Source organism: Hyla sarda, chromosome 2, assembly GCF_029499605.1.
Source record: "Hyla sarda isolate aHylSar1 chromosome 2, aHylSar1.hap1, whole genome shotgun sequence".
NCBI classification, from domain to species: domain Eukaryota; kingdom Metazoa; phylum Chordata; class Amphibia; order Anura; family Hylidae; genus Hyla; species Hyla sarda.
The window spans coordinates 109,877,978-110,022,156 of NC_079190.1; positions in this window are offsets into that span (position 1 = coordinate 109,877,978).

Sequence of the window (144,179 nt, forward strand, 5' to 3'; positions counted from 1 at the left end):
GCGCCCCGGTCAGACCTGCTGACCGGGTGCGCTGCGATATTACTCCCAGCCGGGATGCGATTCGCGATGCGGGACGCGCCCGCTCGCGATGCGCATCTCGGCTCCCGTACCTGACCCGTTCCCCGTCTGTGTTGTCCCGGCGCGCGCGGCCCCGCTCCTTAGGGCGAGCGCGCGCCGGGTCTCTGCGATTTAAAGGGCCGCTGCGCCACTGATTGGCGCAGCAGGCCTAATCAGTATTCTCACCTGTGCACTTCCTACTTATCCTCACTTCCCCTGCACTCCCTCGCCGGATCTTGTTGCCATTGTGCCAGTGAAAGCGTTCCCTTGTGTGTTCCTAGCCTGTGTTCCAGACCTCCTGCCGTTGCCCCTGACTACGATCCTTGCTGCCTGCCCTGACCTTCTGCTACGTCCGACCTTGCTCTTGTCTACTCCCTTGTACCGCGCCTATCTTCAGCAGTCAGAGAGGTTGAGCCGTTGCTGGTGGATACGACCTGGTTGCTACCGCCGCTGCAAGACCATCCCGCTTTGCGGCGGGCTCTGGTGAATACCAGTAGCAACTTAGAACCGGTCCACCAACACGGTCCACGCCAATCCCTATCTGGCACAGAGGATCCACCTCCAGCCAGCCGAATCGTGACAGTTATACATTAAATTATGTGAGGATTTGTTGTCCGATACCAACACTTATCAACCACTTTTAAGTGATTCTACAGTCCAATTTCAAAAGTCTTTGTCAGAGTTGCTAAGGGGTGCTTCTGGTTCTATTCTTAGTCAAAAAGAAGTCGACTTACATGTTCGTTGAGCAGCCTATAATCCTCATATGTCATGCGTTACCCAAGCTACATAAGAACCGATTCCCGCCGCCGATGCGACCCATCGTTGCGGGAATCCGTTATTCTAACGAACATGTGTGTCAATGGCTTGATTCGGTTCTACAACCTTTGGTTCCTATATGTCCCAGCTTTATTAAAGATACGAAGCACCTTTTGGCAATTCTAGACTAATTTTCATGGTGTGAACAGTACTCATGGCTGACATGCGATATTGAATCTCTTTATTCTTGCATCCCTCATCATTTAGCTATTACAGCTCTCACATATATTCTTGACAATTTTTCTAATTATGATTTAGAACTAAAACAATTTATTTTGGATGTTACCGCTTATGTTCTAAAACACAATTATTTTTTGTTAAATGGCGTTTTTTATTTACAAAAAACCGGAGCATCTATGGGCGCTAAATCGTCACCGGCTCTTGCTAATTTATTTGTGTTTTGGTGGGAGAATTTTTATATTTTTTCTGAACATAACCCTTATCGAGACAATATCGCATGGTTTGGCAGGTACGTCGACGACGTCATTGTAATATGGAAAAATAATGAAAGTCTTGCAAATTTATTTATGTCTTACCTTAATGATAATCATTGTAATTTGCGATTTACCCATACTTGTTCGAAAACGTACACACCCTTTTTGGATGTCCTCTTGGTTGCTAATGGCAATAGTGTAGAGGTGCGTCCCTTCTGTAAAGCCATTTCTGGCAATACTTTGCTATGTGCAAACACTTTAGGCAGCGCGGCTATCCAAATTGGATCCTTGATAAAGCCCACAAGCGGGTGGATGCTGTACAAAGATCGGATCTTCTCATTAATAAAGTTCATAAACAGGTTAGTGACCCAATTACATTCGTTACTACCTACAGTCCTCAGTTTAACAAGATAAGGAGTATTATTTTAAAACATCTCCCCATATTACATCTAGATTCTGGTTTAAGCACAATACTACATAAAGGTATTAGATTTTCTACCCGTAAAGCACCAACATTAGCCAGTTCTTTGTCACCTAGTACAGTTGCTGATCGTGATACTCATAGTACTTGGCTTAAAACCAAAGGATGTTTCAAATGTTCCGAAACAAAATGTGTGGTCTGTAGATACGCTGTCAGTTGTACCACCATTGAGGGCACGGTAGACAATAAGAAACATAGTATTCATAGTTTCATTTATTGTAATTCTAAATTAGTTATATATAAAATTGTATGCTCTGCTTGTTCTCTGGTTTATATTGGTAGTACTAATCCTTCATTATTAATTTATGTGGACAATGCAGATTAATGTTTTTTCTGCATTCTCTACACATAAAAAAGGAAGAATAAATGTAGAAATACAATTTTTCCAACAATTATATATATTTTTTGCACATTGCCTTTTTTCTGCTGTTCATAGATTTTGCCTATCCCCTGGTGTGTATATATATATATATATATATATATATATATATATATATGTATACATATGCTTATGCTTACTGAATTTTTTCTCCCTCCTTTCTCTTTATTTGCAATTGCTCCTTATTTTTATATGTTTATTTTAATGCACAGTGGACAATAAAGTTTGTTGTCTCAGATGATCAGTTCCGGTGTTCCCTCCCCTTGTGGGAGGTGAACACCTGGGCTATCTCAGTATAAAAGAATGTGCTGAAGCGATTACATGTATGCCATGACTAAGGGCCTGATGGCCTGAAACGCGTCGGCGTTTGAGGACTCCAAGCTATGCTATTTTGCACTTTTGTCCTTGTGTTACACATTTTTTGCCTGCCATGGAATTTTAACTTTGGATACCAATAAAGGAAACTGCTTTTACTCAGTGCTGGCTCCACCCTTCTTCTGCATTAGATTTGTAAATTACTTCTATTAAAAAATCTTAATCCTTTCAGTACTTATGAGGTTCTGAAGTTAAGGTTGTTCTTTTCTGTCTAAGTCCTCTCTGATGACACCTGTCTCGGGAAACGCCCAGTTTAGAAGCAAATCCCCATAGCAAACCTCTTCTAAACTGGGCGTTTCCCGAGAGAGGGGTCATCAGAGAGCACTTTAATAACCTTAACTTCAGAAGCTAATAAGTACTGAAAGGATTAAGATTTTTTAATAGAAGTAATTGACATATCTGTTTAACTTTCTGGAGCCAGTTGATATATATAAAAAAGTTTCTTCCTGGAATACCCCTTTAACTTTGAAGCTCTCTGCTTATAAGGAAAATGAATATTCCAAATAAATTATATATTGATTCACATATACAATATGTCTACTTTATGTTTCCATCATAAAATTGACATGTTTTTACTTTTGGAAGACATCAGAGGGCTTCAAAGTATAGCAGCAATTTTCCAATTTTTCACAAAATTTTCAAAGTCGAAATTTTTCAGGGACCAGTTCTGTTTTGCAGTGGATTTGAAGGGCCTTCATATTAGAAATACCCCATAAATGACCCCATTATAAAAACTGCACCCCTCAAAGTATTTAAAATGACATTCAGTAAGTGTGTTAACCCTTTAGGTGTTTTGCAGGAATAGCAGCAAATTGAAGGAGAAAATTCAAAATCTTCATTTTTAACACTGGAATGTTCTTGTAGACCCAGTTAGTGAATTTTTACAAGGGGTAAAAGGAGAGAAATCTTCCAAAAATGTGCAACCCAATTTCTCTCGAGTAAGAAAATACCTCATATGTGTATGTCAAGTGTTTGGCGGGCGCAGTAGAGGGCTCAGAAGGGAAGGAGCGACAGTGGGATTTTGGAAAGTGAGTTTTTCTGAAATGGTTTTTTGAGGGCATGTCACATTTAGGAAGCCCCTATGGTGCCAGAACAGCAAAAAAAAAAAAAACAAAAAAAAAAACACATGGCATATTATTTTGGAAACTACACACCTCAAGGCACGTAACAAGGGGTCCAGTGAGTCTTAATACCCCACAGGTGTTTGACAAATTTTTGTTAAAGTGTAGCTCCCACCATCCCATTTTTTTTTTTGCTAGCCCGTTCCCCCCCACCCCCGCTACTGCACTAGCCCGTTCCCTCCTCCCCCGCCCCGCATACCCTGTTCCCTCATTACACTTGCAGTTACTGCAGAGTCCGGCAGCGGGCGGCAACGAGGCGGCAGCGGTGATGTGCGGGAGGAGTGCCCTCCCAGCCAGTACCCGGGAGCCAATGCACTCGCTCCCGCCTGTCTGATTGACAGGCAGGGAGCGTGTGCAGCCTAACTGAAAAAGGACTGATTGCCACTCCAAAATCAGTCCTTTTTCAGTGGCCGGTTTTTAAATGTAAATTAAACCTTTTTAATGAAAAAAAATTAATAAAAGTATATTAGAGATATGTTGTAGTACATAAGTACTACAACATATCAAAAAATAAAGTTGGTGACAGTGCCCATTTAAAGTTGGATGTGTAAATTTTTTTTTTTTTCACTAAAATGCTAGTTTTTCCTCAAATTAAATTTTTTTACAAGGGATAATAGGACAAAATGTGTAACCCCATCTCTTCTGAGTATGGAAATACCCCATGTGTGGATGTCAAGTGCTCTTCTGGTGAACTACAATGCTCAGAAGAGAAGGAGTCACATTTGGCTTTTGAAAAGCAAATTTAGCTGAAATGTTTTTTGGGGGGCATGTCACATTTAAGAAGCCCCTATGGTGCCAGAACAGCAAAAAAAAAAAAAAAAAAAAAAAACCACATGGCATACTATTTTGGAAACTACACCCCTCAAGGCACATAACAAGGGGTACAGTGAGCCTTAACACCCCACAGGTGTTTGACGACTTTCATTAAAGTTGAACGTGTGAATGATTTTTTTTCTATAAAGTGCTAGTTTTCCCTCAAATTTAAATATTTTACAAGGGATAATAGGACAAAATGCCCCCCAAAATCTGTAACCCCATCTCTTCTGAGTATGGGAATACCCCATTTGTGAATGTCAAGTGCTCTGCTGGTGAACTACAATGCTCAGAAGAGAAAGAGTGTCATTGAGATTTTGAAAAAAAAAATTGTATTGAATGGAAGTCAGGGGCCATGTGCGTTTACAAAGCCCCCCGTGGTGCCAAAACAGTGGACCCCCCCACATGTGACCCTATTTTGGAAACTATACCCCTCACAGAATTTAATAAGGGGTGCAGTGAGTATTTATACCCCACTGGCATTTGACAGATCTTTGAAAAAGTGGGCTGTGCAAATGAAAAATTACATTTTTCATTTTCACTTGTGAAAATGAAAAATTTAGGGTAACACCAGCATTATAGTGAATTTTTTTTCCATTTTTCCATCCAACTTTGAAGAATTTTCATTAAACACCTGTGGGTTGTTAAGGCGCACTATACCCCTTGTTACGTTCCGTGAGAGGTGTAGTTTCCAAAATGGGGTCACATGTGGGTATTTCTTTTTTTGTGTTTATGTCAGAACCGCTGTAAAATCAGCCACCCCTGTGCAAATCACCAATTTAGGCCTCAAATGTACATAGTGCGCTCTCACTCCTGAGCCTTGTTGTGTGCCCGCAGAACATTTTACGCCCACATATGGGGTATTTCTGTAATCAGGAGAAATTGCGTTACAAATTTTGTGGGTCTTTTTTCCTTTTAACGCTTGTGAAAATAAAAAGTATGGGGCAACACCAGCATGTTAGTGTAAAATTTTTTACACTAACAAGCTGGTGTAGCCCCAAAGGGGTAAAAGGAGAAAAAGTCCCCCAAAATTTGTAGCACAATTTCTCCAGAGTAAGGAAATACTCCATATGTGGCCCTAAACTGTTTCCTTGAAATACGACAGGGCTCTGAAATGAGAGAGCTCCATGCGCATTTGAGGACTAAATTAGGGATTTCATAGGGGTGGACATAGGGGTATTCTACGCCAGTGATTCCCAAACAGGGTGCCTCCAGCTGTTGCTAAACTCACAGCATGCCTTGACAGTCAGTGGCTGTCCAGAAATGCTGGGAGTTGTTGTTTTGCAACAGCAGGAGGCTCCGTTTTGGAAACACTGCCATACAATACGTTTTTCATTTTTATTGGTAAGGGGGTGTATATGTTGTGTTTTACCCTTTATTATGTGTTAGTGTAGTGTAGTGTAGTGTTTTTAGGGTACATTCGCACTGGCGGGTTACGGTGAGTTTCCGCTGCGGCGAAAAATTTGCCGCAGCTCAAACTTCAAGCAGGAAACTTAGTGTAATCCTGCCTGTGTGAATGTACCCTGTACATTCACATGGGGGGCAAACCTCCAGCTGTTTCAAAATTACAACTCCCAACATGTACTGACAGATCGTGCATGCTGGGAGTTGTACTTTTGCAACAGCTGGAGGCACACTGGTTGAAAAACCTTCAGTTGGGTTCTGTTATCTAACTCAGTATTTTCCGACCAAACTGCTGTTTGGGCGTGCTAGGAGTTATAGTTTTGCAAGATCTAGAGGGCTACAGTTTGGAGATCACTGTGCAGTGGTCTCTAAATTGTAGACCTCCAGCTGTTGCAAAACTACAACTCCCAGCATGCCCAAACAGCTGTCTGGGCATGCTGGTAGTTGTAGTTTTGCAACATCTGGAGGGCTACTGTTGAGAGACCACTGTATAGTGGTCTCAAACTGTAGCCCTCCAGATGTTGCTAGGCAACTCACCGGCTTCCGTAGGATCCAAGGAGCCAGCCGCACGACATCGCCGCCCGCCGATCACCATCTCCCGCAGCCTCCGCAGATCGGTAAGTGACCTTCGGCGCCGGTCCCTGTCGGTTTCACCGTCCTGCCCCGCCTATTGTGGGTGGGCAGAATGGGGAAACCAAAAGTAACCCCCCCGCCCCCGATCTGCTATTTGTCATCGCGTCTATACGACCAATAGCAGGGAAAGGAGGGGGATAGTCGGTGGTGTCTTGGACAACCGCGATCCCCCTTATATTCTGGGTCACCGGGTCACCATAGACCCGTAATGACCCGGAATCGCGCAAATCGCAAGTGTGAATTCACTTGCGATTTGCCACGATCGCCGTCTGATGACCCCCCTGGCGTTTGCACGGGATGCCTGCTGAATGATTTCAGCAGGCATCACGGTCCGATACCCGCCCGGCGTCCTTAAAGGGGTATTCCGCCCCTAGACATTTTATCCCCTATCCAAAAGATAGGGGATAAGATGTCAGATCGCTGCGGTCCCGCTGCTGTGGACCCCCGGGATCCCCGCTGCGGCACCGCGCTATCATTACAGCACAGAGCGAGTTCGCTCTGCACGTAATGATGGGCGGTACAGGGGCCGGAGCACCGTTACGTCACGGCTCCGCCCCTCATGATGTCACGGCCCGCCCCTTTCAATACAAGTCTATGGGAGGGGGCGTGGCGGTCGTTACGCCCCCTCCCATAGACTTGCATTAAGGGGACGGGCCGTGATGTCACGAGGGGCGGCGCCATGACGTCACGCTGCTCTGTCCCCCGTATCGCCCGTCATTACGCACAGAGCGAACTCGCTCTGTGCTGTAATGATAGCGCGGTGCTGCAGCGGGGATCCCGGGGGTCCCCAGCAGCGGGACCACGGCGATCTGACATCTTATCCCCTATCCTTTGGATAGGGGATAAAATGTCTAGGGGCGGAATACCCCTTTAAGAGGTTAAAAAAACATAGTATTTCTTTGCTAAATTTCCACGTGTTTCCTGTGTTTTCCTTATGTTCATTTTAAATGAAAGAAGCTAGACCAGATGATCTTTTTCTCCCAACAGTCTTCTATGTTCCCCAAACAGTTACTCGGGAGCCAAATGTGACTCAAAACCTGTTGTATGGAATATTTTGTGGTCAATTTTGATCAGCACATGTTTGTAAAATCATGATTTTTTTTGCTTCTCTATATTCAATAAATATTTTCATTTTTTTTACCGTGCACCGTGGTCTTTGATTACATTGAAGGGTATGGATTAGTCCCACTACACTGCCAACATTGCATCTAAATACTATTTAGATGCTGTAATGATTATTAATTGTGGAATCTAAACAGCTAAACTACTGGTACTGGGGTGATCTCTGATTACCGGCAGGTGTCGGCACCTACCAGGTATGGCATAGCCCCAGCTACTGAGCCGGCATCATAAAACTTTGCATTCTGGATGTTGATGAGATGTAAAGCAAACCTTTTTGGAAATTTTATGTCTCATTGTTGACCACACATGCCCTGTTTACACAAGGAATTTATGCTGTTGGCCAAAAATGGGTCTTGGGTCTTTTACACAAGTCAATAATAAGCCTGTCCAGCTGATTATCTCCCAAGTTAAAAGACCTGTAAAAATGTTATTGTTCTATCTTTAACTGCTTGAAAATAAAGGTAATAGGTGAGATTAAAGTGGTGCTCTGGGGAAGTTAATAAAAAAAAAAAAATGCCCCAAAGCCACGACAATACCTGTTCTGTGTCTCCTGTAGTTATCCTTGTGGTTTTGCCAGCTCCTATGGCCCCTGTTGTCTCCTTAATATTATTTTTCCCTGCTTGCAGCCCAGACTACAACTCCCAGCAGTCATTGCAGCTCTGTGTAATGGCTGCCAGCCAGTTGCTCTTACTATCTGTGTGCATGCTGAGTTGTTGTACAGTGTGTGCTGCTGACTGTGTTTACAAGTCTTTTCTTTCAAACTATCCTCCTCCCCCAGAAATAAATCATGCTATGCTCTGAATGGCAGCAGTCAGTGATTAGATCTACAGCAGGCAAAGAGCAGTGTTATGTGCTGATTTGTGACTAAGAATCTTTATAGGAGATGCTGGCAAGCTCCTCACATAGGGAGGGGAGCTTTGGCTGTGAAGTCAGAAATCACTTCGTGTTTGTCTTCCAGGAGGGTGGGGGCTAGTCTCAGTGAGGGCTTTGCAGAAAGACAAGGTGGATCTGAGAATTACATCTTTCTCTCACTCCCTGCATGTAAGTGACAGCTGAAAGAGGGAAACTGCTCTATATAGCTAATGAATGATATTTAGACAATTAAATAGGTTGGTGAGAGGGAAAGGATGGGCTATGGTTTTAGTTTCCCAGAGTACCCCTTTAACTAAAAGCGATGGTAATATTGTGCCTACCCTCAAACACTGCATTCATAGTACTGCCTAGACATCTGTGAACTTTTTTAAATAAGTTTAATAAGTTCATGCTGTACTACCATGGGGACACATTGTTTGTTAATGTTTTGTCAATATGGGGTAGAAATAACACTTAAAGGGGTATTCCGATGGTCAATGTGTTTTTCCGTTTTTGACTTACCCTATTTGTTTTGTTTCATTTTTATTCTTGATGTTTAACCTACTCTATTTCCGTTCTTTGTTGTCTTTTTATCCCCCACTTTGTTTTCCTATCTTTACTTCCATTTCCTGTTTCTTGCTGTGCTGAAAACTACAAATCCCAGCATGCCACATGCCTTGCTGGTTTGGGGCGGCTCCTTTTTTTTGTGTTTGTTTGTTCCGCCCCTTACCCACCCTACTATTTTCCCGGGTCAGCCCCCTTATACACAGCACACTAATATAATCAGCCTTGGTTGGGATACACTGTCATACACACATAAAAGGGACTACAACTCCCAGCATGTGTCATTCAGGAGTCTTCAGTCTGTGGTATAACACCAGCATGCTGCCTCTGTAGTCTCCTGAGGGTTGTAGTTCACCACACCTCTGTAGGGCATACACCAGTGTTTCCCAACCAGGGTGCCTCCAGGTGTTGCAAAACTACAACTCCCAGCATGCCCTGACAGCATTTGGGCATGCTAGGAGTTGTAGTTTTGCAACAGCTGGAGGCACACTGGTTGGGAAACACTGGTGTAACATGATGTGTATGCTGAATAGGCTAGAGCAGTGTTTCCCAACCAGTGTGCCTCCAGCTGTTGCAAATCTACAACTCCCAGCATGCCAAAAGTCTATCAGGGCATGCTGGGAGTTATAGTTTTGCAACAGCTGGAGGCACACTGGTTTGTAAACACTAGCATACACACACACACACACACACACACACAACTCCCAGCATGTGTCATTCAGGAGTCCCCCCCTCCCCCTTCACATATAGTGATCATTCCCAGTATGAGATTTATTCCCCTGCAGTCCATACATCCCCAGCCTGTGCACCTTCTCATTCTCCCCTTCAGATAACACTTATCTTCTCTGTGAGGTCCTTCGCCTGTGCAGACCTGCGTCCTTAGAAAACAGAGCAGGGGGGAGGGGAGGTGAGGAGCTGGATGAGATGAGGGGGCATGGCTTATTTTTCCATACAGACAGAGAAAACAAAAAAAAAAGCTGTGACATCTTGTCCACAACAGACTCAGAACTGTGGACAACAGTAAAAGAAAACCCTCTGAACTACAGAACTTCCTGCCCAACAAACAGGTAAGAAAAACACATACATGCTGCAAAACATGTAACACATGTATATAAAAAAAAAAAAAAAAAACTTACAAAGAAGATGCCATATAGTCAAAAAAATTAACCACCGGAGTACCCCTTTAAGACTTTTGGAGGCTGGCCTGGTGTTCAGTAGGACAAATGCAGCTGGCAAATCCCTGGCCAGCCACAGGTCTGAAGACCCAAAATTGCAGAAACATAGATCCATATTAATTCCATAATAAGCCTGTTTTGCACTCTTGTGAAGCCTACCTACAGCTCGAGTTACATGGTGACTTTGGCCATGGTACAGGTCAAACACAAGATTATCTTGTTGTGTTGCGCACTAGTGCTACTAACTGAGGTGCAGGGGGTATAGATCCTGTCCGTGATGCCCAAGATTTGTGGCAGCCACGGGGAGCAATACAGACGGTGGTACGTGACGCCAGGGCACTGTTAACCTAAACTGTCCGAGGATCCAACAGCTTCTCCTGGGCCAGGCATGGGATAATAAATACATCAATGCCATGTTACAGATAACTGTCTTTATTGAGGCAGCAGTAGTTGTTACAGTCCTCACAGGGCAGATTAGAGTAGAGGAGAAACAGTGTAACCCTTGGAAGCCCTGTAGACTTGCTGTGAATTGTAGCATTTTACATCCACTTGGCTTTACTTGTTGCAGACTTGGGGCTTTAGACTTAGTTTTGAGGCCACCCACATTGACTAGGGTTCTGATAGTGTCCAAATGACGCTACACTGCCAGGTTATGAGCTAGATTATATCGGTCTTTTATTCAGCAAATAAATCTAAAATTATTGGAGAGATTTATCAAAACCTATGCAAAGGAAAAGTTGATCAGTTGCCCATGGCAACCAATTAGATTGCTTCTTTTATTTTTAAAAAGGCCTATGAAAAATAATCCGATTGCAATCCGATTGGTTGCTTTATGCAACTGGTCAAGTTATCCCCTGCACAGATTTTGATAAATCTCCACCTATGTGTCTACATCATTTTTTGAGACAAAAAAAAAAAAATAATCTGAAAATTTCAGATGTCATTTTTTCGTATGCCTTTTGGCCATTTTTTGCCTTATTTGAATTCTAAGTTTTTTTTTGTTCAAAATCCTATAGCCAACAAATGGCTATTTTCCATTCAGACTTTTTGGTATGTTTTACATAATTATGTTTTAGTAGTAAAATGATAAAGTATATGTGAACTAAGAGGCATTTTTCCATTGAGTGAATAGCATCCAAAATAAAAATACAATTAATTTTTTGGCCATTTTTTGGGCTGTAAAAGTGGCATCTTTGGGCTTTTTTTATGGCTCAAAATACCATGGGGGAACATAGCTTCAATGTAATTGGTATAGCAAACAGGAATTGCTGGCAAAATGGATACATTTTTCAGTTGGTTAATGCTAAAGAACTAGGACATGCATGTGGCATTCTATTTGAGTAATGTCATGAGTACTCAGCGTGGCAGATCGATTACCGTGTTTTCCCAAAAATAAGACATAGCCATGAAATAAGCCATGCCAGGAGTCCTATGTTTTTGATAAAATATAAGCCATACCCCCGAAAATCAGCCATAGTGGTAGTTATGGTTTATTGAAGCTAATAAAGATGGCCACCCCTACTCATCTGCCTCAGGTACCGTAGGGATGTCCCGATCCTGTGCAGCGGCGGCTTCAGTGTGGCGGCTGCGGCAGGTCCCGTGTCCAAGCTGATGAAAGTGTTGATGGCAGCTGACAGGCAGGGCAGCTTCAGTGTGGCGGTGTGTCCCGTGTCCCAGCTGACCAGCGTGGGAATGTGGTGGCTCCCAACTCCCTGCAGTTGCTTAGCACTGGGAGGAAGTTAAAGCCATTTCCTCCCAGTATTCTATAGTGTTTCCGCATGGGAAGGAGAGGCCAGGTATGGTTCATGAAAAGGAGGAGAAATTCAGTTAATTTCTCTCCATTTCCATTTCATATTCAAACAGTGAACATAAAATAAGGGGGGGGGGGGGGGGGGGGGGGAGGGAGAAATTGGCATTTAAGACATCCTCGGAAAATAAGCCATGGTGTGTCTTTTTGAGGAAAAATAAATATAAGACGGTGTCTTATTTTCGGGGAAACACAGTTTTTCACATGTACATGTTTGATAAATTATTTTATCCTTAGTAATGTGTTCTGCACATCCCATGTCAGACGGTGGCACTGTTACTCTTGCTGTTTATCAAGATTTCCTTTGCCAAATCTAAAATGTCCTCTTCCATGTTGTATGACCTCAGAACACTGCACACTGTGTACAGAAGATGTTTCCTGCTATAAATAAAACTATATCTTCTATCAGATGTAAAGTGACGCAAAGCAATATTTTCATTTTAGTTAATTTGTCATTAGTTCCCTCGAATCATGTTCCTTTATTTCATAAAACATGTGACTGCATTTGTCACACCTGTGCTTTAACTGCTTTACAAGTCTATAAACTCTGTTTTAGGGACCTATAAATGTTGACATTGCTTGTTTTATCCACCTTAATGATTTCTATTGTTATTTTTTGTCAATTTAAGCTGGCCATACACATATGTCTTATTTCATCCCATCCTTTCTTCCTTATGAGGATAATCAGCACCAGGTGTGTCTAAGGGCCACATATCTCCCTTTCCCTATTTGCAGATACATTAGGAAGTGCAAATTCTAAAAGGATGGTGCAAAATTATTGTCGCGGTATTCATAACAGAGAGAACATACCAAAATGTATTAACACTGAAAGACACACAATCTAAGTTTTGTGTACACATTACAAATGTTCAAAGTGATTTCAATTGGTGAAACTGCAGATGTCTAGGTGGTAGTCCAGATCTGTCCAGACGCGTGGACCCCATTGTGTCGGTGATGCATTGTCTCAGGCTCCTTAGCTCATGTGGCTTGGGAATGGAGGGGTGCAGATACACTTTGTCCTTGTAGCCCCACAGAAATAAAGTCTTAGGGTGTTAGATCTGGCTATGATAGAGGCCAGTGAAATACTGGTGAATCATATTAAAAGTGTGGGTGCTCTCAGTGCTCTCTTAGACCCCCACCAATCAGGAAACAAAGCAGGAAGAAGTGGACAGTAGTGCACTTCACTCCCTGTCTCACAGCAATCTACATTTTGTGGCCCCATTCAAAGTCTATGGGCCTGGAGGACAGAGATCACCACGAGCCAGGAAGTGACAAGCACTTCTCCACACTGCTTCTCCTCATCGGTGGGGGTCTCAGCACTGAGATTTAAACTGGTCAAAACTTTCGACATGTCTCTGTGATAGACATAATTGGATAGCTGTTAGGGTGTTAAAGCAAACTTTACCTTTCTTAGAACTGATGGTGGATGCCAAACAACAAAATCTCCTCTTTATTTCTCAGCCAAGGAGGTAGGGCCAAGCTGATTAAAGGGGTACTCCGGCCCAAAGACATCTTAACCCCTATCCAAAGAATAGGGGATACGATGCCTAATCGTGGGGGGTCACACCGCTGTGGACCCCCCGCAATCTTTCATTCCGCACCCACCTTTGTGAGCTCTCTGCAGCGCTGGAGGCTCCAAGTGTGAAGCGTTAGGACCACGAGGCCGGAGTATCGTGACATCATGACTCTGCCCCCGTGTGATGTCACGCCCTCTCTGCGAAGAGCTCACAAAGGTGAGTGCGGAATAAAAGATTGCGGTGTCCCCAGCGGCAGGACCCCTGCGATCGGACATCTTATCCCCTATCATTTGGATAGGGGATAAGATGTCTTAGGGCTGGAGTACCCCTTTAACTGCCACAGCCTGGCAAATCTCCTTGACTGTACTCACCTTCTAGCACCTTCTTGAATAACATACAGAGCTCTGTACATCAATCAAAGAGGTAAGGAGGCGAGCAAGGAGGCGTACAAGGACTAGATAGAGTAAGAGTGCACCTGATTTTTAACAATGGTTTAAACTGTTTGACAATCTGGGGTACCTTTAGAAGGTCTGTTCTACGTTTACACTATCTTTATTTTGGCTTTTTGATGCACCAATATGTAGTCATGTCCACTTTCTAGGAAGCTATATCTTCTTGTAAAGAATGGTGCAAACATCTTTAAAAAGTGTCTTAAACACACTGATAATGTGGCACAAGTCATGTAAGCCAGTGTTTTGGGGTGCACCAGCTTTTTGCAGGCAGTTGATTATCTCTCCCAGTGTGCTTGCTCCTATAATATATAAATATACCCCACCACACACACATAATGGCCCTCAGTGGAGTGTAGGTTTCTTTTTTTTTTTTTTTTTTTTAAACTTTGTTTATTGAAGATTTTCAGTATTTAAAACATACAATGTAATAATAAAGAATGCAAAGAACATCCATCAGCATATACTATTACAAATAAGAAACTCGAGAGGTTAGCAAATGCAGAAAGAGAACAACTGCACCATTTGGGATATATATATCCTGGGAAAAGACAACAATACACTTAGGGTAAGCTTGACCAATCACACACACACTTTCATTCAAACAAATCAAAATACAAAATAGTTAAAATAAATATATATATATAATTAAATCGAATAAAACACAGGGGGTGGGGGTGAAGAAGAAAGAAGAGAAAGAGAAGAAAAAAAAAAAAAAAAAAAAGAGACAGGCCTCTCAAAGATCGGATAATCTTAATGGACCTAAGGTGTTGCTCAGTGATGCTAGAGAGTACCACTCTGTATGCCTGAATGGAGTGACAATGGCCTCAATTTGTTCCCTGGAGAGATGAGCAATCATAAAAGTGCGCCATTTAGCGAAAAATTTCTTTGTATGTCGCTCACGATGTCTTTCTGTGTCCAGCCTGTCCACCTCCAGGAAGTCCTTTAATTCCTCAATCACTGCGGATATGGACGGCATTGCCGGTTTGATCCATTCCCGCAGAATGACTCGTTTTGCAACTAGCAGAGTAACATGGACAAATTTCGGGATAGTGCTAAGGCCTACCGAGTCCGCCGTGGCGGGGTCGACAGACTGAAACAGAAGCGTTAGAGGTGACAACGGAAGTCTGACCTTCCAGTGCTTGGCCACATAGCCAATCACCTCACTCCAAAAATGCTGTGTGTCCGTACAGGACCACATGCCATGAAAAAATTCAGTTAGGGGAGTACCACATTTTGGGCATGAGGTGATCCTACTTGGGAAAGCAGGCGTGACAGGAATGTTGAACCCTAAAAAACCATGGTGCATCATTTTAAAATAAGATTCTCGCCAGCGCTCATTGATCACTGTGGCCCTGACCTTCGACCAGCCCTCTAAGATATGGTCTCTAATGTCGGGTGTATTCAAGATTGACCCCCATTTAGTGAAAATGTCATGTTTGGACACCTTTAGTAAGCGGTCACTAAGCGCCCTGTACAGGGAAGATATGGAAGCTTTTCTAGGTTGAGTACCCACCAAGCTCTCAAAAGGGGAGGAGGACACCTCGGGAGAGGGATCACACAATGTGGATGTGCAAAATGACAGAATTTGTAACACTGGTAGGAAGTGTGTGGCAGGTAAAGCAAAGGTCTGTAACACTTCATTGGGTGATAACCAACGTTTTTCCTCGACATGCATCAATTGTTTGGCCACCTTCACCCCTCTGGAACGCCATTCGTCAAATAATTTGTTCTCCCTACCCGGGGTAAACTCCGGGTGGCCCCAGAGGTTAAGGCGCCCAGATAACAAGAATGGGAGACCGTATGTTTTGCGTACCGCACGCCATGTCATGATAGTGTCTCTGATCATGAGTGATCGTTTTATATAGGAGGGGAGACCCGCGATTCGAGCGTGAAGGCAGGACATTAGATTCCAAGGATAGGCGTAATCGGCTTCAATAGTATGATTTGAGTGGAAATTGGACTCATACAGCCAATCCAGTACATGTCTAAAGAGACAGGCTAAATTATACCCCCGTAGGTTAGGAAAGCCAACCCCGCCACCTGCCTTGTGAAGCATCAACTTTTGCAACGAAATTCGCGGGCGTTTCCCCCCCCATATGAATCGTGAGAATGCCGTGTTAAGGGAGACGATGTCCGCGTGTTTTAACAGAATCGGGAGGGTCTGGAGCTGGTAGAGCAGTCTCGGGAAGCTGACCATTTTTATTAGATGACACTTTCCCAAAAATGTGATGGGGAGATGATGCCAACGCTCAAGTTCATCACGAATCTGTTTGAATAACGGTGGATAATTTAAGGTGTAGAGAGAAGAGGGAACCTTGCCGATTTTAATTCCTAAGTAGGTGATGGAGGTTTTTATCAGTCCTGTCGGAATTCCCATGGAAGCCCAATAGGATGCAGGTTTGGGTGGACCTAGCGGTAATAATTCGCTTTTGAGCTGGTTAATTTTGTATCCAGTGAATGTCTCATAATGTGACAGGGTAGACATCAGGGCATGGTAATGGGCTTGTGGATCTGCTAGAAAGATAAGAATATCGTCTGCGAAAAGGGTCAATTTGATAGCCTCCCGCTGAATGGTAATACCCCTATAAACTGTCGAATCTTCTAGATGCCTGGCCAATGGTTCAAGTGCCAGGTTGAATAAGAGAGGGGACAAGGGACATCCCTGCCTGGTTCCCTTGAAGAGGGGGAATGATGGGGACAGTAGCCCTGATGTAAACACTCGGGCCATAGGGGCTTCGTAAAGGCTGCCCAGGAATGTTCTAAAACTCCCCGTGATACCGACCCTGTCCAGCACCATCCTGAGCCAGTCCCATCTCACGTTGTCAAAAGCTTTTTCGGCGTCTAGTGTCAATAACACCGGCTGTTCACCTGGTTCGGGACAGTGCTGCACCCTGTCTAATACCGTCAGTACTTTGCGTATGTTAGTGACTGCGGAACGATTTCGGACAAACCCTACCTGGGAGGGGCCAATCAGTGTGGGCAGAAATGTGCTAAGGCGATCAGCCATTATTTTGGAAATCACTTTTAGATCCTGATTTATAAGTGAAATTGGGCGGTACGATTGGGGCTGGAGTGGGTCCTTCCCTGGCTTCAGAAGGAGTTTTATAGTGGCCGTGTTGGAGTGGAGGGGCAGGGAGCCTGAATGTAGAACATGGTTGAAGTAAGACGTCAGTGGAGGGACCACTTGGTCAACCAGGACCTTATAGAACTCACTGGAGAATCCATCAGGACCGGGAGCCTTTGAATTGTGCAAACTTTTGATAGTCCTCCGCACCTCATCCTCAGTGAAGTCTGCATTGAGGACCTCGCGTTGATCCGATTGTAAAGTAGGTAAACGGACCGAATCCAAAAACGTCTTACCAGCCGCCATGTCCACCTGGTGTGTCGAATAAAGGGAAGAGTAGTATGAATGGAAGAGTGAGTTAATGGTTTTGGGATCTGTGTGAATGTCTCCAGACTCATCACGCAACGATGAGAAGTGTTGTGTCGCCTGACGGCCTTTTGCCAGGCGTGCAAGGAGGCGTCCCGATTTGTTTCCAAAACGGAATAACTCAGCACGAAAGCGCGAATATGCCGCTTGACTCTTGCGTTCCGACCAGAGGTCAAAAGTGGTTTTGGCCACCTTCCACGCCTGGCAAGTTTCGCTAGATGGTTGGGAAAGGTAGGTAACATATGCTTGTTGGAGCATTTTGCTAGCCTCCTGAAAGTGGTGTAAAGATTTCTTTTTGACAGTAGTCATGTAAGCAATCAAGCGTCCCCTGAGGACGGACTTAGCCGATTCCCAATATAAAGGTGCATTAGAGAGATGTTTGCGGTTATTCCACGAAAACTCCATCCACCAGCTTTTCAGGGAGTCAACAAAATTGTCGTCTTTAGACATATAGGCAGGAAATCTCCATTGGAAACTAGCTCCCTTTGGGAAAGAATCTACCAAAGAAATGGAAATAGGGGAGTGGTCAGAGATCACCATCGCGTGAATGTCAGACTCCACAACCCGGGGCAGGATGTCTGGGGATACTAAAAGATAATCAATGCGTGACCAAGAATTATGACTGTGCGAAAAGTGTGTAAAATCTCTACCATCCGGGTGCATCAGTCTCCACGGGTCATTGAGGCCCGAGGAACCTAAGAAAGTCTCATAAGTCCTATCACTAGGTCTGGTGTGTGATCTGTCTACGGTCCCACCTGTGCGATCAGCCAAAGTCATGGCTACCGCGTTCATGTCGTCCCCCACGATTTTACTGACAACAGGATCAGTCAGCATCTGGTTTTCCAAGGTTTGAAAGTAAGATTTGTTATCCCCATTTGGGGCGTAGCAACTATATAAGCTGTATTTTCGTCCTTCATAGTCTAAGTGCACCCTAATCCAGCGTCCATCCTGGTCCGTCTCCTGTGATACAACTTTGCCACTAAAATGTTTATGGAGCAGTATAAGTGTACCCGCCTTTCCTCCAACCGCCGATGACCCCAACACCGACCCCACCCACATCTTGTTCATACGTAATAAATCGTCCTTTGTGAGATGTGTCTCCTGGAGCAGTGCTATGCGTTCTCTAATAGGTATCTGGAGCAACCGTTAAAACCGACAAACAATCCTTGAATCGTAGTACTCCGTGGAAGGATAACACTGTGTGGTACTACAAAATACAATATGTGAAGGGCTATTACACTACGTGCCCTTAGGATCCCACCCAGAGATCGGCACCATGTTAGGGACTTCCTTTTTTCTACCAGAGAGTAAAACCCACCCCCCGACATAATGCAAGCAACAAAGTAACTGCCGTGAACATATACCCCGAACTACCCCCCCACCCCAGAACACCCCCATCCCCCCGCATAGCATACAGTGAGTCACCCTGCTTCCACGGCATAAACCATGAGGTAGGTAAACCCCAAGACCTGAGCTAACTGCATTGAAAGTCCAGTGGCCCGAGGGTCAAATAGACCAGCAATATACTGGGCCCACATTACATGTAAATTGTCCACAGTGTCTCCTCATCGAAAGAGGCTTCAGGTGCGGGACTGCCAACAAGACTTAAAAGCCATCACGCTGTGAATTCAGGCGACCAGGTGAAGTAGTAGGGGGAGGTTCAGTAAGTGACCGCTGAGTCGTCCCAGAACTAGCGACTGGAGCCGAATTTTGTAGTGCAGCTGTTGCAGCAGAAGGGCTCCTGTAAAGTGAAGACGTGCCATCTCCATGAAAGACACGCAGGGAAGCAGGAAATTGAAGCTGAAATTTGATCTTGCGGGAAAACAATTCGGAACATATTCCACTGAATGCCCTGCGTCGTCTAGCCACCGGTGCTGAAAAGTCCTCGAATATGAGTATAGTGCAGTCACGGATAATCAGTGGAGTGGGGCGCCTCCTAAAAGCTCTCTGTATAGCCTGGCGATCATTGTAGTCAAGTAGCTTGAAAATGACCTGACGGGGTCGATTGGATTGTCCCGTTTGTGGCGGGCGAGATGTATCCCTCCGGCTCCCCGGGTCCGGGCCCAGTCTGTGCGCCCTCTCCACCCTGCAGTAGTGATCAATACCCAGTGCTTCCGTCAATTCGATTTCACATAAGTGCTGGAGGTCTAAGGCAGGTACCTGTTCTGATAAGCCCACGATACGTAAATTGTTCCGTCTCGAACGGTTTTCCAAGTCATCTATTTTGGCTCATAAACTGGCATTTTCCTGCAATAACTCCGACATTTGGGACGAGGTATCAGAGTGGTGCTGGCGCAACATAGCCACTTCAGTCTTAAGAGTAGCCACTGATGAATTGGTTTGGGATAAATCCCGCCGAAGAGAAGCAAAAGATGCCTGCAGAGTTGCCTCCAGAGACTTTTGGATATCAGGCATAACTTGTGCGATAATCTTAGCTGCCAGCAATTTAAAATCAAAGCCCTGTGAGAGATCAGAGGGTAGAGGGACTGTGGCTGCAGCCCCCGATATCAGTTCAGTGCATATGGTGGGACTGAGGTGGGCACTTGTGGTAGGCAAGGAGTCCTGAGCAGGTATGATAGGAGCCCCAGTCAGAGGGGGGATGAGGGATCCTCCTACCTCCATGTTTTGCTCCCCAGTATATGCAGAGTCCAGGGGAGGAGTGGGAGGCACACTGTGAATAGCACTGACCTTGTTCCCAGGAGTAGATCATGCAGGGGAGTGGGGCGACACACTCCGGTTGCTGCTGGCCCGATTTTGTCCCCGCCGCTGCCGGTATGCGTATTGGGAGAGGCGCTGCTGTGGCGAGTCCTCTGCAGGCGCCGTGTCACGTGGCGCCGCGGTCGCACGCTGCGAGGCCTTGCGGGGAGTCCGGTCTGCCGGTGAATCGCGGGAGCTGCGGAGTAAGTATCTCTCCATGCAGATGCCCGGTGTGCAGGAGAAGGGTCCCGGGTGGAAGGCAGTCCCGGGAAACCGCTGTAGCAGGTTGAGAGGTGCGTTCGTTGTCGGGAGGCGCGGGAGCTCTTTCAGCCGTGTCCTCTCATAGCAGCGCCGGAACCGGAAGTCACTCGAGTGTAGGTTTCTTTGTGGGTTTTAATTCCCTACAATTTATTTTCCACGGTATTTACTAAAGTTTCCCTACAGTTTCCACTTTCCTTACACTTTGCTTTTTTTACACATGCTCTGATCTGTCTGGTTTTCCTCAGCTGAAATCCACCACATTTTATGTGTAAACCTTAGTAAATATGTTTTTTTTTGTGAAAATGTCGGAACATGCCCCTTTTCCCGGCAGCCTCGCCCCCTTTTCGTGTTTTCTTAGTAAAATGGAGAGTTAGTCGGGGTTTCTTCAATTCTGGCGCAAATTCTGGCGCAAATTCTGGTGCAGACAGAATTTGTGGTGCAGATTCTGGTGCAGAAAGAATTTCGGGCACAATGCGACAGAATATGGCGCACAACCCGACAAAACATGTCAGGTTTGCAATAGTAAATGAGGGCCAATGTTTGAATTTTATAGCAAGTACTAGACAAAGACCATTTTATTGGACAGTACACATTACTACAGAGTGAAATGTTTTATATATGTGTTATTATTACACTCACCAGCAGAGAGTAGGCTCTATACTGTCCTCTATCAAGCAGAGAACATTTGCATTATATACTATTCCTCACACTAAGTGATTTCTAAGGCATACACTAAGTAATAGAGAGTTATAAAATACAGTATGTTACAGAGAGTTTGTGTTGGATACTGATAAATTATTATCACCAGAGAAAAAGCCTTGCAATGATCTATAAACTTGAAGTCGGTAAGTATGCAGAGAAGGTAATAAAAAGGGCTCAGAAAAGGCAAGGAAACTGTCTTTTACCCAATAAATATGTTATAATCAGAAATGTTTGTCCAGCCATGTTGCTCTACTGTAGATACAGGGATGATTCCAAAGTGGGAAAAAAACACCCCAAAACTCGAGATAGGGAAATGCACAGGTGGACCTGCCAGAATGTTCCCCACAAGAGATGGATCCTGTTCTTTTATCTAGTATGCTACTGTAGGGTTTCTGAAGGGAACCCTTCATTTTGAAAACAGCTGAGCAGATTAATATATAACTTTATAGAAAAAGCTTCAGTGCAACCATTTTTGCATTTAAATATCTGCTCATTCTGGGTTTAGGAGTCTAAAGGGAGGTCCTAATTAGTGATTGACAGGCATTTCTGTATGCATGCTCATACATTAAAGGCTGTCAATAACAGATTAGGACTGCCCAATGGACTCCTGAGCCTAGAAAAAGATGTCTGATCGGCTGTGGCACCCCAGACAGCGAACTTGGCTCTGTGCCGGATGACTGGCGATGTGGGCGGAGGCTGGTGGTGTCACGGTCACGCCCCCCTCGTGACGTCACGGTCACGCCCCCTCAATGCAAGTCTATTTATAGACTTGCATTGAGAGGGCGTGGCTGTGACATCACAAGCGAGGCGCCGCCGTGACATCACAAGCCTCTGGTGCTCTGACGCTGCACCCTACGCTCTTAAAGAACGTTGGGTACAGCAGAGAGATCGTGGGGGTCCCCAGCAGTGGGCCCCCCGCAATCAGACATCTTATCCCTTATCCTTTGGATAGGGGATAAGATGTCCAGGGGCGGAATACCCCTTTAAACTCTGCCTGGGAATCCCGGGTGTCGGCAATTTTATGAGAGTGCAGCTAACCAAACCAGTAAATTTGGATAATATGAAAGGTCACGTACACTGGTGAGATTTAGTTATGAAAAATCTCAAAAGATTCTCTCAAAAGAAATATGTATAGAAACTGAAAAACTGCCAAGACAGTTTTTGTATAAACAGCTCTCAAGATGTCTCCAATACATAGAAATGTGACTCTTTTTGAAGTAAACATGAACCATGCGCCTTTTTTCCCCCTTTTCTGTACATGGGTCAAGTTTTATTTAAAAAAAAGTCACATTTATTGGAGACAACAAGCAAGCTGTTTATACATAAACTGTTCAAATAGATTTCATGAATCTTTTGGTTTAGTGAGTGGACTGTACTATGGACTGTAGCAGACCCATTTCTAATCTGCACATAATACATTTAGAAATAGACTCATAGAATTATGTATAACTGTATAAACAGTTATTTATACCTTAAGAAAAAACTGTCATCAGTGTCACTGCACTAACCTGCTACTCACGGATCTGCGATTAGTGCTCCCGTTGTCCCAGTATTGTCATTTGTTCCCTTTGTCAAGCCAGCAGGCTTTGGGCATCGGCAGAGCTTTGTAACGTCACTGCTGCGTTTACCTAGGCCTGCTAGCAGCAGAGCCCAGCATAGAAACCGCAACATTGATGTCACGAAACTCCGCCCATGCCCCAAGCCTGGTGGCCAAACGGGAGCATGGATTGTGGACATGTGAGTATGGTTGTTATCAGTGTTACCCACACTACCTGCCTGTAGACACTGATGACAGTTATAGCATAAAAGAAAAGAAAACAAAAAACACAATCGCAGAATTGCAGTTTCGGGGTTATCCAGGAAAAAACTTTTTTTTTATATATCAACTGGCTCCAGAAAGTTAAACAGATTTGTAAATTACTTCTATTAAAAAATCTTAATCCTTTCAGTACTTATGAGCTTCTGAATTTAAGGTTGTTCTTTTCTGTCTAAGTGCTCTCTGATGACACGTGTCTCGGGAACCGCCCAGTTTAGAAGAGGTTTGCTATGGGGTTTTGCTTCTAAACTGGGTGGTTCTCGAGACACGTGTCATCAGAGAGCACTTAGACAGAAAAGAACAACCTTAACTTCAGAAGCTCATAAGTACTGAAAGGATTAAGATTTTTTAATAGAAGCAATTTACAAATCTGTTTAACTTTCTGGAGCCAGTTGATATATATAAAAAAAGTTTTTTTCCTGGGTAATCCCTTTAAATTAATGAGTTAAAGGGGTATTACGTTTGCTGGATGCTTAGTGTGTGGATCAAGTGCTGGATAGTATTGCAAATGAGATTATCTGCATTGCAAATGTATTTTCTGTATATCACTTTAATTGTGTGCATACACTGAGGTAACCACAGTGCAGAGGGTTGATTTTGCTTATATGCTTTACATTTCATTGTACAGTTGAATGATGATTTGGTCATATGTCATCTTCTAGCCAGTTATTGCAGAATAAAAGGCTTTTCCTGATCAATTTTCTCCAGTCTCCAGGACAGTCCCTGGATTGAGGACACTGTCCCCGGACAAATTATTTCCCCTAGGGATCGTCCCCAACATGCTCTGCTCATTTGCATAATTTATTCACTGATCTACCTGCTTGTGGACTACCTGCTCTACATGTATGGAGTTATTTACAGTAAAGTCTGATTCCCCTCCTCCAAACAGACCAGATATCCCATATAAAGGGAGAGTGAGGCCACTAGGGCTAGTCTGTCTTTCAATGGTCACTGTCACAAAACTTTTTTTGTTAAATACAATAGAGCACTATAAAATATGTATATTTGTAAATACATTCAATTATTTTTCGCCTGTATAAAAGTGGCCACTAGGGGTCCTCCCAAAAGAGGCCAAAGCCGATCTCTGCCCGTCGCTATATGAAAACCAACAGTGGCAACACTCCTGGCCCATCGGAATACAGGAAGTGAGAGCAGGCCTTAGAAGGAACAGAGGCATGTATTCCTGCACCGCGCACAGTGCTGCAGCTGCTCGGCCGTCACAGGTACTGCCTGGGGCTATAGCGCTATCCCAATCTGAGTACACGACTGGCTGGGATTTGTAGTCCCATTATGCAATATGTAAGAGGAGCAGAGGATTATATATATTAGCCTCTAATTCTCTTAGATATTGCAAAAGATGTGTGTAGGGGATTATAAATCCCAGCCAGTTATGCAATATGTAAGAGGAGCAGAGGATAATGGGGGAGATTTATCAAAACCTGTGCAGAGGGAAAGTTGCTGAGTTGCCCATAGCAACCAATCAGCTCGCTTCTTTCATTTTAAACAAGGCCTCTGCAAAATGAAAGAAGCGATCTGATTGGTTTCTATGGGTAACTGGGCAACTTTTCCTTTGCACAGGTTTTGATAAATCTCCCCCAATATATATAATCATCTGCTCCTCTTTCATATTGCATAAGATAATGTGTGTTGGGGACTACAAATCCCAGGCAGTTGTGCAGTGACTGACTGGGATAGCAGTGTATAAATATACATGTGGTTAGAGAAGGAAAACTATCTGGCACCGCTAGCTGCAGATCCCTCCTCTATAATGCAGTGTTAGTAATCAGCATTAAACACGTGTCAGTCATAGAATACTGTTGAGCGTGGAGGTGCTATATTCCCAAGGAACAAGACTTCAACATATGTAGAAAAAGAGAAAATGCGGCAACATGTTTCACGCACAAAGGCACTTCCTCTGACCCGAGGAAGCGCCTTTGTCCGAGAAACTTGTTGCTGCCCCTGTGCACGCCCCCCACCTCACCTGTCCACCGTTGCTCCCTAGTGTGTCTGTCTAACTGGATGTATCCTTATGCGTTGAACTGAATAAAGCCTGGATTGTTGCATCGATCAAGATTGGTGGGGAGTGCTTGAACCGCATGTTCTCTTTTTCTATAAGTGTATAAATATATCTACACTGCTCAAAAAATTATAACACAATGTAACTCCAAGTCAATCAAACTTCTGTGAAATCACACTGTCCACTCAGGAAGCAACACTGATTGATCAATTTCACATGCTTTTGTGCAAATGGAACAGACAACAGGTGGAAATTATAGACAATTAGCAAGACACCCCCAATAAAGGAGTGATTCTGAAGGTGGTGAGCCCAGACCACTTCTCAGTTCCTATACTTCCTGGCTGATGTTTTTGGTCACTTTTGAATGCTGGGGGTGCATTCACTCTAGTGGTAGCATGAGACGGAGTCTACAACCCACACAAGTGCAGCTCATCCAGGATGGCACAAAAATGGCAAGAAGGTTTGCTGTGTCTGTCAGCGTGTTCAGAGCATGGAGGTGCTACCAGGAGACAGGCCAGTACATCAGGAGATGTGGAGGAGGGCAACCACCCAGCAACAGGACCGCTACCTCCACCTTTGTGCAAGGAGCAGCAGGAGGAGCACTGCCAGAGCCCAGCAAAATTACCTCCAGCAGGCCACACATGTGCATGTGTCCACTCAAACGGTCAGAAACAGGGGGCCCGACATCCACAGGTGGGGGTTGTGCTTACAGCCCAACACTGTGCAGGACGTTTGGCATTTGCTAGAGAACACCAAGATTGGCAAATTCGCCACTGGCGCCCTGTGCTCTTCCCAGATAAAAGCAGGTTCACACTGAGCACATGTGACAGACCTGACAGAGTATGGAGACACCATGTAGAACGTTCTGCTGCCTGCAACATCCTCCAGCATGACTGTTTTGGTGGTGGGTCAGTAGTGGTGTGGGGTGGAATTTATTTTGGGGGCCACACTGCCCTTCATGTGCTTGCCAGAGGTAGCCTGAATGCCATTAGGTACCAAGATGAGATCCTCAGACCCCTTGTGAGACCATATCCTTGTGCGGTTGGCCTTGGGTTCCTCCTAATGCAAGACAATGCTAGACCTCATGTGGCTAGAGTTTGTCAGCAGTTCCTGCAAGAGGAAGGCATTGATGCTATGGACTGGCCACCCATTCCTCAGACCTTAATCCGATTGAGCACATCTGGGACATCATGTTTCACTACAACCACCAACGCCACATTGCACCACAGACTGTCCAGGAGTTTGCGGATGTTTTAGTCCAGGTCTGGGAGGACATCCTTTAGGAGACCATCCACCACCTCATCAGGAGCATGCCCAGGCATTGTAGGGAGGTCATACGGGCACGTGGAGGCCACATACACTACTGAGCCTCATTTTGACTTGTTTTACGGACATTACATCAAAGTTGGATCAGCCTGTAGTGTGGTTTTCCACTTTGATTTTGAGTGTGAATCCATACCCAGACCTCCATGGGTTGATAAATTTGATTTCCATTGATCATTTTTGGTCTGCCACAATTTTCAGTCCGTGTCAAAAATTGGATCCCCTGAGAAAATGACCAGATCGTAATCACTAGCTACGTATCTATCCATGCACAGATACAATTTCAGTCAATTTCAGCTTCCGACATCATATCTGTGCATCGGAAGGTCAGACCGGGGTGTGAATGCAGCCTTAGATGTACATGATCAGGGTGAGGTACTGAGTAACACATAACATTCTTTTTTTTTTGGGGGGGGATATGATAGATATGCTTTAAGACCCAGAAGATGTAGAGATTGACAGCAGTTGAGCCCAGGGAGCTGTGTGTAGTGAAAAGCAGCAGCTCCACACCTGTATGCTTGTGTGACAGGAAGCAGAGCTAGTGGAGGAAATCCTGTCACACTACAGCAGGTTAGTGGCCTAAGCAAGAAAGGTGAGTGTATAAAGATGTGTCCTGTTGTTACCGCCCATATGTGCCCTGCTCTTCCTATATGTTCCTTACTCTACCCTAAATGTGCCTTGCGCTCCTATATTTGTCCTGCTTTACCCCATACAGTATGTGCCTTGCTTTACCCTATATGTGCCCTGCTTTCCCCAAGTACCTTGCTCTCCCCCCTATATGCCTCTTTTTCTCATATGTGCCCTGCTCTGCCCCCTTTGTGCCCTACTCTGACCGATATGTGACCTGCTCCACCCCATTTGTGCCCTGCTCTGCCCCATGTGTGACCTGCTCTCCCCCATAGGTGCCCTTCTCACTTAATGTATGCCCTGCTCCCCCCATATGTGCCCTGCTCTCCTCCATATGTGCCCCTAATATGTGCCGTTCTCTGCCTCACTTGTGCCCTGCTCTGCTCCATGCATGTCCTGCTCTCCTTGATGTGTGCCCAACTCTGCCCAATATGTGTCCTGCTCTTTTCAATGTATGCCCTGCTCTTTCTCATTTGTGCCTTGCTCTCTCACATATGTGGTGTCCCGGTACTGTATTTCATACTGTACCTTATGTGCTGGGTCCCCAAAGTCAGAGTTCCTTGGTACTGCTAGGGTCCGCTTGCTGAGATAATCCCTAGTCAACTCTTCGTTCTTTAATTTTATGTGTTACATGTATATAATTAGTATAATGCATTGATTTATATAGTGTCTGCAGGACCTTAGGTCACATGACTAATGTTTCTACTGTGATAGTGTCTAAAGGATCGTCCAGGTCATGTGGGTAGTCACATGTTCTACCATAATACTTGGTGTAAAGGACTGACAGTTGGGATGAACCAATCAGCTCAAGGCCAGCCCCTGCCCATATAAGGGAGCTGCCAGCCAATCCTCGCTCTCTTGGGTTCCGGACTAGCAGAGAGAGGAGATCCGTGCGACTTACAAGATAAAACCATGCCTGAAGCCTAACAATCCCGCAACTTACTAATCGCGAGTTACTAAATTAAATCCCTGCTAAAGCTTGCATGACTGTTGGACCTAAAACCAATCCCCTAAATCCAGCGGAACAGCGTAAATCAATCTCCAAAGCTTAGACTCACAAGGTCCCAACCAACTGTCAGTATCCTCCTAGACTGTACATATGTAAAGACTGTTCCTGTTTTACCTCTGCATAAAATCTGCAGTAAAGTTTCCTACAGTTTTCTGAATCTCCGGTTGTGGACAATCATTTATTCCTCCATATCGTTCTTGGGACAGGTAGAGATAGGACAAGTATATATTGAGGAGCCCTCACCCTGGCATCACGACAGTTAAGGGTTAAACCAGCACCCTTTCATCACTGCACAGCTACACCCCATATACCCTATACCCCCACAAGCTTACCACATAGCTTTTTGGCATCACAAACAGGATACGGGTGTGTGCCTACAGCTGTTGCCACCATTAACAGAGTACTCCCCCCATGTAAAGAACTTTATTTATGTACTATGAATCGCATGCAAGTGTACAGGACTGTGCTTATGGTACAGTGTGCAAGAAGTGCGCACGAAAAGTAAGGGGGAGGCGAAAAAGACAGCAGAGTTGCAAACCTTATCAGAAGGGGTTAAAGTCAGCGCAGGGCCTTCACGTGCGATCCTGAAACTCCGCCCTTTTGGTAGCACCTCAACTACAAGACCTGCAGAAAGGCGCAGCTAGAGTGGCGAAAAAACGCAGAGTGCTGCGGCAGGCGAAAGTTCTTAAAGAGCCAGCGCATTGTAAAGCTCTAAGGTACCAGATCACTACGCTGGGATCCTGCATCAGCTCATTCCAGCTGCCGATCATCGCACTCAGGTTTCAGCTCAATGCACTCCAGTTCCAGGTCACCGATCTCAAGTTCGATATCACTGCTCTCAAGTTCCAGATTAGAGAACAGGTGCGTCACCTAAGGAGTGCTACATTCTCAAGATTCATTTAAAGGACCAGCACCTTGAACCAAGATCTCAGACCCTACAGCACCAATGCCACCTCTGGGACCTGCTCCACCTCCACCACCTGCCCAGCAAGATGGTGGTGCTCCTGTGGTCTCATCAGCGGGGACACTACAGCAAGCAAGACAAGATCAAGCTGATTAATTTCCAGCTTCTCCATTCATCTCAGGAGCTCCAGTTGCTGCACCTGTTTTTTTGGGGAATCCAGTTCTTCCCAACTACAATGGGGATCCCTTTACTTTGAGGGACTTCAAAGAGAAGATGCAAAGTCTTTTTGTTTTTTATTCTTTTCCCCCTAACCAGCAGGTGCAGTTGCTTATGGGATAGCTTCAGGGGCCTGCCCTGGAGGAGGTCCGCACCTGGCCGGCAGCCGACAAGGCTACAGTGGAGAAAATCTTTGAGGGGCTTTACCAAGTGTTCGGGTCTCATTCCCCCTCTGAGGTATGTCTAAGACTATATGAGCGACGTCAGAAGCTAGGTGAGACTCTTCGGGCATATGATGTGGCATTACAGAATGCTTTAAAAACGGTGCATAAGTTAGATGGCATTATGCCCGAGCAGGGTAACAAAGTGCTGATGGACCGGTTCATAGATGGGGCACAGGATAAATGGCATAAGGCCCAACTTAGGATGCTGGCGGTGCAGAATCCTGATATGCCTTTCCCAGCCTTTAAGAGACTAGCTATCAAGGTTATTGAATCAGGGACCGAGGCAGAGGAAATTAATGCCCCTTCTGCTGAGGCCCTGGGAGCCTCGGTACAACCGGTACCCCCTCCACAACCTATTCTTGCACCTACCCCCACTAGTTCCTGGACTGCCGACCTACAGAATGTACGACAGGACATAGAGCATTTGACTAAAGCTTTAAAAGAGATGGTGGGCAGGTCTGAGTCCTCTAGGCCTGATACGCTTACACTTAAAAAGCCTGCCCCTCATCCTGTTATTCCACCCAATGCTCCCCCTGTGAGACCACCTGGGACTCAGCGGCCTATTTGTAGTTTTTGCAATAAGACTGGACACTGGAAGAGTCAATGCTGGGCTTTAAACGGGCATCCCCTGGGGTCGAGGACCGCACCCCAGGAGTAACTACTGAAGGTCCAGAATTAACGAGCACTAAGACAGGTTTCTCGATGTATGTTGCCTCGATGTATGTTGCCCCTTGCCCTTATGTGAAAATTGTAGTAGAGGGGGTCCAGCTAGAGGCCTTGATTGATACCGGGTCCCATGTGTCCACAATTCCTCATGGGGTGTTTTATAAATATTTGGGGCCTGAAAGGTTATGTGAACCCGATGATGTATTTTAGGATGGTTGCAGGGAATGGGAAACCAGTACCCAGACATGGCTACTGGGAGCCCACAGTGCAGGTGGGGAGGCATGTTCTCTAAGGACAGGGTGTTATTGTTACCAATGTTAGTGATCAGCATGCAGCCGAATTTATTTTAGGAATGAACATCATGAGACACTGTTTTGAGGAGGTTGTCCGTTCATTGCATGCATCTCTGCCTCACATGTCACCATCAGGCCGCGAGTCGCGCAACACCATCTAAGAACCCTTCAAGCGGAACAGAAGTTCATCAACCGCCAAGGGGAGATCTGTCGCGTGAGAATCCAAGATATATGGGCTGTAACCCTGCAATCGCGGACAGAGACTATCATTTGGTGCCGTGCCCGACCAGGGGTGAAGAACCAAGATTATCAGGCGTTATTATAGCCCATTCAACTAGAAGACTACCCTCTAGTACGTGCAGCCAGGAGTCTTGTGATTGTGAAGAATAGAAGAGTACCGGTTCAAGTGGTTAACCTGATATAGAGATGAGCGAATCGAAGTTGATGAACCCGAATTCGTTACGAATTTCATGAAAAATTTGATTCGCAATGAATACGAATATCGCCGCGATTCTATCGCGCGAATCGCTTCATTAAACTCCATTTTACAGCGTTCCAGGCTATTGGGGACCTAAGATGGCAGATTCACATGTGAATACATGGGGCAGGGGATTATGGGAGGGTGGGAAACAGCGGCGGGAATGAAGGTAGGCGGGCTGACCCTGAATCACATGTGAGATGCAGCCTATCAGTGTTCACTGACCCCTGTGATGTCACAGCCCCTATATAATCTGCGGCCATCTTGCCTCTCTTCATTTAATCTATGCACTCAGATGGAGAAGACGGGACTGCGTGTGTGTGTGAATAGCTCATACCACAACGTTACACTGCAACTGCTAGTCACATCAGCATTAGGGAAAGGCAGGAGTGCAGTGTGCTGTGCTGTTACACTGAGAAGGATCATTGATTGCTAAACCTCCTATTCACATTATTGAGCATTGCAGCAGAGAGGGGCAGATAGCTGTCAGCTGCCTCATACAGATCTCCAAGCTGCCTGAACTTTCTGAAGCATCTTATCTCATCATTGTTCAGCCCAATTGAGTTTATTTTTATTTGCTCCACAAAACTTCTGCTGCTCAGAATTGTGTGAGAGAGTGCAATTTAGGGTTTAATCCCTGGATTTTTTTTGTGGTGCTGCACTGTTGGGTCCTGCTGCTGTTCAGAAATACGTGATTGTTCAGTGGACTGTAGTGCATTTGCACCATTTTGTACCTGTTAATCTGTCAAGGGGCTGGCTGCATACTGTGCAAGTCCAAACAATACTATTCACCGGCTGTTTTTTTTTAAACAGTTTTTTTCTGCGTATAGTTACGCATATATAACTGCCCTCATCAGTGCATACCGCATAGGTACATGCAAGTATTGTACCATTTAGTACCTGTTAAGATGTCAAGGTGCTCCATACCGTCAAAGTCCAAACAATAGTATCCACCGGCTGGTGTTTTACAAAAATACAGACTTTTTTCTGCTAATAGGCATATTACTGCCGTTATCAGTGCATACCGCATACGTACATCCAAGTATTGTACCATTTAATACCTTTTAAGCTGTCAAGGTGCTCCATACCGTCAAAGTCCAAACAATAGTATCCACTGGCTGGTGTTTTACAAAAATACTGAGTTTTTTCTGCTAATAGTTAGGCATATTACTGCCCTCATCAGTGCATACCGCATAGGTACATCCAAGTATTGTACCATCTAGTACCTGTTAATCTATCAAGGGCCTACATACTGTTCAAGGACAGCAGTAAGTAATCACCTGCTGCTGTTGTAGACAAATACTGTTTAAAGAGTAGTGTAGCGTATTGTAATACCCTCATAAACGTATGAGTATGGCAAGTATGGCAGGCAGAGAAGTGCCAGGACGTGCACAGAGGAGTGGCAGAGGCCTAAATACTTCAGGCAGAGTTGGCAGCAGACTTGGGGCGAGTGGCAGCAGGAGTCGCAGCGAGAGGCCTGAGCTCCCGTTAACAGCCAGCGGTCATGTCTCCACCAGCAACCCATCTGCCGTCGTCGATTGGTTAACACGCTCATCCACATCATCACAAGTGACATTTGACACCCCCAGTCAACAGTCGGTGGGTTCCTCAGACACAACCCTCAGTTGGCATGGCCCGGGAGCAGTCCGTGTCCTCCCATTGCCTTTGTCCTATGCTGTTCCCTCTCCTAAAGAAGTATCTTATGCTGTGGGTTCAGCTCCACTATTTACTGAGGACGATCCAATAGAGGACAGTCAGCAGCTACTGGACAGCCAAGAAGGGGAGGAAACATGCGCCGCTTGCTCCGCTAGGCGGCCAAGTAGTGATGTGGAGAGTGACGTGGGAGGCGGTTTTGCAAGTGTTCAGGGTCCTGAAGCAGACACTGTTTGGGAACCTGAGGAGGACATCAGTGACGTGCACACAACTGTTGATGATGATGAAGCCGATCGCAATTGGGAGCCGGGTGCAGAAGGGGCTTCATCATCATCAGGAGAATAGAGTTGCAGGTTGCCCTTGAGGCAGCAAGGCGGTAGCACGGTTGGCAGTCAGCGTGGTGGCAGTAGTGGAAATTCAGGAGCCAAACGTGCCCGGAGGAGATTACCTGCTTCGCGGCAGCCTACCTTTCCGGGAGGTAGTGGAACAGGGGTTCCTGGAGACTGCGCCAGTAGCAGTCAATTAGTGCGGACTCCGGGTGGGAAAATCAGCTACTCGGCGGTGTGGAAGTTTTTCATAAGGTATCTGGAGGAGGTTCACGTAGCCACATGCAAGATCTGTCGGCAGAAGGTACAGCGTGGCCAGGGTCCCAATGTCGGCACCACGGCCCTGCATCAACACATGCTTCGCCACCATAAAGCGGCCTGGGAGAACCGTGGCTCCGATGTAGTGGTCCAGCCTGCTGCATCACCCAGTGGCCATCCGCTCCCTCCTTCATCCAGCCAAGGCTCCACCACCTCAGCCGAAGGGAGCTGTGTGTCAAACCCTCCTTCTGTCGCTCCTGCTTCTCCCGCTTTTAGTCAGCCATTCCGCCAACAATCCATCGGCGAAGCCATGTCCAAGAGACAACAGTATGCACCCACTCATCCAACGGCACAGAAGTTGAATGTGCTCCTGTCCAAGTTGCTAGTGTTGCAGTCCCTCCCTTTTCAAGTGGTGGACTCTGCACCTTTCAGAGAATTGATGGCTTATGCCGAGCCGAGGTGGAGAGTCCCAAGCCTTCATTTCTTTGCGAAGAAGGCAGTACCAGCCCTGCATAAGTTTGTACAAGAGAAGGTGGGCCAGTCCTTGAGCCTGTCAGTGTGTTCAAAAGTGCACGGCAGTGCCGACGTGTGGAGCTGTAACTACGGGCAGGGACAATACTTGTCTTTTACGGCTCACTGGGTAAATGTGGTTCCTGCACAGCCACAACAGCAACTTGGACAGGTCACACCGCTTCCTCCTCCACGCTCTCGCTCCCAGGCAGTTGGTCCTGTTACAGTGTGCGACGCCGCCTCCTCATGCTCCACCGTGTCCTTGGCCTCCACTGCACGTCCAAATCTCGGTGGCCATTCATCGTACCATGTGTGTAGGGCACGGCGGTGTCAAGCTGTTCTTCACATGGTTTGCCTTGGCGAACGGAGTCACACAGGGGAGGAACTGCTAAAGTTCATTCGTAAAGAAATCTGAGTATGGCTTACTCCACGAAATCTGGAAATGGAAACCATGGTGACAGACAACGGGAAGAACATCGTGTCCGTGCTGTGACAAGGAAGTGTGAAACATGCGCCCTGCATGGCACACGTGTTGAATCTGGTTGTCAAGCACTTCCTCAAGTCTTCACCCCATTTGCAAAACATCCTGAAAATGGCAAGGAAACTGTGCATGCACTTCAGCCACTCGTACACCGCCAAGCACACCTTCCTTGAGCTGCAGCGTCAGAAGGGTATCCCACAACATAGTCTTATTTGTGACATTGCCACACGTTGGAATTCCACCCTCCATATGTTGGACAGACGATAGGAACAAAGAAAAGCCATCACCGATTTCTTGATGATCCAGGCAGATAGGAGTACTCCCCTGTGTAACTTCAATGTGAAATAGTGGTAGCTCATACGTGACACCTGCCATTTGCTGAGGCCCTTTGAGGAAGCCAAATTATTTGTGAGTCGCCTGGATTACGCCATGAACGACGTAATTCCACTCCTACATTTCCTACAACAAATTTTTGAAACCATGGCTGGTCACGGCAATGGAGACGTTGTGCCTAAATCTCAAGGCTACATGAGCCCTGTGGGGGCTGAAGTGGAGGAGGAGGATGATGAGGGGCAGAGCGGAGCACAGTTTAGGTTGGATGAGATGGCCGGTGTTTCTAGTCTTCGGACAGGAGTAGAGGAGCAGGAGCAGCCAGAGGAGCTGTAGGGTTATGAGGAAGTTGAGACAGAGGACCCAGACACACCGTGGCAGTATGCAGTGGAGATGGAGGCAGGTAGTCCCTCCGGGTCACTGGCGCAAATGGCACGATGCATGCTCTGTTGCTTGCGTAGTGACCCCCGAATTGTCAAAATTCGTCAGCGGGATGACTTCTGGCTCTCCACCTTATTAGACCCTCGCTACCGTCCCAAAATGGGGGCTTTTTTACACCCACTGAGAGGGAGGACAAACTGACCTACTTCAGAGAGATTCTACGTAGTCACATGGTCCATCCACTCGCAGGTCTGACTCGGGGGGCCCTCTGCGCTCACCTTCCACTGCTATGGCTATGGCAGCCTGAGTCTACAGTCACTGATGAGTAGCTTTCTTCACCCGCATAGTGAAGCAACTCATCAGCAGCAGGTAGACATGGAGCAGGACCTGAACCAGCAGGTGGTGGCATACCCTGACATGGCCATGCCAACAACCATTGAAGATCCGCTGGACTTCTGGGCAGCCAAACTTGATTTATGGCCACAACTAGCAGAGTTTGCCCTGGAAAAGCTGTCCTGCCCAGCCAGTAGTGTGCCATCAGAGCGGGTGTTAAGTGCGGCCGGGGCCATAGTCACCCCAAGGCGAACTCGTCTGTCCACTAAAATTGAGGAGAGAATGACGTTTGTCAAGATGAATCAGGGATGGATCAGCCAGGATTTCCAGCCACCAATGACAGATGGGTCTGAGTAGATTGACCATGCTCATACAACTAAATTTGAAACCCTCTGGGGCAGACCTGGGCATTGTACGGCCCACTTGCCACATACGGCCCTTTGATTGGCTCTGACCTGCCCGCTCTGACTGGGGGACAACTATGCTGCCTAATCTGGGGGACAACTATGCTCCTAATCTGGGGGACAACTATGCTCCTAATCTTGAGGACAACTATGCTCCTAATCTGGGGGACATCTATGCTGCCTAATCTGGGGGACATCTATGCTGCCTAATCTGGGGGACAATTATGCTCCTAATCTGGGGGACAATTATGCTCCTAATCTGGGGTACATCTATGCTACCTAATCTGGGGGACAATTATGCTCCTAATCTGGGGGACATCTATGCTGCCTAATCTGGGGGACATCTATGCTCCTAATCCGGGGGACATCTATGCTGCCTAATCTGGGGGACATCTATGCTCCTAATCTGGGGGACAACTATGCTCCTAATATGGGGGAAACTGATGCTTCTGGCCTTGGGCCTGTAATTTTTTTTAAGTTTAGCAGTAGCTAAATACATGCTTAATGCAAATGTAAACATTGGTCTTTAAATGTAAGGGGTTAGGAAACCCTCTTGGGTTCTGCGAATGACTGCTACAGACTCATTCTGTGTCTTTCACAAGCATCTTGCCTCCCTGGTGCCTCTGGCCCTAGGCCTTAAATTTTTGGATGTTTAGCAGTAGCTAAATACATGCTTAATGCAATTGTAAACATTGATCTTTAAATGTAAGGGGTTATGAAACGCTCTTGGGTACTGCAAATGACTGCTCCAGACTCATTCTGTGTCTTTCACAAACTACTTGCCTCACTGGTGCCTCAGGCCTTGGGCCTATAATTTTTTGAAGTTTAGCAGTAGCTAAATACAAGCTTAATGCAAATGTAAACATTGATCTTTAAATGTAAGGGGTTATGAAACCCTACAATATAACCTACACTCTTCCTCTGAAATGTTAAACCAATAGAAATGGTAACAAAAAATCACCTATGGTACTACTCCTACAATTGTCACCATGAATTAACCACCAATAATACAAAATTCATGAAAAAATAGTATAAACTTTATTAAATAATTAGTAACAAACTAAAGGACAGACAAACCCACCCCTAAAAAACATATAGCCCAGAAAAGCACTAGTGACCTGGTCCTGATTATCAAGATGGTAAATATAAGGAACAATGCATTACATTTTTGGATGTTTAGCAGTAGCTAAATACATGCTTAATGCAAATTTCAACAATGATCGTTAAATTCTCGGCGCTCTGCCAGGGCCTTCTCCTACCCCGCCTGGGCCGATCCGAGGACCTCACTAACCAATCCAATCGGTTGTAGCGACAGGCGGTGTGTACAAAGGGCAGGGACTTAATCAACGCAAGCTTATGACCCTCACTTACTGGTAATTCCTCGTTTTAAGGGTAAATAATTGCAATCCCAGATCCCTATCACGAACTGGTCTCAGCGTGTAACACGCACCTGTCCTTGAAAGATAGAGACATGCTAATCCGTTCAGTGGAGCGCTAGTGCGGACCAGGACATCTGAGGCCATAACACACCTGTTATTGCTCGATCTCGCAATTGATCGGGCAAGGTAAGGGGTTATTAAAGCCTCTTGGGTACTGCTGAGGCCTACTCCTGACTGTTCCTGGTGCAATGTATGGGGTAATTAAACACTCTTGGGTAGTGTTATTGTTAAATTTACTGATAATTTTATCATTAATAAAATTGAAATTTGCAGAATGCTAACTGTTACACAACGGAACACTTGTTGCGTGTGATTTTTTAATGAAAATAAAAAAAAATCCAGAGAGGGATTAACTCTGCTTAATCATTTTTGGCGAAAAAAATCCTTTGGTGATCTGATCTTTTGGAGACAGATGCGCTTACACACATATGTAATAATTTTTTTTAAATTATTTCAAACATTGTGTGGTTTATTATTTTTGAGAAGAAAGTCTTTGGGTGGTCCACCGTCCTGCATTATAGAGTCTTCTGAAATGTTGGATATGCGCTTGTTCTTACACAAAGGTATACATTAAAAAAAAAAATGTATACAATTTTGTTGATTTTGGGGCGGATTGTGAAGCCCTGTGTGTAATGGTGCATCAGCCAACTCCAGGCTGTGTCCTTCAGGCAATATATGGGTTCCTGATTCTGCAGAGGTGGGGCCTGGGTCTGGAAATTTAAAATTTTGGATAGCGGGTGCTACCTATGAGAAATCTTTGTCAAACATTTCTCCTTTTGTGTTGTTTTTTTGGGGGGGATTGTGAAGCCCTGGTGTGTAGTGTACTCGTGCATCAGCCAACTCCACGCTGTGCCATTCAGCCACTATATGGTGTCCTCATGCTGCCAACACCTCCACGCTGTGCCATTCAGCCACTATATGGTGTCCTCATGCTGCCAACACCTCCACGCTGTGCCATTCAGCCACTATATGGTGTCATCATGCTGCCAACACCTCCACGCTGTGCCATTCAGTTGATGGTTGACAACATTTATTTGCATTCCCTTAACGCTGTTACTAAGACCTGGGGTAATGGTTTTCTGCTGTGAAATCTGGATGGTGTTGGTAATGTTAATGGATGGGGACCATTGAGCCATGGCGGAGTTCATAGTGATGGCCGGTGCGCTCCTCTTCAGGCTGATATTTTCCCGGGCGTCCATCAATTTTGGCGGTTTTACTGCAAAACCCACCTGCTGCTTTTTAGAATGCAACATCTCTCAGGCATCTTGCACTTTACCCTTTATTCTGAAACATGCATCTTTGGTGACCATTTTCTCGCGGGTATCCTTCATGCCTAGCTTCAGACGGGCATCTGTCACGCCAATCTTCTGACGGGCATCAAACGTTCTCTGGAAACTTTTTTGCAGGGATGCACGTTTCAGAATAAAGGGTAACATGCAAGATGCCATTGCAAGCCAGCTTGTCCTGGTATGGTATAGTAAGTTTTATCTTCCGAGGATGTCCTACATTTGGGGAAACAGGGTAATAAATTTGAAATTTCCAGAAGGATAACCATTACACAATGGAACGCTTGTTGCGTGTGATTAATTACGTAAAATTTTACTAAAAAAATACAAAGAGGGATTAATTCTGCTTCTTCATCCTTTTTGGTGAAAATTATGATTTTTGGTGGTCCACCGTCCTTAATTTTGGGGCCTCATCAACTCGTTCATTTGAGATTATATTTATAAAAAAAAATGTAATAGTCTTTGTCAAAAAATTATCATTATGTTGTTCTTGGGGGGGAATTGTGAAGCCTTGGTGTGTACTCTTGAATCAGCCAACTCCAGGCTGTGTCCTTCATGCAATATATGGGTTACTGATGCCGCAGAGGTGGGGACTGGGTCTGTGAATTCCAAAATTTGGGATAGCGGGTGCAACCTATGAGAAATCTTTGTGAAACATTTCTCAAGGTCTTGTTTTTTTGTGGGGATTGTGAAGCCCTGGTGTGTACTGGTGCATCAGCCAACTCCAGGCTGTGTCCAGCATCGGATTCTGACTGGCGATAGTTCCCCAATCAAAGAAAGACATCGCCCCGTGGCCCTGGGAATGTATCAGATGGTAAAGAAGATGTTACTGGAGATGAAGAAGGCTGATGTCATTCAGCAGAGCCAGAGTCCTTGGGCTGCTTCTTTGGTCCTCGTCAAGAAGAAAGATGGGACCATCCTCTTCTGTGTGTATTATAGAAAATGAAATGATGTCACCCACAAAGATGCCTACCCTCTCCCCAGGATAGAAGAATCGTTGACTGCTTTGGGCTCAGCTGCCTACTTTTCCACCCTAGACCGGATCAGTGGATACTGGCAGGTGCCGATGGCAGAGAAAGATCGTGAGAAGACAGCGTTTGTGGCTTCAAATTCAAGAGCATGCCCTTTGGACTGTGCAACGCACCTGCCACCTTCCAACGCTTGATGGAACGATGCCTTGGACACCTCAACTTCTGGAAGTGTACTCCTGTACCTAGATGATGTTATTGTCTATTCCACGACTTACCAAGAGCATCTGGATCATTTGAAGGAAGTCTTCCAAGTTCTTACACAGCATGGACTAAAGGTCAAGCCATCCAAGTGCCATCTGCTGAAACCAAGAGTTCACTATCTGGGACAAGTTGTCAGTGCTGTGGGTGTGCAGCCTGACCCCGAAAAAGTGAGTGTTGTGAAGAACTGGCCCACACCCCGCACAGTGTGGGACATCTGAAGCTTCCTGGGGTACGCTGGCTACTACTGGCGTTTCATCCTTCGCTTCGCTCAGATTGCTGGACCCCTTACGGCTCTTCTGCAGGGCACTGCAAAGGAGAATTACAACGGAAGACTCCCGATACAGTGGGCTGAGGAACAAGAGACGGCATTCCGGACGTTGAAGTGTCTTCTTACTGAACCTCCCATCTTGGCATATCCTGACCATGGTCAGCCATTCAGGTTGTCACCGATGCCAGCTTTGAAGACCTGGGGGCTATCCTTTCCCAAGTCCAGGATGGTAAAGAGAGAGTGATCGCCTATGCAAGCAGACATCTGCAAGGAGCCGAGAGGAATGATGCCAACTACAGTTCTTACAAGTCGGAGCTCCTTGCCTTGGTCTGGCTTGTCATCGAGAAGTTCAAGGACTACCTGTCAGCCACTTCCTTTACGGTCTACACCGACAACAATCCATTGGCACTTGAATACGGCAAAACTGGGAGCCATTGAGCAGCGTTGGGCCTCCAGACTGGCTAACTGTGATTTCAATACCAAGTACAAGAGCGGTAAAACCAACGTCAACGCTGATGTGCTCTCTCGTATGGCTCCTGGTGAAGAGCCGCCCGTAGAAGACATGTGGGAGGATGTGGAAATGCCGCCTTTCTATCAGAGGTTAGTGAGCCAGAACACTCTAGCTACCCAAGAGGGTGAAGAGCCTGAGCTTCCTAAAGTTCCTGAAGACTTGTACACTTGGAAGATGCTACAGGACAAGAGCCGAACCATGGGGGACCTCCTAGACTACCTACTCCAGAAGAGGGTGCCAACCCGTCTGCGCAAGTCACAGGGAGACTTTGAATTGAAACGATTGTGGCGACAACTAAATCGTCTGTTCATCCACAAGGGATTGCTGTACAGAAACTCCTTGGATCCAGTTTCGGGAGAACGTCTGCATCAAAGTCTAGTTCCCCAAAGCGACGCAGCCATGGTCCTTAATGCATACCACGACCAGTCAGGACACTTTGGAGTTCACAAGACTGAAGCCACCATCAGACGAAGGTTCTATTGGGTGGGAATGCGTAGAGATATTGAAAAGTGGTGCGCCAAATGCACTGTCTGCAATATCACCAAGAACCTTTGCAAGGATTCGAGAGCACCTCTACATCACATCCACACTGAAAGACCTAACCATTTGGTTGCCCTGGACCATGTGAAGCTGTCACCCACTCGATCTGGCTATACATATGCCCTGACCATGGTGGACCATTACTCTAAGTGGGTGGTGGTCATCCCCGTCAAGGACCTTACTGCAAGGACTGCTGCTCAAATGTTCTACAACCATTGGGTCCAGCCTTTGGGGTGTCCAGAGTCAGTCCTCACAGATCAGGGGACTGCCTTTGAAGCTCAGCTGTTTCAAGAACTCTGCCAGTTCCATGATTGCAAGAAACTCCGGACCACAGCCTATCATCCTCAGGGGAACTGACTGTGTGAAAGGATCAATCAGGTGTTCATTCATATGCTGAGAGCAGCGTCTGTCTCTTGACACGAAGAGTGGCCCCGACTCCTGCCTGAGCTGCTGGAAATCGACAATAACACAATCCACTGCTCCACAGGGTACACTCCGTTCTTCCTTATGATGGGACAACATGGTCAGCTGCCAAAGGATAGGGCTTTTGGATTACAAGCCCCTTTTAACAACTCCCCTCAGACCTCACAAGATTGGGTATCTGAGCACCAAAGGAGGATTGAAGAGGCTAAATAGTTTGTTGAAAAGAAGATGGGTGAAGCTCAGGGCCAACAGCAAAGAGATTACAATCGGCATGCTTCAGCCAAACCATTGCAACTTGGAGACAGAGTGTGGCTCAGAAAATTTCCCAGGTCACATAAGCTGTATTCCCTCTGGTAGACAAAGCCCTACACTATTACTGCAGTGCCGTATCCTGATACGGATGTCTATGAGATAGAAAAGGAGGGATTTAAACCACAGGTGGTCCACAGTCATCATCCCACACATCCCCCCTTCATCATCCCCTTGTCATCATCCCACACATCCCCCCTTCATCATCCCCTTGTCATCATCCCACACATCCCCCCTTCATCATCCCCTTGTCATCATCCCACACATCCCCCCTTCATCATCCCCTTGTCATCATCCCACACATCCCCCCTTCATCATCCCCTTGTCATCATCCCACACACCCCCCTTCATCATCCCCTTGTCATCATCCCCACCCCCCTTCATCATCCCACACCCCCCCTTCATCATCCTCTTGTCATCATCTCACACCCCCCCCCTTCATCATCCTCTTCTCATCATCCGCCCTCAGTGGTCTTCAACCTGCGGACCTCCAGAGGTTTCAAAACTACAACTCCCAGCAAGCCCGGGCAGCCATCGGCGGGAGTTGTAGTTTTGAAACCTCCGGAGGTCCGCAGGTTGAAGACCACTGCGGCCTTCGACATCATCCAGCCCCCTCTCACCCCCTTTAGTTCTGTACAGTACTCACCTCCGCTCGGCGCTGGTCCGATCCTGCAGGGCTGTCCGGAGAGGAGGTGGTCCGGTGGGATAGTGGTTCCGGGCTGCTATCTTCACCGGGGGCGCCTCTTCTCCGCGCTTCTGGCCCGGAATAGAGGCGTTGCCTTGACAATGACGCAGAAGTACGTTGGCAATGAACGCACCTCTGCGTCGTTGTCAAGGCAACGTGACTATTCTGAGGCCGGGCCCGAAGCGCTTAGAAGAGGCCTCCCGGTGAAGATAGCAGCCCGGAACCACTATCCCACCGGACCACCTCCTCTCCGGACAGTCCTGCAGGACATGACCAGCGCCGAGCGGAGGTGAGTACTGTACAGAACTAAAGGGGGGTGAGAGGGGGCTGGATGATGTCGAAGGCCGCAGTGGTCTTCAACCTGCGGACCTCCGGAGGTTTCAAAACTACAACTCCCAGCAAGCTCGGACAGCCGATGGCTGCCCGGGCTTGCTGGGAGTTGTAGTTTTGAAACCTCTGGAGGTCCGCAGGTTGAAGACCACTGCGGGTGGGGGAGTTCACTCGAGTATAAGCCGAGGGGGGTGTTTTCAGCACGAAAAATCGTGCTGAAAAATTCGGCTTATACTCGAGTATATACGGTAACTGCAATTGCGAAAGAGGTTATGTAAAGTTGTTTCATCCTAGTGTCAGAAAGATCATTCCAAAGCTTTATTTGAAAACTGGTATTTTTAGTGTCAAAAGATGTATTTATTGACAAGAATAAACAAGCATGGCAATACAATGGAAGGCAAGAAAACCTGCGCCTTGCAGGGCGCTATAGGAAGAAGAAATTACAAGAAAATCAATCAAATGCAGAGAAAGAAAAAAATAAAGGGGGAAATATAAAAGGTACCCCAAAGAATCCAGAATCATGGAGGGGGGGGGGGGGGGGTAAGGGGAGACAGACTAGACCAGGGGGGGGGGGGGGAGGACAAACAAGGAAGGAAACATATAGCTAATACCCCAAGCAATATCAGAGGGATAAATGGTAAGTTAAATCTGGGGCATACGAAGAAGAAAACCAAGGTTCCCATATTTTAGTAAACATGTCCGTTGTTTCTGCTCTAAGAGCATTGAGCTTCTCATATATCATTATCCCATTCACTCTACCTATAACCATAGTTATAGATAACTCTGCTGTACGCCATTTCGAGGCAATATGTATTCATGCTGCTAGTAGAATAAATTGAGCCAATTTAAAAGAGGCATATCTAAGATCCTGCGGTTTGCGTCCTAGAAGGCAGACATCAGGGGATCTAGGTATTTGTTGGTCTATAACTGAAGAAGCAAGGTCTATCACCTCTGACCAAAAGGTACGGACTACAGGGCAAGACCACCAAATGTGCAGCATGGATCCCATGTCCCTACACCACCTAAAACAAAGAGGAGAGACCTCCGGATATATAGCATGTAGTTGACTTGGAACATAGTATGTCCTGTGCAATATTTTAAGTGCAGTCTCAGCAAGGGAGATCTGCCAGCTGCCTTTACTGTACAACATTCATGCCAGTCTTCTAAGGGCATAGACATCCGTAGGTCCTCCTCCCATTGGAGCATAAATTGCAACTTAGAATCAGAAGGGGGGCTGTTAAGCAGGGAGTAAACCCTGGACAAGGTACCTGAGCGTGTAGGAGTGTAGATAGCCATGGCTTCAATAGAAGTGGGGGTAATGACAGCAGAGGAATTCGGAAGGAATTCGGTCAGGAAAGAAAAGATCTGAGAGCATCTAAAAGATTCAGAAGAAGGAGGGTGGAAAGTAGACTGGAATGATTCCCTGGAGATGATCCTTTTGCCTACAATGAAATGATGAACACAGGTAAGCTTATTAGTAAACCACCAACTAAAAGCTGATGCATGCAGACCAGGAAGGAAGTTAGGGTTGCAAAAAAGCGGCATAGATGGAGAAAGAGGAGATTGAAGCTGCAGTTTAAACCTAACCGATCGCCAGAGTAAGAGAGAGTAGCGGCAAAGTAAAGCAGAGGAGGGAAGAACAGACTGGACTGGTTGACCACATGAGAGAGGCTAGTGTAAATGGTGATATCATGTCATTTTCCATTACAAGCCAGCGGGGTCCTAGTGATCCCGAATTACAAAGGAGTAGTTGGGCAATGCGCGCAACCCTTTAGTATTTCAATAGGTTGGGGACCGAAAGACCCCCAACACCCTTTTTGTAATACATGATACTAAGAGGTATCCTAGGATGTGAGTTACGCCAAATAAACTTAAACAAATCTGCCTGGAGTACATTGAGCTCAGCTATTCTAACCGGTATGGGGAGTGTGCGGAAAAGATAAAGTAGGCGAGGGAGTATGACCATCTTGATGGAGTGAAGACGCCCCAGCCAAGATATATGGGGGAGGTTCCATCTAGCCAGATCAGCACAGATAGATTGAAAAAGAGGGGGGGGGGGTAGTTGAGTTTATAGAGGGAAGCAAGGTGAGTAGGTAGGGAGACTCCTAGATAGGGAAGGTAGGACATAGAGGGACAAAGGTTAAAGTTAAGGTGAATAAGGTCCTGCACTGCTTTGGGGGTGTTACAGAATAAAATCTCCGACTTGCTCCTGTTGACCACCAGGCCCGAGACAGCAGAAAAGGAATCCAATATAGTAAAAAGATTAGGTAGGGAGGTAAGGGGGTTAGTCAGTGTTAAGAGTAAGTCGTCAGCAAATAGATTAACCTTGTAAATCTTATCAGCTATAGAGATCCCCGCCACATTAGGGTCCATACGGAGGACACTCGCCAAGGGCTCCATAATCATTGCAAACAAGGCTGGGGAAAGAGGACACCCCTGGCGAGTGCCCCTCTCTATGGTAACAGAGGTGGGAGTAGGGGAAGGTAACTTTAAATAGGCCTGAGGGTTCGAATAAAGAGACTTAAGTGCTTCAACAAAAGGACCAGTAAAGCCCACAGTCCTAAGGACCCCAAACAGGTAGGGCCATGATACAGTATCGAAGGCCTTCTCTATATCCAGACCTAACAGGGTCAGGGGGATAGATTTAACATTAGCCCTGTGTATCACATTTAAGACTTTACGGATGTTGTCAGGGGCCTGTCTACCTAAGATAAACCCCACCTGATCGTTATGGATCAAATCGGGAAGGAGTCTATTCAACCTACGGGCTAGAATAGAGGTGAAGAGTTTTGCATCAAGATTAATAAGAGAAATGGGTCGATAGTTGGAAGGTATCATAGGGTCTTGTTGGGTTTAGGTATTATTACTATGGAAGCTGAAAGAAACTCAGGCGGCATAGCTGAACCAGACATTAGCTTATTACAGAGTGAGGTGATGTGGGGAAGGAGGATAGCACTAAACTTCTTGTAGTATAAAGCAGAGAAGCTATCCGGGCCTGGGGCCTTACCAAGTTTCAAGTCAGGGATAGACTGCTCAACCTCCTCCACAGAAATAGGAAGATTTAGGGAGTCTCGAGCAGAGGGTGAAAGGGAGGGCAAAGGAGCAGATTGTAAGAACGCATCAATGGAAGAAGAGGTGGGAGGGGGGTATACTCTCTACACAAGGCAGAATAGAACGAGTTAAAAGCATCATATATGCGCGCTGGGTTAGACGTGGGCACCCCAGGTTTAAGTTTTATAGAGTGGACTCTGTTGAACCGCAGTCTCTGGCGTAACATGGAGGCCAGTAGCCTGTCGGGCTTATTAGCCCACTTATAGTATGTGGCTTGCGTCCAACGCAGTGCCTTTTCCGTATGGTCCGTCAGGACAGCGTATAACTGAAGTCTAGTGCTTTTTATAGTGTGTAGTAAATATGGCTGTGGGTTTAATTGATGGGCTGTAACTAACCTAGCAAGCTTGTTAAAGCTATAATTTTACCCCTAATAAAGGCCTTATGGGCCAACCAAGTCCAGCCAATATCCGAAGGCAGAGTAGAGTTAGTAGAGAAGTAAGAAGAGAGAGATTCTTCTAGGGCAGTGCGCATGTGTGGGCGAGAAAGAAGGGACTCATTGAGTCTCCTGGTATATGGAGTGTGGCATCTAGCAGAGAAGTTAAAGTAGGCAAAGACCATGTCGTGATCTGACCAAGCAGACGGTATATGGCTAGCATATAATAGATGTGGTGTGGAAGAGAGGGGGTAGACGTCAAGATCCAGTCAATTCTGGTATATTAAGAATGGGCTGGAGAATAGTATGTGTACCCCCTCTGTGCCAGATTATGTTCTCTCCACGAATCCGCCAAACCATGAGTCCTAAAGGTATCTAAGAGAAGTCTCTGCTGTGTTCCTGACCGGCGGAACGCTCTCGTTTGGGATCTATCCAATACACCATTAAAGACCATATTGAAGTCCCCGCACCAGACAAGATGGTCACATGTGATAGACTGTAATTTAGATGCTAGATCAACAAAAAACTCCAAAGGAGACTCATTTGGGGCATAGGAATTAACTATGCACAGCTTTGACTCCTGATAGAGACCCTCCAATATGAGATATCTGCCCTCAGAATCTATGTGCTGGTTTGTCAGGGTAAATGGAAAAGTGTTATGAAGCAGAGTAACTACACCTCTGGCTTTGGATACAAATGAGGATAGATAACAGTGAGAATATTTAGGATGGATATGTTTAGGGAAGGAGGTAGCAGGGAAGTGGGATTCCTGAAGACACAGGATGTCAGGTTCATGTTTAAGGTAATCAAGCATAGCCTTCTTCCGCTTTATAGGGGAAGTAAAACCCCTAACATTTTGAGACATCACACGACACATAATACATTAAGACATTAAGCTGAGGGGAGCAGGCATACAGCAAATGGGTACAGACATTAGGTAGAAGATGAAGGTGAATGGGAGCAGAAAAGAGAGTAGGGTAAGTGGAAAGGGAACAGACATAAGGGGAGGGGACCCAGCAAACATGAGAAACAAAGACAAGAACAAAAAAATGACAAATGAACATTGTCAAAACAGTGAGTAGCACAATCCAGAGGTAGGCGGCCAGGGAGGACCCCAGTGGGCTCATAGTCCCCCGTGACCACCAACTCCTCAAATAGTAGGGCAACATGGTAATCCACCACTGGGAGAGCCCTCTAAAGTGGGAAACCATATAAACAACTTCATATATACTAAGCAACCAGGGATATCCTTGCCCTTATACTATAGTAATGAGGATAGAGTAGACTAATGCAGGCTAGAACCATAATGCAGGAAAACATGGTATACTAAGGGCAACATAGTAGAAATATGTGAGACCACTATAGCTGTCACGAGAGCTCCCAAAAACAGAAAGACCAAAGTCCCGAACTGTATACAGGGGCAATAGTCCAATATTATAGACAGTAACTGTATAACCCATCAAAAACTGGTAAAAGTCAGAGGTAGTGCAGTCCAGGACCTGTAAGTATCAACAGGAACTAAGTCCAACAGGACAGCGTCCCAGAATTTAGGGAAAAAACTAGAAAAAATAGCAGGGAGTCATACTACCAGACTTGAAATGTTCATCCAGGGGCCTGTGAAAGAGGTCGAAGACGTTTGAAGGGAGACTCCACTCTCTGTCAGGTGCTCCGAATCTTCGGCAAACGTTGTGGTAGTGGCTCGGGCTCCTGTAGGGGAAATTCTCCTTGCGCAGTAAGTCCAAAGCTTCCTGGGATGTTCGGACTGTGAACATGGTGGAGCACAGTTGGAACTGCAAACTGAAGGGAAATCCCCAACGGGCCTTTTGAAGAGCCAGGGTAATCGGTCGCATATGGCATCTTCTTTTGAGTGTAGAAGGGGCCAAATCTGCATAGATGTGGACAGATGAGGGGAGACCCGGCAGGGCGTCCAAGTGTCTTGCAGCTTGCAAAATGCGGTCACGCACCTCAGGTTAATGGAGACGGAGGACTACGTCTCGTGGCGTGTCAGGGGTCTTGGGTCTAGCAAGTGCCCGGTGGCCACGATCCATATGAAGGAGACCGGCATCCGTTTGTGTCAGGAGCGCTTGGAAAAGACCAGTAACCACTTTAGTAAGGTCAGTATGCGATCCTGGATCCTAATATTAGCCTGCCGGGACCGGTTCTACAAGTCTTCTATTTTGAGCTCCAGCATTTCCAGGCGGTCGGCATGATCCGCACTGGTCAATCGCTCAGCATTAATCGCCTACGCCATATCATCAGTCTTTAGTTCTAGCTCCGCAACTCTCTGACCCAGCTCCCCAATCTGTTTAGTGAAGTCCGCCACTGCCCTCGCCAACTCGGTTTTAAACATACCCTGGATCGTTCTGAACAGGTCCGCAGGTGTGAGCGGGACCTCTGGTACTGGTTCCTGTTGAGGTGAGTCGGCAATAGAGTCCTGCTCAAGTAGCTCTGGGCTGGGAGCTCGCGCTTGTGTCGGCGCCATCTTGGCTCGCTGGCTCGTGCGGAAGATCTCCGGAATAGTTTGTGAAAGGGACCGCTGCGAAGGGCCAACTTTGGATTGCTCCTGGCTGGTCATGTTAGGAGGTAATGGGCAAAGTTTCACCACTGTGGAGCCGATATAACAGCGCTAAGTGGGCTAACAACACGCAGGTGGCGAGGAGCTCACAGGGGATGCGTCTTCACCGGTGAGTCACACGCATGCGCCCCCGAAAACTGGTATTTTTGAGTTACAGATGAACATCAGATTAGTGTCACGTAACATATCCATCAGGGTCTACTACACCCAGCATAACCTTCATCATTATGAGAAAGAAATAAAGATATTACAAATACATTCCCTTCCCCTTCTCCTTATGCAACAATGTTTGGTGACAAGTAAGGTTTATAAATATGTACCTGTGGTGGCAGGGTTGTGTGGTGCAAGGCAGATGTTGTTACCCTAGGGGCAGATGGCATTAACCCCTTGTATTTGTGTCGCCAGGGTGTGGTTTAGCCTATAACCACCTGATGGTATACCGCTGGGGCTAAGTACGTGGGCAATAAAGACTCTAACGCCAAGTTACGGACAACAGTACCTTTACTGAGAGTAGACAGTTGGTAAAGTCTATACAGTTCAGCCAGGGCCCAAGGAGGTGACCAGTGACGCAGAGACCTTAAAGGCTTGCTGGGACTTGTAGTAGGACTGGACAATTGAATGCAGACCATGCTGACTTGACAGATGACAGGGACTGACTTGACTCATAAAGCTGTGACTTTAGCTTACTTGACTTGATGGTGGCTGCAGGACTTGACTTTGAGGCCTTCAGCACTCTGGACACACACACTAGGCACGACTGCACTGGACCTCAGCTTAGCAGAAGAGCAGAGCTAAAAAAAGAGAGAGGCTAGTTCCAGTCAGGGCTTATATGGGGGAGACTAGCAGGGAGCCCATAGGTCATTCTTGGGATCACCTGGTCCCTGGTACCTCCTGGATAACAATCACATGACATATCACATCACATGGTAAAACATATTTACAATGGGGAAACAAGTGCAGGGGGCCTTGGAGGACACTGAAGGAGGCTGACAGGACAGCAGGAACACAGGGTAACACCTCCCGTACCACATACCAATTGTCTTAAAGGAAAAAGAGGGTTACTGTAATATATATCTTATAGACAAACATTTTAATAAGTTAATCAATATATTTTTTTAATTGTAATAATAAAACATACAACTTTGTTTTGCACTTGTGCTCTTTGCAAAGTTAGTAAAATCTCTTGGTAATACATATACCATAGTGCTACTTGGATGATAATTCATCCCCAGAAATCATTTGCAGTCACAATCAAGATTCCTCTTCTTCTTTCTTGAAGATTTAACAAGCAAAGACCGAATAAATTCACAATTAGCAAAACCTCTTAATAAATGTAAATGTGTCATAAATGTTATGGAAATAGCTACATTTTACAAGTAATAAATTTCTCATGCTGTGCCCAGACAGTGATAAAACATGTAATGCAGTTGCATGATCCTATAGCTATATGGTTGAAGCACAGTTTTGATGTTAATGGCTTAGTGTAATTCTAATTAGTACATTTCCAAGCAAAGTTCTTTATCTTTGTTCGAACTGTGTTTTTGACAATCTTTTCTAAAGAGGGAAAACTAATCCATGACAGTATTCCAGCTTTATGTATTGAAGAATAGATTATTATTAGGACTTAGATACATAAGAAAATGTTGGCCACTTTATTACCAGGATGTCTGCCGTGCATCAGGAAATGCCATCCACATGGTCTCAATTTATTTCAAGTGTTTCCTTTTCTTAAAATCACAGCTGGTTTCTTGTCTTTTTCAGTCTACCTAAAAGGAACAGTACACCTAGAAATGACTGATAAATGTAAACAGTAAATAACCATACCCACAGTGTTTGTCAATCTGCAACACTTTCTGTATTATTCTTGAAATAGCGCTGTAGTCAGTTTTTGGCTGGCAGACTGCTAATGGGAGGAGCTTAGCAAAGGGTGGGATTTAATGTTCTCTGTCCTTGCAGGTAAAGCAAATACAAAATTGTGAGAAAGAGGCGAAGATAAAAGCCTGATCACCTAGGACACTCCCTGAGGAAGCGTTGTTAGCAAAACAGCGTTGTGGTGACTCCAGGATTGGGGGTAAGTCATGCTGGTATCAGTGGGGGATGTGACAGCTGAGTGATTGATTGTACCTGCTCTTTGCAATGGTGAGAGGCACAGTGGCCATATACAGGTTGGCGTTATATTCCCTCTGTGTTCATGCCCTGCTATCTCCTTGAATATTCGCCTACATTCACTTTCTGGACACCTATACCATCTCCTCCTTTTTCCCTTGTTATCTTATGCATGGATTATAGGAATTCATTGTGTGCAATAGCCTTTTAGTGGGCACTATAGCATTATAGATATTAATGTGCAATATAATACCCTCTTTATTGATTAATTTTTTTCATATTCCTATGTTATTATCCTTTTTTTATGGTAACTTTTTCCTGTGAGTCTATTTTGCAGTCTGACTGTTTGCTGCTCCATTTTTTTTTATTAATTTTTTATGTCTGTATGTTATTCAATAAAATTTGGTATTTCTGTATCGAATTTGGCTACAGGGTCAATTTGTAGGTTTTCTTACATTATATATGATGGTTTTATTGGTTATTACTAATTGTGATGGTGGAAACTACTGTAGATCCTAGACTGTGTGGGAGGGTGCTCCACTCTATTGGATCCGGTGTTGCACCTGTGTGTGGGGGGGGGGGGAGCATCCTACTGTATAGATCGGATGGATCTGATGAGAACTCAGTATGAATAAGGTGGCTGCGTCCTATGAAGCACATCCCTCCATGGTCCTTGCTTCGGTGTTCTGTTATCACTTTTGATGCTTTAATAAAAGGCATTTTTATCTGCTGCTGCTGTGCTGAATCTACTACATTGTTTCGCATAAAGCTTTATGTGTCACAGAAAAAAAGGAGCTGATTATACAAGAAAATAAGTATAGCTTTAACCCCCTAAGGACTCAGCCCATTTTGGCCTTAAGGACTCAGACAATTTAATTTTTACGTTTTCATTTTTTCCTCCTCTCCTTCTAAAAATCATAACTCTTTTATATTTTCATCCACAGACTAGTATGAGGGCTTGTTTTTTGCGCGACCAGTTGTCCTTTGTAATGACATAACTCATTGCAGGAGAAATGAAGAGAAGGTCCAGCGTGGCAATTCAAGCAATACTTGGTACTTTATTTAGCAATCAGCCAACATGGAAGACAGGTGACGCGTTCGGCCACAGTACGTAGCCTTAGTCGTACGACTAAGGCTACGTACTGTGGCCGAAACGCGTCACCTGTCTTCCATGTTGGCTGATTGCTAAATAAAGTACCAAGTATTGCTTGAATTGCCACGCTGGACCTTCTCTTCATTTCTCCTGCAATTGCTGGACTGGGGTCCGGTCCTGTCCGTGCCGTGGCGAGGGCATTAGGGTGAGCTGTGTCTACTCTGCTTTGCTGACATAACTCATTATATCATAAAATCTACAGCGCAACCAAAAAACCCTATTTTTGTGGGGAAATTAAAAAGAAAAACGCAATTTTGCTAATTTTGGAAGTTTTCGTTTTCACGCCGTACAATTTACGGTAAAAATGATGTGTGTTTTTATTCTCAGGGTCAATATGATTAAAATGATACCCATTATTACATACTTTTATATTATTGTTGTGCTTAAAAAAAATCACAAACTTTTTAACCAAATTAGTACGTTTATAATCCCTTTATTTTGATGACCTCTAACTTTTTTATTTTTCCGTATAAGCGGCGGTATGAGGGCTCATTTTTTGCACCATGATCTATACTTTTTTTTTTATACCACATTTGCATATAAAAAACTTTTAATACATTTTTTATAATAATTTTTTTTATAAAATGTATTAAAAAAGTAGCAATTTTGGACTTTTTACGTTCCCGCCGTTCACCGTACGGGATCATTAACATTTTATTTTAATAGTTCGGACATTTACGCACACGGCGATACCAAATATGTCTATAAAATAAATTTTTTACGCTTTTTGGGGGTAAAATAGGAAAAAACGGACGTTTTACTTTTTTATTGGGGGAGGGGATTTTTCACTTTTTTTTTACTTTTACTTTTACATTTTTTTTTATTTTTTTTTACACTTGAATAGTCCCCATAGGGGACTATTCATAGCAATACCATGATTGCTAATACTGATCTGTTCTATGTATAGGACATAGAACAGATCAGTGTTATCGGTCATCTTCTGTTCTGGTCTGCTCGATCTCAGACCAGAGCAGAAGACGCCGGGAGCCGGAAGGAGGAAGGTGAGGGGACCTCCGTGCGGCATTCTGAATGATCGGATCCCCGCAGCAGCGCTGCGGGCGATCCGATCGTTCATTTAAATCGCGCACTGCCGCAGATGCCGGGATCTGTATTGATCCTGGCACCTGAGGGGTTAATGGCGGACGCCCGCGAGATCGCGGGCGTCGGCCATTGCCGGCGGGTCCCTGGCTGCGATCAGCAGCCGGGATCAGCCGCGCATGACACGGGCATCGCTTCGATGCCCGCGGTTATGCACAGGACGTAAATGTACGTCCTGGTGCGTTAAGTACCACCGCACCAGGACGTACATTTACGTCCTGCATCCTTAAGGGGTTAAACATCCCATACGGTGGGGATCAAAAGTTTGGGCACCCCAGGTAAAAATTTGTATTATTGTGCATGAAGAAGCCAAGGAAAGATGGAAAAATCTCCAAAAGGCATCAAATTACAGATTAGACATTCTTATAATATGTCAACAAAAGTTTGATTTTATTTCCATCATTTACACTTTCAAAATAACAGAAAACAAAAAAATGGTGTCTGCAAAAGTTTGGGCAGCCTGCAGAATTAATATCTTGTACTGCCCCCTTTGGCAAGTATCACAGCTTGTAAACGCTTTTTGTAGCCAGCCAAGAGTCTTTCAATTCTTGTTTGAGGTATCTTTGCCTATTCCTCCTTACAAAATTCTTCCAGTTCTTTGAGATTTCTGGTCTGTCTGTCACGCACTGCTCTTTTAAGGTCTATCCATAGATTTTTAATTATGTTGAGGTCAGGAGATTGTGAAGGCCATGGCAAAACCTTCAGTTTACGCCTCTTGATGTAATCCCCCGTGGATTTCGAGGTGTGTTTAGGATCATTATCCACTTGTAGAAGCCATCCTCTCTTTAACTTCAGCTTTTTCACAGATGGCATCAAGTTAGCATCCAAAATTTGCTGAAATTTTATTGAATCCATTTTTCCTTCTACTCGTGAGATGTTCCCTGTGCCACTGGCTGCAATACAACTCCAAAGCATGATTGATCCACCCCCATGCTTAACAGTTGGACAGAGGTTCTTTTCAATAAATTCTGTTCCCCTTCTTCTCCAGGTACGTCCTTTGCTCATTCCGGCCAAAAAGTTTAATTTTAACCTCATTGGTCTACAGAACTTGTTTCCAAAATGCATCAGGCTTGTTTATATGTTCATTTGCAAAGTTCAAACGCTGATTTATGTGGTGAGGATGTAGAATAGGTTTTCTTCTGATGACTCTTGCATGAAGACCATATTTGTACAAGTGTCTCTTTACAACTCCAGTGTCTGCCAGATCTTTCTGGAGGGATTGTGCAGTCAAACGTGGGTTTTGAATTGTTTTTCTCACAATCCTGCAAGCTGTTCTGTCTGATATTTTTCTTGGTCTTCAGATCTTGCTTTAACTTCCACTGTTCCTGATGACTGCCATTTCTTAATTACATTCTGAAGGATATTGACATCTGAAAACAGTTTGCTATCTTCTTATAGCCTTCTCCAGCTTTGTGAGCGTCAACTATTTTCAGTTTCAGATTTCTAGACTTCTTAGAAGAACCCATGGTGCTGATTGTTGGGGAAAGCTCAGATGAGTCTGGGCATTTAAAACCTTTGAGATTGACATCACCTGGTCTTCCCAGATGATGATTGAGAACAATCCATGACACTGGCAGGTCTCAGCTTTGCAAAGGGGGCAGTGCATGCTATACATTCTGCAGGGTGCCCAAACTTTTGCAGACACCATTTTTTTGTTTTCTGTTATTTTGAAAGTGTAAATGATGGAAATAAAATCTAACTTTTGTTGACATATTATAAGAATGTCTAATCTGTAATTTGATGCCTTTTGGAGATTTTTCCATCTTTCCTTGGCTTCTTTATGCACATTAATACAAATGTTTACCTGGGGTGCCCAAACTTTTGATCCCCATTGTAGATGTAAACAATTAAAATGTGTCTGGTCAGAAACAAAGGGAACTGGATAAAAGGATTTGGAACCTAAAATTTCTGCATTTACTGTGCAGCGGAAAGCAACTGGATGTCTATAAGCAGTTATTTCAAGCATCATGTGAACTGGCAGTAACTGTAAAAAATGTAGAGTTTGCACTTGGACCCTAGAATCTGAGGGAGCACAATAACCAAGGCTCTACAGGTCACCAGGCTCATGTACCCCTGATATTTATGTATGCTCCCCAAGTTCTTTTCTTTTTGAATTTCATTTCTGTCTGCTGACACCTCTGTCCGTGTCAGGAACTGTCCAGAGCAGGAACAAATTCCCATAGCAAACCTCTCCTGCTCTGGACAGTTCCTGAAATGGACAGAGGTGTCAGCAGAGAGCACTGTGGTCAGACATAAAATAGATTTAAAAAGAAAATAACTTCCTGTAGCGCATACAGCAGCTGATTACTACTGGAAGGATTAAGATTTTTAAATAGAAGTAATTTACAAATCTATTTAACTTTTTGGTACCAGTTGATTTAAAAAAAAAAAAAAATTCCCACTGGAGTATCCCTTTAACCTGTTCAGGACCCTTGACGTACATGTACGTCATGACGCCCTGGTACTTACGGACCCATGACGTAAGTCATGGAGAAATCCGGTTGGTGCCGGGCGGGGATCAGAATGATTTCAGCAGGCATCCCGTGCAAACGCCCAGGGGGGTCATTAGACCCCCCCATGTCGGCGATCACAGAAAACCGCAAGCGAATTCACACTTGTGAATCGCTGCGATTCCGGTAATGCGGGTCACTGGTGACCCCCTGACCCGGAGATACAAGGTGATCAGGGGTGTAGGATACACCCCCAATCACCTCCTGTATCTATGGGGAGGTGGCAATTTCGTCATCCCCCCATGATCGCTGCTATTGGCTTGACGATCGTCCAGCCAATAGCAGCCGGTAGGGGAAGGGTTAACGGCAGTCTCCTGCAGCTCCCGCGGCTGGCTGGGTTCAGTCAGCGGTCAGAGCTGCTGGAGGAAGCCAGGGACCCCCCCTCTGCCGAGATCGGAGCCCCCACAGAAGACAAGAAGCCCCCCATAGATCAGGGAAAGCATACAGCCCAGGGAAAGGTAGGGTAAAAAGTAAATAAAAAAGTAAAAAATCCCCCCCCTGACCCCCTAATAGGTCCCCAAGGGTCCGCCGCAATTTTTCAGCGTGTTCCGGGCCCTATTAGGGGTTCTGGGCGCTGCATTTGGCCCCCCCATTTTTTTTGAGCCTGAGCGCTTTCCCCCCTCCCCCATAAAGTTATTGTTACACCAATCACACAGTACATACTCCCCCCCCAACACATACACCCCCTCGACACCGCCAACCCCCCCCACCCCCTGCCACCGTAGAAAAAAGGTGATGGCTCATTTTCAGCAAGATAGGCATATGCTTTTCTTGCCTCTGACTCCGAATCTGCCAGTGAGGACGATGAAGATCCTACATTCCTGTGTTCGCCATTGTCCTCCTCATCATCTAGTACGGATGATGAGTCCCCTGTACGGCGGCGGAGACGCCGCCAGGCGAGGCCATGCACCCCCCATGAAAGTGGCCCAGTGGCTGGTACTAGTACAAGCGACAATGCCGCTGGTACTAGGAGTCCGACCCCCCAGACAAGTTTACCGGAGCCCTCTTCCGGTGAACCTGTCTGGAGACCCCCAGAGGGTTATCAGCCACGGGTTCCGGAGTTTGTTGGCAGCTCTGGAATCCGGATTGACAATTCTGGATTCACTGAAATTGACTATTTCAGTTATTTTTTCAGTGACAGTTTTGTCAATCTGATGGTGGAGCAGACGAATCTGTACGCCCAGCAGTTCATCGCCCAACACCCTGATTCTTTTTTGGCCAGGTCCAATGAATGGTACCATTGATGCAGCAGAGATGAGGACATTTTGGGGCCTCTTGCTGCATATGGGCCTGGTCAAAAAGCCTAGTGTCAGGCACTACTGGAGCGGGGACATCCTATACAAGACCCCGCTTTACAGTATGGTCATGACACGGAAGCGATTCGGGACCATTCGGAAATGCCTGCATTATGCAGATAATGCGGCATGTCCAACCCGAAGTGATCCCACCTATGACTGGCTTTACAAAGTGATGCCGGTCATCGATCACTTAGGGGCCAAATTTCAGGGAGCTCTCGGTCGATGAGTCTCTTATCAGTTTTAAGGGAAGACTCATCTTCCGCCAGTATATTCCCTCGCGGTATGGCATGAAGCTCTATAAACTTTGTGAGAGCACCTCCGGGTACACTCTCAAGTTTAGAGTGTATGAGGGACGAGATTCCCGTATTGAACCCCCAGATTGTTCCCCCACTCTGGGCGTTAGCGGGAAACTCGTTTGGGACCTTATGCACCCATTGCTGGATAAGGGTTACCACGTGTACAACTTTTATACCAGCATCCCTCTTTTCACATCCCTTGCTGCCAGATCCACTTCCACTTGTGGGGCCATGTGGAAAAGCCAGAGATGCCTCCCTCTAAATTTTCTGCAGACACCTATTCCCAAGGGTGAGTCCCGTGTCCTTGCCCATGAAAACCTGTTGTTGGTCAAGTTTAAGGGTAAGAGGGATGTCCTTATGCTGACCACTATTCATGGCAATGGCAGCTCACCTGTCCCTGTGCGAGGTACCACAACACCGGTCCTCAAGCCCGATTGTATTCTGGACTACAATCGGTATATGGGGGGAGTTGATCTTTCTGATCAAGTCCTCAAGCCATACATGGCCATGCGCAAAACACGGGTATGGTACAAAAAAGTTGCGGTCTACATGGTACAGGTTGCCATGTACAACGCTTTTGTACTGTCCCAGCACGCTGGCAACACAGGGACATTCCTCCAGTTCCAAGAAGAAGTCCTAAAGGTCCTGATCTTTGCTGACCGGGAAAGAGCAGGCCGGAGTTCCGAAGTTACTGGAGTTATAGGTGCCAGGATCGTCCCAGGCCAACACTTTCCAGGTGAAGTCCCTCACACTAGAAAGAAGGGACGAACCCAGAAAAGATGCAGAGTGTGTTACAAGAGGGGGATTTGGAAGGACACCACCACTCAATGTGACACTTGCCCCGATCATCCGGGCCTCTGCATTAAGGATTGCTTCAGGGAGTATCACACTTCCATGGAGTACTACATTTTCCCTTCTAATTTTAATTTTCCATAATTTGACCCCAATGTACCAAGTCCAGAGTACATTCCAATTTTTAACCCCATAAACCACTAAATTGCTCAAAATCATGTTTCATCTGAAAGAAAACAACAAAAAACAACAACTGATAAGACCTCTGGGGGTATTTAAAAAAAAAAAAAAAGGTCATGGGTCACTGAGTCACTATCATTGGGGACTTTTTATGTTGCTTCAAATGCGCAGCGCAATCTCTCCACCTGAGCGGGGTGCGCATTTGAGGCAACAGGTTAGGGACGGCCACACACATCACATTCCCAGAATGATGATTCAGAGCATAGGGTTTGGGGTGGGCATATTTTTTAGTTTTGGCTGTTTACGCCCAGACATGTTGCTGTTTACGCCCAGACATGAGGTATGTCCTTACTCCAAAGAAATGTATTTACAAACCTATGGTGACGTTTTCTCCTTTTATCACTTGTGAAAATGAAAAATTTGGGGTAACCCCAGCATTTTAGTGTAAAAAAAATAATGTTTTCATTTTCACATCCCCCTTCATGAATATTTATCAAACACCTGTGGGGAGTTAAGGCTCACTGTACCCCTTGTTACGTTCCTTGAGGGGTTTAGTTTCCAAAATAGTATGCCATGTGTTTTTTTTTTGCTGTCCTGGCACCATAGTGGCTTCCTTAATGCGATATGCCACCCCCATTTCAGCAAAATTTGCAAATGTGACTCCTTTTATTCTGAGCATTGTAGTGCGCCAGCAGAGTACTTGACGTCCACACATGGGGTATTTCCATACTCAGAAGAGATGGGGTTACAAATTTTGGGGGGCATTTTCTCCCATTACCCTTTATAAAAATTGTAAATTTGGGGGAAAACTAGCATTTTAGTGTAAAAAAATATCATTTACACATCCAACTTTAAAGAAAAGTTGTGAAACACCTGTGGGGTGTTGAGGCTCACTGTACCCCTTGTTACGTTCCTTGAGGTGTGTAGTTTCCAAAATAGTATGCCATGTGTTTTTTTTTGCTGTCCTGGCACTATAGGGGCTTCCTAAATGGGACATACCCCCCAAAACCATTTCAGCTAAAATTACTTTGCAAAAGCCAAATGTGACTCCTTCTCTTCTGAGCATTGTAGTTCGTCAGCAGTGCACTTGACCTCCACATATGTGGTGTTTCCATACTCAGAAGAGATGGGGTTACAAATGTTGGGGGGCATTTTCTCCTATTACCCCTTGTAAAAATTAAAAATTTGGGGGAAAACTAGCATTTTTGTGGAAAAAAATATAAAAATCATTTACACATCCAACTTTAACGAAAAGTCGTGAAACACCTGTGGGGTGTTAAGGCTCACTGTACCCCTTGTTACGTTCCTTGAGGGGTGTAGTTTCCAAAATAGTATGCTCTTTTTTTTTTTTTTGCTGGCCTGGCACCATAGGGGCTTCCTAAATGGGACATGCCCCCCAAAACCATTTCGGCAAAAATTGCTGTGCAAAAGACAAATGTGACTCCTTCTCTTCTGAGCAGTGTAGTTCTCCAGCAGTGCACTTGACCTCCACATGTGTGGTGTTTCCATACTCAGAAGAGATGGGTTAAACATTTTGGGGGGCATTTTCTCCTATTTCCCCTTATAAAAATTTAAAATTTGGGAGACAACTAGTATTTTAGTGAAAAAAAAATAATAATTTACACATAAAACTTTAACAAAAAGTCGTGAAACACCTGTGGGGTGTTAAAGCTCACTGGACCCCTTGTTACGTGCCTTGAGGGGTGTAGTTTCCAAAATAGTATGCCATGTGTTTTTTTTTTGCTGTTCTGGCACCATAGAGGCTTCCTAAATGTGACATGTCCCCCAAAAACCATTTCAGAAAAATTCGCTCTCCAAAATCCCACTGTCGCTCCTTCCCTTCTGAGCTCTCTACTGTGCCCGCCGAACACTTGACATACACATATGAGGTATTTCCTTACTCGAGAAAAATTGGTTTACACATTTTAGGAAGACTTCTCTCCTTTTACCCCTTGTAAAAATTCAAAAACTGGGTCTACAAGAACATGCCAGTGTAAAAAATTAAGATTTAGAATTTTCTCCTTCAATTTGCTGCTATTCCTGTGAAACACCGAAAGGGTTAACAAACCATTTGAATGTCATTTTAAATACTTTGAGGGGTGCAGTTTTTATAATGGGGTAATTTGTGGGGTATTTCTAATATGAAGGCCCTTCAAATCCTCTTCAAAACAGAACTGGTCCCTGAAAAATTTCGACTTTGAAAATTTTGTGAAAAATTGGAAAATTGCTGCTATACTTTGAAGCCCCCTGATGTCTTCCAAAAGTAAAAACATGTCAACTTTATGATGCAATCATAAAATAGACATGTTGTATATGTGAATCAATATAAAATTTATTTGGAATATTCATTTTCCTTATAAGCAGAGAGCTTCAAAGTTAAAAAAAAATGCAACATTTTCAATTTTTTCATCAAATTTTGGAATTTTTCACCAGGAAATGATGCAAGCAACGACAAAGTTTTACTACTAACATAAAGTAGAATATGTCATGAAAAAACAATCTCGGAATCAGAATAAAAGCATCCCAGAGTTATTCATGCTTAACCCCTTAAGGACTCAGGGTTTTTCCGTTTTTGCACTTTCGTTTTTTCCTCCTTACCTTTTAAAAATCATAACCCTTTAAATTTTCCACCTAAAAATCCATATTATGGCTTATTTTTTGTGTCGCCAATTCTACTTTGCAGTGACATTAGTCATTTTACCCAAAAATGCACGGCGAAACGGAAAAAAAAATAATTGTGCGACAAAATCTAAAAAAACCCGCCATTTTGTAACTTTTGGGGGCTTCCGTTTCTACACAGTGCATATTTCGGTAAAAATTACACCTTATCATTATTCTGTAGGTCCATACGGTTAAAATGATACCCTACTTATATAGGTTTGATTTTGTCGCACGTCTGGAAAAAATCATAACTACATGCAGGAAAATGTATACGTTTAAAAATGTCATTTTCTGACCCCTATAACTTTTTTATTTTTCCACGTACAGGGCGGTATGAGGACTCATTTTTTGCGCCGTGATCTGAAGTTTTTATCGGTATGATTTTTGTTTTGATCGGACTTTTTGATCACTTTTTATTCATTTTTTTAACGGTATAAAAAGTGACCAAAATACGCTTTTTTGGACTTTGGAATTTTTTTGCGCGTACGCCATTGACCGTGCGGTTTAATTAATTATATATTTTTATAGTTCGGACATTTATGCACGCGGCGATACTACATATGTTTATTTTTTTTTTTACACTGTTTTATTTTTTTTATGGGAAAAGGGGGGTGATTCAAACTTTTATTAGGGAAGGGGTTAAATGACCTTTATTAACACTTTTTTTTTAAATTTTTTTTGCAGTGTTATAGGTCCCATAGGGACCTATAACACTGCACACACTGATCTTTTACACAGATCACAGGCGTGTATTAACACGCTTGTGATCAGCATTATCGGCGCTTGACTGCTCCTGCCTGGATCTCAGGCACGGAGCAGTCATTCGTCGATCGGACACCGAGGAGGCAGGTAAGGGCCCTCCCGGTGTCCGGTCAGCTGTTCGGGATGCCGCGATTTCACCGCGGCGGTCCCGAACAGCCCGACTGAGCAGCCGGGTCACTTTCAGTTTCACTTTAGAAGCGGCGGTCAGCTTTGACCGCCGCTTCTAAAAGGTTAATACCGCACATCGCCGCGATCGGCGATGTGTGGTATTAGCCGCGGGTCCCGGCCGTTGATGAGCGCCGGGACCGACGCGATATGATGCAGGATCGCGGCGCGATCCCGCTTCATATGGCGGGAGCCGGCGCAGGACGTAAATATACGTCCTGCGTCGTTAAGGGGTTAAAGTGAAAGTGGTCAGATGTGCAAAAAATGGTGTCCTACAGTGAAAATTGGCTGGGTCCTTAACCCCTTAAGGACGCAGGACGTAAATGTACGTCCTGGTGCGGTGGTACTTAACGCACCAGGACGTACATTTACGTCCTAAGCATAACCGTGGGCATCGGAGCGATGCCCGTGTCATGCGCGGCTGATCCCGGCTGCTGATCGCAGCCAGGGACCCGCCGGCAATGGCCGACGCCCGCGATCTCGCGGGCGTCCGGCATTAACCCCTCAGGTGCCGTGATCAATACAGATCCCGGCATCTGCGGCAGTGCGCGATTTAAATGAATGATCGGATCGCCCCACAGCGCTGCTGCGGGGATCCGATCATTCATAACGCCGCACGGAGGTCCCCTCTCCTTCCTCCGTGCGGCTCCCGGCGTCTCCTGCTCTGGTCTGTGATCGAGCAGACCAGAGCAGAAGATGACCGATAATACTGATCTGTTCTATGTCCTATACATAGAACAGATCAGTATTAGCAATCATGGTATTGCTATGAATAGTCCCCTATGGGGACTATTCAAGTGTAAAAAAAAATGTAAAAAAATGTAAAAGTAAAAGTAAAAAAAAAGTGAAAAATCCCCTCCCCCAACAAAAAAGTAAAACGTCTGTTTTTTTCCTATTTTACCCCCAAAAAGCGTAATTTTTTTTTTATAGACATATTTGGTATCGCCGCGTGCGTAAATGTCCGAACTATTAAAATAAAATGTTAATGATCCCGTACGGTGAACGGCGTGAACGAAAAAAAAAAAAAGTCCAAAATTCCTACTTTTTTAATACATTTTATTAAAAAAAAAATTATAAAAAATGTATTCAAAGTTTTTTATATGCAAATGGGGTATCAAAAAAAAGTAAAGATCATGGCGCAAAAAATGAGCCCCCATACCGCCGCTTATACGGAAAAATAAAAAAGTTAGGGGTCATCAAAATAAAGTGATTATAAACGTACTAATTTGGTTAAAAAGTTTGTGATTTTTTTTAAGCGCAACACTAATATAAAAGTATGTAATAATGGGTATCATTTTAATCGTATTGACCCTCAGAATAAAGAACACATGTTATTTTTACCATAAATTGTACGGCGTGAAAACGAAACCTTCCAAAATTAGCAAAATTGCGTTTTTCTTTTTAATTTCCCCACAAAAATAGTGTTTTTTGGTTGCGCCATACATTTTATGATATAATGAGTTATGTCATTACAAAGGACAACTGGTCGCGCAAAAAACAAGCCCTCATACTAGTCTGTGGATGAAAATATAAAAGAGTTATGATTTTTAGAAGGCGAGGAGGAAAAAATGAAAACGTAAAAATTAAATTGTCTGAGTCCTTAAGGCCAAAATGGGCTGAGTCCTTAAGGGGTTAAGGGGTTAGGGCCAAAACTGGCCTGGTGCTGAAGGTAAATTTTATTATTTGTTTCACTGTAAACAATAATTTTTTTTTTTTACTGTATAACAATTATGCAATGATATATGATAATGTTGATCTTTTTACTTTCTTAACCTGGACCTTTAAAACAGCTTAAAAATTTGTGAATCATGACATAATAATTGGAGAGCGCACTTGTGCCAATAATGGGGGTGTATTCAGACTACGTGCCTAGGGCAGCGTGAGGCATAAATCCAGCACCTCCTCCAGTGGCTGACAGCCCAGAAGAAATTCATTCCTGGTACCAACCACAGCAAACTAACATGGCAGTGCCACCTGGCACTGCTACCCACCATCCAGAAGGGCTACAAAAACAAATGTAACGTACTGTGTACTTACGATATATCCGTATATATTCACATATACATGCACAAAGTCATAATAAATGATAGTGTTACTAAGCAGTCTCACAGATACATAGGGGGAAATTAATTAAAACCTCTCCAGAGTTGCTGAGTTGCCCATAGCAACCAATCAGATCGCTTCTTTAATTTTTGAAAATGAAAGAAGCAATCTGATTTATTGCTATGGGCAACTTAGCAACTTTTCCTCTGGACAGGTTTTGATAAATCTCCCCTATAGTGTACATATAAAGTGGTAGGCAATTTTTACAAAAAGGATTCAATTCTTGCACGGGAAAATATGCAGTTCATCCTACATTAAAACTGAGATAGAAGGTGTTGTTATTTGATTGACAGATGCAGATGGCTGTATCTGCTACATTAGTCATGTCTTGTTTAGTCCCTAAACTTATGCTTTTAAGGGGCAGAGAAAACATTGGAGGGATCTGCTCACTATGATTGATTGACATGGAAACTTAACCCCTTAAGGACAAAGCACATTTTCACCTTAAGGCCAGGCCATTTTTCGTTTTTGCTATTTAATTTTTTCCACCACACCTTCTAAAAATCATAACAATTTCAATTTTGCACCAACAGATCCATAAAAGGGCTTGTTTTTTGTGCCACCAATCTTACTTTGTAATTACATCAATCATTTAATAACAAAATCTACCGCAAAACCAAAAAATATATATTTGTGGGGTGAAATTGAAAAAAAAATCAAATTTGTAATTTTGGGGGTTTACGTTTCTACAACACAATTTCCGGTAAAAATGACACCTGATCTTTAATCTGTAGGTCCATACGGTCACAAGGATACCCAATTTATGTAGGTTTTATTTTATTTTACTACTTTAAAAAAATCCTAACTACATGTACCAAAATTTGTATGTTTAAAATTGTGATCTTCTGACCCCTATAACTTTTTTATTTTTCCCTATATGGGGCTGATTTTTCGCACCGTGGTTTTATGGGTACCATTTTTGTTTTGATGGGACTTTTTGGTAGCTTTTTATTAATATTTTTATGGTATATAAGGTGAACAAAAAAGCACAATATTGGACTTTAGTATTTATTTTTTTACGTGTACGTCATTGACCGTGCGGTTTAGCTAACCTTATATTTTAATAGTTCGGACATTTACGCACGTGGCGGTACCACATATGATTATTTTAATTTTTTATTACATTATTTAATTTAAAAAATGGGAAAAGTGGGGTAATTTGAACTTTTATTAGGGAAGGGGTTAATTCCCTTTAATGAACTTTTTTGTTTACACTTTTTTTTGTCCACAGTGCTCTCTGCTGACACCTCTGTCCATGATACGGGCATCAGGTGTCAGCAAAGAGCACTGTGGATAAGACAAATAATAAATTAAAAAAGAAAAGAATTTCCTCTGTAGCATACAGCTGCTAAAAAGTACTGGAAAGGTAAAGATTTCTTGATAGAAGTCATTTACAAATCTGCTAACTTTCTGGCACCAGTTGATTTAAAAAAAAAAATGTTTTCCACCGGACTACCCTTTTAAGTACCAAAGCAGCTGTACGCCCTGTATCCTTGACAGGTTAAAAAAAATAGGAGGGGCATTCGGGATAACAGAGAAAACGAAGATGTGAGAGTTAATATTGACAAGGGCAGGTATCATATCTCTTAAAATTTAGGCAGGAGAAGATTATAGCACATTCACTACATTAACCCCTTAAGGACCAAGCATTTTTCTGTTTTTGCACTTTTGTTTATTCCTCCTTACCTTTTAAAAATCTTATCCCTTTCAATTTTGTACCTGAAAATCCATATGAGGGCTTATTTTTTGTGCCACTAGTTCTACGTTGTAATGACATCAGTCATTTTACCCAAAAATCTACGGCGAAATGGGAAAAAAAATCATTTGTGACAATATTGAAGAAAAAACACCTATTTGTAAATTGCGGGGGCTTCAGTTTCTACGCAGTAAATTTTTTGGTAAAAATGACACTTTATCTTTATTCTGTAGGTCCATACGATTAAAATGATAGGGGTATGTGTATATGTAGTGTTTTACTTTTTGTAAATGTAGTATAGTGTGGTGTTTTTAGGGTACACTCACATGGCCGGGGTCTACAGCGAGCTTTCCGCTGAGAGTTTGAGCTGCATCTCAAACTTGTATCATGAAGTTCGCTGTAGACCCCCGCCCGTGTGAATGTACCCTGTACATTCACATGGGGGGGGGGGGTGTCAAACCTCCAGCTGTTGCAAAACTACCACAACCAGCATGCCCTTTGGCTGTCCGTGCATGCTGGGGGTTGAAGTTATGGAACAGCTGAAGGCACACTGGTTGCAAAACACAGTTTGTTACTTAACTCAGTATTTCGCAACCAGTGTGCCTCCAGCTGTTGCAGAACTACAACTCCCTGCATGTACAGTCTATCAGTGCATGCTGGGAGTTGTAGTTTGAAACAGCTGGAGACACACTGGTTGCGAAACACTGAGTTAGGTAACAAACTTCGCAACCAGTGATCCTTCAGCCGTTGCAAAAACTACAACTCTCAGCATGCAGTGACAACTGAGGGCATGCTGGGACTTGTAGTTATGCAACAGCTGGAGGCATACTACTAACAATCCCAGCATGCCCTCTGGCTGTCTGTGGATGCTGGGGGTTGTAGTTATGCAACAGCTGGAGGCACACTGGTTACAAAACACTGAGTTTGTTACTTAACTCAGTGTTTCCCAAAAAGGGTGCCTCTAGCTGTTGCAAAACTACAACTCCCAGCATGCCCAGACCGCCGAAAGACATGTTGGGAGTTAGTTTTGCAACATCTGGAGGTTTACAGTTTGGTGACCACTGTGCAGTGGTGTCCAAGCTGTAGCCCTCCAAATGTTGCAAAACTTCAACTCCAAGCATACCCAGACTGTCCAGGCATGCTGGGAGTTGTAGTGCTGCAAAATCTGAAGGGCCACATGTTACAGAACTACAACTCCCAGCATGCCTGGACTGTCTGGGCATGCTGGGAGTTGTAGTTTTGCAACATTTGTAAGAGCACAGTTTGGACACCACTGCACAGTGGTCTCCAAACTGTGGGCCTGCAGATGTTGCAAAACTACAACTCCCAGCATGCCTAGACAGCCTTTGACTGTCTGGGCTTGCTGGGAGTTGTAGTTTGGCAACTCCTGGAATGCAGCAGTGAAGATCACTTACCACTGATCTTCACTGCTCCGTCTGCCGCTGCCTCCGCCGGTCCGCTGTCTGTCCGGTACCGCCGCGGGTCCCGCTGTGATCGCTGGCCCCGGTACATGATCGCTGGACCCGGGACACGATCGCTGGTCCTGGGACCCTCCGCCATCTTCCCCCCGCTCTGCCCCAACATCCAGGGGCGGGGCAGAGCGGGGATTTCACCTTTAACCCCCCACCCCCTCCTGCCATTGGTCGCTAGTCCTAACGACCAATGGCAGGGGTTTAGGAGCGAGGTGGCAGCTGCCACCTCGGTCCTATCCCTTCATGTTGATCGGAGCGGTCTCTGACTGCTCCGATCATCGTTATTTTCCGGGCGATCGGGTCACCAGAGACCCGATCAGCCCGGAACCCCGCAAGTCCTTGTCATTAGTCAGTCACTTAATGACTGACTAATGACAATGATCTGCAGCAGGGGACCAGTCTGATTGGTCCCCTGCTGCATAGTGTCATCGATCAGCTTTCCAGGACAGCTGAGATGACGTTTCTATCACCATGTCAACGGACATGGTGATAGAAAATGTATTGGACGTGTATCCACGTCCATTTGCGTTAAGTCACAGAAAAAATGGACGTGTATACACGTCCATTTGCGGGAAGGTGTTAAATTCTGTGAGGGGTGCAGTTTCCAAAATGGGGTCACATGTGGGGGGGTCCACTGTTCTGGCACCACAGGGGGCTTTGTAAATGCACATGGCCCCTGACTACCATTCCAAACGAATTCTCTTTCCAAATGCTCAATGGCGCTCCACTTCTTCTGAGCATTGTATTTCGCCCGCAGAGCATTTTACGTCCTAACATGGGTATTTCCATACTCAGATGAGATGGGGTTACAAATTTTGGGGGGCATTCTCTCCCATAACCCTTTGTAAAAATGGTACATTTGGGGCAGAAACGGCACTTTAGTGAAAAATTTTTTTTTTCATTTACACATTTTAACGAAAAGTCGTCAAACACCTGCGTGGTGTTAAGGCTCACTGGACCCCTTGTTACGTGCCTTGAGGGGTGTAGTTTCCAAAATGGTATGCCATGTGGGGTTTTCTGCTGTTCTGGCACCATAGGGGCTTCCTAAATGTGACATGCCCCCCAAAAACCATTTCAGAAAAATTCACTCTCCAAAATCCCATTGTTGCTCCTTCCCTTCTGAGCCCTCTACAGCGCCCGCCGAACACTTGACATAAACATATGAGGTATTTCCTTACTCGAGAGAAATTGGGTTACACATTTTTGGGGGCTTTTTCTCCTATTACCACTTGTAAAAATTCAAAAACTGGGTCTACAAGAACATGCGAGTGTAAAAAAGGAAGATTTTGAATTTTCTCCTTCACTTTGCTGCTATTCCTGTGAAACACCTAAAGGGTTAACAAACTTACTGAAAGTCATTTTGGATACTTTAAGGGGTGCAGTTTTTATAATTGGGTCATTTGTGGGGTATTTCTAATAGGAAGCCCCATCAAATTCACTTCAAACCTGAACTGTTCCCTAATAAAATTCCGATTTTGACAATTTTGTGAAAAATTGGAAAATTGCTGCTGAACTTTGAAGCCCTCTGATGTCTTCCAAAAGTAAAAACATGTCAACTTTATGATGCAAATATAATGTAGACATATTGTATTTGTGAATCAATATATAATTTATTTGGAATGTCTATTTTCCTTACAAGCAGAGAGCTTCAAAGTTAGAAAAATGCTAAATTTTCAAATTTTTCATCAAATTTTGGAATTTTTCACCAAGAAATGATGCAAGTATTGACAAAAATTTACCACTACCATAAATTAGAATATGTCACGAAAAACGATCTCGGAATCAAATTTATAAGTAAAAGCATCCCAGAGTTATTAATGCTTAACCCCTTAACGACGCAGGACGTATATTTACGTCCTGCGCCGGCTCCCGCGATATGAAGCGGGATCGCGCCGCGATCCCGCATCATATCGCGTGGGTCCCGGCGCTAATCAACGGCCGGGACCCGCGGCTAATACCACACATCGCCGATCGCGGCGATGTGTGGTATTAACCCTTTAGAAGCGGCGGTCAAAGCTGACCGCCGCTTCTAAAGTGAAACTGAAAGTATCCCGGCTGCTCAGTCGGGCTGTTCGGGACCGCCGCGGTGAAATCGCGGCGTCCCGAACAGCTGATCGGACACCGGGAGGGCTCTTACCTGCCTCCCTGGTGTCCGATCGACGAATGACTGCTCCGTGCCTGAGATCCAGGCAGGAGCAGTCAAGTGCCGATAATGCTGATCACAGGCGTGTTAATACACGCCTGTGATCAGGATGAAAGATCAGTGTGTGCAGTGTTATAGGTCCCGATGGGACCTATAACACTGCAAAAAAAAAGTTAAAAAAAAGTGTTAATAAAGGTCATTTAACCCCTTCCCTAATAAAAGTTTGAATCACCCCCCTTTTCCCATAAGAAAAATAAAACAGTGTAAAAAAAAAAAAAAAATAAACATATGTGGTATCGCCGCGTGCGTAAATGTCCGAACTATAAAAATATATCATTAATTAAGCCGTACGGTCAATGGCGTACGCGCAAAAAAATTCCAAAGTCCAAAAAAGCGTATTTTGGTAACTTTTTATAACATTAAAAAATTAATAAAAAGTGATCAAAAAGTCAGATCAAAACAAAAATCATACCAATAAAAACTTAAGATCACGGCGCAAAAAATGAGTCCTCATACCGCCCCGTACGTGGAAAAATAAAAAAGTTATAGGGGTCAGAAGATGACATTTTTAAACGTATAAATTTTCCTGCATGTAGTTATGATTTTTTCCAGAAGTGCGACAAAATCAAACCTATATAAGTAGGGTATCATTTTAACCGTATGGACCTACAGAATAATGATAAGGTGTAATTTTTACCGAAATCTGCACTGCGTAGAAACGGAAGCCCCCAAAAGTTACAAAATGGCGTTTTTTTTCCGATTTTGTCGTACAATGATTTTTTTTTCTGTTTCGCCGTGCATTTTTGGGTAAAATGACTAATGTCACTGCAAAGTAGAATTGGCGACGCAAAAAATAAGCCATAATATGGATTTTTAGGTGGAAAATTGAAAGGGTTATGATTTTTTAAAGGTAAGGAGGAAAAAACGAAAGTGCAAAAACGGAAAAACCCTGAGTCCTTAAGGGGTTAAAGTAACAGTGGTCAGATTTGCAAAAAATGCTCCCGTCCTTAGGGTCATAATGGGCTCCGTCCCCAAGGGGTTAATAAGGGGTGCAGTGAGTATTTACACCCCACTGGCGATTGACAGATCTTTGGAACAGTGGACTGTGCAAATGAAAAATTAAAATTTTGATTTTCACGGACCACTGTTCCAAAAATCTGTCAGACACATGTAGGGCGTAAATGCTCACTGTACCCCTTAATACACTACATGAGGGGTGCAGTTTCCAAAATGGGGTCACATGTGGGGGGGGGGGGGTCCATTGTTCTGGCACTATGGGGGCCTTGTAAACTCATGTGGCCTTCAATTCCGGACACATTTTCTCTTCAAAATCCCAATGGCGCTCCTTCTCTTCTGAGCATTGTACTGTGCCCGCCGAGCACTTTACATCCACATATGGTGTATGTTTTTACTCAGAGGAAATGGGGTTACAAATTTTGGGGGTCTTTTTTCCTATTTTCCCTTGTGAAAATTAAAAATTTAGGGTTACACCAGCATTTTAGTGAAAACATTTTTTTTTCATTTTCCCATCCAAATTTTATGAAAATTAGTCAAACAGCTGAGGGGTGTTAAGGCTCACTATACCCCTTGTTACGTTCCGTGGGGGGTGTAGTTTCCAAAATGGGGTCACATGTGGATATTTATGTTTTCACGTTTATGTCAGAACCACTGTAAAATCAGCCACCCCTGTGCAAATCACCAATTTAGGCCTCAAACGTACATGGTGCGCTCTCACTCCTGAGCCTTGTTGTGCGTTCGCAGAGCATTTTACGCCAACATATGGGGTATTTCCGTACTCAGGAGAAATTGCGTTACTAATTTTGGGGGTCTTTTTTTCCTTTTACTGCCTGTATAAATAAAAAGTATGGGGCAACACCAGCATGTTAGTGTAAACATTTTTTTTTTTAGACTAACAGGCTGGTGTAGCCCCCAACTTTTCCTTTTCATAAGGGGTAAAATGAGAAAAAGCCCCCCCCAAAATTTGTAGTGCAATTTCTCCCGATTACGGAAATACCCCATATGTGGCCCTAAACTGTTTCCTTGAAATACGACAGGGCTACAAAATGAGAGAGCACCATGCGCATTTGAGGACTAAATTAGGAATTGCATAGGAGTGGACATAGGGGTATTCTACACCAGTGATTCCCAAACAGGGTGCCTCCAGCTGTTTCTTAACTCCTAGCATGCCTGGACAGTCAGTGGCTGTCCAGAAATGCTGGGAGTTGTTGTTTTGCAACAGCTGGAGGCTCCTTTTTGGAAACACTGCTGTACAATACGTTTTTCATTTTTATTGGGGGTGGGGGTGGGGGGACAGTGTAAGGGGGTGTATATGTAGTGTTTTACCCTTTATTATGTGTTAGTGTAGTGTTTTTAGGGGACATTCGCACTGGCATGTTACGGTGAGTTTCCCGCTAGGAGTTTGTGCTGAGGCGAAAAATTTGCCGCAGACCAAACTTGAAGCAGGAAACTTACTGTAAACCTGCCCGTGTTCACATGGGGGGGGGGGGGGCAGACCATCAGCTGTTTCAAAACCACAATTCCCAGCATGCACTGACAGTGCATGCTGGGAGTTGTACTTTTGCAACAGCTGGAGGCACACTGGTTGGAAAACCTTCAGTTAGGTTCTGTTACCTTACAGTATTTTCCAACCAGTGTGCCTCCAGCTGTTGCAAAACTACAACTCCCAGCATGTACTGACATACCGTGCATGCTGGGAGTTGTACTTTTGCAACAGCTGGAGGCACACTGGTTGGAAAACCTTCAGTTAGGTTCTGTTACCTAACTCAGAATTTTCCAACCAGTGTGCCTCCAGCTGTTGCAAAACTACAACTCCCAGCATGTACTAATCACCGAAGGGCATGCTGGGAGATGTAGTTATGCAACAGCTGGAGGTTGCACAACTACAACTCCCAGCATGGTGAGACAGCTGTTTGCTGTTTGGGCATGCTGGGATTTCAGAAATTGAGGGAAGTGAATAAAATACAGTAACCCCCCGACCTGCGATGGCCCCGACATATGATAAAATCGACATACGATGGCCTCTCAGAGGCCATCGCATGTCGATGTCAGCATCGACATACAATACTTTTATATGTCGAGGCCATCGCATTAATTGCTATCCGACAGCGCAAAATGCTTAAGCTGCTGTCGGATAGCAGTTTAAGCATCCCGGGCAGGTTCGCTTACCTATCCCCGCTGCTCCGGGTCCACTTCGCGATCCTCCGCGATGCATCTTCTGCATCTTGTCTGGGGTCCGGGCCTCTCTTTCTGGCGTCGTTATTACGTCACTACGCACGCCGGCGCAGCAGCGTAATAACGTCACCAGAAAGCGAGGCCCGGACCCTGCAGAAGATGCGGAAGAAGCCGGAGGATCGCGAAGAAGACACCGGAGCAGGGGGACAGCATCAGGAGCGGTGAGGACCTGGAGCGACGGGGACAGGTGAGTACAGCTTCCTATATTTAACATTGCATGGATCGCTCAACATACGATGGATTCGACAAACAATGGGTCGTTTGGAACGAATTACCATCGTATGTTGAGGGACCACTGTATACCTTTTCATTAAATTATTATTAGAATGGATCAAACATATATTTGTGAGTAGTAGTGGACAATATTAATCCACTCAAATACACATGCTGATTGTATTAATATTGTCTACTACTACTCACAAATATATGTTTGATCCATTTTAATAACAATTTAATTAAAAGGTATATTTTATTCACTTCCCTCAATTTCTGATATCCTAGTGACTGGAAGCAATAATTAAAGGGGATAAGATACCCGTATCCTATCTATTATTTACTTGCATGCTGGGATTTGCAGTTTTGCAACAGTTGGAGGGCTACAGTTTAGAGACCACTGCCTAGTGATCTCCAAACTGTGACCCTCCAGATGTTGCAAAACTACAAATCCCAGCATGCCCAGACAGCAAAGAGCTGTTTGAGCATGCTAGGAGTTGTAGTTTTGCAAGATCTGGAGGGATACAATTTAGAGACCACTATATAGTGGTCTCAAGCTGCAGCCCTCCAGCTGTTGCAAAACTACATATTCCAGCATGCCCAAACAGCAAACAGCTCGAGAGTTATTAAATAGATTGAACCCTGACATCCCTCCTCAATGCTGGCATTGTGGGGTGGGGTTGGGTACGGTGCTTCATATTTTTTGGTCTTGTCCTCTCCTTATAGACTATTGGAAAACAGTGCAGCGTTTATTTGTCTAAGGTTCTGGGTGTGTTGGTCCCTTTGAACCCTCTGACTTACCTAGGGGTCTGAGGATCTCATCTCGGTACCTTATGGCTACCTCTGGTAAGCACAAAGAAATGTGCGGCCATTAAAGAAATGCCACCCCACACCATTACTGACCCACCGCCAAATCGGTCATGCTGGAGGATGTTGCAGGCAGCAGAACTTTCTCCATGGCGTCTCCAGTCACATGTGCTCAGTGTGAACCTGCTTTCATCTGTGAAGCACAAGGCGCCAGTGGTGAATTTGCCAATCTTGGTGTTCTCTGGCAAAGGCCAAACGTCCTGCACGGTGTTGGGCTGTAAGCACAACCCCCACCTGTGGACGTCGGGCCCTCATACCACCCTCATGGAGTCTGTTTCTGACCATCTGAGTGGACACATGCACATTTGTAGCCTTCAGGAGGTAGTTTTTCAGGGCTCTGGCAGTGCTCCTCCTGCTCCTCCTTTTTGCCCTGGGTTGTTGCCCTCCTACGGCCTCCTCCACATCTCCTGATGTACTGGCCTGTCTCCTGGTAGCGCCTCCATGCTGCTGGGGGTGTCTTGCTTATTGCCTATAATTTCCACCTGTTGTCTGTTCCATTTGCACAACATCATGTGGAATTGATTGTCAATCAGTGCTGCTTCCTGAGTGGACAGTGTGATTTCACAGAAGTGTCATTGACTTGGAGTTACATTGTGTTGTTTAAGTGTTCCCTTTATTCTTTTGAGCATTGTATGTGTGTATGTTCCAGCATCACGTCCAAACGGCTGAAGATATTAACATGAAACTTGGCACACATGTTACTTATATGTCAACAACAAACATAGGATAGGTAATTTAACCCTTACCTACTCCCATTTGCGAGAGTCTTGGTTTTTGTTTAAAGTCCCATACAAGTCTATAGGAAAAATATGTTGCTGCATAACTTCCATACAGCTGAAGATATTTAAATAATACTCGGTCACATGTTACTCATATGTCCACTAAAAAGATAGGACAGCTAATTTAACCCTAACCCACCCCCATTTGCATGGGTCAGGGTTTTTGTTTAAAGTCCAAAGCAAATCTATGGGAAAGGTATGTTCCAGCATAACTTCCATATGGTTGGAGATATTTCGCTAATACTTGGTCACATCTTACTTATATGTCAAATAAAAATATATAATAGTTAAATTAACCCTAACCTACCCCTTGATGTGAAGAATGTTTTTTTTTTCCGAGTCTCGTGCAAGTATATAGGACTTCTTGTGCCTTACTCCACAAGCTCCGCTCTGCATCACCTGGTGAATGTGTAAGTCCGGCTGGCAAGCGACACTCTCCCCGCATTCCATGCCCCATCTTGCAAAGACACGTCCACCCTTTAAGCCACACCCCTTTTTTCAGCTTACAATATCTTCACCACAACTCAGCTCCTCCTGAGGATGGGATATGAGGTTTAGAAATGACAATTACATATGAGGTCGGGATATGAGGTCAAGATATGGGATCGGATATGGGGTCGGGATATGGGGATGGGATATGGGGACAGGATATGGGGACAGGATATGGGGACAGGATATGGGGACAGGATATGGGGGCGGGATATGAGGTTGGGATATGAGAACGGGATATGAGGATGGGATATAGGGACATGGTATGGGGATGGGATATGAGGTCAAGATATGAGGACAGGATATGGGGACAGGATATGGGGACGGGATATGGGGACGGGATATGGGGACAAAAGCTTCCTCCTTTGTTGCGTTTCCTCCCCCACAAGGATTAGGTAGGAAAAACCAGGCAGCGCCGGGCACTCAGCTAGTAGCCAAATAAAAATTGACAAATATTTACCTGTAATAAACCATTGAAAGCCACTCAGAAAATTTCACCCCTCACCAGCATAAATTAGACTGCAGTTAATAATAATTTTATTTATATAGCGCCTACAGATTCCACAGTGCTTGTTATCAAATTAATATGGGATAGAGGCAGTTAGTGCATTCATTTCTTTGACTGTGGGTATTGGTTGTGTACCTATCCCACTTAGAGGCATTGGGAAATGTTGGTGTCCGTTTGTTGGTATTCACATATAAAAATTGGTCACTTTTCATTTGCCTATTTAGTTGTACACTCATTGAAGTTACGTTTTACTAGAGAGTTCTCTTTTTAGGGGTACTTTGTGGCCCTTTGGGCCAGTTGGTGTGGCTTTTATTCTGTTCATCGTAATTCTGCTGATTGTAGTTCTCTGTCCACCTCGTACTAATCGCAATTAGGGGGAGGGCAAGCGTAGAGAGTGAGGGTTAAGGGTTACTATACCCTATCCTTTCATCTGAACCCTATTGCTCAACCCCTAACCTTTCACACTAGTGCTAACCACAATTAGGGGGAGGGGTAAGTTTGTAGAATGATGGTTAAGGGTCAGTATACTCTATCCCTTCTTCTGAACCCTAACCTTCAACCCCTAACCCTACACACAGACTAGTACTAATCACAATGAGGGCTGGCAGTGTATAGAATTAGGGTTAGGGATCAGGGTCACACATTAGGGTTAGGGGGATACACTTTAGGATTATGGGTTTGTGTGTAGGGTTGGGGGTTGAGGGTTAGGATTCGGAAGTAGGGGTACGGTATAGTCAACCTCCACTCTCTTTCTATACATTTGCTTCTTCCCCAATTTGGGATAAGCACTAGGCGCACAGAGCAGTACAGTCAGCGTAAACACGGTGAACAAAATCAAAGCAACACCAACTGGCCCAAAAGGGTCACAAAGCACCCCTATAGAAAGACCTTTTAATATGTACAACTAAATAGACAAATAAAAAGTGACCAATATACAAAAGGACAATTACACATAATTACCACAAACAGACATAAGAAAATGAGCCTCAGTAAGAGGGTCTGTGAGGGTCACTATGATTGCAGAATGTAAATAGAAGTAGTTATGTTTTTGCAGTGGTTATGGCCTGATTTTGTTACGTTACTGTGTCTAAAACTTCAAGCAGATTTAGCACCTACCTATGTAGAGATACCTTAAAGGGGTATTATGGCATCAGAAAATTGTATTTAAATAAAACTTACCTCAATATATCTAGCTAAATAATATAGTGTTATTAAAATTTTTACTGTTTGCAGCATGTTTATTCTTGAAATACCTCTGACAGGAAGTTGTGTAGTCCTTTCATTGTCAGTGTGGTGTTTTTTCAGAATCTCCCAGAGTATTTCCTTTCTCCTGAGATGATTCATAATCTTCTGCTGCCTAAGGATGGGTGGCTCTAAGCTCAAGTACCCCCCCCCCCCCCCCCTGAGTGATGTACAGCCTACATGAGCTGTGTGACTTGTGCTGAGCAATGTCACAGGAAAAGGAGCAGTCAGGCAATAAATACAGGGGCTGCTGCAGACTGTTGTGCTGTGTTATACAATGTTCTCCTGTCAGCTCTGGGTGGGAAACTGACAGGATTGCTGTGGGAGAGGAGTGGGCATGGTTGGAGAGTTGTAATAAAGAGCTGTGGTAAAAGACTGCATTCTGGAAATTGTAGATTCTTAGCAGCTGCTCAAACAGGAAGTAATGAGGACATGGGGAAGGACTATATACAAAAATTTTATTTTTGGTGGTTTCAAAACTGGGGCAGACAGGAAAGTGATGTTATATACTTCTGCAGTGATTTTATTATTTCCCTGCTGTCAGAATACCCCTTTATGGTCTATTCACATGTACAGTATTCTGCGCAGATTTGATGCTCAGGATTTTCTGCTGCAGATTTCAATGTAAACTAAATGACTGAACACAGCTTTAAATCCTGCGCATCAAATCTGCACATCAAATCTGAACAAAATACTGTACATGTGAATAGACCCTTAAAAGTCATCTTGCGGGGCCGTGGCCTGGATGAAGAGTTGAGCAGTCGCACTCTGCAGTGCTCCTGCTGACCCAGCTCTAAATTTTCCCTGAATTTGCATTACTCCTGTGGCCCGACTCACCAAATCCCGTTCTGGGTCTGCGATGGCTGTGGGTCTGGTTCCGCTGCGGCCCAGAGACGGCTGGCGGCAGGGCTGGAGGTGCGGTGCGGCGACAGCGCGGCTGAGGAGAAGGTCCGGTGGAGCGGCGGAAGCGGTGCAAGGATCCGCAGGTACCAGGGAGGTAGCTCAGAGGGGTCCGGAACGGGCTGGTCGCAGGCCCGGGGCCTGAATAGAACTCTCAGTGCGGGGGAACGGCGGCCATTCTCCCTGCTTCGTGGGAGTGGACTCAAGGTTGCCATGGTGCTGTCCTCTGCTGACTGAAGGGCTGCCTCTGAGTGCTCTACAGGGTATCACTGCTCCTGTATAGCTGCTGTTGCACTGCATTATCTGGCCTATCTACCCACTGTCAAGGGACCTGCTGGGACTTGTGGTGTACTGCTCAAAGGACTGCCGCCCTGCATACTTTTATTGGGCTGTCACCTGCCTGTGCTTGAAGGGGGACTGCTGGGACTTGTGGTGCGTGGCTGCATTGCTCCTTCCTGGGTGCCCGATACGGTGCTGCTCTTCTACATCTCCTGCAATGACTGTGGTGGCTGCTGGGACTTGTGGTGCTCTCCTTGCAGCTCTGGTCCATGGCACCTGTTGTGGTGCCGCTCTCCTACATCTCATTCACAGGCTGTGCGGGCTGCTGCAGTTTGTGGGATTGAATACCCTGGTGCCTGCAGGGTGCTGTTGTGCTACTTACCATCTACTACCTGTCTCCTGCGGAGCTTATACGTACCTCAGGACTGTTCTCCATACCAAGCGGTGCCAATATGGGTGGACCGCAAGGCAAATCCAAGAAGTCTAAAAATGCGGCTGGGGCTGCTAGAATGTCCTCGGAGGATGAGGCCTCCTCAGATGAGGCACACTCTCAGACGAGTGGGCGCTCCAGAAAGGACTCCTGTCTTGCCACACCATTGACGTCCAAGGTCTCTGCTCATGCTGCCAAGGCCCTTAGCCAGTTCTCTCGGCCTCCAGAGGTGGTAGGTCAGGAGTCTCCTGATCCAACTCCTTTGCTGTTTGCGGGCTCTCCTAGCCCTGAGAGGCAATGCTCTCCGCACCATACTGTGTGTCCTGCTGCTTTGGTGGATCAAAAGTTTATGGAATTGCTTGTGGCCTTTACCACCTGTCAGACTCTGATGATCTTGAAGGTGGATGAGCTGCGACAGGACTTTGCGATTCTCCGACACGAGACTCAAAAGATCCGTGAGCGTACGGAGGAGGTGCAGCGTAGAGTTTCTACAGTTGAGAATACCCTTCACCCCCTGCCAGACCAAATGGCTTCTCTACAGCGACAAGTAAAAACTGTCTTGGACCGGGCTGATGACATGGAAAATAAACTTCGGTGCAACAAAATTCGCCTGGTGGGCCTTCCGGAGAAGGCTGAGGGGTCTGACCCTGTGGCATTTCTGGAGTCGTGGCTGAAAGAGATCCTGCCAGCTGATACTTTCTCACCCTACTGACACAGGGTGCCAGGTAGGCCTCCTCCTCCTGGTGCTCCTCCTAGAGCTTTTCTTGCAAAGTTACTACACTTCAAGGATGGGGACACTATCCTGCGTGCTGTACGCATAAAAGGAGAGGTGCGCTGTAATGGCAGTAGAGTTGCCTTCTATCCAGATTTTTCGATGGAACTACGTAAATAAAGAAACAATTTTACTGAGGTGCACCTTCGACTCTGGACCAAGGGATATCGCTATACCATGCTGTTCCCGGCTCGTCTTCAAGTGGTGAATGGTGCATCTACCAGATTCTTCACATCTCCAGCCGAGGCCTTGCATTGGGTGGATGCTGCTCCTCCTGTGGCACCTCCGGACTGATCCTGTGGCGCATCGGCGCACATCATTATCTGCATCCCACTCCTTTAGTTAATGTGTGGAGCTGGGTTACTGGTTAGGGCTGGCCTTAGAGTTCATGGACTATGGACTGTGTCCCTGGTTAAGGTTTCTTGGTTAGAGGGATTCTAGTGAGTTGGCCACAGAGTTGTATACTGGGTTGGTGGGAGTGGGGTGGGCTACTCTAGTGGAGTTCTTGCTATTGACCATTGGTTAGTGTTTAGGGTCTTGGTCTGCACAGGTTCCCAGTGTTAGACAGGGTTATGTTGGGGTTGTTTTTTTAAAATCTGTTTTGCATTTGTTTCTGTATTTGGTGTTTGTGCCCTGTTTGTCTCTGTGATGTCTTGTCTTGTGTCCTGTAAGTCGTGTGTGTGGTTTTTGCTCCCGGAGTGCCTCTGGTGGTGGCGTTATGTTTTCTGTGCACTGTTCCGACTACTCAGGAGCCCCACCTGATCTGTCTACAGGAAACACATCTTACTGGTCAAAAAATTCTGGCCTTAAAACGGGCTTGGATAGCGAGGGGATATCATTCCACTTATTCTTCCTCTGCTAGGGGGGGGGGGTCTATTTTGGTGACTAAATCTCTCCCTCTGGTCATTGATCAGGTAGCGAGTGACCAGTTTGGTAGGTTTGTGACCCTTCAAGGTTCCTTACAAGCTTTTAGTTTTCTTTTGGTGTCTGTGTATGTCCCCCCTGCATTTTGTGTTGATGTCCTGGACTGTGTCACTTCCAAATTACTGACATTTCCCTCTCTGCCTGTTCTCCTTATAGGTGACTTCAATGCGGTCCCAGATTGGAGTGTCGATCGCACTGGTGCAGCGGATCCCGGCTCCCCTGGATTAATGCCTGGAGTGCGGCGCTGTCTTTTAAAGAGGTTTGGCGTTGGAAGCATCCTTCTGACCCCCTTGTTCTCCTTCTATTCAGTGGTGCATAAATCATTCTCCAGAATTGAATTGGCGTATGTGTGGTGTCCAGGAACAGGACTTGGTCCTGTTCCTCTGTCTAAAGGCCCTCAGCCAGAGCCCCTCCATGACAATTGGTCCTGTTCCTCTGTCTAAAGGCCCTCAGCCAGAGCCCCTCCATGACAATAGGGCTCTCCTTTAGGACTAACCCCTAGTCGCCTCATATAGATTGTACTTAATGTATAAATATAAATATATATATATATATATATATATATATATATATATATGATGTTATAAAGGAATACCTCTGTATAGGACCTTAGAGGTCATGTGCCTTTAATTAAATTGTACTATAATTTAAGGACCTTTAGGTCATGTGATACCCAGAGTTCACTGGGTCAGGACTGACAGGTTCTGCTGACCAATGAGCTTTGTCCCACCCCCTTAATATATATAAGGGGCTGCAGCCACTAAATTCTAGTCTCTTGAGACCTGTAAATAAAGCCAAGCACGTCTCATCATTTCATCGGCATCATCAATTCAAACTAGGCCCAAAGCCTAAGAATCCGCAGCCACTAAACATGAGTTACTCAAAGCTCAAACTACTGAATTCTGTGTGACTACTAGAAACCCAAATCTCCTAAAAATAGTTGCACAGTGGCTAGCAAACAAAGCTCATTGAACCTGGAGGAACCTGTACCATGGTTCTCTCTCTCTCAAAGACTGTTATGTTCCATGCCATTGCATAAAATATGCAGTAAAGTTACTTCAAGTTTGCTTCATAAAATCTGCTGTGGACATTCTGTTATTTTTCCTTGCTGTTTGTGGGATGGCTGGCGGTAGGACCATTACATTGAGGAAACCCCACCCTGGCGTCACGACAATTAAGGGTTAACACCAATATACCCAACACTATCACCAGCACCACCCCGTCACCACAAGTCTTTTGGCGTCTTACAAACAGGATACGGGTGTGTGCCTACAGTTATTCAGCCACCATTATTGCAAGTGCCATTGTCCTCCCCCTAATAAGAACTGTGTTATATGAACTGTCCGGAATTTTCGCATGCTGCAATTATAGTTGCGCACAAAAGGGTACAGGACTTTACTGTATGGTGGAGATTGTGCTTGACCGGGGCGCAAGAAAAAGTAAGGGGGAGGTGAAGAATTCTGTGAAGTTGCCGCTCGTACAGGAAGGGGTTAAAGTTAGCATGGGGCCTTCCCGCGCGCGCGAACGGCAGAAGCTCCTCCCCGCCAGGCCTCCGCAGACATGCCTCCAGTGCCGGCCAGAACGGAAATTTACCTCCTGTGTTGCGGAGGGGAAGAATTTTGCTCCTGTACCAAACCAGAAGTCCTTCGGGCACAGCGAAAATTCAAATGCTACGCCAGCTGCACCCGCATATTTATACAGCACCTCCGCTGCAGAAGTTCTGCACAAGCTAAAAGAAGGACCCGGGCAGCAGAACTGTTCCAATACCCAGCAGCAGCAGACCGCACAAGTTGCCACAGCACGCTGCGGTCCATCCTAAAGGGCCTGCGTACCATAAATTGTGAAGCTGCAGGATGACACACTCAAGTTCCAGGACAGCTCACTCAAGCTGCATTTAAAGGGCCAGCGCACCCAATCAAGTCTACAAGATGTCAGCACCTACAGCACCATCACCACCACCTAACCAACAGGATGGAGGTGCTCCTGCAACCCCGCCAGAGGGGTCACCACAGTCTGCAAGGAGAATGTTTCCTGCTTCACCTCCAGCTCAGCGCCTCAACTTGGGAGCTGCTGTAGCCGCACCTGTCTTCCTGCGGAATCCAGTGCTCCCTACCTACAATGGGGATTCCTTCACATTGCGGGACTTCAAGGAGAAGATACAGAGTCACTTTGCTTTCTATTATTTTCCCCCTAATCAGCAGGTGCAGTTACTCACGGGACAGCTACAGGGATCTGCATTGGAAGAGGTCCGCACCTGTCCAGCTGCCGACAAGGCTACAGTAGAGCAGATTTTTGAGGGTCTCAACCAAGTGTTCAAGTCTCACTCCCCATCTGAGGTACGCCTACGGTTATACGAAAGACGTCAGAAACCAGATGAGACCCTTCGGGCCTATGCTGTGTCATTACAAAAGGCCTTAGAAACTGTGCAAAAGTTAGATGGCCTTATGCCCGAGCAGGGTAACAAGGTGCTCATGGACAGATTCATAGATGGGGCACAAAATAAATGGGACAAGGCCCAACTTAGGAAGCTGGCGGTGCATAACCCTGATATATCTTTCCCAGCCTTCAAGAGATTAGCCATAAAAGTAATTGAGTCAGGGCCCGAGGCAGAAGAAGTTAGTGCCCCTTCAGCTGAGACATTAGCAGCCTCTGCCAGACCTGCACAGCCCTCACCCCCTATTGTTGCACCAGTACACATAATTCAGAAAAATGTCTCACAAAAACAACAAAAATATTTCTTAGGGACTGTAACATGCTATATTTCAGTTCCATATCACTGTTCATGCACTAACATGTGTTTTCTTTTGTCCTCTACGTGTTCAGGATGCTCTTCCTGGCCAGAAGGTGCTCCTGTAGCTCAATATAAAATGCACGTATCCAGAAAGGTAACAGTATGTAAGTTTTATCTAGTCAGAGTTCTAGGGGTAAGAGTGTAATCCCTATAGACCCTAGTAGCTAAGGCATTGGGCAGAAAGCCTCAGGCAACCCAATCTGAAACAAGTGTATAACTTAGGTAATAAATATGTGGTATAATAAAAATGTGATATAGAACAAAATAGTAAGTGAGATTATTATTCTAGTATGTAGTATCTTCATTGTCACTATACATACTTTCAGTTTCGTATCAAAAATATTTGTCAGTAAAAAGAAAAAAAAACAACAACAAATCTAATGTCATAAGTTTATGCATGTATGACTTATGTGTTGAACAAAATATATAAGTAGCCTTAGATAACATCATTTTATTTATAAAAATTTTTTGAGCTTGTATGGACATTCTCTTATGCACAAGGAGTCTATCTTGTTATTTATCTACAGCCTGATCAAGGACATTTGCAATTATGCCCAGGACTGTGTCTGGCCTTATGGTCATTTCGTCCCTCTGTTTTTGGGGACCTACGTCGAGGATGACTTGTTTTAAGTAAGGTGGTTTGTGGTATCCCGGAACAGGACTTGGTCCTGTTCGTCTGTCTAAAGTTCCCTCAGCCAGAGCCCCTCCATGACAATAGGGCTCTCCTTTAGGACTAACCCCTAGTCGTCTCAAATAGATTGTACTTAATGTATAAATAAATAAATATATATCTATATTTAAGATGTTATATAGGAATACCTCTGTATAGGACCTTAGAGATCACGTGCCTTTAATAAAATTGTACTATGGTTTAAGGACCTTTAGGTCATGTGATACCCAGAGTTCACTGGGTCAGGACTGATAGGTTCTGCTGACCAATGACCTTTGTCCCACCCCCTTAATATATAAGGGGCTGCAGCCACTAAATTCTAGTCTCTTGAGACCTGTACATAAAGCCAAGCACATCTCATCATATCATCAGCATCATCAATTCAAGCTAGGCCCAAAGCCTAAGAATCCGCAGCCACTAAACGTGAGTTACTCAAAGCTCAAACTACTGAATTCTGTGTGACTACAAGAAATCCAAATCTCCTAAAAATAGTAGCACAGTGGCTAGCAAACAAAGCTCATTGAACCTGGAGTCCCAGAAAACCTGTGAGGAACCTGTACCATGGTTCTCTCTCTCAAAGACTGTTATGTTCCATGCCGTTGCATAAAATATGCAGTAAAGCTACTTCAAGTTTGCTTCATAAAATCTGCTGTGGACATTCCGTTATTTCTCCCTGCTGTTTGTGGGACGGTTGGCGGTAGGACCATTACAGTGAGGAAACCACACCCTGGCGTCACGACAATTAAGGGTTAACACCAATATACCCTACACCAGTGTTTCCCAACCTTTTTCGGGTCGGGGCACCCCTCGGAATTTTTTTTTTCGCAGGGCACCCCCCCTACCAAGGTTGACGAGCAAGAAACAAAAAGAAAGAAAAAACGTAATGCACTATATCTATATCGGTGGGTATGTAGATTACAGTGCTACTTTATACAGCAACTCACAGATGAGGTCTTCTCTGATCAGCGTTGTTCCCTTCTCTTCTCCATCTGATCCGGGCCATCATGACGGTTTCTTCCAGCCACAATTCTTCACCGTTAAACCTGCAAAACAATCCTATTAGGCGGGTGGGTGGACAATGGAAGGTGAATATGGGTGACAGGGATGGACAGGGGTGACAGAGGGTTGGTTAGGGGGGTAGATATGGATGACAGGAAGGTAAAAGAGGGGTGGACAGGACCGACAGAGAGGGGTGGACTGAGGTGACAGAGGGGTGAATAGGGGGTGGACATGGGTGACGGGGTAGACTGTGGGGGTGGACGGGGGGGTGACCATGGGTGACAGGGATGGACAGGGGGGTGGATATGGTGGACATGGATGACAGGGGGGGTGGACATGATTGACAGGGGGGTGGACATGAATGACAGGGTGGACATGAGTGACAGCGTGGGTGGACATGAGTGACGGGGGTGGACATGATTGATTGGGGGGGTGGACATGAGTGACAGAGGGGGGGAACATGACTGACAAGGATGGAAAGAGGGTTGGACAAGGCAGACACGGATGACAGGGGGCTGGACATGGGTGATGGATGGACACAAGGCAGACATGGATGAGGAGGGTGGACATGAGTGACGGGGAGGGTGGACATGGGTGACAGGAGGGTGGACATGGGTGACAGGGATGACATGGGTGACAGGGGGGGGGTGGACATGGGTGACAGGGGGCAGACATGGATGACAGGAGGGTGGACATGAGTGACGGGGGGAGGATGGACATGGATGACAGGGGGGGTTGACATGGGTGACAGGTGGGTGGACAAGGCGGACATGGATGACAGGAGGGTGGACATGGGTGACAGGTGGGTGGACATGGGTGACAGGGGGTGGGTGGACATGGGTGACAGGGGGAAGGTGGACATGGGTGACAGGGGGAGGGTGGACTTGGGTGACAGGGGGTGGGCAGGGGTGAGAGGGGGGGTGGGCATGGGTGACAGGGATTGACACAAGGCGGACATGGATGACAGGAGGGTGGACATGAGTGACAGGGATGACAGGGGGTGGACATGGGAGACAAAGGGGTGGACATGGGTGACAGGGATGACAGAGGGGGTGGACATGGGTGACATGGGGCTGGACATGGGTGATATGGATCACAGGAGGGTGGACATGGGTGGGGGGGGTTTGGACAGGGTTGAGAAGCGGTAACAGAGGGGAGGGGTGGAAAGGGTACAGTACCTTAAGCAAGCCGGCACGGGATTCCAACACGGCTTGCAGTTCCACAGCACAGGAATCCGGCGCGGCTTGCAGTTTGTTCCACGGCATTCAGGGCATCATTTTCGTCTCACTGCGCCGCAAGGGGGAGGGGGACGCTGGGGGACGCTGTGTGCGCAGTACGCACGCTTCCCTTCCCCCCTGCAGCGCCGTGAGTCACAGTCACGCAGGCTGGGGCGGGAAATACATTTTTTTTTTAAATACACGGCAAAAATCACTGCCCAACACTATCACCAGCACCACCCCGTCACCACATATGCCTCCTCTGATCTTCTGCCTTTGGTAAGGGAGGTCATGTGCACCACTAGGGGGATCTCAGACCACTCAGCTCTTGTGTTATCCTTGGGTTTAGGCCCTCACCATTCTTCCAAAGTCTGGCAGATGCATCCCGGCTGGCTGCAGGAGGAGGTGGTGATGGCGACTTTGCTGGAAGCTCACAATTGTTTTTGGGAACATAATGGGTCTCACCCTGACAGGTTGATGCAATGGGATGCTTATAAGGCTAATGTTAGAGGGGCTTTTATGACTGGGGTTGCCGGACGGAGGGCTGCTTACTCCGCAAGGGAACGGGCCCTGCCGATAGAGATTGGCGTTTTGGAGGCGTAGGTGGTGAGGGACCCTTCTCCTGATGTGGAATGTAAATGGTTAAATGCCCAGAGGGCTCTCCTGATCCTTCAGAGAGAAAAAGTTCAAAAGCGGTTGGTGGACAGGGAGTTGGCCATATTCTAATTTGGGGATAAAAATGGTAGATTATTGGTTTATTTGGCTAGGGAGAGTAGGCCAGTGGTCGCTATACCTTGTATTAGTGGGGCTTAAAGGGATTTTGGAATCTGACCCTATTGCTATCAATACTGTCTTCCAGGACTTCTATATGTGTTGAGGTAGTCCGGCACTGCGAGGATACTGTGGAGGCTATAGGTAGGGATAGATCTACTGCTACATGCGGATGAATGGCGGTGCTCAGGTAAAAGAAGAGATATAAACTTCGTGTAAATATAAGGAAAGGAATACCGGCAACTCACCAACTGCTTTCAATCCGACTTCTTTATTGAAGCAAATACTCACATATCTTCCTAGGGAGGGGACATAGGACATGGGGGGAACCACAGGCAACAAGCTCTGTTTCGTACTTAACTAGTACTTCATCCGGCCATATCACTGTGTTCAGATAAGTGCACTATATACACAGGTATAACCAATCAGTGACCATCCTCACACGTGATGTGCAACTTCTGGGGCGGGGGCGGAGCAGATCACAGGTACACTACCGTATCAGTTTTTTCCTAAAGGGCCCGTTGCATTGGAGCGTAATATCCAATGCAGCTCCCTTTTTAGCAAAGTTTTATCAATATTCTCTCCCGTTTTTGGAGCAACTTTTTCAAGTCCCACAAAGTGGAGGACTTCGGGGTTATTCCCGTGTGACTCTTTTACATGGGATATTAGACGGGCCGCCCCTTTTCTGTTAGTTCGGATGGAATAAAAGTGTTCCCTAATCCGGACGAACAGCTGGCGGCGAGTCTTCCCGATGTAAAAGAAGCCACAGGGGCAGAGAATTGCGTATATTATGTTTTTTGACTTGCATGTTATAAGTTAATTTACTGTGTGATGGATAGATCCTATCCTAAAGTATCTTAAAGCCATATTAAACTTACAAAAGTTACAGTTTCTACACTTCTGATTACCTTTTGGTGACAACTCTCCTAACCATGTTTCTTTACCCTTCCTATCTTCCTTATTTTGGGCTGCTCGTAGTACTTCCCCTATAGTTTTATTCTTTTTATAGGTAATTCTTGGTTTCCTTATTGCAACTTCTTTTAATATGTCGTCTGATTCTATTATGTACCAATTTCGTCTTCTTGCAGTTTCTATTACTTTGTTCATAGGTGAATTGTTAAATACAAAGGTAAAGCGTTTTTCCTGGTCAGTTGTTTTCTTTTAATAATTAATTTCTATTTTTCTGGTCTACTTTAAACCTGTCTTCCAGGACTTCTATGCTGAGTTATATTATACCTCTCACTTGTCGGTTGTGCCAGAAGATTTGGTACTCTTTCTGAAGGGATTGCCTCTTACACCCTTGACTGCTGCTCAGGTAGCTGATTTAGATGCCTCTTTCTCTGATGAGGAAGTTTCTATGGCCATTGCTTCTCTGCAGATGGGAAAAACCCCGGGGTTGGATGGGATGATTGGTGATTGGTACAGGGCGAATGAGAAGAGGCTGATACCTATTCTTCAGAACCTATTTATAGCAGCTATGGAAACTGGGAGACTCCCTGATTCCATGAGAGAGGCCCCTATTGTAGTCCTGCCTAAACCGGGGAAGGATCTGACGTTGCCTGATTCTTACAGACCTATTTCCCTCCTAAATGTAGACATCACATTTCTGGCTAAAATGTTGGCTAATAGGTTACAAAGGGTTATAGCTGCTATCGTTCATCCTGACCAGACGGCTTTATGCCTGGGAGAGCCACTGATATTAATGTTCAACGCTGACATCTCAACATAGCCGCTGCGAAAGGGGGTGCCTCTGGGGGATATGTGGTTAGTTTGGAGGTGTACAAGGCCTTTGACTCTGTGGAATGGGTGTACCTTTGGGGTGTCCTGGGGGTCCTTGTGTTCGGTCCTCGGTTCCTTGCATGGGTACGCTTTCTCTATGATAGCCCTAGAGCCAGGGTGCACACCAATTTGGAGGTTTCAGAGTCTTTTCAGCTGGGTAGAGGTACGAGGCAGGGCTGCCCCGTCACCTTTTTTGTTTGCTCTAGCAGTGGAGCCACTAGCGGCGGCCATCAGGTTGTCCTCTTGCATCCAGGGTGTGTGTCGGTGCTCCTTAGAGGAGAAGGTCTCCATGTACGCAGATGACACGCTGGTTTACTTAGCTGATGTTCAGGGCTTCTTGGGGGCCTTGTTTGTTCTCCTAGACAAGTTTAGTTCCTTCTCCGGTCTTAAGGTTAATTGGGCTAAGTCAGCTTTGATGCCTCTGTCGGTGACTGCAGACCCCATCCCACCCCTTCCTATTGGGCTGCAAACTGTGTCCCAATTCAAATATTTGGGAGTGGAGGTTTCTGCGTGTGTGCGGGACTATGTGAGGTTGAATTTGGATCCAGTTTTGTCATTGGTGTCAGTCAAGTTACAGGCCTGGTCGTCATTGCCTCTTTCCCTAGCCGGTAGGATTAACATCTTTAAAATGATATACCTCCCTAAGTTTTTGTATCTTTTCCATTTTTCTCTGGTAATTCCTCCTAGGAAATACTTTGTTAAGCTGAGTGGCACCCTGAGATCTTTTTATTGACAAGATAAACCACCGCGATTGGGTCAGGCGTTGCTTCATGCGCCTAAACAGAGGGGCGGCTTAGCTAATCCTAGCATGTATGACTATTTTGTAGCATCTCGATTGGTTTATGCTGCCTGGTGGATCGACCTGGATCTGGCGAATGCATCTACTGCCCTTGCGGGCACTTTGATGGGTTCCTATGAAACTTTGACCAATACTATTTACAGGTACACTTCTAATTCTAGGTTGCTGGCCCCTATTCAAACTGTGGCTGAAGTATGGTCAGTTGTCTCCAGACACTTCCCGTTGCCGGTGATGTCTCCTAGAGCACCTCTGTGGGAGAACCCTCATTTTGAGCACCTTCAGGAGTTGGAGGCTGCCGGCTTCTGGAGTGATCGGGGAGTCAAGTTTACTCTGCATTTGTTTGGGGAATTTCCTTCTTTCCCCTCATTTTCTGAACTACGTGACCGCTTTCGGTACTTCCAGCTGAGGCATGCGGTGGTGGCGCAGTTTGGCTCCCTGGATGTGACTCCGGCTTTTTCGGAGGTGGACCTGCTTCTAGGTACTGCTGACCTTCCTGAATTCCTGACTCAGGCTTATGTGTTACTTCTGTGGTGTCCCGGTACCGCATCCTATCCGGTACCTTTTTATATAAGTCCCCATAGCCAGAGTCCCTAGGACGTCGGGGTTCTTCTTAACTAGCCCGCCCCTAGTCACCTCTCACCTAGGTATTAGTTATCTAATAATTCTTCAGGATTTGTATATATATATATATATATATATATATATATATATAGATAGGATTGTACAAGTGTATATAAATGGTTAATTACCTGGGCATGGTGTAACAGGACCTGCGGATCACGTGACCAGGTGAACTCTATGGTTTTGTGCTTGAGGACCTTTGGAGGTTCCTGTGACGTTTATCTCCCGTCACTCCTTGTAACGGTGAGTGACAGTTGATTGGACCAGTAAAAATGGCCCTGCCCCTGCCCATATAAGGGAGCGGCGGCCATTGCTCACTCTCTTTCCTCGTGGGCTGTTGATGGAGAAGGATCTGCGCTGCTGTCATCAGTGAGTTTAGGCCTGAACCTTGCGGTGACGGCTGATATCTGCTAAATTGTGAGTGTGTCAATCCCTAAACACTCTGCAAGATCACCGGACCTTATCTATCCCCTAAATCCGGATGGATCTTTGCAAAATTCCTTAATTCAGAGACTTTATGAGAAGTCAAGGTCCGCAACAACTGTCAGTCATTGCAATAGATAGAGACTGTATTCCTGAGACTGTTACTGTTCATTTGGATGTACCGCAAGTATTTAAGTAAAGTTATCCAAGTTCAAGTACCTTGTGGACCTTCAGTCATTTTATGCATGCGCCTATCGTTACTGGGAAGGGCGGCAATAGGCCTAAGAATTACCTCAGCATACTAGCCCTCAGCCTGGCGTCACGAACTATAGGGTTAACCTTAACCCCTCATCTACTGAAACAACAGCCCAACTACCATACACCCCCCAAGGGCTACCACAAAGCCTTTTTGGCGTTGCACGAACAGGATTCGGGTGTGTGCCTACTACAGTCGCCACTAGTGAAAGTGTACTCCCCCCCAGAAAACAAACTTTATTAATGTACTGTGACTTATACTCTGGAGTAAGGGGTTGCGCACACTGTGCTGTGTGGAGGAAGTGCGCATGTAAAGTAAGGGGGGAGGCGAATAGCACAGCGGAGCTACAAGCTGTGAAAGAAAGTACTGAAGTTAGCGCGGGGCCTCCCTGCGCACGTGATCCAGAGACCCCGCCCACCAAAGCCCTCGGTGCCACTGTGGCCATTTTGTTGGAGTCTAGTGCCGGAGACCAACAAAGAGAGGAAGTTCAGCGCGGGAAAAGGCACAGAGTGCGACAAAGGGTTGGAAGCTGTAAAGAGCTGGGACAGTACGGGACTTTGAGACACCAGATTGCCGAATTGAAGTCCTATATAGAATCACTTCAGCTGCCGATCAACACACTCACATTTCAATTAAAAGCTGTTGGGTTTCAAGTCACCGCCCTCGAATTTGAAATCTACGCTCTCAAGTTCCAGATCAGAGAACAACTGCGTATCTTCTGGAGACCTGGGAATTCGAGATCTATTTAAAGGGCCAACATACCAAATACAGAAATGTCAGAACCTGCAGCCCCACAGCCCCCATCTGAACAGCAAGGGGGCGATGCTCCAGTGGCCCCACCAATGGGGTCTCCACCCCAAGTCGGAAGGGTGTTGCCGCCTCCACCAAAACCTTCTACTTCACAAAGACGTACTGTACCTGTGATTCCAGCAAGACCTCCATCACCGGTGGAGCAGGACCCAGCAAGTCCACCTCCAGTCTCTCCCTATGTGTTGGGAGCCCCTGTTGCTGCACCTGTCTTCTTGGGGAATCCTGTGCTTCCCACCTACAATGGTGATCCTTTTACATTGAGAGACTTTAAAGAAAAGTTTTACAGCCTCTTCGGATTTTATGCATTACCCCCTCACCAACAGATACAGCTGCTTCTGGGACAGCTCCAGGGACCCGCCTTGGAAGAATTGCGTTCCTGGCCCGTGGCTGATAAAGCCACAGTGGGACAGATTTTTGAAGGACTCTCTCAAGTGTTTGAATCGCATTCTCCCTCAGAGGTACGTCTCAGACTATATGAACGATGTCAGAAGCCAGGGGAGACTCTCAGAGCATATGCAGTAGCTACTTTTCCACACTGGATCTGACGAGCGGCTACTGGCAGATGCCAATGGCAGTAGAGGATAGAGAGAAGACCGCGTTTGTGACCCCTATGGGTCTCTTCGAGTTCAAAAGTATGCCCTTTGGACTGTGCAATGCACCAGCTACTTTCCAACGTTTAATGGAGCGATGCTTGGGGCACTTTAACTTCCAGAGTGTTCTCTTGTATTTAGATGACGTCATCGTCTATTCTCGGACATATCAGGAACACCTGGATCACCTGAAAGAAGTTTTCCAAGTCCTTATCCAACATGGACTCAAGGTTAAACCTTCCAAATGTCACTTACTAAAGCCACAAGTACACTATCTGGGACATGTCATCAGTGCTCAAGGAGTAGAGCCTGATCCAGACAAAGTGAGTGCTGTGAAGAGTGGCCTACACCCAGGACGGTGAGAGACGTCCGAAGTTTCCTGGGATTTGCTGGATATTACCGGAGCTTCATCCCCCATTTTGCTCAAATTGCTGGACCCTTAACCAAATTACTGAGAGGGACTGCCTGGGATAATTATAATAGGAGGCTCCCCATACAGTGGGCTGAGGAACAAGAAGATGCCTTTTGAGCCCTGTAGTACCTCCTCACGGAACCTCCCATTTTGGCGAATCCTGATTACAGCCTGCCGTTCCGTTTATACACAGACGCTAGCTTTGTAGGTCTGGGGGCGGTCTTATCTCAAGTGCAAGATGGCAAAGAGAGGGTGATTGCCTATGCCAGCCGGCATCTCTGAGGTGCTTAGAAGAATGATGCCAACTATAGCTCCTTCAAGCTGGAACTCCTGGCCCTGGTCTGGGCCATTACTGAGAAGTTTAAGGACTACCTGGCTGCTACCCCCTTCACGGTCTACACTGATAACAACCCCTTGGCCCATTTGAATACTGCTAAGTTGGGAGCTCTGGAACAGCTTTGGGCCTCTCGGTTGGCCAACTATGATTTCAACATTAAGTATTGCAGCAGAAAAACCAATGTTAATGTGGATGTACTTTCTCGCATGGCCCCGGGAGAAGCACCTCCTGCTGAGGATGTGTGGGAAGATATGGAAATGCCTCCCTTCTACCGAAAATTCGTGAGCCAGAGTGCTCTAACTGCCCAGGTGGGTGACGGACCTGAATCTCCCAAAGTCCCTGAAGACCTGTCCACCTGGAAGACACTTCAGGATGAAAGCTGGGTTATCGGGGACCTCCTAGACTATTGCCTCCACAAGAAAGTGCCCACTCAAGTGCGCAAGGCCCACGGGGACTTCGAATTGAAGCGGCTGTGGTGGCAGAGGAATCGCCTATTCCTGCACAAGGGGCTGGTCTACCGAAATTCCCTGGACCCAGTTTCCGCCGACTGCATACACCAGATTGTGGTTCCCAGAAGAGATGCAGCCATGGTCCTGAATGCATATCATGATTAATCTGGACACTTCGGGGTCCATAAGACAGAGATCCCCGTCAAAAGGAGATTTTACTGGATTGGGATGCGGGGAGACATCGAGAAATGGTGTGCCAAGTGCTCCTTGTGCAACGTGATAAAGAACCCCCGAAGGGACGCAAAGGCCCCTTTACATCCCGTCTGTATGGAAAGGCCAAATCAAATTGTTGCCTTGGATCATGTGAAGCTGGCCCCCACTCGATCTGGCTATTGTCATGCTCTAACCATGGTGGATCATTATTCTAAGTGGGTGGTCGTGGTCCCTGTCAAGGACGCCAAGACTGCTGCTCAGCTCTTCTATCGACATTGGATCCAACCTCTGGGGTGTCCCGAATCGGTCCTCACGGATCGGGGAACCGCCTTTGAAGCCCAGTTGTTCCAGGAACTTTGCCGGTTGCATGATTGCAAGAAGCTCCGGACGACGGCCTACCATCCCCAAGGGAATGGGCTCTGCGAGAGCATCAATCAAGTGTTCATCCAAATGCTCAGAGCTGCCTCTGTCTCAAAGCACGAAGAGTGGCTTCAGCTGTTGCCTGAACTCCTAGAAATGTACAACAACACTGTCCACTGCTCTACGGGGTATATGCCCTTTTTCCTGATGATGGTCCGACACGGCCAATTGCCAAAGGATCGAGCCTTCGGACTACAGACACCTTTCAATAATTCCCCTCAGGCTTCCCAAGTTTGGGTGTCAGAGCATCACCTAAGAATTGAGGAAGCCAAAGACATTTTTGAGAAGAAAATGGGTGAAGTTCATGAGCGCCAGCAGAAAGATTATAATCGACATGCTTCGGCTCGGCCTTTACAGCTTGGAGATAAAGTGTGGCTTAGAAAATTTCCTAGAACCCATAAATTGGACTCCTTGTGGGAAACGGAACCATACACCATTACTGCAGTCCCTTATCCTGAAACGGACGTGTATGAGATACAGAAAGATGGGTTCGAGCCACAGGTGGTCCACAGAAATAGGATAAAAGTGTGCCTGAAAGAAGATGTGCTTTGCCCATCTCCTCTTACTCCTTCTGCTCCTCCTGCTACTTCTACTCCACCTCCAACAAGGCCAATTAGAGAATATGTGCCGGGGGAAGGAATTCATCCCACTATGGACGTTCCTTTGTTCCCATCTCAGCAGCCTACCATGTATTGGGGTATACCGTTCCCAGCTCCATCCAGCCAGCCGCCACTGGTTGCTTCACCCAGACAGTTGCTGGTAGCCGTACCGCCTAGCCAGTTGCCAGTAGGTGTTGCTCCCTGTCAACCACCATTGGTTGCTACACCCAGCATCAGTCCTGCTCCAGTGACTGCTCCAAGTATTGATGCCAATACTCCACCTGTCTTCAGAGAATCCCCCGGTCCAACCGAAGATATTGCTTCTGTTTCTAGCCCTCCAGCTGGTCCCTCGGGGACTGAAGCTCTTGAAGAAACCCCAAGTGAAGGAACTCTTGATGACTCGGAGGTGGTGTTGCGGCGGTCTCAAAGGACTACACAGGGCAAACTACCCATAAGGTACCAGGACTCACATTTAGTACCTACACACATAGTACCTTTGGTTACCCACTTCAATGCTCTGCCTATCGCTTTTCAGTACTCTAGATTACTCACTTAAATGTACTACCTCAAATTTCTCTAGTACATATACCAAAGTAAATATCTCACTCAAGAAAACACTTTAGGGATTGTAGCATATTGAAATTCAATTCCTGCCACTGTTAGGTACACTTCTTCTTCTCCTTCTTTGCGCGTGTGAGATGCTCTGCCTGGCCAGTAGGTGCTCTTGCGAATATAGAATTAAACACGTAATTCTTAAAGTAACCTAGGTAGGTTATGTGAAGTGATCTAGGGGTAAGTAGCGTGTAGCCGATAGACCCTAGCAGCCAACCTTACTGTGACCTAGCTTCCGGCTAGCCAGTATAACCTTTTGTGTACTAACAGGTAACTTAATGTTGGCGAAAAAATGTGTGAGATAATGAAAATGTCTAGTCAGCTTGAAACTAAAGGTATAAAGAGCTGTGCTAATGTTTAGTTAGCCTCATAAAAATGTGTAGAGAGCTAATAAAATGTCTTAGGAGCTAGCAACTACATGTCAGATAGCTGCCTAATTGTCTAGTAAGCCTTAAATTGTATAGTAAGTTTAATAAAATGTTTTAGAAACTAGAAACTAAAGGATAGATAGCTTCATTGATGTCTAGATAGCATTCATGTCTAGATACACCAATGTCTAGATAGATTTCTATTGTCTAGTCCAGATACTAATAAGAGTATCAGAAAATGTAAATGTGTTCCATGTTTACTTAGGATGTATAGCCAATGCAAATTTATAGATCATCCTGTTCTAGTCCCAGTCCCTCTGTCTTAGGGGGACAGGCGTCGAGGTCGACTTATCTTAAGTAAGGGGTTTTGTGGTGTCCCGGTACCGTATCCTATCCGGTACCTTTGTATATAAGTCCCCATAGCCAGAGTCCCTAGGACGTCGGGGTTCTAGCCCGCCCCTAGTCACCTAGCCCGCCCCTAGTCACCTCTCATTTAGGTATTTATCTAATAATTCTTCAGGATTTGAATATATATAAGATTGTACAAGTGTATATAAATGGTTCATTACCTATGCATAGCGGAACAGGACCTGCGGGTCACGTGACCGGGTGAACTCTATGGTTTTATGCTTAAGGACCTTTGGAGGCCCCTGTGACGTTTATCTCCCATCACTCCTTGTAACGGTGAGTGACAGTTGATTGGACCAGTAAAAGCGGCCCTGCCCATATAAGGGAGCGGCTGCCATTGCTTATTCTCTTTCCTCGTGGGCTGTTTTTGGAGAAGGATCTGCGCTGCTGTCATCAGTGAGTTTAGGCCTGAGCCTTGCGGCGACGGCTGATAGCTGCTAAATTGTGAGTGTGTCAATCACTAAACACTCTGCAAGATCACTGGACCTTATCTATCCCCTAAATCCGGACGGATCTTCGCAATATTCCCTAATTCAGAGACTTTTATGAGAAGTCAAGGTCCGCAACAACTGTCAGTCATTGCAATAGATAGAGACTGTATTCCTGAGACTGTTACTGTTCATTGGATGTACCGCAAGCATTTAAGTAAAGTTATCCAAGTTCAAGTTCAAGTACCTTGTGGACCTTCAGTCATTTTATGCATGCACCTATCGTTACTGGGAAGGGCGGCGATAGGCCCGAGAATTACCTCAGCATACTAGCCCTCAGCCTGGCGTCACGAACTATAGGGTTAACATTAACCCCTCATCTACTGAAACAACTCCCCAACTACCATACACCCCCCAAGGGCTACCACACCTGTGATGTGGGAGGTGCTGGGGAGGGGAGACCTGTGATAGCTACAAAACAGTTTACAGCTGTTGCACGTGATCCTCACTCTTCATCGGACCTTAACCATTCTCACACCTATATGTTTTTATACTATATGTACTTTTAACATGTACTCCCTCTTTCACACATCACAAGAGAGGTGTATTTGTAAATCCTGAGGTGTGAGAATGGGTACGGTCTGATGAAGAGAGAGGATCACGTGCAACAGCTGTAAGTATCTGTGTTGCAGAGATTGGTGAGTGCTTTCTATCATTTACTACTGCAAGACTGTTATGCTCACTACTATAAACTATTGGGATTGAGCACCAGTCTGTATGCAGGAACCTGCAAAGTCGAGAAAAGGTGCTTTCTGTAAGTGCATCGGTAAAACAAGTCCTTAGCGGTAGTGTTGGACTTAGCAGTGCTGACCACTGTGTCCTCCAGTGTCTCCCTATACACTACTAGGGAGAGACATGTTAATCAAGCTGGCTGGGCAGGAAGTAGCCCCCTGGACCCGCCCCTGTGACTATTTACCCGAATTCTGTTAGCATTTTTAAATTATGATTACTCGGAAACAACCAGACGTCTCAGTGTAATTCATAGTATGGTAGCGGGGTGTGATGAGGGCAGATGTTTTTACCGTAGGGGCAGAAGGCATTAACCCCTTGTATTTGTGACGCCAGGGTGTGGTTTAGTCTAAAATCACCTGAAGGTATACTGCTGGATCCTGGGCTTGGCACAGGAGCAATAAAGACTCTGACGCCAAGTTACAAACAACGGTAGCTTTACTGAGGGTAGACAGTTGGTGAAGTTTATACAGTTCAGCCAGGGCCCAAGGAGGTGACCAATGACGCAGAGACCTTAACCACTTAAGGACGCAGGGCGCCCCTGCCGCTCGCCGGGCGGGGGACCAGACTGAGATGCCTGCTGAAATCATACAGCTGGCATCTCATGACAACGCCTGGGGAGGGTCCTGAAACCCCCCATGTCCCCAATTCAGATCGCCAATTTGCGGCGATTTCAGGCTGATTGGGTCTCTGATGACCCGATAGCCCGGAAAATAGGGATGATTGGAGCTGTCAGAGGTCGTTTAGGACTGACCGACTTATGGCAGTTTGGGGCGGGGGGTTGGGTTTAAAGTTAAAATCCCCGCTGTGCTGCCCCTGGATGTTCGGGCAGAGTTCAGTAGCACCTATAGCTACTGAAGAAAAGGCCCGCGGCCTTGAAACGCGTCTAGCCCATTATCTGCACCTTATCCATAAGTGTATATCACTTCAAATAGTCTGTATCTGCCATATTCCAATTGCAACAGCTGGATGCCCGCGATTCCGGGACCACTGCTGCACGCGCGCTGTTAGCACCTTATGCATACGTGCAATCCACACCACCTGTTACCTGCATCCTCTCACAGCCCCGGTCGGCAGAGTTACTCCTGGACATCATCCTCCCCAAGGCCGGACGCCTCCCGTGCCAGCCCAGGACACTCGGACCCCCGGAGATTCAGCCATTCACTCAGCATACCACCCAGGCGGGCATTGATATCCAGAGTGCCGGACTCAGCCGTGCCAGCCCGGACCTGAGGACTCCAAAGGAGGGTGAGTGGTGCTGTGCACCGAGACTTGACATCTTCATGACATCTTACCTGTCCATGAATTTCCTATTGTAGCTATTGTCGCTACACTCACTACCATATACCGTTACTCCGGACACACCCAAACTAATTGTGACTTTTCATTCTGGACATTTCTTGTGGATTTTTCATTGAAATATCCCTATGAATTATATGGACTGAGAACGTTTTCTCCTGATATATGCAGCAGATATTTAATTAATGAATTTTCTTTGGTGCTACTTACCCATCATATTTATTTCATTTTAATCCTACTATATTCTGTATTTTTTATTATATCTATTTTTTACCCAGTATATTCCATTCGCCTTTAGCAAGGGCCCTGCTAGGCGATTGGTCATATATATCCTTTTTATATAATAAAGACCATTTTCTCTCCCCTGTGCTTTTGAGGACTGGTTCACATAAATATTTTATATTTATAATTTCTACAGAGTGGGGGGGGAGATGGCAGCGGCGAGGGACCGGCGATTGCAGTGGGACCGGCGGCAGGCAACGGCGGGATCGGCGGCAGTAAGGAGCCGGCTGAGGAGACAGCGGTAAGTGATCTTCACTGCTACCTTCTAGGAGTTGCCAAACTACAACTCCCAGCATGCCCAAAAAGCCAAAGGCTGTCTGGGCATGCTGGGAGTTGTAGTTTTGCAACATCTGGAGGGCCACAGTTTGGAGACCACTATACAGTGGTGCCCAAGCTGTAGCCCTCCAGATGTTGCAAAACTACAACTCCAAGCATGCCCAGACGGCCCAGGCATGCTAGGAGTTGTAGGTCTGTAACATCTGGCCCTTCAGCTCCCAGCATGCCTGGGCAGTCTGGGTATGCTTGGAGTTGTAGTTTTACAACATCTGGAGGGCTACAGTTTGGACACCACTACACAGTGGTCTCCAAACTGTTCTCTTCCAGTTGTTGCATAACTACAACTCCCAACATTCCCTTCGGCTGTTTGGGCATGCTGAGAGCTGTAGTTTTGCAACAACTGGAGGCACACTGGTTGGCAAACATTTTCTGTTTCCTAACTCAATGTTTCCCAAACCGCGTGCCTCACCGTTGTTGCAAAACTATAACTCCCAGCATGCACTGACAGACCATGTATGCTGGGAGTTGTAGTTTTGCAACAGCTGGAGGCACACAGATTGGGAAACACTGAGTTAAGTAGCAAACTCTCAGTGTTTTGCAACCAGTGTACCTCCAGCTGTTGCATAACTACAACCCCCAGCATGTACGGACAGCCAAAGGGCATGCTGGAAGTTTTAGTTATATGCCTCCAGCTGTTGCATAACTACAAGTCCCAGCATGCCCTTCAGCTGTCACTGCATGCTGAGAGTTGTAGTTTTTGCAACAGCTGAAGGCACACTGGTTGCGAAACACAGAGTTTGTTACCTAACTCAGTGTTTCGCAACCAGTGTGCCTCCAGCTGTTTCAAACTACAACTCCCAGCATGCCCTTTGGCTGTCTGTACATGCTGGCAGTTTTACTTTTGCAACAGCTGGAGGCACACTGGTTGCGAAACTTTGAGTTAAGTAACAAACTCTGTGTTTTGCAACCAGTGTGCCTTTAGCTGTTGCATAACTACAACCCCCAGCATGCGCAGACTGCCAAAGGGCATGCTTGGAGTTGTAGTTTTGTAACAGCTGAAGGTTTGCCCCCCCCCATGTGAATGTACAGGGCACATGGGCAGGGGTTTGCAGCGAGTTTATCGCTGCTAGTTTGAGATACAGCTAATTTCCGCTGCAGCTCAAACTCCCAGCAGGAAACTTGCTGTGAACCCGCCCGTGTGAATGTACCCTAAAAACAATACAATACACAAAATGAGAAGTAAAACACTACATATTCATATACCCCCTACATAGTTACCCCCTCCCCCCCCCCCCCCCCAAATGAAAATGAGAAACGTCTGGTACGGCATGGTTTCTAAAACGTAGCCTCCAGCTGTTGCAAAACAACAACTGCCAGTATTGCCGGACAGCCATTGACTGTCCAGGCATGCTGGGAGTTTTGCTACAGCTGGAGGCACCCTGTTTGGGAAACACTGCGGTAGAGTAATTTTGGTATCAGAGGCAAGTGTAATCCCTGTATCCGGGTCCGTCCCTATGCAAATCCCTAATTTAGGCATGAAATGCGCATGGCACTTTCTCACTTCAGAGCCCTGACGTATTTCAAGGCAACAGTTTAGGGCCACATATGGGGTATTCCCGTACTCAGGAGAAATTGCCTAACAAATGTTGTTTTTTTACTCCTTTTATCCCTTCTGAAAAGGTAAAGTTGGGGTCTACTCCAGCATGTTATTTAATTTTTTTTACAAGAAGTAAAAGGAAAAAAGACCCCCAAAAATGTTAACGCAATTTCTCCTGAGTACGGAAATACCCCATATGTAGACGTAAAAAATGCTCTGTGGGCGCACAACAAGCTCAGGAGTGAGAGCGCACATGCACATTTGAGGTGATTTGCACAGGGGTGGCTGACCGTTATAGCGGTTCTGACATGAATGCAAAAAAAAAACACCCACATGTGACCCCATTTTGGAAACTACGCCGCTCACAGAACGTAACAAGGGGTATAATGAGCCTTAACACCCCACAGGTGTTTGAAGAATTTTCGTCAAAGTTCGACGCTGGTGTTATCCCAAATTTTTCATTTTCACAAGGGGTAATAGGAAAAAAGCACCCCATAATTTGTAACACCATTTCTTCTGAGTATGGAAATACCCCATATGTGGATATGAAGTGCTCTGCGGGTGAACTACAATGGTCAGATGAGAAGGAGTGCCATTACATTCCGTGAGGGGTGTAGTTTCCAAAATGGGGTTGTGGTGTCTGTCACGATTCGGCTTAGAGGTTGTGGATCCACTGTGTCAGCGAGGGATTGGCGTGGACCGTTCCGGTGGACCGGTTCTAAGAGGCTACTGGTGTTCACCAGAGCCCGCCGCAAAGCGGGATGGTCTTGCTGCGGCGGTAGCAACCAGGTCGTCTCGCAGGAGATCTGGTAACACAGGCTTGGACAACACTAAACGCTTTCACTGGCACAAGGCAACAAGATCCGGCAAGGAAGTGCAGGGGAAGTGAGGTGATATAGCCAGGGAGCAGGTGGAAGCTAATTAGGCTAATCGGGCCAGGCACCAATCATTGGTGCACTGGCCCTTTAAGTCTCAGAGAGCTGGCGCGCGCGCGCCCTAGAGAGCGGAGCCGCGCGCGCCAGCACATGACAGCCGGGGATTGGGACGGGTAAGTGACTTGGGATGTGATTCGCGAGCGGGCGCGTCCCGCTATGCGAATCGCATCCCCGCCGGCAATGTCAGTGCAGCGCTCCCGGTCAGCGGGTCTGACCGGGGCGCTGCAGGGAGAGAGACGCCGTGAGCGCTCCGGGGAGGAGCAGGGAGCCGGAGCGCTCGGCGTAACAGTACCCTCCCCCTTAGCTCTCCCCCTTTTTTTGTCCGGCAACTGCTTCACATGGGACGAGGACACCGGGAGTGATAGTAGGGTTTCCTCAAAGGCAGGCAGTACAGCAGGAGTGGGAATGGGGAGGGAGGGCAGAGGGTGAAGCTTGGCACGGGGCAGGGTGTCACCAGGACGGGGGCCAAGAGGAGGCAAGGCACAGTCCTGATAAGCCTTGGGGAGACCAGGTGTAGGAGGAGGCACTGAGGCTTGCCTGACGGGACTGGGAGGAGAGGCATTTGTGGCAAGCAGAGCCCCAATTCTTGATCTCCCCGGTGGTCCAGTCAAGGGTGGGAGAATGAAGCTGGAGCCATGGCAGACCGAGGAGGACTTCGGAGGTGCAGTTGGGAAGGACGAAAAATTCAATTTTTTCGTGATGGGGTCCAATGCACATTAAGAGGGGTTTTGTGCGGTAACGCACGGTGCAATCCAATCTTACTCCGTTGACCGCGGAAATGTAGAGCGGCTTGACGAGACGGGTCAACGGGATGCAGAACTTATTCACCAAAGAATCCAGAATAAAATTCCCAGAGGCACCAGAGTCCAAGCAGGCCACGGCTGAGAGGGAGGAGTTGGCAGAAGGAGAAATCCGCACGGGCACCGTGAGACGTGGAGAAGCAGACTTCGAACCAAGAGACGCCACACCCACGTGAGCTGGGTGCATGCGTGCGTGCGTTTCCTAGACGTGGAGGACGAATAGGGCAATCCACCAAGAAATGTTTGGTACTGGCACAGTACAGAAAAAGATTTTCTTCCCTACGGCGATTCCTCTCCTCCTGGGTCAGGCGAGACCGATCCACTTGCATGGCCTCCTCGGCGGGAGACACAGGCGTAGATTGCAAAGGATACTGTGGGAGAGGTGCCCAGAGATCTAGGTCTTTTTCCTGGCGGAGCTCCTGGTGTCTCTCAGAAAAACGCATGTCAATGCGGGTGGCCAAATGGATAAGTTCTTGCAGGTTGGCAGGAGTCTCTCGTGCGGCCAGCACATCCTTGATGTTACTGAATAGGCCTTTTTTAAAGGTCGCGCAGAGAGCCTCGTTATTCCAAGATAATTCGGAAGCGAGAGTACGAAATTGGATGGCGTACTCGCCTACTGAAGAATTACCCTGGACCAGGTTCAGCAGGGCAGTCTCGGCAGAAGAAGCTCGGGCTGGTTCCTCAAAGACACTACGGACTTCAGCGAAGAAGGACTGGACTGTGGCTGTGGCAGGATCATTGCGGTCCCAGAGTGGTGTGGCCCAAGACAAGGCCTTTCCAGAAAGAAGGCTTACTACGAACGCCACCTTAGACCGTTCTGTAGGAAATAGGTCCGACAACATCTCCATATGCAGGGAACATTGAGACAAAAATCCACAGCAGAGTCTAGAGTCCTCATCAAATTTGTCCGGCAGGGACAAGCGGAGGCTAGGAGCGGCCACTCGCTGCGGAGGAGGTGCAGGAGCTGGCGGAGGTGATGGTTGCTGCTGTAGCAGAGGCAGAAGTTGCTGTAACGTGGTGGTCAACTGCGACAGCTGCTGTCCTTGTTGGGCAATTTGCTGCGACTGCTGAGCGACCACCGTGGTAAGGTCAGCGAGACTTGGCAGTGGCACCTCAGCGGGATCCATGGCCGGATCTACTGTCACGATTCGGCTTACAGGTTGTGGATCCACTGTGTCAGCGAGGGATTGGCGTGGACCGTGCCGGTGGACCGGTTCTAAGAGGCTACTGGTGTTTACCAGAGCCTGCCGCAAAGCGGGATGGTCTTGCTGCGGCGGTAGCAACCAGGTCGTATCCACTAGCAACGGCTCAACCTCGCTGACTGCTGAGAAGGCGTGGGACAGAAGGACTAGGCAGAGGCAAGGTCAGACGTAGCAGAAGGTCGGGGCAGGCGGCAAGGTTCGTAGTCAATATGGATAGCAGGAGATCTGGTAACACAGGCTTGGACAACACTAAACGCTTTCACTGGCACAAGGCAACAAGATCCGGCAAGGAAGTGCAGGGGAAGTGAGGTGATATAGCCAGGGAGCAGGTGGAAGCTAATTAGGCTAATTGGGCCAGGCACCAATCATTGGTGCACTGGCCCTTTAAGTCTCAGAGAGCTGGCGCGCGCGCGCCCTAGAGAGCGGAGCCGCGCGCGCCAGCACATGACAGCCGGGGACCGGGACGGGTAAGTGACTTGGGATGCGATTCGCGAGCGGGCGCGTCCCGCTATGCGAATCGCATCCCCGCCGGCAATGTCAGTGCAGCGCTCCCGGTCAGCGGGTCTGACCGGGGCGCTGCAGGGAGAGAGACGCCGTGAGCGCTCCGGGGAGGATCAGGGACCCGGAGCGCTCGGCGTAACAGAGTCCCTGTACAGGACCTTGTCCTGTCCCTGTCTAAAGTCACCTCAGCTAGATTCCCTCCATTTCACAGGGCTCTCCTGCAGGGCTTGCCCCTTGGTTGTCTCATGTAATGGTATTCACATGTTTATTATTTAATGTATAGGTGAAATAAATGTATAGGACCTTCTCAAGTCATGTGATCTACAGTTGTGAATGTACATATGTTCAAGGACCTTACTGGGTCATGTGATGTACCCAGAGTTCACTGGGTTCAGGACCTACAGGTTTGCTGGCCAATAAGCTAAGTCCAGCTCCCTATTATATAAAGGGCTGTAGTCATTAAATTCTCTCTCTCTTAATTCACTAGTATTAAGCCAAGAGCAATCAGCATATCTTCATCCATCTCAACTAGGCCAAAGCCTACAGAACCAGCAACCACTGAAACCGTGAGTCATCAAGCTTAATCTCTAAATCCTGTGTGACTACTATACAGCACCAATCCTATAATTAGTAGCACCGTGGCCTGCTCATTATACCAGTCCCAGAAAAACCTGTGAGGAACCTGCATCCCGGTTACCTCAAGAAACACTGTATGCTTGTAAAGACTGTTGCACAAAAGTTGAAGTGAAAGTTATCAGTTATCTCATAAAAACTGCTGTGGACATTCTGTTTATTATCCCTGCCGTTTGTGGGTCGGTTGGCGGCAGGACCTCCAATATTAGCAAACCGCACCCTGGCGTCACGACAATTAAGGGTTAATACCACCAGACCCTGCATCACTATTGCAACACCCCAGACACCACAGGGTCACATGAGGGGGGGGGGGTCCACTGTCCTGGCACCACGGGGGGGCTTTGTAAACGCACATGGCCCCAGACTTCCATTCCAAACAGCTTCTCTCTCCAAAAGTCCAATGGCGCTCCTTCTTTATGTGCATTGTAGTTCGTCCGCAGAACACTTTACATCCATATATGGGGTATTTCCATACTCAGAAGAAACGGGTTAAAAATTTTGGGAGGCTTTTTCTCCTATCACCCCTTGTTAAAATAAAAAATTTGGGGTAACACCGGCATTTTAGTGAAAAAAATGAAATTTTTCATTTTCATGTCCAAATTTAGCGGAAATTTGTCAAACACTTGTGGCGTGTAAAGGCTCACTGTACCCCTTGCTCAGTTCCTTGAGGGGCTTAGTTTTCCAAATAGTTGCCCTCTAGGGATTTCTTTGCTGTTCTGGCACCATAGGGACTTCCTAAATGTGACATGCCTCCCAAAAACAATTTTAGCAAAATTTGCTTTCAAAAAGCCAAATGTGACTCCTTCTCTTCTGAGAATTGAAGTGCACCAGCAGAGCACTTGACGTCAACACATGAGGTATTTCCATACTCAGAAGAAGTAGTGTTACAAATTTTAGGGGGCATTTTCTCCTATTACCCCTTGTAAAAATGTAAAATTTGGGGAAAAAACTGCATTTTATTGAAAAAAAAAAATTCATTTACACATCCAAATTTAACGAAAAGTCGTCAAACACCTGTGGGGTGTTAAGGCTCACTGTACCCCTTGTTACGTTCCTTGAGGGGTGTAGTTTCCAAAATAGTATGCCTTGTGTTTTTTTTTTTTGCTGTTCTGGCACCATAGGGGCTCCCTAAATGTGACATGCCCCCCAAAACCATTTCAGCTAATTTTTTTACCAAAAGCCAAATGGGACTCCTTCTCTTCTGTAGTGCTACGGCAGTGCACTGAAGAAAAAGTATTCATTTACACATCCAACTGTTTTTGTTGTTCTGGCACCATAGGGCAGTGATGGCAAACCTATGGCACGCGTGCTACAACTGGCACGCCAAGCCCCCTCTGTGGGCACGCGGCCATAATTCGCCAGGCGGGGCAAACCGGGACATCCCTGTGTCCCGAAAGATCTTTTTGGGACACAAGGATGTCTGCTTACCTTTCTTCGGCCCCTAGTTAACTTTAAAAACGCAAGGGCCTCCAAAAGGTAGTGCACGCAGGGACGTCACTGACGTCCCGTGCGTGCGCCCATAGGAATGGAGGAGCGGAGCATCGAGGAGGAGGACACGCAGGCATGGTAAGTTACCTGCACGTCATCTTCAGTGCTCCGACCACCGCTCCTCCGGTCCCGGGACCTACTGCTACAGTACATCGTGACCCCTGACCGGAGGAGTGGTGGACGGAGCACTGTGAGGCAGTAAACAGAACACACAGCCTCCAGCCATACACTGTATATGGCTGAAGGCTGTATGTCTGTGGTGGAACTATACTGCCAACCTAATGTGGGAACATACTGCCAACCTAATGTGGGGGAACTGCAACCTAATGTGGGGGAAACTGCAACCTAATGTGGGGGAACTGCAACCTAATGTCTGGGAACTGCAACCAAATGTGGGGGAACATACTGCCAACCTAATGTGGGGGAACTATACTGCCTACCTAATATGGGGGAACTACAACCTAATGTGGGGGTACTATACTGCCTACCTAATGTGGGGTAACTGCAACCTAATGTGGGGGAACATGCTGTGCTCTAATGTCAGGGAACTATACTGCCTACCTAATGTGGGGGAACTGCAACCTAATGTGGGGGAACTGCAACCTAATGTTGGGGAACTGTAACCTAATGTGGGGGAACATACTGTCAACCTAATGTGAGAGAACATACTGCCAGCCTTATGTGGGGGAACTGCAACCTAATGTGGGGTAACTATACTGCCTACCTAATGTGGGGGAACTATACTGCCAACCTGATGTGGGGGAACTGTAACCTAATGTGGCAGAACTGCAACCTAATGTGGGGGAACTGCAACCTAATGTGGGGGAACTGCAACCTAATGTGGGGGAACTGCAACCTAATGTGGGGAAACTATACTGCCAACCTAATGTGGGGGAATTATACTGTTTACCTAATGTGGGCGAACATACTGCCTACCTAATGTGGGGGAACTACAACCTAATGTGGGGGAACATACTGCCTACCAAAGTAGTTTTTTCTAAACTTAAACCGCAGTATTCTGATTTAATTGCTGTGCTGGCACCTTGAGGGAAAAAAAGTTGGCCTGCATTACAGTTTGGGCACTCGGGTTCAAAAAGGTTCGCCATCACTGCCAAAGGGGCTTCCTAAATGTGACATGCCCCAAAAACCATTTGAGAAAAACTCACACTTCAAAATCCCATTGTCGCTCCTTGCCTTCTGAGCCCTCAAGTGCACATGCAGAGCGCTTAACATCCACAAATTAGGTATTTCCTTACTTGAGAGAAATTGGGTTAAAAATTTTAGGGTGATTTCTCTCCTTTTACCCCTTGTAAAAATTAAAAAACTGGGTCCACAAGAACATGCCACTGTAAAAAATGAAGATTTTGAATTCTCTCCTTCATATTACTGCTATTCCTGTGAAACACCTAAAGGGTTAACATACTTTCTGAATCTCATTTTGAATACTTTGAGGGGTGCAGTTTTTATAATGTGGTCAGGGGGTATTTCTAATATGAAGGCCCTTCAAATCCACTTCAAAAGTGAACTGGTCCCTGAAAAATTCTGATAAAAAATTTTTGTGAAAAATTGGAAAATTGTTGCTGAACTTTGAAGCCCTCTGATGTCTTCCAAAAGTAAAAACATGTCAACTTTATGATGCAAACATAAAGTAGACATATTAGGGGAGATTTATCAAAACCTGCCCAGAGGAAAAGTTGCTGAGTTGTCCATAGCAACCAATCAGATTGCTTCTTTCATGTTTCAGAGGCCTTTACAAAAATGAAAGTAGTAATCTGATTGGTTGCTAGGGGCAACTCAGCAACTTTTCCTCTGGACAGGTTGTGATAAATCTCCCCCACTGTATATGTGAATCAAAATATAATTTATTTGGTATGTCCATTTTCCTTATAAGCAGAGAGTTTCAAAGTTTAAAAAAAGCAAAATTTTCAAATTTTCAAAGAAATGATGAAAGAATCGACGAAACTTATCACGAAAAAACTATGTTGGAATCAGAATGAAAAGTAAAAGCATCCCAGAGTTATTAATGCTTAACCTGTTAAGGACCCAGGGCGTACCTGTACATCCTGAGTCCGCTCCCGTTCTATAACGTGGGGCCACGTAAAAGTTTGAATCCCCCCCCTTTTCCCATAAAAAAAAACGTGTGTAAATAAAAATAAACATATGTGGTATCGCCGCGTGCAGGAATGTCCGAATTATAAAAATATATCGTTAATTAAACCGCACGGTCAATGGCGTACACGCAAAAAAATTCCAAAGTCCAAAATAGTGCATTTTTGGTCACTTTTTATATCATGAAAAATATGCCAATAAGTCCTATCAATGCAAAAATGGTACCGCTATAAACTTCAGATCACGGCGCAAAAAATTAGCCCTCATACCGGCCCATACACATAAAAATAAAAAAGTTATAGGGGTCAGAAGATGACAATTTTAAACGTATACATTTTCCTGAAAGTAGTTATGATTTTTTTCTAGAAGTACGACAAAATCAAACCTAGGTTGAGTAAAAGTAGGGTATCATTTTAATCGTATGGACCTACAGAATAAAGGGAAGGTGTCATTTTTTCCCCAAAAATGTACTGTGTAGAAACAGAAGCCCCCAAAATTTACAAAATGGCGTTTTTTTCAATTTTGTCTCACAATGAATTTTTTTTCCATTTCGCCGTAGATTTTTGGGTAAAATGAATGACGTCAATACAAAGTAGAATTGGCGCAAAAAAGAGCCATCAAATGGATTTGTAGGTGCAAAATTGAAAGAGTCATGATTTTTTAAAGGTAAGGAGGAAAAAATGAAAATGCAAAAACGGAAAACCCCCGGGTCCTTAAGGGGTTAAAGTGACAGTGGTCAGATGTGCGAAAAATGCTCTGGTCCTTAAGGTGAAAATGGGTTGAGTCCTTAAGGGGTTAAGGGCTTGCTGGGGCTTGTAGTAGGACTGGACAATTGAATGCAGACCACACTGACTTGACAGATAACAGGGACTGACTTTACTCATAAAGATGTGACTTTAGCTTACTTGAATTGATGGTGGCTGCAGGATTTTACTTTGAGGTCTTCAACACTCTGGACACACACACTAGGCGACTGCACTGAACCTCAGCACAGACTTGTAAGGAGAGAGAGAGAAGCTAGCTCCACCCAGAGCTTATATGGGGGAGACTAGCAGGGAGCCCATAGGTCACCCTTGGGATCACATGGTCACTGGTACCTCCTGGGTAACAATCACATGACATAACTCTTAAAGATACAACACATTCTATAATACAGTACACTACAGAACATATGTACAGGGGGGGAAACAGGTACAAGGGGCCCTGGGGACACTAAAGGAGGCTGCCTGACAGGGCAGCAAGGGTACGGGGTATCATCTTCCGTACTGGGCCACAACAATAGTGTCCCAGAATCGCGATGCCTGCACCAGTTTTATGCTGCCCACGATTTGGGCAGCATAAAACTGATGACAGGTTCCCTTTAACGCCTGCATGCCCATGCTGTAATTATGATGTCTCTGACCTAAGACTGGTCTGAGGTGTTTATTTTTATTACTTGGGATAAGTGGGTTAGTGTTAGCGTTGTACTAGCTGAGCAAAATATAACTGGAAAAATAGTGGGGAAAAAAACATGTTTAAACAGCCACATTTCAAAAACAAAAAAATTTGTGCTGGTCCTTTAAAAAAAATCCCGACTCCTAGTTCAAAACAAATTTGTTAAAGGGGGACTCCAGTATTTTAACCCTATGCAATATCTACTATGGGAGGACAAACAGTAAAAAAACAAAAACCCTTTCTTAAATTCCCCACTCCTGCACTGCCACAGAAATTACGGAATTCTGTTTATGCTATCTGGCACTTCTGGGTTAGGGGACATGAGGTCACATGACCAGCCATCCGATCAGCGGCTGAGGCGGCTGGACATTGCTTTGGCCCATGATTAACTGAGCAGCCGTGTAACATCACGTCACCTTACCCAGAAGTGCTAGACACCAGGAACTGAGTTTCATGATTCTGATGGCAGCAAGGAAGAGAGTTTTTTTTTTCTTGCTGTCTTCCCCAAGAAGATTTTATATAGCATTAATACCCCATTTCTGTCTTGTATGTTGCGGCTTCGCCCTTTGACTTCAGGGTGCTGCCACAACATATTTCTCTTATGGAGGCCTGGTAAATCAAATGCCAGGGTTTCCTGACCCTTCCCTGCAGCCAGCGGCTGCCCCAATGACACAATGCTGCGGTGCTGGTATGATAATTTTTCCAGGGCTGGTTGATAGCCCCAGTCCAGCCCTGGTGCCGTCCTACATAGATAAGCAAAGAGGTCCTCAAGGGTCCCCTCTGACTCTGAAACAGGTGGCCATAGGCCATAGAGTCCTGAGTAGTAGGCCCTAAAATTGTTCAACATTTGGGAAGTGAGATGGAACACATCCCCCCAGGAGACCTAAAAGAGGGGACATGCAGAGATGCCCTCCTATCCCCAAGCGCCCTGGCCAACCGTCTACTCATCTTATTACCCCACTCGTCCTGCACACTAAAGCAAATCTGTTGGTATCTATTATGCGCATATATACGCTTGCTTCTGTATATGCTCTCTATGATCGCAAATATTTATTATCATCTTTTTTCCATGTGTTTTGCATGATAGATCTAGCATAGTACCGATCCAGCATCATTCCCAGGTAGGACTTCCTGCACAAGCACTTTTTGTAAGATACAGCATTTATATTTGCATGTGATACATATTTTGTATATATATTTTTTATTGGCTATAGTATAGGTCTCTCCTTTGATAGAACATTTGCCGAACACATATTGGCCTTCTTCGTCAGTTCTAGTGTCCAGGACCTAGAACAGGAGGGATTTGTGAAATAGAATTGCAACACCTTTTACCTTCTGTGACCGGTTACTGCTATGGTACCAGGAAGGATGGTACCGATTGCGGAACACTGAGGTCTGGTCTTGGAGAAAGTGGGTTTCCTGTAAGCAGACCACAGAGGCTCTCTGCTTATGCATGGAGTAGAGGATCTTTGCTTTCTTCTCGGGTACATTAAAATACTGAACATTCAGGGATGCTACCTTAAGTGGTGGCATGGGGCGAGCAAATAGTCCATCACATACAACATTAGATCCACCAAGCAGAGCAAAGAACCCACATCACAGAGGCTGCAATGGTGGTGGCGGGGGGGGGGGGGGGAGTTTGTGGGGCAAGGGACTCAGGGAAGGAAAAGGGGAAGAAATGGGGGAAAGAGGGGATAGGGAGGGGATAACACAAAAACCTGTGGACATGGGTAGTGCTGTTTTTGCGACAAAAGAAGTAGTGTTTTTTCTAATACTGGACAACTCTTAAAAAATTAGCAAATTCGGGATGAAAGCAAAACTCTTGTATCTTGTCAACTAGAAGAGATATGGCTCTAAGATCTCAAAAAGGATGCTCTTCCCTTAAAGTTCTCACTTCAAACCTCTTTCAGAAGGGGCCCTATGAAGGAGGTACTGTTACTCACCTTTTCGCATTCCAGCACTGCATCCCAGCAAGCAGGGTTGGTTTGAGTCAAAGTGTGTCCCTGGGCAAAATGAAAATTGGGGTCCAAAATTCTAAAATATTGTACCACCAACACAATATTTATATACCACATGCAATAACCAGAACTAATCTCCATGCAGTGTATAAATATTACTTTCAGCTGATATCAAACAAACCGCACTGTATCAAGATTGCCAAACAACAGAATACATCACTCATAGGGCTGAGCATTGGGATCATTCCGAAAAACTGCCATACTTTTTTTTTAGCTGCATGATGGCCTAAAAAACTGCTGGTTTATGGTTCAAGAACAGATTAAAAAAACTGGCTTTTTTTAATACTAAGTTCCAATAAACTCACAGGGATAATGGCAGGTAATACAGATTCCCATTTTTACAACTGTAAGGCTGGACTTACATATGTCCAGTGTCCGGCTCTGCCGAAACTGATGTCACTGGTGATGACCGAAGATGGGACAGGGGAACGCATCACCAGGGGTGACATTTTCCTTTACCGCTAAGGCTCAGTTCACACTGAGCTAAAGGGGTATTCCAGTGACAAGAATCCCTATCCCTTATCCACAGGATACTGCTGGACACTGCTTAATGCAAAGTGAACCCAATTTGTATAGTGATGTGATCATTTAAGATCAATAATAATTTCAGATTTTTTTTTTTACTTTTCTTTTTACAGTGGTCATAATTGTTATGATTTCTCAAGCATGATTCGATTTTAATGATAATGAACTTTTATAAATAGGACTTAAAGTAATTTTGTAGCACCTCTTTTCTGCCTGGTCTTGGCATGGAATGGTTGTGCTGCACACCAGGAAGGACAGTTATAGAGGCAACCATCCAATGTCTAGCAGGTATTGTGCATTGGATGCAGGCCCCTTACCTAACGCCATCCCTACTGATAAATGGCTATAATGACCCTAGCTCTTCCCCATATTGTTATTTTCCTGTCCCAATTTATAGCTTTCCTGCCTGGGTTACTGGATTATCCAGATGGTTTGAAATACCAATTGTGCAACACAGCATCATTGAGTTGCATGGGCAACGAACACCAGAAGATAAGAACAGGAACCTCATCCTTCCATGCATTTCCTGGTTGTTAAAGTATACTTTCCTGGCTTCTGTTCTTCTGCATTGCTGTTAACTTCTTCCTAATCCTGACATTGTCCTTGTTCCTGAGCTCACTCCTCCTGTCAATCTGTGACTATTCTGGGGCTCATCATCTGGGAACTTCCTGCAACAAAGACCACAGCTCCTGAAAACCAGGTCATCTCTATGGGGGACATTTATCATTGTCTTTAAAGCATATTTTTTTGGCTTTTTTTGGCACACAAAATGACGCATATGCACCAATGCACTTTTTACCCGGTCTTTTAGCTGTAAGCAATAAGTTGCAAAAGATCTTACAAAAGTCAATTTCAGTTTTCACTTTGCAGTGGTCAGGGATTTATCAAGTGAGGAAAACAAAAAAAAGTCACAAACCCCTCCAAAACATTGCAAATCTACATCAGCCCAGACCTGGCTTAGAAAACTGACTTTTGTGCAGAAATGTTTCAGAGAAGAGGAAGAATCATAAAAAATGGTGTTCTCAAGTCTTTTTTTTAAATTTTTTGCTTACGTGTGTCAAATTGATCTACCCCCATGCAATAGTATGCTAAATACGTCACACATAAACAAAACCAAAGCAAAAATAAATGACTTCAAAATACAATGATGAATGTCCAACAAAGTGTTTTTGTACTGGGCTTAAAAATCCATTAAATTCATATGTGGACAAAGGGGGAGATTTATTAAAACCAGTGTAGAGGAAGAGTGGTGCAGTTGCCTATAGCAACTATAGGACTTTTTAAAAATGAAATAGGCAATCTGATTGGTAATGGTATGGGCAACTGCACTACTATACATGGGTTTTGATAACTCTCCCCAGAAATGCCTGTTAAAACATGTACATATTTTGAAAAACTCACAAACATTCTGAGTTTCTTTATCTAGTTATCAGTATTAATCAAAAATGCAAAAAGAATGTAGGTTTTCAAAATGACACATTTTTACATGCAGTTTCTGAAATTTATCTATCTCATATCTTTCTATCTATCTGGCTGTTTGTCTATCTCATATCTATCTATCTATCTATCTCATATCTATCTCTCTGCTAGTGTGGTGTCCCGATGCCGGATTGCATCCGTTGCCTTGTGGTGAGGTCCCCAAAGTCAGAGTCCCTAGGTGTAGGTGGGGTCCTCATCCTTAGCTAGCCCCTTGTCACCCCTTTTGTAATTAAAATTATTTAAATTTAATGTGTATATATTTGTATAGTAAGTGTACTTACCTAGTTAGTGTCGCAGGACCTGCGGGTCACATGATGCGTTCCAAAGACTCTATGGTTTCTGTGTATAGGACCTTTGGAGGAAGTCAGGTGTTCACCCATCAGGCTATGTAACGGTGAGTGACAGCTGACCATGGACCAATCCAAAATGGCCCCGCCCCTGCCCATATAAGGGCGCGGCGGCCATGGCTCGCTCTCTTGTTCCTGGGCTGTTGACAGGGAAGGATCTGCGCTGCTGTCATCAGTGAGTTTAGGCCCGAGCCTTGCAGCGACAGCTGATCTTTACTAAACTGTGAGTGTAATCAATCCCTACGCACTCTGCAAGAACACCAGACCATATCTAACCCCTAAATCCGGATGGGTCTTCGCAAATTACCCTAAATTCTGAGACTTATATAAAAAGTCAAGGTCCGCAACAACTGTCAGTCACTGAGGTGTATGGAGACTGTATTAATGAGACTGTTACTGTTCATTGGATGTACCGCAAGTCTTTAAGTAAAGTTTATCCAAGTTCAAGTTCAACTATCTTGTGGACCTTCAGTCATTATATGCATGCACCTATCGTTACTGGGAAGGGCGGCGATAGGCCAGAGAATTGCCTTAGCATACTAGTCCTCACCCTGGCGTCACGAGTGATAGGGTTAACCTTAACCCCTGATATACACAAACAGGAGAATACAGCAGCTAGCAGTGTGCACCTATATGCTGGGTCCATGCAATAGTTTGTGCTGGCCAACTTATCCTTTTTTGTGTTATACATAGGGGGGGGGGGTGGCTACTTCCATGTTGGTTCTTGCACCCCACCCATGTTACAAGGTGCTGGATGTTCCGGACCCTGCAAGCCTGGTAACTGATTGCACAGAGGCACATTCACAGTGTAGGGTCCTTCCCAATGAGGTCACCTTATTGCGGTGGGATGGTCCAAACTATTTGGCCAAATGGGGAGAAAAGCACCTCATTTTTTCATTGTAGCAATATAGCATTTCATGTTTTATCTGTATCTTTGTGCTAGCAGTGTGCTACTGTATTCTCCTGTTTGTGTGTATTTAGCCTAGCAGTGTGCACCTGTATACCGGGTGCATGCAATAGTTTGGTATCAGTATGTGCTGGCCAACTTATCCTTTTTTGTGTTATACATATGGGGGAGTGACTACCTCCATGTTGGTTCTTGCACCCCACCCATCTTTTAAGGTGCTGGATGTTCCAGACCTTGCAAGCCTGGTAACTGATTGCACAGAGGCACATTCACAGTGTAGGGTCTGTCCCAATGAGGTCACTTTATCGCGGTGGGATGGTCCAACCTATTTTGCCAAATGTGAGCAAAGCACCTCAATTTTTCATTTTTTCAGTGTAGCAATATAGCATTTCATGTTTTATCTGTATCTTTGTGCTAGCAGTGTGCTGCTGTATTCTCCTGTCTATCTATCTATGTGTCTATCTCTCTATCTCCTATCTATCTATCTCATATCTAACTATCCATCTATCTATCAATTATCTCTATCTATCTCATATCTATCTATCTATCTGAAGCATGCAAGGGGACAAATGGTGGTATATATAGGTACACAAGGGGGGACATTTACTAATCTAGTCTATTCTGGGTATGCTTATAGACCAGCGTATGTGGTAGTCTCCTGTCTATTGTGCCCTTAATTTATCAAAGGTCTCACAGCCCTTGATAAATTCTGTGCTCAGACTTCAGGGTCTACAGCTTTAACTGCATTTAGACCTGCTCCAACATGGTCTGACATTACAGTGTATTTTGGGCAGATGCGACTTGTCGCACAAAAGTCGCACTTGATAAATTCAGCACCAATGCATTTTCCAATGCATTTCCGTCTAAAATAGACTTGCATGCATCATGTTCTAAAAATCCTCCACAGCAAAAGTCGCAGAAAAGTCGCACATATTTAGACTGCGACTTTCTGTGCGACAAATTTAGACAGGAAAAACCAGTCTAAATTCTTTGATAAATTTCCCCCAAGGTACCTATATATACAGTTCCACCATTTGTCCACTTGCTTGTTGCTTGATAATTGCTGCAATTGCATAGCCAAAATGTCGCCATTCGGTTGTCATGGAATAAAGCTACTGCTTCACTTCACCTTGTGAGTGCTATGGTCGTATTTTGCTTTATATCTCTACTGGCCCTCAAACCAGGACCGTGTACCTATAGCACCCAAATGCCATCAATACTATACAGAGTGTTGCTGCTTCTCCTTCTCCCATCTATCTATATATCTAGGACATAACACAGCACTCTGGTTTCCAGTGAATAAAAATGAATCAAAATTTCCTCAAACAGGGATACAACGTTTCAACCGTCTTCACGGTCTTTATCAAGCATAACAAGTGACCAAAAGTGCACCTTTTTATGTGCATCACACGTATTAAACAGTAATTGACCATCATTATACAATTGGTGCAAAAAATATGCAATTCATGTGTACAGAAAATGTGAACATAGTGGCAAGGTGAATACAGTGAGGTATATTTTATAATCATATACCTCCATATACAGTAGTGCAGTGCCCCATATAGTGTAAAACATATTAACGGTGTACAGTATACAGCTGTATGTATTAAAAACACTGATTGGAAGGGGGACAGATCAATACTCACTACGAGGAGAAAACGCCATGATGGAGTCGGTCACTCAGACCACTGTGTGAATACAGTCACGGCAGGCAAGAATGACAGGATTGATGTTTGGCCAATCAGGGGAGCGCATGGTAGGTTGCTAAGATACCTCTGTATGACACAACTCGCGCACACTCACTGTGCATCTTAGGGTTGCGGTGGCCATATTTAGTATAGGTATGTACTAGAGGTGCTGGCTGGCAAATGTGCGCATGCGCGCTCCCGATCAGAGCTTCGCATATGACAACTATGACATGCGGCTGCCCTGACAGCGCTGTGTGTATCGCGCTGTAATTCAATGTGAATATTCAATATACAGTGGGGATCAAAAGTTTGGGCACCCCAGGTATAAATTTGTATTAATGTGCATAAAGAAGCCAAGGAAAGATGGAAAAATCTCCAAAAGGCATCAAATTACAGATTAGACATTCTTATAATATGTCAACAAAAGTTAGATTTTATTTCCATCATTTACACTTTCAAAATAACAGAGAGAAAAAATGGCATCTGCAAAAGTTTGGGCACCCTGCAGAATTTATAGCATGCACTGCCCCCTTTGCAAAGCTGAGACCTGCCAGTGTCATGGATTGTTCTCAATCATCATCTGGGAAGACCAGGTGATGTCAATCTCAAAGGTTTTAAACGCCCAGACTCATCTGACCTTGCCCCAACAATCAGCACCATGGGTTCTTCGAAGCAGTTGTCTAGAAATCTGAAACTGAAAATAGTTGACGCTCACAAAGCTGGAGAAGGCTATAAGAAGATAGCAAAATGTTTTCAGATGTCAATATCCTCTGTTCGGAATGTAATTAAGAAATGGCAGTCCTCAGGAAGAGTGGAAGTTAAAGCAAGATCTGGAAGACCAAGAAAAATATCAGACAGAACAGCTCGCAGGGTTGTGAGAAAAATAATTCAAAACCCATGTTTGACTGCACAATCCCTCCAGAAAGATCTGGCAGACACTGGAGTTGGGGTACACTATTCCACTATAAAGAGATACTTGTACAAATATGGTCTTCATGGAAGAGTCATCAGAAGAAAACCTCTTCTACGTCCTCAACGCAAAAATCAGCATTTGAACTTTGCAAATGAACACATAGACAAGCCTGATGCATTTTGGAAACAAGTTCTGTGGACCGATGAGGTTAAAATTGAACTTTTTGGCCGGAATGAGCAAAGGTACGTTTGGAGAAGAAGGGGAACAGAATTTAATGAAAAGAACCTCTGTCCAACGGTTAAGCATGGGGATGGATCAGAATAAAGGTAGAAGGAAAAATGGATTCAATAAAATTTCAGCAAATTTTGGATGCTAACTTGATGCCATCTGTGAAAAAGCTTAAGTTAAAGAGTGGATGGCTTCTATAAATGGATAATGATCCAAAACACACCTCGAAATCCACGGGAGATTACATCAAGAGGCGTAAACTGAAGGTTTTGCCATTTCCTTCACAATCTCCTGACCTCAACATAATTGAAAATCTATGGATAGACCTTAAAAGAGCAGTGGGTGACGGACAGCCCATAAATCTCAAAGAACTGGAAGACTTTTGTAAGGAAGAATGGGCAAAGATACCTCAAACAAAAATTGAAAGACTCTTGGCTGGCTACCAAAAGCGTTTACAAGCTGTGATACTTGCCAAAGGGGGCAGTACAAGATATCAACTCTGCAAGGTGCCCAAACTTTTGCAGACGCCATTTTTTTGTTTTCTGTTATTTTGAAAGTGTAAATGATGGAAATAAAATCTAACTTTTTTTGACATATTATAAGAATGTCTAATCTGTAATTTTATGCCTTTTGGAGATTTTTCCATCTTTCCTTGGCTTCTTTATGCACATTAATACACATTTTTACCTGGGGTGCCCAAACTTTTGATCCCCACTGTATGTAAGGGTATAATACATGGCAAAAGACCTATGTGTGGGGTCATAATGGAAATATGTGTGATGTCCCGGTACAGGACCTTGTCCTGTTCCTGTCTTAAGTCCCCTCAGTTAGAGTCCCTCCATTCCACAGGGCTCTCCTGCATGGCTTGCCCCTTGTTCACCTCGTCTAAATGTGTTCCTGTATTTTGTACAGTATTTATATAGAGATGGTATAAATGTGATAATGTGAAGTGATGTACCCAGAGTTTTCTGGGTTCAGGACCTACAGGCTTTGCAACCAATCGGATGAGTCCAGCCCCCTTAGTATATAAGGGGCTGTAGTCTGTAGATTCATACTCTTCTCTCTTGTTCCTGCCCTCTCTTATCTCCTGGACTATCAAGCAGCACAATCAGCATATCTCAATTCATCTCAATTAGGCCAAAGCCTAAAGATTCTGCAGCCACTAAACCGTGAGTTATAAACCTCTATCTACAAATTCCTTGTGACTACTATTCAACTCAAATTCTACAATTAGTAGCACAGTGGCCTGCTTAAAGCTCAAGACTATTAGTCCCAGCAAAGCCTGTGAGGAACCTGCATCCCGGTTACCTCAAGAGAAACTGTTTAATTGTAAATACTGTTGGCATAAGAAGTTCAGTAAAAGTTCCAGTTATCTCATAAAATCTGCTGTGGACATTGCGTTTATTATCCTGCCGTTTGTGGACCGGTTGTCGGCAGGGCCCTCTATACAAAGCAACCGCACCCTGGTGTCACGACAAACCAAGGGTTAATACCACCAGACCCTGTAGCATCATTGCAAAACCCCTATATCACTACCCTTCTAGCTTACCACAAATGTATAGGTGTGATGTGCAGGGAACACAGTGAATGAAGGAGTACTGAGTGGTAAGAGATAAATCTGAGGATATTCGACAAAAAAACCTGTATATGGAATCATAATTGGCCAGTATATAGTGAGGGTAAAACAGTGATTATAGTAAGTGGCATAAAAATGTGTGTATGTATGTGAGAAAAGTATAATGTAAATAAAAGTAATAGACTAGTGTGTGGTATTAGTCCTAATGCTCAAAATAAATTGATAGTGTGACTACGAGTATTTAAGATATGTGTGAAAAGTATGATATATTGATAGAAAGAAACCCCATGTACGTGTAGTGATTTTAATGAATGGGTATGCCTGAAAGGTTCAGCGTGGACCAAGGAGTAAACCAGTCCACAATGTCTATTGATACAGAGTGCAAGAGTGGGGTATAATAAATAAATAATTTATTGGCCGCACGCAAATCCTGTATTCACCACCACAGAAATAATAATAATAATAATTTTATTTATATAGCGCCTACAGATTCCGCAGCGCTTACAATTATGGGGTACAAACAAAGACAAATATCAGACATAATATTACACAATAACTATTCAAACAAGAGGTGTGGGGATAAGTTGAGGATATGTTGAGGCCAATTAGAGAATGTTATAGGCCTGTCTGAAGAGATGTGTTTTCAGGCCACGTTTGAAACTATGGATGTTGTTGTAGAGTCTGAGGGATTGAGGTATAGCATTCCAGAGAACTGGTGCAGCACGAGTGAAGTCTTGGAGATGGGAGTGAGAAGTTCGGATTATAGAAGATGTTAGTGTGAGATCATTAGCAGATCGGAGAGAACGTGTAGGATGGTAGACGGAGATGAGAGAGGAGATGTAGGGAGGTGCAAGGGATTTAATATGGGGAGTGAAAGACAGATCAGAGTCAAGTATAACTCCAAGACAGCGAGCCTCCTGCCCGGGAGTTATGGTAGTCCCACATACCGAGATGGAAATGTCAGGGTTAGGTACAGTATTAGTTGATGGAGAAAAAACAAGAAGTTCTGTTTTCGAAAGATTTCGTTTCAGATATAAAGAGGACATGATGTCTGAGACAGCAGAGAGACAGTCACTGGTATTCTGTAGGAGTGCAGGGGTGATGTTGGAGGAAGAGGTATAGAGTTGGGTATCATCAGCATAGAGGTGGTACTGGAAACCAAATGTACTGATTGTTTTTCCAATGGGGGATGTGTAGAGTGAAAAGAGTAGAGGACCCAGGACCAATACCTGGGGAACCACGACAGCAAGGGGAAGAGGAGAAGAAGTAGAGCCAGAAAACGAGACGCTAAAGGAGAGGCCAGAGAGATAGGAGGAATACCAGGCAAGAGCAGAGTCCTTGATACCGATGGAGCTGAGACTACTGAGGAGGAGTTGGTGATCCACAGTGTCAAAAGCCGCAGAGAGGTTCAAGAGGGCCGTTTCTGTGGAGTGAAAGGAGCGGAAACCAGACTGTAAGGGGTCAAGGAGAGAGTTCACGGAGAGATAGCGGATAAGGCGGGAGTAGACCAAGCGTTCCAGGAGTTTGAAGATAAAAGGGAGATTTGACACGGGTCGATAGTTGGCTGCACAGGATGGGTCGAGAGATGGTTTTTTCAATAGTGGGGTTATGAGTGTTTGAAAGAGGAGGGAAAGACCCCAGAAAAGAGGGAGAGGTTAAAGATTTTAGTTAGGTGACAGCTGATAGCAGGAGAGAGAGACTGGATGAGGTGTGAAGGCATGGGGTCACTGGAGCAGGTAGTGGGGCGGGCGGAGGAGAGGAGCCTGGAAACCTCATCCTCCATTACAGGCTCAAAAACTGAGAGTGATGAAGAGGAGATGTGGCTGGGAATTGGATCAGAACTTTTAGGGGACTGGGAGAGGATTTCATCACGAATGTCATCGATTTTAGTTTTGAAGTATTTGGCCAGGTCTTCAGCACAGAGATCAGTGATTGGGGTCTGTACTTTAGGCCGAAGGAGAGAGTTGAACGTGTCAAAAAGGCGTTTTGGGTTGTTAGACAGAGAGGAGATGAGGGAGGTAAAATATGTTTGTTTGGCGAGATGAAGAGCGGAGTAATAGGATTTAAGCATGAATTTATAGTGCAGATAGTCTGAAGAAGTCTTAGTTTTCCTCCACAGACGTTCATAAATCATAATATAAAGGCATAAACATATCTCAATAAAAGGCTCCATAGTGTACGGTGAGTCTTGATCTGAGTCCCATTGCAAATGACAATCTGCATGAAAGAGAAGAAGAAAGAGGAGAAATAAAAAAATTGCAGGTATATACCAACAGATAGTCACTAACAAGCATCTAAGGAAGTGTACATCAACATCAATCTTCTATTTTTGTTTACGATAATTCATATATACCAGGTGTTACGGTAAAATCCACATTAAAGCCATTAGGGCGGAGAGAGCCCAACTCATAAATCCATTTCAATTTGCAATGTTTAATTCTGCTTACTCTGTCTCCCCCTCTCTTGGACAGCGGTACATGGTCCAGGAGGGTAAATCTTAAATTATTTTCACTGTGTTCCGCCTCAATAAAATCTAGATCTAACTGCTTCTTGCGGATTGTGTACCTGTGATGGTTGAAATTAGTTTTGAAATCGAGTGTCATCTCCCCCACATACAGTATAGTAAACCGCCTGGACAATTTAACATACGACATACGTGGATGTACACGTGAGATACCATTTCATTTTATACTCCTTTTTTGTGATAGGATGTTTAAACTTAGGGCCTTTGTTCAGGCAGATACAATTGATGCAACTGCGACAAGGGTAGCAACTGCGACAAGTACCTCTGTTGCCCAGATGTATTCGTTGAAACATCCGTTTTAACAAGTTTCTCACGTAAATTTGGGGGTCTGTGATACGACATCAAGGGTCTGTTCTGAAATTCGTTTATGTTTGGAAAGCTATCACGTAGTAGGTACCAGTGTTTCTGGATGATCGTAGCAATAGAATTGGATTAGTCATTATACGCGGACACAAAACTAATGCGGTTGCTGGCATTTTTTTCCGGTCATGGTTCATGCAATAACTGAGCGTGAGTGTTTTTTTCTTTACTCCTCAGTACCAGAGGTTTAGGGTATCCTCTTTGCACAAAATTCTGTACCATCTTGTTCAGTGTGGGTTCTATCTTATGTTCAGTACTGACTATGTGTCAGCCCTTAACATCTGACTACATGGTAAAGATTTCACCATTGGGTGTGGGTGGTGACTCTCAAATCGCAATATGGATTTCCTATCGGTGGGTTTGATGTATAACTCTGTAGTGAGTCTGCCCTCGCATGCAGTCACTAGGGTGTCTAAAAATTGTACTGTCATTGTAGAATGTGTTAGCGTGAACTGTATGTACCCATTTAAATATGTCAGAAATTCAAACAGTTCTGTATCAGCACCTGTGCACAGGAGGAACACATCATCTATGTACCTCCACCATGCCAATATCTTACTGGTGTGATGGGATACATTGACAGATGTTTCCTCCATGAAAGTCATGACTACATTGGCGTAGGTGGGTGCCACATTGTTGCCCATGGCCGTACCTAATGTTTGGACGTAAAAATGGTCTTTAAACACAAAATAGTTGTACTGTAAGACCAGTTCAAGCAAATAAGTGAAGAAGTCTATTTGCATGGGTGTAAAATCCATGGAAATGGCCTTTTGTACTGAAAATATTCCCAATGTGTGTGGGATTGAAGTATAAAGGGTTGTGACATCCAGAGAAGCCAAGATGGTATTTTCAGGGACCTCTATGTTCTCAATTTTCAACAAAAAATCTGTAGTGTCCTTTATGTATGACCGAGCCCTTTGTGCGTAGGGGTGTAACAGTTGGTCCAGAAAGATGGAGATCTGGCCCCACACCCGGAGACTATGGGTCTTCTGGGGGGGGGGGGGTGTAACAAAGATTGATGAATCCTAAGTAAAAAATAAATCATAGGTGTTGTTGGGCATAAGACTGTAAGGAAATTAAACAATGTCCTGTCAATGAGTTTACCAATACCATATTAATTTTCCTCTGGATGTCATGTTTGGGGTCTTTATTGAGTAATGTGTATGTAGACAAATCCCCCAATGGTCTCATGGCTTCAATCATGTATTAAACGGTCCATGATCACAACTGCACCACCTTTGTCCGTGGGCCTAATGATTAAGTTGTGATCATGGACTAGTTCATTGATGGCATACATCTGATCACGAATCATGTTAGCATGTCTAAAATAATCTCTGGAGCCTTTTAAATACTCCAGGTCTTTTTTCATAAGGGTACAAAATGTGTCAATAACTGGTGAATGTACCTGTGGAAAAAAAAAGTGCTGGGAATCAGCATCAAAGTCACATGCGCTAAATTGTGTATCACTAACATCATTAAGTACATTGGCATTAGAGGGATTATTGCGGAACAACACTTTAAGCTTTCAACAATTTAAGCTTTCTAAAAAAAATTAATGCAGTCAAGTTTCAGTTAGAACCAGTCAACTTGGTTCACTGGGCAAAAGCTAAGTCACTTTGTAAGTAATTTACACTGTGCATCAGTTAATGTAATAGACAAGATATTTACCACTTTCTTTTCACATGTTTCGGTCCGCTGTTGATTGGCTTTCGCCGCTCTCTGGTTCCTGGTTTTTGCGACCTCGCCTCCAGCGGCTCCCTCCCCTTCTGGTGGTTCTGTCCTTGGCGTACCCCTAAAAAATCCTTCTGTGCTGGAGGATTTCTCTAAGCTATCCCTAAAACAAGCCACGTTCCTGGATAAACTTGAAAAGGAACAAGAGAACATTAAGAGACATAAATGGTTCTGGGACACGCAGGACTATTTAAATGGCCGCGTGTACAATTGGGGGAATCAGTTTGCAAGCACTAGAAGGACCCGTCGACAAGGGGACATGTCGAATGCAACCCTCACAAGACTCCACTGCCGCTTCTTCTCCAGCACAGAAGGATTTTTTAGGGGTACACCAAAGACAGAACAGTGACCCACCAGAAGGGTAGGGAGCTGCTGGAGGTGAGGTTGCAAAAAACAGGAACCAGAGAGCAGCAATGTATGGGTATGCCCGTGGGAATTCCGGTCCCCGCCGCTCGCCGGGCGGGGACCGGGGTGACTACTGATATCTATCAGCAGGCACCCCGTGCAAACCCCTGTGGGGTCCCGAGACCCCCCATGCCGCAAATTGTCAGTCAATTCAGACCAACAATTTGCGGCTTTTCCGGGTCAATCGGGTCTCTGGTGACCCGGTGACATGGAATAAAAGGGTGAATGGGGCTGTCCGAGACAGCCCCATTCACCCTTACCCAGAAGGAGTGAGGTCGAATGGGTTCCGCCTCACGATCACGTGATTGATCGGTCGGAACGACGACCAATCACGACCCTGCTAAGCTGCGATCAGGGTGGCAAAGATGGCGGCAATCGGCACCGGCGGGGGTCTTCTACCTTGCCTTGGTCCAGCGGGGGTCCCCTCAGGATCGGTGGCGGCGACAGGAGCAGATCGGCAGCAGCAGTGGCGGCGGTTCCGGCAGCAGGATACAGGTGAACAGGCCTCACTTCCTGCTGTTGCTTAGCAACAACTCGCAGCATGCACAGCCAAAGGGCATGCTGGGAGTTGTAGTTTTGCAACAGCTGGAGTTCCAACTACAACTCCCAGCATGCCCTTTGGTAGTCTGTGCATGCTGGGGGTTGTAGTTATGCAACAGCTGGAGGCACATTTTTTCTATGAAAAAGTGTGCATCCATCTGTTGCATAACTACAACTCCCAGCATGCACAGACTACTAAAGGGCATGCTTGGAGTTGTAGCAGTGTGCCTCCAGCTGTTGCAAAACTACAACTCCCAGCATGCCCATCGAATGTCAATGCATGCTGATTGTTGCAGTTTTGCAACAGCTGGAGACACATTGGTTGTGAAACCGAGTTTGTTACCTAACTCAGTGTTTTGCAACCAGTGTGCCTCCAGCTGTTGCAAAAATACAACTCCAAGCATGCACCGAGAGACTGTACATGCTGGGAGTTCTAGTTTTGCAACAGCTGGAGGCACTCTGGTTGCGAAACACTGAGTTAAGTAACAAGCTCTGTGTTTTGCAACCAATGTGCTTCCAGCTGTTGCATAACTGCAACTCCCAGCATGTATGGTCTGTCAGCGCATGCTGGGAGTTGTAGTTTTGCAACAGCTGGAGGTTTGCCTTCCCCCATGTGAATGTACAGGGTACATTTACACGGGCGGGTTTACAGCGAGTTCTACTGCAATTTTGCGATGCGGCAAATTTTCCGCCGCTGCTCAAATTCCCAGCGAAAAACTCATTGTAAACCTCCGCCCGTGTGAATGTACCCTAAAAACACTACACTAACACATAATAAAGGGTAAAACACTACATATACACATACCCCTACACAGTTCCCCCCCTTCCCCAATAAAAAAATTAAAAATAAAATGTATTGTACGGCAGTGTTTCCAAAACGGAGCCTCATGCTGTTGAAAAACAACAACTCACAGTATTGCCAGACAGCCACTGACTTTCCAGGCATGCCGGGAGTTTTGCAACAGCTGGAGGCACCCCGTTTGGGAAACACTGCCGTAGGGTATTTTTGTGGCGGATTCAAATCCCCAATTTAGTCCTCAAATGCACATGGTGCTCTCTCACTTCGGAGCCCTGTCGTATTTCAAGGAAACAATTGAGGGCCACATATGGGGTATCTCCGTACTCGGGAGAAATTGTGTTTGGGGAGCTTTTTCTCCTTTTACCCCTTATGAAAAGGTAAAGTTGGGGTCTACACCAGCATGTTAGTGTAAAAAAAAGAATTATTTTTACACTAACATGCTGGTGTTTTCCCATACTTTTAATTTTCACAAGCGGTAAAAGGAAAAAAAAGACCCCCAAAATTTGTAACGCAATTTCTCCCGAGTACAGAACTTCCCCATATGTGGGCGTAAAGTGCTCTGCGGGCGCACAACATGGCTCAGAAGTTAGAGCGTGTCGTGTACATTTGAGGTCTAAATTGGTGATTTGCACAGGGGTGGTTGATTTTACAGCGGTTCTGACATAAACGCAAAACAATAAATACCAAGATGTGACCCCATTTTGGAAACTACACCCCTCACGGAATGTAAATAGGGTAAAGTGAGCCTTAACACCCACAGGTGTTTGACTATTTTCCATTAAAGTTGGATGTGAAAATGAAAAAAATTATTTTTTTTTCACTAAAATGCTGGTGTTACCCTACATTTTTAATTTTCACAAGGGAGAATAGGAAAAAAGCCCCCCCAAGATGTGTAGCCCAATTTCCTCTGAGTAAGAACATACCCAATATGTGGATGTAAAATACTCTGCGGGCAAACTACAATCCTCAGAAGAGGAGGAGCGCCATTGGGCTTCTGGAGAGAGAACGTGTCCAAAATTGAAGGCCATGTGTGTTTTTAAAAAGCCCCCATAGTGCCAGAACAGTGGACCCATGTGACCCCATTTTGGAAACTACACCCCTCACGTATTGAAATAAAGGGTACAGTGAGCATTAACACCCCACAGGTGTCTGACAGATTTTTGGAACAATGGTCCGTGAAAATGAAAAATTTTATTTTTCATTTGCACAGCCCCACTGTTCCAAAGATCTGTCACATGCCAGTGGGGTGTAAATGTTCACTGCACCCCTTATTAAATTCTGTGAGGGGTGTAATTTCCAAAATAGGATCATATGTGGGGGGTCCACTGTTCTGGCACCACGGGGGGCTTTGTAAACACTCATGGCCTCCCACTTCTATTCCAACCAAATTCTCTCACCAAAAGCTCAATGGTGCTCCTTCTCTTCTGAGGATTGTAGTCGCCTGCAGAACACTTTACATCCATATATGGGGTATTTCCATACTCAAACAAATTTTGGGAGTTTTTTTTCTCCAATTACCCCTTGTGAAAATGAAAAATTTGAGGTAAAACCAGCATTTTAGTGAACAAAAATAAAAAAAATTATTTTCACGTCCAACTTTAGCGGAAATTTGTCAAGCATCTGTGGGGTGTTAAGGCTCACTGTACCCCTTGTTACGTTCCTTGAGGGGTGCAGTTTCAAAAATAGTATGCCATGTGTTTTTCTTTTTTGCTGTTCTGGCACCATAGGGACTTCCTAAATGAGACATGCCCCCCAAAAAACATTTCAGCAAAATTTGCTTTCCAAAAGCCAAATTTCACTTCTTCCCTTTTGAGCATTGTAGTGCGCCCGCAGTGCACTTGACATCACTACATGGGGTATTTCCATACTCAAAAGAGATGGGGTTACAAATTTGGGGGGGGGGGCATTTTCTCCTATAACCCCTTGGAAAAATGTAAAATTTGGGGGAAAACCAGCATTTTAGTGAAAAAAAAATTCATTTACACATCCAACTTTAACGAAAAGTCGTCAAACACCTGTGGGGTGTGTGTTAGGGCTCAGCAGACCCCTTGTTACATTCCTTGAGGGGTTTAGTTTCCAAAATTGTATGCCTTGTTGTTTTTTGCTGTTCTGGCACCATAGGGGCTTCCTAAATGGGACATGCCCACCAAAAAGCCATTTCAGAAAAACTCATTCTCCAAAATCCCATTGTCGCTCCTTCCCTTCTGAGGACTCTAGGGCACCCACAGAGCACTTGACATACACATATGAGGTATTTCCTTACTCGAGAGATATTGGGTTACAAATTTTGGGGGGCTTTTTCTCCTTTTACCCCTTGTAAAATTTCAAAAACTGGGTCTACAAGAACATGCGAGTGTAAAAAATTAAGATTTAGAATTTTCTCCTTTACCTTGCTGCTATTCCTGTGAAACACCTAAAGGGTTACCACACTTTCTGAAGGTCATTTTGAATACTTGGGGGGGGGGCAGTTTTTATAATGTGTCATTTATGGGATATTTCTAATATGAAGACCCCTCAAATCCATTTCAAAACTGAACTGGTCCCTGAAAAATTCCGATTTTGAAAATTTTGTGAAAAATTGGAAAATTGCTGCTGAACTTTGAAGCCCTCTGATGTCTTCCAAAAGTAAAAACATGTCAACTTTATGATGCAAATATAAAGTAGACATATTGTATATGTGAATCAATATATAATTTATTTGGAATATCCATTTTCCTTACAAGCAGAGCGTTTCAAAGTTAGAAAAATGCTAAATTTTCAAAATTTTCATGAAATTTGGGGATTTTTCATCAACAAAGGATGCAAGTAACGACAAAAATTTACAACTGTGTTAAAGTAGAATATGTCACGAAAAAACTATCTCGGAAACAGAATAATCAGTAAAAGCATCCCAGAATTATTAATGCATAAAGTGACAGTGGTCAGAATTGCAAAAAGGGGTACTCCGGTGGAAAACATTTTTTTTTTTAATCAACGGGTGCCAGAAAGCTAAACAGATTTGTAAATTAAATACTAGTGCCCGGACCTTCTAGGTGAGTAGCATATAATGAGTTAATAATTATAAAAAATAAAAAAAATAGTGGGACGTGCTTCAATAATAATACATTCAATTTATTAAAATGACAATATAAAAAGTTACTCCTCACAGGGCCCTGTGTGGAGAACACAAAGATACAGGCAATAGATATTAATGCATAAAAATGTATAAATGTACCACTGGCAAATATAATAGTTACTTATGTGCAACAAGGAAATGTCAATTCTATGTAAGCGAGTACTCAATGCACAAAAACAAGCCACATGCAGGCTAGAAGTACGCTAATAGAGTGGCTAGTTACCACATTTAAATATATATAAGTAAAATGTGTCCTTATTTTATGCTAGACAGTTTGTAGCAATTCAAAATATGTTACCGGTGTAGTGTGACAGTTCTGGCAGTCCGCACTGTGAACAAATGATATTGTAGCAGTGCCTGGATGGTAAAGCGCACTGAATCCTCTGTGCGGCGGTCCCGGTTGGTGGCTGGCAGAGTCCTTAGTAAGAAGCGGTGGTGGTCATCATAGGCTGTTGGCGCTGGCAGGCGCCGAGGTGGAAAAGCTGCCTGAGGACCGTTGGCGCTGGCAGGCGCTGTAGTTGGAGAAATTCTCTCCGCTGGACTGCAATGCTGGCTATGTGGGACCGGAGACCGCACACTGGATACGAGGAGCTCACCTCGTGTTGGCGGCGTGTGACGTCAGCAGATGTTGGAGCTGGAAACACTGCACCTCAGTTTGCTTTTGCGAAGGCTGGACCGGACAGATGCTGGACTGGACTCACTGAAGTTCACAGAGGTCACGGACACAATTCATACATAGCGTTTCATAGATAGCGTTTATGCCAGTGGTTAATGCATGCAAGACTAGACGCGTTTCAGGGTGATATAATGCAACCCTTTCCTCAGTAGTCATAAAATTTGCCATGAACACTTGTCTTTTTATAGGAGCACGAATTCCACAAATTAACAAATTTCTGAGTGATAATAAAAACACTAAATAGAATTATCGGATCAGTTACCTAGAGAGCAATATTTGTGTAAAAAGGCTATGAATATATGTCATAGTATGTATAGATTATTCTTAGATATGGAAAAACATGGATAATTCTGTGAATAAGGTTATTTTTACCAATACGATTATCTATAGATAAAAATAACGTAAAAACGCATTAGGAATGAATGTGAATGTGATCATTCAGGCACTGTATGGTCTCCTCATGATGCCACACATCTGATGCCAAGTTCTCCTTTTTTTCACCTGCCTTCATCACCGGGTACTGGTTTTTCCACCCACTGCACCACTCTGTCACCAGGTCACTTTCAGGACTCCTGGTGCTGCTGCTGCCACCTCCAGGCTGTCTCATTCTGTCACCATATGTTCTCCTCATGCTGATGCAAGCTCCAGGCTGTCTCATTCTGCCACCATATGTTCTCCTCATGCTGATGCCAGCTGCCAGCTCCAAGCTGTCTCATACTGCCACCATATGTTCTCCTCATGCTGCTGCCACCTCCAGGCTGTGTCATTCAGCCACTATATGGTCTCCTCATGCTTCCGCCACCTCCAGGCTGTGTCATTCAGCCACTATATGTTCTCCTCATGCTGCCACCAACTCCAGGCTGTGTCATTCAGCCACTGTATGCTGCCGCCAACTCCCCACTGTGTCATTCAGCCACTATATGGTCTCCCCATGCTCCCGCCACCTCCACGCTGTGTCATTGAGCCACTATATGGTCTCCTCATGCTACCACCACTTCCACACTGGGTCATTCAGCCACTATATGGTCTCCTCATGCTGCCGCCACCTCCACGCTGTGTCATTCAGGCACTGTATGGTCTCCTCATGCTGCCGCCACCTCCACGCTGGGTCTTTCAGCTACTATATGGTCTCCTCATGCTGCCGCCAACTCCAGGCTGTGTCATTCAGCCACTATATGGTCTCCTCATGCTTTTGCCACCCCCAGGCTTTGTCATTCAGCTGCTATATGTTCTCCTCATGCTGCCGCAAACTCCAGGCTGTGTCACTCAGCCACTATGTGGTCTTCTCATGCTGCCACCAACTCCAGGCTGTGTCATTCAGCCCCTATATGTTCTCCTCCTGCTGCTGCCACCTCCACGTTGTGTCATTCAGCCACTTTATGGTCTCCTCATGCAGCCGAGAACTCCAGGCTGTGTCATTCAGCCACTATGTGGTCTCCTCATGCTGCCGCCACCTCCAGGCTCTGTCATTGTGCCGCTCTGTGACAGTGATTCTAATAGCGACGCCTCCGATCTGCATGTCATACTGAATAACAGTATTATTTCACTAACCCAGCACACATCCTATGCGTGTTACAGCAAGGTAAAGTGTTCTACACCCCTATTGAGGCTCTCTGCATGCCAGAAATAGCTGTTTTTAATAGGGATTCGTCGCAAATAAATTTGGACCGAAACAAATTTTTGGGAAAAAATCAGCAAATTGTCCGAATCGAATTTTAACCCCTTAAGGACACAGCCCATTTTCACCTCTAGGACGCAGCCCTTTTTTGCACATCTGACCACTGTCACTTTAAACATTAATAACTCTGGAATGCTTTTACTTATCAATCTGATTCCGAGATTGTTTTTTCGTGACATATTCTACTTTAACATAGTGGTAAATTTTTGTGGTAACTTGCATCCTTTCTTGGTGAAAAATCCCAAAATTTGATGAAAAAATTGAAAATTTTGCATTTTTCTAACTTTGAAGCTATCTGTTTGTAAGGAAAATTGATATTCCAAATATTATTTTTTTTGGATTCACATATACAATATGTCTACTTTATATTTTAATCATAAAATTGACATGTTTTTACTTTTGGAAGACACCAGAGGGCTTCAAAGTTCAGCAGCAATTTTACAATTTTTCACAAAATTTTCAAACTCGCTATTTTTCATGGACCAGTTCAGGTTTGAAGTGGATTTGAAGGGTCTTCATATTAGAAATACCCCATAAATGACCCCATTACAAAAACTGCACCCCCCAAAGTATTCAAAATGACATTCAGTAAGTGTTTTAACCCTTTAGGTGTTTCACGGTAAAAGCAGCAAAGTGAAGGAGAAAATTCAAAATCTTCATTTTTTACACTTGCATGTTCTTGTAGACCCAATTTTTGAATTTTTACAAGGGGTAAAAGGATAAAATTTATACTTGAATTTGTAGCCCAATTTCTCTCGAGTAAGCACATACCTCATATGTCTATGTAAATTGTTCGGCGGGCGCAGTAGAGGGCTCAGAAGCGAAGGAGCGACAAGGGGATTTTGGAGAGTACGTTTTTCTGAAATGGTTTTTTGGGGGCATGTTGCATTTAGGAAGCCCCTATGGTGCCAAAACAGCAAATAAAAAAAACATGGCATACCATTTTGGAAACTAGACCCCTTGAGGAACGTAAAAAGGAATTAAGTGAGCCTTAATACCCCACAGGTGTTTCATGACTTTTGCATATGTAAAAAAAAAAAAAAAAAATTCACTAAAATGTGTGTTTCCCCCCAAATTTCACATTTTTGCAAGGGTTAATAGCAGAAAATACCCCCCAAAATTTGTAACCCCATCTCTTCTGAGTATGGAGGTACCCCATAAGTTGACCTGAAGTGCATTACGGGCGAACTACAATGCTCAGAAGAGAAGGAGTCATATTTGGCTTTTTGAGAGCAAATTTTGCTCGGGGGGCATGTCGCATTTAGGAAGCCCCTATGGTGCCAGGACAGCAAAAAAAAACGACATGGCATACCATTTTGGAAACTAGACTCCTTGAGGAACGTAACAAGGGATAAAGTGAACCTTAATACCCCACAGGTGTTTCACGACTTTTGCATATGTAAAAAAAAATTTTTTTTTTTTTTACCAAAAATGCTTGGTTTAGCAAAAATTTAACATTTTTAAAAAAGGTAATAGCAGAAAATACCCCCCAACATTTGAAGCCCAATTTCTCCCGATTCAGAAGACACCCAATATGGGGATGAAAAGTGCTCTGCTGGCGCACTACAGGTCTCAGAAGAGAAGGAGTCACATTTGGCTTTTTGGAAGCAAATTTTGCTCTGGGGGCATGCCGCATTTAGGAAGCACCTATGGTGCCAGGACAGAAAAAAAAAACACATGGCATACCATTTTGGAAACTAGACCCCTTGGGGAACGTAACAAGGGGTAAAGTGAACCTTAATACCCCACAGGTGTTTCACGACTTTTGCATATGTAAAAAAAAAAAATATTTTTTTTACACTAAAATGCTTGTTTTCCCCCAAATTTTACATTTTTACAAGGGATAATAGCAGAAAATACCCCCCAAAATTTGTAACCCCATCTCTTCTGAGTATGGAAATACCCAATAAGTGGACGTGAAGTGCACTGGGGGCGAACTACAATGCTCAGAAGAGAAGGAGCATCATTGAGCTTTTGGAGAGAGAATTTGGCCATGTGCATTTCCAAAGCCCCCCGTGGTGCCAGAACAGTGGACCCCCCACATGTGACCCCATTTTTAAAACTACACCCCTCACGGAAGGTAATAAGGGGTGCAGGGAGAATTTACACCCCACTGGCATTTGACGTATCTTTGGAACAGTGGGCTGTGTAAATTAAAAATTTTATTTTTCATTTTCACAGACCCCTGTTTCAAAGATCTGTCAGACACCTGTGGGGTGTAAATGCTCACTGTACCCCTTGTTACATTCCGTGAGGGGTGTAGTTTCCAAAATGGGGTCACATGTGGGTATTTATTGTTTTGCACTTATGTCAGAACCACTGTAAAATCAGCCACCCCTGTGCAAATCACCAATTTAGACCTCAAATTTACATGGTGCACTCTCCCTTCTGAGCCTTGTTGTGCGTCCCCAGAACACTTTGCGCCCACATATGGGGTATCTCCGTCCTCAGGAGAAAATGCGTTACAAACTTTGGAGGCTTTTTTTCTTTTACCGCTTGTGAAATTTTAAAGTATGGGGCAACACCAGTATGTTAGTGTACAAAAATGTTTTTTTTTTTACACTAACATGCTGGTGTAGACCCCAACTTTACCTTTTCATAAGGGGTAAAAGGAGAAAAAGCCCCCCAAAATTTGTTAGGCAATTTCTCCCGAGTACGGCGATACCCCATATGTGGCCCTAAACTGTTGCCTTGAAATACGCCAGGGCTCCAAAGTGAGAGCGCCATGTGCATTTGAGGCCCAAATTAGGGATTTGCATAGGGGTGGACATAGGGGTATTCTAAGCCAGTGATTCCCAAACAGGGTGCCTCCAGCTGTTGCTAAACTCCCAGCATGCTTGGACAGTCAATGGCTGTCCGGAAATGCTGAGAGTTTTTGTTTTGCAACAGCTGGAGGTTCCGTTTTGGAAAAACTGCTGTAGGATACGTTTTTCATTTTTATTGGGGGGGAAGGGGTGGTGGTGGGGTGGGGGGTGAGTGTACGTGTGTATATGTAGTGTTATACTCTTTATTTTATGTTAGTGTAGTGTTTTTAGGTTACATTCACACTGACGGCGGATTACACTGAGTCTCCCGCTAGGAGTTTGAGCTGCGGCTGCTGCAGCTCAAACCTGAAGCAGGGAATTCACTGTAATCCGCCGCCAGTGTGAATGTAACCTGTACATTCACATGGGAGGGGGGGGGGGGGCATAACTACAACTCCCAGCATGCACTGACAGAACGTGCATGCTGGGAGTTGTAGTTTTGCAACAGCTGGAGGCACACTGGAAAATACTGAGTTGGGTAATAGAACCTATTACCTAACTCGGTATTTCCCAACCAGTGTGCCTCCAGCTGTTGCAGAACTACAACTCTCAGCATGTACTGATTGCCAAAGAGAATGCTGGGAGATGTAGTTATGCAACAGCTGGATGCACGCAAGTACAACTCCCAGCATGCCGAGACAGCCATTTGCTGTTCCTGAATGCTGGGAGTTGTAGTTTTGCAAGATTTAGAGGGGTTCAGGCTGGAGATCACTGACAGTGGTCTCTAAACTGTGGCCCTCCAGATGTTGCAAAACTACAAATCTCAGCATGCTAAGACAGCAAACTGCTGTCTGAGCATGCTGGGAGTTGTAGTTTTGTAATATCTGGAGGGCTACAGTTTAGAGACCACTGTCAGTGATCTCTAACCTGAACCCCTCTAAATCTTGCAAAACTACAACTCCCAGCATGCCAACACAGCAAACAGCTGTCAAGGCATGGTGGGAGTTGTAGTTTTGCAACATCTGGAGGGCGACAGTTTAGAGACCACTCTCTAAACTGTCGCCCTGCAGATGTTGCTAGGCAACAGACTCTGCACACGCGGCGTCATACTTACCTCCACCGCCGCCGTGATCACAGCCGCCGCCGCCGCCGCCGGGTAAGTGATCGCCGCCGCCGCCGCTACTGCACGGTTCCCCCCGCTGTGCCCGGACACCGATGGGCGGGCATAGCGCGGGGAACCGAACTTTAACCCCCCCGCCCCCAGTCTGCTATTGGTCGGCCGCTCCGCCGATCAATAGCAGGGATAGGAGGGGTGGCAACCCTGCCACCTCACTCCTATCTCTTCAAGGGGGATCGAGGGTGTCTTGGACACCCCCGATCCCCCTTATTTTATCGCGGCGCCGCGATTGATGGGCAGGGGGAGAGCGCTCCCCCTGCAAACACCATAGATGCCGTCATCAGACTGATCACGGCATCTATGGGGTTAATGCTGCCGGGACCGGCGCGATCGCGGCCCCGGCAGCTGCGGTGGGACTCCGGCTGTGATTGACAGCTGAGTCCCACCCGCGATCTCCTGCGCTGCCCGCGGCAGAGCAGGAGATCGCTTGGACGTATGCATACGTCCATTTGCGCGAACGTGTAATTCGCCTGGACGTATGCATACGTCCAATAGCGGGAAGGGGTTAAAAAAATTTGCTCATCTCTACTGAGAGCCAACCATTCAATTGGGTGAACATGTGCTTACAGGGCAGGAAGTGATTGTAACTAATGTGACAGATAAGGGTTCTGCTGAATTTATATTGGGGATGAACATTATGAGAAATTGTTTTACTGAGATTCTAGATGCCTTGTATGCCTCTCTTTACTATATGCCCACTTCCGACCAGCAGGCTGTGCAGCACCACCTGAAAGTCCTACAAGTGGAAAAGAAATTTGCCAACAAGCAAGGCAAGATCTGCAGAGTATGAGTCCAAGACATCAGATCTGTGACCATGCAGCCCAACACTGAAACCATCATAAGGTGTTGTGCACATCCCGGAATCAAGAACTGGGATTATAAGGCCCTGCTGGAACCCATGCAGCTAGAAGATCATCCATTAGTCCAAACGGAAGAGTACCAGTACGGTTAGTGAACCTGTCTGATTCTGCTACTGTCTTACCCAAATACTCTCCAGTTGCTCAGCTGTACCTCCTAGAGTCGAGAGACATTGTGACTGAACCTCTGGTGGCCTGCCAGCTTGCGGCCCAAGTCATTGGTGGATCCAGTACCTATCCTCCAGAACCCTGGTGGGCAGAACTGGGGATGCCACTACCCCACGGGATCAGGTCTATGGAGTTGTGAATGTCGCTAAGAGGTATCATGAAGTTTTCAGTAAACACCCGACCGACTTTGGGAAGTCTTCCATGATCCAGCACCGTATCCTCACAGGCAACAGCCCACCAATCAAAGAGAGACACCGTCCAGTCGTGCCTGGCATGTACCAGACTGTTAAGAAAATGCTAGCCAAAATGAAGGAGGCGGAAGTGATTCAAGAAAGTCAGAGTCTCTGGGATGGCACCACTTGTCCTAGTCAAGAAGAAAGACGGAACTATCCGTTTTTGTGTCAACTACAGGAAGCTGAACAACGTCACACATAAGGATGTTGAGGAGTCACTTACTGCCCTCGAGGTTAGGAGAGAGAGTAAAAGACCAGGGGGCACTCTCTTGTAATGTATATCAGCTGAGTGTGAGCCCTCCACCCCACCTAAGTGATATACTCACCTTTCTGGTGATGGCAAACTGATTCACGGTCCTTCAGACTAGTGGTGATCAGAGTGTGATGCGGTATAATTGTGGATGGATACTGTAGAGCTGCTGCACTCCGAACTGGTACTGGACTCCCGTGGGAGACCACAATTAGTAATGCGAATGGAAGTGGGAAAAATATGGTTTTTAGAGGCGCTGCTCACAGACTCAGGCTGGCACAGGACAATATATATTTTATTTGCAAAGAACGGACAATGCGTTTCGGCACATACAGAATGCCTTCCTCAGGTCCAATAAGATAGTACTAAAAAAACACAGATATAAAACTTGTCCAAAAAATGGATAACATAGCAAGTGAATGTGGAGTGGCACATGAATGTATGCAAATTCTCCAAGTAGGATCGTATGAAGTGTCCATATTTTGTGTGGCAGATTGATGCACAATATTTGTTAGGTCCAGTATACACTGCTTATTTCTAGGAGATGCGTAAAAGGTAAAACTCAGAAATATATGTAATTGCTAAAAAGCGTTTAGTTGGACTGTTGGGGTGTATATGTATCCACTAATAGGGAATATACATTAACAGATATGGTATAGTGTATTATAGCAAGTTGTGAGGGATAAAAGATGTATACATAGAAACATAAGAGGTATGAGTAAAATGAAATAAAATGACTATATATATATATATATATATATATATATATATATAAAACAAAAGGAATTGTTTCCACAGCCATGCAAATAAAAAATATACATAAAAGAGGCACCATCTCTGATAAGGCTGTGTGGCATAATTGCTATACTGTGCCACAGTGCCAGCATTTAAAAAAAAATGATCACCATTTGCAGCCTCTTCCTTCTACTGTCCCCCCTGCTGTTAACTGTGTCTTTGTTTTGGTACTCTCTCCCTACGCTATCTTTTGTGTGTACTGTTTCCCCATTCTTCATCTGCCCTGGATCATTGTCCCTACTCTTTGATAGAGGTTTTCTTGTCATTATGTACTCCTCATGTGCGTCTAGGGGGGTGCCGGCTCCGGCCTCCTCTCCTGTCTGTTTGCATTCCACGCTACCCCAGTAGGTTGAAACTGTCAAGGGATATATCCCCGACGTAGGTTTCCTTGGTCTAGGACCGTCTTCTCTGTAGACTGTGCTGCAGCGGATTATATTCTGCTGCTACGTGCCTTCTTAGTGTTCCTCTCTAGCTTTCCCCCCCCCCCTCACTTTCTCCCTCTCTCTCAGTTCGTCCCCTACTCTTGCTCATCTCTGTGTTTTTCTCTTGTCTTTTTGGAGGAAGGAGCCAGCGGGTGAGCGCCCCCCCCCCCCCTTTCTTCGTGCCTACCCATGGCGGATCTCAATCTAGCTTCTTTCAACGCGAAGGGTCTCAACACGCCGGCGAAACGCACGCAGATCCTACATCATCTTCATAAATGTAAGGTACATATCGCTTGCTTTCAGGAAACCCATTTTAAGACGGCCCACGCTCCCACACTTAAAAACAGGCATTTCCCGCTATGGTTCTGCGCCAACAACCCGGAGGCCCGTACTAAAGGGGTCGCGATTGCCATCCATCGATCCCTTGCCCATCAGGTCCTTAACGTTGTGCTTGATCCGCATGCCAGGTATCTCATCCTGACCCTATCGGTTGGGGGCACCCCGCTTACAATTGTCAACGTGTACGCCCCTAACCAGGGCCAGGTCGGTTTCTTGGTGGAGCTTATTGACCGGCTGTTACCTATGGTCTCGGGACTGTGGTCCTGTGCGGGGACCTGAACATGACTCTGGATCCCACTCTGGATAATTCCCTGGGACGCTCTAGCCTGTCTTATAGTGCCATTAAGCGTGTGAAGCGTGCTTTTGGTCTCTTACAACTGCATGATATCTGGCGTTTGCACCACCCTACTGACAGGGATTATAGTTTTTTCTCCTCCCCACACGGGTCCTATAGTCGCATTGACCATATCCTAGTTCCGCATAGCGCACTGCCCTGGGCGAGCTCCTCCTCCATTGGAAGCATATTGTGGTCGGATCATGCTCCAGTGTTTTGCTCCTTACGCTTGCCCACCCTGACCCGGTCCACCTGGTCCTGGAAATTGAATGAGTCCCTATTGTTAGATCCCCTTTGCATGTCTGATCTGACCACAACTGTTTCCTCGTTTATGGACGATCACAGTGCTGACTCCACCGCTCCTTTTTATCAATGGGAGGCGCTCAAATGCGTTTTGCGTGGTGTCCTCATCAAACACGGCTCCCGGTTAAAACGAGGTAGGGCCCTCGCCCTTCAGAAAGCCCTTCACCTAGTCTCCTCACTAGAACTTTCCCATAAGCGCTCGCTTTCCCCAACGGTCCTCAGAGAATTGCAGCTTGCTAGGCTAGAGGTTAAGCGCCTCTTGGAGGCGTCTTGGGGTCGCTGGCTACAGGTGGGTCGCAGCAGATTCTATGAGTTTGGCAACAAAAGCGGTCGCATGCTGGCCAGGGCGCTGCGCTCTAAAATAGCCCAGACTCATATCCCGACCATACGCTCCCCTACTGGTAACGTAGTACATACCACCCCTGACATTGCTTCCTCTTTTCTTGACTTCTTCTCGGACCTGTACGACCTCCCTCACCCGCCCGACCCTCCCCCTCCACAGTCCTCGCCTTTCCCGTCCCTGCCCCTGGAGGAGTTGGAAGCCCTCGAGGCCCCCTTCACCTTGGAAGAGTTAGCCGCAGTAGTTCGTGACCTCCCTGGTGGGAAGCGTCCTGGCCCGGATGGCTTCACGGCCAGATTCTTTAAGACCCTCCTAGACGCCCTCTCCCCTCTTCTGCTCCGGGCTTTTAACTCTATTTCCACATCGCACCCTATTCCCCCCACCTCTTTGCTGGCACATATAGTAGTTATCCCCAAACCCGGAAAAGACCCCCAGGTCTGTGGTAGTTACCGCCCCATTTCCTTACTAAATGTAGACCTAAAGATTTACGCCAAATTGCTGGCGATTCGCCTGAATTCCGTTCTCCATTCCCTAATCCATCTTGACCAGGTCGGCTTTGTGCCGGGGAGGGAAGCCAGGAACAACACGATCAAGACTATCGATCTGATCCACTATGCTCAGTCTTCTAAACTGCCTGTGATGATACTCTCCCTTGATGCCGAGAAGGCTTTTGATTGTGTTTCCTGGTCCTCCCTGGCGCAGACCCTACGTCACATTGGCCTTGGCCCTGTTTTCACCTCGAAAGTACTGGCACTTTACAGTTCCCCCGCTGCCCGTCTGAAGATTAACGGCTCTCTGTCTGACTCCTTTCCCATACGCAACGGCACTCATCAGGGTTGTCCCCTCTCCCCCCTACTGTATGTCCTGGTGATGGAGCACCTTCTCGCCGGCATCAGAGCCGATCCCAACATCCAGGGAATCTCGATCGGAAGCCGGGAATATAAATGTTCGGCCTTTGCCGATGATCTCCTGGTCTATCTGTCGAACCCGGTTACCTCCTTACCTAATCTCATGTCTCGTATTCGAGATTTTGGTGCCTGGTCTAATTTTAAAATTAATCTTTCCAAATCAGAGGCTCTTAATGTTTCATTACCAGGACATGCAGTGGACTCTCTCCGTTCTGCTTTTCCCTTTACGTGGCCCTCCAGGGGTATCACATACCTGGGTATGAAAGTGCCCTCTGACCTGTCCCTTCTGTTCTCTCTTAACTTTTCCCCTCTTCTCACGCAGTTCAAGCGGGACCTGGCCGCCTGGGATAGACGAGAATTTTCCTGGTTTGGAAGAATTAGCATTTTAAAAATGAACCTCTTACCCAGGCTGTTATATCTGCTACAAACCGTACCCATTCATCTCCCCTCCTCCTATTGGCATGCTCTCCAATGCTGCTTCGGTTTGTTCGTCTGGTCATCGGCTAGACCCCGCTTGAACCGTCTCCTCCTTTCCAGGCCTAAACTGTCTGGTGGAGAAGGCCTGCCGGATTGCCGTTTATATTTCTTAGCTTGTGTGCATGCACGGGTCCTTGACTGGACGCACAACATCGAATCCAAGCAATGGGTGCGCATGGCCCAGGACCTATGCACCAAGGCTTTATCCACCCTCCCCTGGACCTGGTCACCTGCTTATCTGACTGCCTTTCCTACATCCTACTCCACTCGCCACACTTTGGCCTCCCTACACTCTGTGCGTGGGAACAGTAGCTTGGTTGACCGCATGGGCCCCCTCCTCCCCGTCACTGACCACCCTGATTTCCCACCTGGAGCCTCCACTGCTGGCCCCTTTTTTGGGGCTACTCGGTCTGCCCCCTTGCGCTTTAGACACGTCCTAGCAGCGTGCCACCTGAAACCCTTGGAAGTTTTGTTGGAGGAGTACCCTTCCTCTACCAGGGCCCCCTTTGCCTATCTGCAATTACGCCATTTCTATTCCTCCATCCCCGCCCATTTTGACTTACATAGGGACCTGCAGCCCTTTGAGCGCCTGTGCCTGGCCTCGTCGTACCCCCGCCACTCCATCTCCGTTCTTTATGATCTTTTGCTGTCCCAGCGCTCGCATGCTGTGCCTGCTTATTGCACGGCTTGGGAGGCTGAACTGGGAGTGACGTTCTCCCCTGACGCCTGGGCCAAATGCTTCTTTTTGACCCATAAAGCGGTGGTGGCCACCAAAGCCCAGGATACTTGCTACAAAATTCTCACTCGCTGGTACCGTGTCCCAGCGATGCTTCACCGCTGGTATCCCTCGGTCCCCAGCGTATGTTGGAGATGCGGTGTGGCGGAGGGTACTATGACGCATATCTGGTGGAGCTGCTCCAAACTCATCTCCTTCTGGCAATCGGTCCTCCGGGTTGTTCAAGAGGTCACTGGGATTTGTGTCCCCCCCCACTCCTGCAGCCCTACTCTTTATGTTTTCCATGGCGAAGGCTAAATACAAGAAATCTCTGTCGAGGCACCTCCTTCAGGCCGCGAAAGCAGTGATACCTCGAAAGTGGCGGTCTGTTGACCCCCCTACGTTGGAAGAATGGATGGCGGAAGTTGCCAACTCACGTCAGATGGAGGAATTGATGTCGGTTCATCCTGATGACGCTGTGCGCGTTGAGGCCACTTGGCTCCCATGGGTACAGTTTTGTTCCTCCCAGAGGTGCAGATCCCTGTGATCTCCCTCTCATTGAGTTTCCGTATCAATCCTACCTCCTACATCCGTGCTGCTGTGACCCCCGCTGGTTCCTGGCTTCTTTCCCTAAAGAAAGTGAAATCGCGGCATCCCGTACAGTTAACAGGACACCGGGAGGGACGCAGCGACAGCGATGGAGCGACATCCAGGGCATCGGTGACGAGCGGCGACGGGTCCGTAGCGGCGGGGACACGTGAGTAATACCTCCTATACCAGTGGTCTTCAACCTGCGGACCTCCAGACGTTGCAAAACTACAACTCCCAGCATGCTGGGAATTGTAGTTTTGCAACATCTGGAGGTCCACAGGTTGAAGATCACTGTTGGGTTCAGAATCTTTTTTTTCAAGATTTTGCACCTTTATAATTGGGTGCGTCTTATATGCCGTTGCGTCCTATAGGGCGAAAAATACGGTATATTTTTTATGTGCATGGCTGTGAAAAGAATTCCTTTTGTTTTATATATAATGTCATTTTATTTCATTTTACTCATACCTCTTATGTTTCTATGTATACATCTTTTTATCCCTCACAACTTGCTATACTACACTATACCATATCTGTTTATGTATATTCCCTATTAGTGGATACATATACACCCCAACAGTCCAACTAAACGCTTTTTAGCAATTACATATATTTATGAGTTGTACCTTTTACGTATCCATCTCCTAGAAATAAGCAGTGTATACTGGACCTAACAAATATTGTGTATCAATCTGCCACACAAAATATTACAACACTTTGTACCATCCTACTCAGAGAATTTGCATGCATTCGTGTGCCACTCCACATTCACTTGCTATGTTATCCATATTTTGAGCAAGTTTTATATCTGTTTTTTTAGTACTATCTTATTAGACCTGAGGAAGGCATTCTGTATATGCCGAAACGCGTTGTCCATGCAAATAAAACATTTATTGTCCTGTGCCGGCCTGAGTCTTTCGTTTCATGATCACCTGTGAGTAGGGCCTCTAAAAAACGTATTTTTCCCACTTCCATTCGCGCTTACTGCCCTCGGGTCTGCTGCTTACATCTCCACCCTGGACTTAACCAGCAGGTACTGCTAAGTGCCCATGGCCTTGGAAGATCGGGAGAAGACTGCCTTTGTGACACCCATGGGGTTGTTTAAACTCAAAAGTATGCCGTTTGGGCTGTGCAGTGCCCCTGCCCCATTCCAGCGTCTGATGGAAAGGTGCTTGGGACATCTGAATTTTCAAAGTTTCTTATTGTACCTGGACGATGTCATTGTGTATTCCAAGTCTTACCAGGAACTCCTCATCTGCCAGACGTCTTCCAAGTCTTGATCAAACATAGGCTGAAGATCAAGCCATCCAAGTGTCCCTTCCTCAAACCCCAGGTCCAATACCTGGGCCACATGGTCAGTGCAAAGGGGGTTCAGCCAAATCCTGTCAAGAACTGGCCTACCCTCCACACTGTGAAGGATGTCAGGAGCTTCCTGGGATTCACCGGTTACTTCCGCCGTTTCATCCCACACTTCGCCCAAATCAGTCGTAATCTGCAAGGGGCAGAGAAGAACAATGCCAATTACAGTTCGTTCAAATTGGAACTTCTCGCCCTGGTATGGACTGTGACAGAAAAATTCAAAGATTATCTGGCTGCCACGTCATTTACTGTCTACACAGATACTAACCCATTGGCCCACCTGAACACTGCCAAATTGGGCGCTCTTGAACAGTGCTGGGCTTCAAGATTAGCTAATTACAGCTTCACTATCAAGTACAGAAGCAGCAAGTTAAATGTTAATGCTGATGTACTGACGTGTATAATCCCTGGCAAAGAACCACCTGTCGAAGATGAGTGGGAAGACATGGAGATGCCGCATTTTTACCACCCTTGTGGATGGTGAGCCCAGGTCCGAAAGGGTTAAAGATGACCTGTACACCTGGAAGACTCTACAGGACGAAAGTCGAGTCATGGGTGATCTGTTGGACTACCTTCTGATGAAAAAGGTACCAACCCGTCTACGCCGGGCCCATTGTGATTACTCGTTGAAGCGTCTGTGGCAGCAGAGGAAGCAACTGTTTGTACACAAAGGACTGTTGTACCGAAATTCTTTGGATCTCTGGTGATCGACTTCATCAGATTCTACTTCCCCGAAGAGATGCGATGATGGTCCTCAATGCATATCTTAACCAGTCGGGACACTTTGGAGTCCCCAAGACCATAGCCACTGTCTGGCAAAGATTCTACTGGATTGGAATGCGGAGTGACATTGAGAAATGATGCAGTGAATGTGCAGTCTGCAACATCACCAAGAAGGACGCAATACCACCCCTCCACTCCATCCAAAGTGACAGACCCAACCAATTTGTCACGCTAGACCATGTGAAACTGTCTCCTACCCGGTATGGGTATACTTATGCTCTGACCATGGTGGATCACTTCTCCAAGCTGGTTGTTCTTGTCCCCGTCAAAGATCTCACAGCCAAGACGGCGGCCCAGATGTTCTACTCTGGGTGCAAACCCTTTGATGTCCCGAGTCTGTCTTAACTGACCGTGGAACAGCCTTTGAGGCCCAACCCTTTCAAGAACTCTGTCAATTCCATGACTGCAAGAAAATCAGAATCACCGGCTATCACCCTCAAGGGAACGGGCTCTGTAAGCGGATCAATCAAGTCTTCATCCATATGCTGTGAGCAGCCTCAGTGTCACGACAAGAAGAATAGCCTCGGTTACTACCTGAGCTTCTGGAGATTTACAACAATACTGTTCCACTGGATATACCCCTTTCTACTTGATGATGGGATGCCATGGACAGCTAACTAAAGATTGGACGTTTGGGTTGCAAGCCCCGATCAACAATTCTCCTCAAGCATCCCATGAGTGGGTTTCTGAACACCAACGGCGGATTCAAGAGGCCAAAGAGATCGTCAGTAAGAAGATGGGCGAGGCCTGGCAAAGGCAGCAGGATGACTACAACTGCCACACCACAGTCAAGCCACAACAGGTTGGTGACAAAGTCTGGTTGAGAAAATTCCCAAGAACAGACAAGTTGGATTCCATCTGGGAGACGGAGCCCTACATAGTGACGGCTATTCCCTACCGTGAGTCCGATGTTTATGAAGTCCAGAAGCCTGGGAATGAGCCACAGGTCGTCCACAGAAACTATATCAAAATCTGTCTAAAAGATCTTCCAGCGGCCCCATCACTGCCTCCTCCATGTGTCAGACCAGCATGAGAGTATGTTCCTGGC